Raw genomic sequence first — 144,179 nt, 5'->3', positions numbered from 1 at the left:
TGAAATAAATTTTGATGAAAACGTCTACTGTCAAATCAGATGTATGGACACAAGAGTTGAACACAGAACTCACAAGCAGATGTTGTGATGACTGATCGCCATTCAGCATTCCTTAGGTCCATATTTTACAATGAAATCACCAGAGTGGTACTGGATTGGTCCACAAGAAATGTTCTTATAAGCACCAGAAGTTTCATTTACAATACTGTCCGACCTACAAGACCTACACGACAAGGAACACATAAGGTAACTTGCGACAGTACCTAACGGCTGCTGCTGAGTAGATGGTCTTCCAAACAGCATCCGATACATGCAAACCAGTTGTATCTTTGCCTGTGCTTATTCATGTTTTAGGTACTTGGAGTATACAAGGAGCTGTTTAAAAAGAATAGCTCGTTATAACGTGTAGCTGTGATCCTGCAGTCAAACTACCCACGCATTGGCTAGACTTGCGAGGTAATAGAATTCACAGTAATACAATACAGAAGATAAATGAAAAACTTAATAAGAAGGGTTCTACTCTAACGTTCTAAACTCTGTAAATGATACAGACGAGAGAGAATTATGTTGCATAATGTTTATTCAAGAAGGACATCTTAAATAAACGGAAAGAGGTCACTCGATATAGAATTAAAATGCAGACAGATAATGCTCTCACCAAATGCCGTAAAGTTACGTTCAGAGCGTTAGAAAAATGGTACTCAAGTCCCCAAACTAAACAGTAATCGAAGATACGTTAAAACTAAGTCCATTTCGAAATCACAATACACGAAATACTTACCAGCTCAGAACAGTTCAGACTTCAACATGATGATTGACAAATTAACAAATGCGATACCAAGAATACTAGCTCATGCTCCGTCTGTGCTCAGTTTCTTAACACAACCGGAAAAAGAGTCCTACTGTGGAACACGTTCAGACCTCGGAAATATAAAATCGCTTCCCATGTTAGAGTATGATAGTGGCCGTTCACCGCTAAGAATCCAACACCTCCACAATCGAATCGCGCTCATTGCCACAGGCAGGTCCATCTCCTTCCAGAACTCGCCGGAAAGTGTTCAGAATCGCTCTCTTGAGCTTTTCAGTCGAAAAGTTCCAGTCTCCGCTTCACTCCCATAGTGTTCCGTCACTGTCAACATTTCCATTGGCTGCAGGCCATCACAACCAAAAACCCGTCTTTCGTACGTGATACAGATATAATTTGATTCATCTTGACCACTTTACTGCACTAAACTTATATAATACAAATAACATTGAAATATAAGAAATTCTATAAATATTCGGTCACACTCAGAACATTGGCAGTAAATTTAAGTAAAAGTTGGTTTATAAATAAAAATAAGCCGGAATTCTTGTGCAAGTGTGCTCGCGTTAATTACCAAAGAACTGCCGTTGAATATTATTTAAACGACATCTTTTTACTGAGTTTAACGAAGGCGATGTTGGCCTGATGTATTCGACGATGCGCTTTGGCTACACTGTCTAAAGGATCGCTCTAAGAAATACCTAATTAAGATCAACCTGAAGATGCCTAAATAAGGCGAAACGCGTAGTTGAAAAATAAAAAACTAAAATTGCAACCTAGACTGTTTTTAACCAACACTGTTAAGCACTGGTTTGCTGTATGCCACATATGGATTGGAAGAATTTCATGACATCTTGACAGAAGCGTCTTTTGGTTCTCTTTTCAATGGTGATGTCCGTTAATACATGCGACTGACCAATTTTAAATTAGCACGGTTTATAAGCACACTTGCAATCAACATGTAAATAAAGTTACTGGCAAAATCGTGAACTTATCAGTAAGTGAAAACGCAAGTATGTCAAGAAAGGGGATACCGATGCTGTGTTCATTTACTGTGTAAATGTGGAGAATATGATGTTCTGACAAACATTTGAGTAATGAAAAAGATAGAAAAGACGTAATTAATCAAGAAATAAAATAGATAGAGATACTAAGTTTTCAGAGATGATGGTAATAGTGCAATGCTATCGTCTTAGATATCGTTTGTTAAAATCACATGAAAAGATTAAAAGTGGTTAATTCAGACGTTCACTGTGGAAATGGTTATTCACTGTGAAATATTAACTTCTGTAGTGCTAGGGGTATTGAAATTATTGTTGTGTCACTGGATGCACCTCACACTTCAGGGATTACCGATGTATTCAGATTTGCATTAATATGTGATTGTAAATTATTATAGATTCTCAGAGAGCTGTAAGAAGTCGTCGTACAGTTTGTCTCAAAGCTCACCATTGTGAGAGAACAGTTGGCCCTCTTAAGCGATCGACACGTCGTCCAAATTCCCCGTCCCGGAATTTTCCCCACATCCAGTCCTTTGCCGACACCCTTGCACAAGTGTCGCCAGCAGCGGCCGCGGCGGCTCTCCCGGCAGTGAAGTGATCTCGGCACTGGGGCCGCACAGCTTCGCTAGCAAATTCACCTCGCGTTGTACCAGTTCTAGGCAGCCGAATAGCTCTCCTAAATATGCGTAACGTTACACACCTCCACATAAGACTGTTTGGTGTGAGTGCAATAATTTATCATCGTGGTCAGTTTTGGCTGATACTACAAATGTACCGTTCTTTCTGGATACCACTGTGAAGCATCGTCATACCTGTAAGTCTTACCTTAATCGTAATGAATTTACCCCCATCCGTGTGGAAAAATTCCATTCAGTGCGTAGAACTACTGTCATTGTAACACTGCAATCCACACAGTGGCTTAGGATCGTCAGCAGATGGAACGTTATACTACATCAGTGCTACAATGGAATCTTCAAGCTTTCAGAGGTATGTGGCGTCACATGTTTTACGTAAAGCTTAACGATGTATCACATCAGACAACTACCATGATAGGAGGGGGTGTGATATGAGGATGTGTGGAAAATCTAAATGTTGAGGGGAAGTAGCTAGGAAAAAATACGAAGCTGATTGATACAGCACATCGGACAACAAGTGATGAATGAAATATGATGATGTGTTGAAGAAATAAATATTTAGGAATTTTCTTGGAATAATATGATAGTTTCACAAGCTTAGCGATACTCCATCTCAGCTACACTGTATTCAGATATTTCGTAGGTGACGTATCTTTCGCGTCTCTGGAACTGTAAAGAACGGGGCTTCATCTCAGCTAACCACTGTCTGCGTATTTCAAACATGGTTTTGGTTTTGACTAACACTTTTGGTGAGATACCATCTTGTCGCAGTTGTTTATCAGTTATACTTACAAAAACCATCCATCAACAATACAATGTGATCAAAGTGACTTCTGACAGACAGAGATATGTGCAGGACAGCAGCGATTTTATTCCTGCTACTGATACTGTTCTACACTACAGCCAAGAACAGAACAAAGCAATACCTCATCCTGACGTCTGTCTCACGATAACTGTGAACCAAATGGCGAGAGAAATGTATGCCTAATGATGACAGAATCTCACCAGTCCTTGTCATCATCTCAAATTCTCTGCAGCTATGATGTTTTATGTCCAAGCTACTTGCAAGTATGCCAGATGTGACAGAGAAAAGGAGTACTTCATGTCCTCCACCTGAATCTTCGTTTGGTGGAACCTAATGTCAAGAGGAAATGCAAATGATTTTTTTATAAATTTTGCGTAGGAATCAGCGAGTTTCTGTGCTAAAATCACAGAATTTAGCATCAAACTCAATAAATTTCGTGTTGAAAGAAAAAATATTCTACTAAAATCAATGTAATTTGTATTTAAATCAGAGAACTGTGCATCAATACTTTCCCCTGCCATTGAACCTGTCTATGACAGAACTAAATGTAATAATTCACCTAGTTTTAAACGCTGCCAACGGCCCGTGACAGACGTTACAACACAGAGTATGTACATCTAAGGCTGTTGCTTCAGAATGTGTTTCTTGTTGTACATGTAGCACCACATGATTCCATAAGATTTTGGGCAAATGCATCTCAGATTGAAAGGAATAGTTGTTGGTCTGCTGGATGTACATCAGTTAGGGTGGTATGGATATGAAAGTTTCCACAGGATTTCCAAATAATTTTTGACAAATGCTAGTGCGGTCCCTTGAAAATAGGATTTGGCGTGGAGTGTATTTTGGCAGTCAAGATTTCAGATGGTCATGATAGCGAGGGTCTGCTGTTACGGCTTACACTGCACTCCACATGTCAGCTTAGGACTGTCAGGAGATCAAGCACGGAGGCAAAACAGTGCTACAGCTGATTCTTCCAGGTTTCCGTAAATATTTGCCATCATAGGTTTACATTATTTCCTAAACTGTACAAGCAGAGCTGATGTCCAGTGACATCCCAGATGCATTCAGAGCAGACGAATTTGATGGCTGAGACATGAATGTCAGTGTTCCTCAAACCACTCTCACACAACTTGGACAGTCACAAGGACATCCGTGAATCATACTTTTTTTCTGGCCAAGGTTATGTAAAGCCACGATAGTGAGTGTTGGGACCTGAGATGTGAAATGGCTGTGTGTGCAGATCTTGGTAAATTCTGCAAGTGTGCTAGGTTGCGGAACAGTAAATAAGTCGGACTGTTATTAGACTTACTTACGACGCTCACTGCGTGGTTCCATTGTCGAACTAATAAACGCAAGATGTTGAAAACGGTAACGTATGCTGTTTCACAAAGGACATTACATGACGCTTTATCCCACACACATCGACACGTTACAGCAGAAGTTCTAATAAATTACCCAAAATTTTTAGCAAAAATTGTAACAAAACGCCCTATGTTAGAACCAAGTCGTAATTAAATGCCCTATGTTACAGTTTTGACAAACAGTAGTAGAGTAAATAGGTTTCTGGATTTCTCGTCATTTTAGACTTGGAACGAGTAAAGTTTTCGAACTGAGCGCCATTCTGTACTACAGACATGTGATTTTTTTTAATTGTTCCACCACTTTAGAATTAGGAGAAGAAGGTTGTTTGGTTCTAAACTTAGTCTGGAAGTTGTTTAAACAGCACAATGAAGGTGGCAACTGGAAAATTGTTTAAACATGTAACCTATATTTGTGAACTATGGATTAAATGTCTACATAGTCCAAGTGAAATTATGATAAGTCAGCTCTTGAGTTGCAAGTTTCGGGTGGGAACTGCTTAAACATACAGGCTGTGACATCGATATTGTCGTAGATATTGTTTAAACATCTAAGATGCTCTGTTCTTGACTTAGGGCAAGAGATCTTTTAGCATTGTATCATTGTATGAGAGGGAAATACCAATTATTTCAAATTTCCAGCTGTTTAAAACTCAGGACTTAGCAAAAGCTACCTGGCAACTATTATGCCTGCCTCTTTTTTCACCAAGTGTGCCACCGTAGATTCTGATGTCAAACGGCTGGGGAAAATCCAGGAAATTTGACAATGATCCAGGTTCTCCCTGTATATACAGTTCAGCTGTTTGGATTCTTTACTTAGCACAAGTGATCTATTTGGAATTTCCACCAATAAGACAAGTGCACACTTCTTAATTTACACTTTTGACAATTTGATTCTGTGTTGGGACATCGTAGAGGTGAAGAAAAACTCTGTTGCAAAATTGAGCTATTTTGAATTTCTTGCGAGTTTTTGAATTTTCCGCCATTGTATGCGTAGAGCAATTGACCTGTCAGATTTGTGGAAGACGGAAGGGAGTTGATAACATTTTCTGATGACTTCATCAGATATATGACAACAATGCGGAGCGACCCCATATTGGTACGGCTACACTATTAATGGAAAAGACCCACACTGCATTTGGATACTGCCAGTCCGTGAACGTATGGAAATTCCTACTCAGAAGTTGTCAAGGAACTGGGCTTCTTGCGACACATCAAATGGAACATTAGTATGGTGACAGGGACATCGCCACTGGAAGGCTGAAGGTCAATTACAACCTGAAGTGACGATTAGAGGTAACCATAAACGATGCATCCCACAGTTAACACACTATGTAGTTCTTCTTGGAAGTTTTATCATGTATGGGATGTATACATAGGATGATATGGGGCCAGTGATCTGTCTGTCTACTTGTCTCACCTGTGAGTGATGCGTCAGTGTACAGTCTGCTCACAGATGCAATTGTTTCAGGCAAATCCTACGGACGTGAGGTTGCTCGTGGAGTCTTCCAGGTGATTTGAACTCATCTGGGCCGTCACAGTGGGACATGTGCGCCTCTTGGACCAATCTCAGTTGATTGTGAGCAAAGTTTGAGCATCCATAGATCAGGATATCGTGCTAAAGTTTTCGTTGACTTCTGAAGTCTACTCTAGATGCCTCGCGACCATTATGAGGACAATAGCGCGAAGCTAGGCGATGCTGCGTTCATATCTGTAACTCACTTGCTCATCAGTATAGCTGTGGTTGTCATCAAGGGTTGCATTTTCACATATGATGCATTTTGGCAACCAGCTATGAGACAAGTTTATTGCATGTCCTCTTGCACTACCACTGAAGTAATCAAATTAATTACAACATTCAAACGTGTTCTACATACTTGTGTTATGTATACATTACACTTCCTGCGAAAACAACCAATTTCCCAGGCTCTTACGTGGTTAAGATGTTAGTAGTTGTGAACAAGGTTTTCTTCAAGTTTAGTTACATCAATCTCTATGGACTTACTAAATTTATGGAATACTTGGAATAACATATAAGACGTATGAAAAAGGACTTTACAACTTCAGAAATTCACGGAAATGAAATGTATTCGTACGACTTAATGACTTAGTCTTCGTGTCATCTTGAAGGAACAATAATCAAGTTTTGACTGTTTTCCAAGAAGTGCGGGATTTTCTAAATGTCCACTTTCCTCGTAAGTGAATGGACCGGCGTGTGCCAACTGCATGGCCCCCGCGTTCACTGGATCTGACACCTCTTTACTTTCTCTTTTGTGGGAATCGTCTAGGATACCGTGATTCTTCCACCGTCTTCTCTACCAGAATTCAGAACTAGAAGCAGCCCAGTAACTGAGCAAGTCACGCCTGACATACTGCAGCTAGGTTGGCAAGAAATCGACTTCAGATGGGATGTGTGCCACTTAACCAATGGCAGTCACTTTCAACCTATTCAGGTATATGGCAAAAACTTGACGAATTTGGCTATGAAATGACACCAGATCTATGCCTGTAAGAAAATGAATAAATCAATATGAGTTTTCGAAGGTCTGAAGTCCTTTTTGATACATCCTGTAGTGAATTCCATTGACTAGACACTGATATAATTTAATTTCTGAATGAAGTGAGTCGTAATAGACATCAGTATCAAGAACACGTTGATTTTAGGCAGCCAGTGTAAAAATAAATTGCATTAATTACAAACACTGCTTCTTGTGAAATACAAATACATGTTTTTGCACATAAGTATTAATCGCAGTTTACTGATACAGCTTTTCAAATATTTAAACATAAGTAACGTCCTAGAAAAGAAGTTGTGTGAGATTGTTATGGAGGATGGATTTCTCCACTGGTATATTACATATAAACCCGAAATGTGCTTTAGCCACTGATAACAATAAATAGCAGAATTGTCAACTTGAGGGGATTGTATAGAATTCACGCACAGTCTGCCTGTGGTGACTTTGAGAACAACGGACTGTGAGGCAATGGCAGCAGCAGCAGATGTAGATGTGGCTGGAGACAGACCGAGCCGTGTCGCGGGAGCCCCAGGTTTGCAGTGGGGCCTTTGTGTGGGCGGACTTGAATAGCAACGGGGCCCCACTGCCCACTGTAACACCCATCCACCCCTCGTACTCACACACACACACACACACACACACACACACACACACGTACACAAAGCATATGCTTGGCCAGGCAGCCTGGACGGAGCCGGTCGTGAGCTACACAGCGTTTCGCCTTGAGGCCACGTCGTCGGCCAAACCCTTATACGTCCTTTTATTCATTTCAACATCACCTCAGTTGGTTTACCGATGCTGCGTAGTCTCTGTTGAAAGACAAACCTTTTTTTTTTGGGTCATCAGTTTTCTCACTAATCTGACATGGTCCGCCACTACTTCCTCCTCTGTGCCAACCTCTTCATGCGCATTATGTCCGGAATTACTTGCCGGCTATGTTCAAATCCTTGTCTTCCCCTAGAGTCTTTACCTTTTATAGAGGTATGGAAGGATGGGGCACACTGAAGTACCGAGAAGTTCGCTAAGGATACTGCGTTAAGGAATATCAGAGCAGGAAGCATCAGTGAAGATGGCAATCGCAGATGTTCCACAGACAAATTTAACTACCAGAAAGGTAACTTGAAGAAACTTTGGATAAAAGAAGAAATACTGCAATTGATCGACAAAAGTAGGAAGCACAAAAAATATTCAGGGAAAGGCAAAAATACTGAAATATAAATCCCCAAGCAATGAAATAAATAGGAACGTACCCTGACGTTTTCGGAACAGTACCATCCACACAATTCCGAAGATAGCGACATACTAGCGCAAGAACTATAGTAAAATCAGCTTCACAGTTCTTGCATACAAGCTGTAATACAGAAGAACGGAAAACAAAAACGGGGGATGGCGATCAGTTTGGATTTATTAGAGATGAAGGCGCCCGAGAGCCAGTTCTGGCTTTGCGCTTGATAACGGAAGCAAGACTGAAGAAAAATGAAGGTATGCTCATAGTGTATGCCAACTTAGAAAAAGCATTCGATAATGTGAACCGGTGGAGGTTGTTTGAAATTCTGAGAAAACTGGGAGTAACCTACGTATACAATATTTAAGAGAACCAATAGCGAACAATAAGACTGGAATACCAAGAAAAAGGTGGTGGGATTAAAAAGGGTGTAAGACGAGGATGCAGTATTTCGCCCCTAATGTTCACTCTATACATCGAAGAAGCAATGACGACAGTAAAAGGAAAGGTTGAAGAGTGGGATTAAAATTCTGGGTGAAAGGAAATCGATAAGATTCGCTGATGACACTGAAGAAGACTTACAGGTTCTGTGGAATGGAATGAAGAGTTTGACGAGGACAGAATATGGATTGAGAGCAAAGGAGAAAAAGACAAATGTGATGAGAATAGAGATTAACTTAGGACCAAAACTGGTGATCACAAAGTAGATGAAGTTAAGGAATTCTGCCACGTTGGGTGCAAAATAGCCCGTGACGGACCAACCAAGGAGGACATAAAAAGCAGACTAGCACAGGCAAAGAGGGCAGTCCTAGCCAACTGGTACCAACCATATGGCTTAATTTGAGAAAGAAATTTCTGGGAGCTCGGTATTGTATGTAATGAATCATGGATTGTGGGACAACAGGAACAAAGGAGAATCGAAGCGATTAAGGTGTGATGTTACAGAAGAATGTTGAAAATCAAGTGACTTATAAAATAAAGAAGGAGGAAGTTCTTCATTGAATCGTCGAAGAAAGGAACATAATGCCAAACATTGACAAGAAGAAGGGAAAGGACGATAAGATATGTGTTATGACTTCAGGGAACCTCCATGGTACTAGAGAGAGCTGTGGGTAGTGGTGGGGGGGGGGGAGGGGGGGGGGGAAGGGGGACTGTAGGTGAAGACCAAGATAGAAGACAGGGACTAGAAAACATACAACAAATAATTAAAAAGCTATACTGATTGTGCTGTCCTGTGTTGAAGAGGTTGGCGCAGAAGAGGAATTCGTGTTGGGCGACGTCAAACAAGTCAGAAGACCGATGACTCAAAAAAGTTGTCTCCAGCAGCATACATGTTACTCTATTATGACTTAACATATGGTCTATTGTGATATAATTATATTCAACTCGTCGCCCTTTTCTTGAATCCAAGTTTGATTGCGGCCACTTGGTCTATTCCTAATCGATTGTTCTGATGTAATATACCGGACACTTTCATCAACATTGTAAAACTGCTTTCGCATCTTTTTAATTGTGTTTACTTTATCAGCTTCTTTTGTACGATTGAAGTTTTCATATTGATATTCTCTTCGAGAATTATCAACAATTACATGTATTAGAGGTCCATGTACTTTTCCATGTTCTACTGGAGATACAGTCAATGAACTTTCCCACTCTTGATGATAAGATAGCGTTATTCTTCTTAATTTTGATAATTTTTACACTTTTTTGGCCTTTTGAAGCACATAAGGTATTTCAGTCAAAATATATCGACTATGATAACTTGCGTTATTAAAAATGTTTTAACTAACATTAATTACTTAAAACATTACTACCTATCCTTGACAAAATCCTATTTCAGTTTCGAAGTACTCTGATAAAACGGAATTGTTGTATCACAATTACATTCTGTTTGACTTTTACCTTGGCATTTTACTAGTGTTTTTGTTTATGTATTTTTATTCCTGTCACTCCCTTCCTGCCAGGTTCAATCAATAATACTAAAAACTATTTGTATGCAATGAGAACTGTCAGTTTTTGAGGCCTTCCGAAAGTCGTTGGGATGCACTGAACTGTCTACGTAAATTGATTTCAGTATAATTTAAAATTTTATGAGTGTAAAAGATATATAATATTTCTGACTTAGGGCTTGTTTGACGCCGTAAGAATCAGCCACAAACTATGACACTAATAAAAGCAGCCTCCAATGAAGGTTGGCAGTTTTGTGGACAGGGCTATTTGCAGATCGTTGAGTTGGAGGCACGATTCTGATGCCTCGATTTTATTAAATAATATATTGGCAAGACTGACTAAGCTAGGTGCAAGGTATGTTTTTGCCATAAAATAGTAAAAAAACATTACTCACGGTTTTTATTTGTTATTTACAAAATTAAGATCACCTCAGACATTAAATGAATCTGTGGACATGCAACCCAGGACAACCAACGACCGCGAGATAAGTATATTCACAGATATTTCAGATTTGAGAATCTACTGTGGAAGATCACTTTTTATAAACTTCGCGCTCATGCTCCGGGATACGTATTTGGACGTGATGTTCTTATCTGTTATGATTTGTTGCAGCCATCGAAATTAAGAGAAATCGAGAGCGCGCTGTACCAGCGTTTACATGCTAGTGTCTGATATGTGAAGGTTATTGCCAGCGTACCTCATCCAGAACATAATAACACGAAAAACTACTTCTTATTGATATCTCTCGATTCATTATAAAAACAAGGGAGGTCTACGATGGCTAATACCGACACAAAAGTTAATCCGCAGGGAAAAAGACGCGTGCGGTATTAAGTTTACGTGAATACAATAACACTGTTCATGCAGCACCATAAATTTTTTTGATGTTTTAATTCAAGTTATGACCTCCCTCAGTCAGTTAAATGCTGATAATAAAGGTTTGTCTAATGCTTTATGTGTGATGGGCAGTAGTATGATCTAAGAGGAAACTTAGTTTTCAAATGCAGCTTTGAGGACAGTGAGAAAGATGACGACATAGGAAACAAGATGCAAAAGTTATAAAACGAGGATGCCAGAAGTGGAAACTTGTTTGCATCTGATGCTGATGCTGTAAGAAATAAACTCTCTTCCGTACATTCCAATAGTCAAAATCAGGTCAATGAAAGTCACAATCTTACTGAGCCAAAACACCTAAAGTTGAAATCAGAACTCTCAACAAGTTTACAGCTACATGGTGTCAATGACCGACAGCACACAAGCCCAGATGTGTGAAGTACTTAATAATGTTGAGGTCATAAGTAACTTTGTGCTACGAAATATGAATGAGTAGAAATAGAATCCTAAATAGACCAACAAACTCGCAAGTGCTTATATTAAATTAGAGAATTTGTAAGAAATTGATTTTTCACAATAATGTTTTGTGGGAGAATGTACAAGTGATATGTTTTTATGAGGAACAGAAATACTACGCAGTGGATTTTATTCAGTATTGTAGAGATAATTTTGCACCCAAACTGACACACAGAAAATGAAATTTGTCATAAGACTTTTAGAGCGTCATGCTACGACAATAGATAACCAACGTAACCTATAAAATTTATTTCATGAGGAGAAGGGGAAAATTTTTCTGAGCAGTTTCTGTTGTGAAGCCGAATGGGTTAAAAACCCAGAACGAATTTTTGAACGGACCGCCTTATTAGGAAGGAAAAGGTAATATGAAGTATTGTGCAAAAATCAATAATAAGCTTTTTCAAGTGAACAGACCTCGAGTGCAGACTGAAACTGCTACTCTGAGTAGCCGTCTGCCTGAGAATTTCTAGTGGGACTTACAAATGCAACCAGTCATTCAATGGAGCAGTTTCTAGAGTACCCTGAGATATCACATGGGGCTTTTAAACACAAACGTAAGGATTGTCAACAGGCAGGGAAACCACATCAGAGGGATTGACGCGAAAACAAGAATTTCAGATAGACTGGAAAGAGTAATGATTGCTCCAGAAATTATACTCCTGTGGCAGTGGTTTCGAACTACATTTCGGAAACAAAGGAGGAAAGACGGCGTTTGAAACAGGTGAAGTCAGTAGATTTCTTGACCAAAACTTTGAAACAAATTGATGGGGCAAACCAATAAACACACCGAATGGATGAATTTTTCAGATCAAGGCCACATTTCTAGGACGTTAGAGACGAGTGATTCAGACGCTAGGGGTACTAAGCATATTAAGTGGATGTGATCTGATTACAATTTTGTGATATGATGATTAACAGATTGACGATGTTTTTTTTTTACGAATCCTCTATCATATAATATAATGATACAGTGTTCTGCTAGTGCTTTTGTGATAAGAATACAGAAAACTTATATCATCATCATAAAATGGATCAGTTGCATATGGAAGAAGGTTTTATCTTCAGAAGAAGGTACTACCCGTAAAATCATGAACTGGGCAAATAGTGAAAGGGAGAATGTTCTGAAACTCCAAATCTATGAGGAATATGGTGTGTGAGGTCAGAACAGGGTGATGACATGTTGCAGAATAACGAAGTGCTATAAAACAAATGAAACCAGCAGGGAAGAGGGATTAGGTTCACGAAATCTGAGAGAAGTTGTCTGAATTATGTTTCCAGAAATAGGAAGTGAGATGGAAGGTTTAACTAAGTAACAGGGAATAAGTATTTTATATGAAGAATGAAGAAGGGCAGGAACATTAAATGGATAATGCGTCTGCTAAGATATGCAGTAACATGCTGGTTAGTCACGTTGGGCAAGTTAAAAAACGGCGAAGCGTAAGACGTAATAATATTTTTTCAGGCATTTTTGTGCCCTTTAGACTGTTCATGCTATTTAGCAGCTGCTCTAAGTATTCTTCTCTTTCACTGTGAATAGCACTATCAGAGAATCTTATTGCTTCCACTCCTGAACCATTATTTTATTACTGACGTTGCTTTTTCGATGGAGAGACTGAACAGTAGGAAACTCCACCGTTGTCTTACATCCCTTTTAGTCTGATTACTTTGTTCTTGGTATACCTTTCTTTTTGTTCCCTCTTGAATGTTGTACGTGTTGTATAACACCCATCTTTCCCTTTAGCTTACGCGTATTATTCTGAGAATTTTGAACCATTTTTCACAATCGAACGCTTTCAAGTCGGCTAATCCCATTCATTTTTTGAAAGAGTACATCATCATATCACTTTATGTGACTGTATTTTCCTTCTATACAGTTTAGATTTCGGCTTTTACGCCATTATCGAGTACAATGCTAAAAGTTCTTAAACCATTAACACGTCATATCTGATAAAGTTAGTCCCCAGTGTTGTACTCGAAATCTAGATTGTACAGAATAAAAATATGGTAACATACAGTCAAATGACGGTGTATGATTTAAAAAAAATTCTGTATGACTGTGGCTCAGCATCATCGAAATTTTTTTACAATCCTCTTAAGTCGTATTAATGTATCTTAAATCTTACTTCAATATCAAGCGCAACGTCAGAACTGCCTCTTTTGTTCCTATAAATTTTCTAAAGCAAAACTAATCGCAATCAAACAGCTTCTCAATTTTTTTCTCTTATCGTACCTATGGAGGGCAACAACCGAAGACCGAAGACAGAAATTGGAATTTATCAAAGAAATAATTGAGAATGTAGGGTGCTAATGCTACTCTCAGGTCTGAGATGAAGAGATTCACAGAGGAACAGAATTCGCGGCGGGCGGCATCAGATAAGTCTGATGACTGGTGGCGAAAATTCTTTTAGAAAGTGCAACGCTGTTTCCAGGAATGGTCAACTGATTACGAACCCAGAGGCAGAATGAAGGAAAGTTTCAATTTAAAGTCTCATCGAGGATGAGATCATCAAAAATGGAACAAAAATTCCTGTTGAAGATGCAGGAAAGGAAATCGGCTGCGTCCTTTTCAAAGGACTCAACCCGGCATTTGCCTTGCGGGATTTAGGGAACAAATTGGAAATATAAATCAAGGATGCCCACCCCTTTGCGAGTACAGTTCCAGATAAATGCGTAATCCCTTTCGGTGTGAAATCATAGTTCGTAGTAACGGGTGGTATGCAACTGGTAGTGCCTTTTCACTTTTGGCCTATTATATTTCATTTAATTCACGTGAGAAAGCTAACGTTATTCATCCTCTTCCTGATAGCCTCCTTCCTCCCCCCTAATCTCATCGTCCCCTGGCGATACGTATGCAGAGCTTCGAACAAGGAATGGTTTCATTAATTAAAACTTCCGGGCTGAATTGCCGTGGTCCATATATAAAACTGCTTCTCGTTCCTGACGTTTCGTTGCCTACTGCGGGCAACATCTTCTGAGGTGAGTCGGCGACTGGCTGCTAGGCGCTGGAGGTCCCGCTTGTATAGAGCGCTTAGATGGCGCCACCACTCATCACGTGCTTTCGACTTTAAAACTATCTCTGGCTAGTGCCATCTCTCTCGATTATTGGTAATCGATAGTCACTTCGTTGGTACAGAGTCGACCGCCATATTTTGTCTAGTTTTAATCCTTCTTTTTTATTAAAATTATTTTCGTGCTTGTAGATCTCTATAGCTTCTCTATGCATGCGGGTATAATAATGTGAGGTCTTAGCTATCACGTTTGTCTCACTAAATTTTATTTCGTGATCAGCGTCTTTGAAAAAGTGTTCCGCTACAGCTGATTTGTCAATTTGTCCCAATCTACAGTTCCTTTTGTGTTCCGTTGGGCGGGTATTAACACTCCTTTTAGTTGTTCCAATATAAACCATGTCACAGTTACACGGAATTTTATACACACCTAGGGTAGCTAAGGGGTGTCGTGCGTCTTTCACCGATCTTAAACTTTCACTAATTTTCTTGGTGGGTCGAAAGATTGTCTCTACTTGAAACTTGTCCAAAACTTTCCCAATACGGTCCGTGATGTTATGAATAAATGGAAGAAAAACTTTTTCAGCATACGATTGTTGCTGTGCTGTCGTATATTTTCGGACACTTTTCTTCTAGGATGGAGTGTTCGATCTGTTTCGTTGTCAGTGTACCCATTTCCTTTGAAAGCCGTTCGCAAAAGGCTTAATTCATCTTGCAAATAAATTGGCTCACAGATGCTATTAGCCCTGTCCACTAAAGTTTTTATGACGCCTCTCTTTTGCCTAGGATGATGATTCGAGTCCTTATGTAGGTAACGATCGGTGTGTGTGTCTTTCCTATATACCTCGTGCCCTAAAGTCCCATCTGCCCGTTTAATAACCAATACATCCAAAAAATTTAGTTGTCCATTACTCTCATTCTTCATGGTGAATTGTATCTTTGGATTGAAACTGTTAATTTTAGACAAATGAATTTTATGTGGTCGTGGGATTCGCTGCTCGAGCTGAAGTCGATCGGTGCTCTTGTATGCAGGGGAAATGAAAAACGTTTCTGCATAATTGCGTTTTCCACATGAATCCTGCTTGTCCGTTTGAGATAAATGGCGGTGTTGTGCCTGTGTGTGTGTGTGTGTGTGTGTGTGTGTGTGTGTGTATGTGTGTGTGTACGGAAAGGGGGAGGGGGCGCTAATAGAGTCCCAGTCCCCCTACGTGACATAACATCTCTATAAACCACCGATGGCAAATGCACACGTTGCATTAACGTAATTGAAAGCAGTGTGTGATGCAGTATCTATTGTTAACAACGCTATATAACTCTCTAATATGAGTTGTCGTACACAATTTAGTAAAGGCTAATATAAAGTAAAGCACTCCAGTTTTCTGTGAGAAAACAGTTTAAGGCATACATAACGACTATGTCCTTAACTGTTAGACATTTTATGTACTGAAAGAACATCACAACAACGCAACTAGTCCCTACAAATACGCTCACACTTTGAAACGCACACTCCAGTATACACGTCGTATAGCCTACATATAATAATATTCCACAATGGGATGAAACAGCACTCATCTGGTAAAATATGCATGTCACCTTTATATTTGGAACAGAAGCATAAATAAAGTTGGCTGATTCTGTTTCGAATTGCAACCGTACCTTTGTGAGAATTTACAGACAATGCTTTCATTTAAATACTAATAGCTTTTGTATATTCGCGCATTTAGACACATTCATTTATTTTACTGATCTTTTAAATTATTTGTCAGTATTTGTGATTAGCAAGTAGAAATTATGTCGTGATTGACCTCCGATATACATAGAATTTTCCCTTTTTCGTTTGTGTCTCTGTGGAATGTTGCTTCTGACGCAGTACTGACCTGTAACACTGTGTCCTTCCAGCAATGGACTGCATTAGAACGTTTGGCTTTACATCGTAGACTTTTGGAATTTCTGTATAGACTTTTGAGTAAGGAACTGTGCCATTTCATTTTTGTATGTTTCATTCCATGTGAACGGCACTCAGGTTAATCACGTTGCATCTGGTATTGATGACAAAGTGAAAATCGACTTTCAGTCTATTTTTCAGCAGAATATGTACATCAACAAGACTCCTCTCGGTGAATACACGCAAAGATCCTAGTGTGCTTTTCTTGTTACAAGTACAGTTTTTCCGAAGTGGTCTGTGCAAGGTACTGTGCGGAAAAAATAACACCCAGGCAGACAACGGACAACAGATTTATAACTAAGAACGTAAATTCATTCTTCTCCGTCTAGGAGCATCAATTCACAAGATCACCAAAATCATTTATCAGTTAAAGTCTCCACCTAACTGAGCACTTGAAATAGTATGAGCGGAAACTGTTCGCCAAAATAGCTAAGTCAGAAATGATACGAAAGAGTCAAAGTCTTAATGAAGGTTCGGTGAGACGACTGTCGCTAAACACAATCACACTAACAAGCCGAGTTGCTAAAGTCCGGGAGCCTCGACCGTAGAGAGGCTAAGTGTCTGTGTAGCTAGGATGAAAACTGCTGGTGGCAACACGTAGGTCTGGAAGGCGGTGATCCCAGATTGGCCGGCTGGGTGCTAGCACCAGGTGAGCCGGGCGATGACTGAAGTACCAGCGGGAGGATTAAATGCTTGCTGACTATTTGTGGCCGCGTGATGTACTGGATACAAATAAGGTCCGCGCTAACAGTGCTTAGGGAAGATGTTGCTGCCGTCTGTCAGCAAGGAGAGCTACCGTGGAATTGTTCTCGATAACACGGCTTTTATTGGTACTGGCGTACTGACACACCTCGTTTCAGTAGCGTTGTCGTGACCTCTGAACTGTTGGGCGTAGGCAATGCATGGCGCAGTACTGTCATGTCGGTGGGCTATGTGCCCCGACATGGCTATTTCTACCAATAAAACGTTCTACACCGAGCGAGGTGGCGCAGTGGTTAGCACATTGGACTCGCATTCGGGAGGTGGACGGTACAATCTCGTGTCCGGCCATCCTGATTTAGGTTTTCCGTGATTTCCCTAAATCGCTTCAGGTGAATGCCGGGATGGTTTCCCTGAAAGGACATGGCCGATTTCCTTCCCCATCCTTCCCTAATCTGATGAGACCGATGACTTCGCTGTATGGTCTCCTACCCAGAAACAACAACAACAAAACTTTCTACGATGAACAATTTTAATTCCTCTAGAAATAACCTCCTCGGGTAACCACACAATTTATAACAAATATGTGTGTGTTTTCCACGTCTCCTCCTAAATCACCGGACCGATTTCAACCGAACTTGGTGTACATGTCCCTCACTGTCAGGTAACAATCGCTGCCGACGTAAGAATCACCTTCTTATCAAAGTCCAAGTTGTATGACGCCACAAACACTGAGATTCGTGAAAAACCGACGGATTTTGCAACACGTTTAAATTTGTTACTTCTGTGCTGCTAAATCTATTCGCAATAAATTTCGCAGACTGTATCCAAATATGTAGCTGAATGCTCCTACAAAATTATATCGTGGAACCATACATAATTCAGGTGGTATGACGTCATAAATACTGTGTTGTATGAAAAACTGCCAAACTCTATTCGCAATACGTTTTGCACTGTGTACCCACATATGCCGCGGAATGTACCTGCACAAATATATCACTGTGCGACTCACAGTTAAAGAAATATGACATCATAAACATTGAAATGCCTAAAAAATGCCGCAGCATGCACGAAGTTTTAGTATATGTATTATTTACGAGTACGACACTCCTACAGTCGAGTCAACTGATGGGCGTCCCTGGCACCTGGCAGTGCTTTTGGCAGCTTTCAATTGCGAGGATCAAATGGCTGTAGGCGAAACTGTCGCCATCTTTAGAGCTATGAAGACACATAGCCATAGAGACGTTTAACAGAATTGCGTTGTAGACATGCAAAGTAGCTGAGCCAGGGCTATTACACTACAAAAGCGGTTCGTTTTTCTGCTTTTATTTCTAATAGAAAACTGCCAAAATGAATATCCGAGAAATTCCGAGTTTTTCAGCTAGTCTTTCGGTAAATGAGGCGGAAAAGGGAGCGAGGCAGGAGAGTATTATGATCCCTTTAAAAAATTAATTCTAAACTGCAAGAACTCTGAAGTAACCTCATACAACAGAATTCTGCAATAGGGGAAATAAACCACATATTCCTCGCTATATATTCAGAGAAATGAGAATTTCACATGTGTTAGACGTAGTCTAACTTACGTTACTGTAACATTTTACTCTTCTGACTACGAAGAATATAAAAAGAAAATGCTCAAATGTGTGTGAAATCTTATGGAACTTAACTGTTAAGGTCATCAGTCCCTAAGCTTACACACTACTTAACCTAAATTATCCTAAGGACAAACACACACACACAGCCATGCCCGAGGGAGGACTCGAACCTCCGCCGGGACCAGCCGCGCAGTCCATGACTGCAGCGCAGTAGACCGCTCAGCTAATCCCACGCGGCTACGAAGAATAACGACTGAAATAGCACTATACTTAAAATTTTATTTGATTGTACCTCGGTAGCTACTCACCTTAGTCATTTCAGTGCCACATATGCAGGTAACGGGGAAATCTGTTGGTCTGAGTGCATATGAAACTTAGATTATGTGATGAGGAAATCAATGTCACTCGTTTCAAACCTTTCTAGTATTACTGCACTTCCTAATTCCGAGGGAGAATCCAAATTATACTGTGGAAGGCTAAGTTGTAAAAGTCATGGCTAAACTGTAGGTATACCAAAGGCTAATATTGTCGTTAATAATCTGTGTTTCTGACGAAAATTTGCAACGGAAATTCTCCCTTACGAAGGAAAAATGAATTTCGGATGAAAAAATGGCTCTGAGCACTATGGGACTTAACAGCTGTGGTCATCAGTCCCCTAGAACTTAGAACTACTTAAACCTAACTAACCTAAGGACATCACACAACACCCAGTGATCAGGAGGCAGAATTCCGGATGACTCGTTGCCAATGTTCTACTAAGTGTACACAGTAAAATGTTCAAAGATATTGTTGCACGAATGTACCGGGTTTTACAATTTACTTTTAGCAGATGGTGGTATGAGTCTCTTGTGCAAACTTCGGAAAAATATTTGCGGTATTTAATGAGGAACTTGAGCCTATTTTGACTTCTAATTTCTTTTAATTAACACCCTGTGCCAGAATAAGTGTAACCCTTCTGCGATGATTTGTACAGCACATACGCATGTTGTTGAACAACATATGTGTACATGAGAAGTGACTTGACGCCAAAGGTTGCTGCACACTCGGCGAGTGTTTATTGGCCAAGCCGCGGGGGACAGGCAGGCCACACTTAAGTGAGAGGGGAGCAGCAGCAGCAGCAGTGGGGGAGGGACTGCTGCCTGCCCAGTGGACTTTGCGCCCGTAATGAGCTCCGGCGAGCGCCGCTGCCCGCCGCTGCTTCTTAAAAGTGCGCCGCTGCTCGCCCGTGGACGTGCCGCGCTCGCTAATTCCCCTCTAAGTCGCCGCTTTTATGTTTGTCCGTACGTCCCTGAATTTTCCTCCAGCGTGTCAGCCGGAGCAGGACTTTTGTGTTTGCGCTCTCGATCTCGTACAATCTAAATATGTCAAAATTACGAGACAAGATTTCCCAATCCAACTAGGCCGAACCTGCTTTCTCCCTTTTGATGATGAAACGAAGCTGTGTGAAAGTACAGCAGACACAAAAAATATCGAGGATACTATAAAATAAAACGTCGGTATGACACTGGTATTAAGTAGCTGTCCATCTCCCTTTGTGAGAACTTGAGTATCCCTGGCACTCATTTCGTTGATCATACTGAATAATCAAAATGTGTCACTGAGACAGGCCCTTTCCTAAAATTGTTGCAGTGCTGTTTCTCGTTCGGTTGTAAGGGTACAGCTCGAAAGTATACGTTTCCAGAAGTAAATATGACCATTTTTCCTTGATAAATGTAGGAGGTGTATACCGCGCGAAGTACACTACTGGCCATTAAAAATGCTACACCACGAAGATGACGTCCTACAGATGCGAAATTTAATCGTCAGGAAGAAGATGCTGTGATATGCAAATGATTGGCTTTTGAGAGCATTCACACAAGGTAGGCGCCGGTGGGGACACCTACAACGTGCTGACATGAGAAGAGTTTCCAACCGATTTCTCATACACAAACAGCAGTTGACCGGCGTTGCATGGTGAAACGTTGTTGTGATGCCTTGTGTAACGAGGAGAAATGCGTACCATCACGTGTCCGACTTTGATAAAGGTCTGATTGTAGCCTATCGTGATTGCGGTTTATCGTATCGCGACATTGCTGCTCGCGTTGGTCGAGAACCAATGACTGTTAGCAGAATATGGACTCGGTGGGTTCAGGAGGGTAATACGAAACGCCGTGCTGGATCCCAACGGCCTCGTATCACTAGCAGTCGATATGACAGGCATCTTATCTGCATGGCTGTAACGGATCGTGCAGCCACGTCTCGATCCCTGAGTCAACAGATGGGGACGTTTGCAAGACAACAACCATCTGCACGAACAGTTCGACGACGTTTGCAGCAGCATGTACTATCAGCTCGGAGACCATGGCTGCGGCTACCCTTGACGCTGCATCACAGACAGGAGCACCTGCGATGGTATACTCAACGACGAACCTGGGTGCACGAATGGTAAAACGTCATTTTTTCGGATGAATCCAGGTTCTGTTTACAGCATCATGATAGTCGCATCCGTGTTTGGCGTCAATGCGGTGAACGCACATTGGAACCGTGTATTCGTCATCGCCATACTGGCATATCACTCGGCGTGATGGTATGGAGTGCCATTGGTTACACATCTCGGTCACCTCTTGTTCGCATTGACGGCACTCTGAACAGTGGACGTTACATTTCAGATGTGTTACGACCCGTGGCTCTAACCTTTATTCGATCCCTGCGAAACCCTAAATTTCATCAGGATAATGCACGACCGCATGTTGCAAATCCTGTACCGACCTTTCTGGATACAGAAAATGCTCGACTGCTGCCCTGGGCAGCTCATTCTCCAGTTCTCTCACCAATTGAAAACATCTGGTCAATGATGGCCGAGCAACTGGCTCGTCAGAATACGCCAGTCACTACTCTTGATGAACTGTGGTATCGTGTTGAAGCTACATGAGCAGCTGTTCCTGTACACGCCATCCAAGCTCTGTTTGACTAAACGCCCAGGCGTATCAAGGCCATTATTACGGCCAGAGGTGGTTGCTCTGGGCACTATTTTCTCAGGATCTCGGCACCCAAATTGCGTGAAAATGTAATCACATGTCAGTTCTAGTATAATATATTTGTCCAATGAATACCCGTTTATTATCTGCATTTGTTCTTGGTGTAGCAATTTTAATGGCCAGAAGTGTATATTACACATTCCAGTATCTGATTACTGAGCCTTTTCACTCATTCTGTCTTGATTATTATTTCTTGATTAATGAAGCAATGCTAGTTAATGCAAGGAACACGCTCTTGTTTATTATGAGTCACAAAACATATTCACATATTTACGTACATTTATATGCTCGTTATAATCACGTATCGGCGAATGAAAACAGAATGTAAAAGCATAGGTAGTCTGAAAAGGAAGTTCGTAGTATTGTTTAATTAGACGGTCTCTATACGAACAATTTTCAAAGTTGTTTGTTGTTGTGTTAGTACAGTCGTCCGTGATGTATATTGAGATCGACAGAAGTAATTTTTGTGTTGGCTGTCATAAAGAAAAAAAACAACAACGGAAAATTGCAGAATCACTACTAGAAATGTCTCTAATTATCGTAGCTTATTATTTGGTACCTCCTAAAACCACACTGTTAGATGTTCTGAACATCAAAAGCATCCACGATGAGTCAGAACTGTTCAAAGGGGTGATGACTACTGATGAAATATGGGTGTGTAAAGACAAAAACAATGCACAGTCGCTGCAATGAAAGGTTACTGAAGAACGAAGATCGAATCAAGTTTCTGAAAACAGTTTGCTGATTGAGCTCCACAGCTTTTACAAATTGTGGAAAACATGTTATGTAACACCTTGAGCTGCTAATTTTTTTGCACGACTGGTTTCGGTCAAATAACTCCTCAGCATCTGTTGTACAGTCTTCATGGATACAGGCAAATTTCCAGTGAAAAGTATATTTGAAAATTTTATTGAAAATACAAATAATCCCTACAGATTTTTGTTAACATCAATAGTTACACATATAGGGTGATTTTTTTCCACCGTGTATAAACTCTAGGGAGTGATCGATGAGAGGATATGGAACATAAAAGGTCTAATGAACTTGTGTCGGGAAATGCATGATTTCCATGCTAGGTACCATTTATTCAGTCATACATTGTTACAGAGACTGGCCGCGCGGGATTAGCGTAGCGGTCTAAGGCGCTGCAGTCATGGGATGTGCGGCTGGTCCCGGCGGGGGTTCGAGTCCTCCCTCGGGCATGGATGCGTGTGTTTGTCCTTAGGATAATTTAGGTTAAGTAGTGTGTAAGCTTAGGGACTGATGACCTTAGCAGTTAAGTCCCATAAGATTTCACATACATTTGAAAATTTTGAACATACAGAGACTGCGGTCGAATACACGCTGTACCATGCAGCCACAGTTATAGTATGTGTTGAAAATGGTTTCCATGTGCCTCAACTCATGCGTATAAGCACCGTAGCATTTTATACCTCACACTTTCACATCGGCCAGGCTGCATCCGAACAGTGTCAAAGGAAACATGAATACGCTGCACCCAGTGTCTCCACATCTGGAATGAGCTCTGCATACACGATACTTTTCAGATTTTCCCATAACCAGGAATCGCACGGGTTGAGATCTGGTGACCGAGCAGCTAAGCAACTGGACCCCATCGTCCGATCGATCGAGCAGAGGAGACATGACTGAGATGCGTCCGGACGTTAACGGCAAAGTGGGCTGGAGCACCAGCATGTAGCAGCCACATAATCCTTCGAATCATCAATGGCACTTCTTTCAGTGGGGGAAGCAAAATCACCCGTAAGAAACGGTGATAGTTCCTTTCTGTTAGGTAACGTGGAAGGAAGATTGGCCCCAAAATATGGTCATCAATTATTCCGGCCCACACATTCCGGCTGCACCGATGCCGATGATTAGCTGTCACCGTACCATGGGGGTTCTCCATACTATTCCGCAGATGAGTGTTATGAAAGCTGAAGATACCACTACGCGTAACGTTAACCTTAACTGTAAATAGGATCGACGACACAAATTCTGGAATGGTGGTTGCTTGTTAAAGAAACCATTGAAAAAATTGCATCCGCTGTGGATAGTCTGTCATTAGTAAGCATTGCATACGCTCTAAGTGATGAGGGTAGTTGTCATGGAGAATGTTCCACGCCGTCGCCTGACTTACGGTGTACTGGCGGCCTGGTACTGACACGGCGTTCGCCTTCCACAGTGTTAAACACATTTTCCTCCTAGTCTGGTGTCCGAACATTTCGGTACGTCCTTCATGATTTCCTGCTTCCTGAAACGACTCTTTCAGATAAACGGCGAAATACTGTTGGAAACACTGAATGCTACTGCTGTTGCCGGTGCGGATAGGTCTCCTGATAAAACCTTGCTGCCTGCCAGCCGATGCCATTTGTCTTTCCGTAAGTAAACACTATAGCGGCAATGTCTCGATTCGAATATGGAACCATTGTGTACAACCTTGTATCTCATCCATTACAAGGTGAGTCAGCAAGGTATGTGAATCTGACACATTACCAATTACTATGGAAGGGAGGGCTCCAGGGCAAGAGGTATGAGGAACAGTGCGACCCTCTAGGAAGAAACTAAGCATACTGTAACTGTGGCTACATGGTACAGCGCGTATTAGACCATAGTCTCTGTAACGAAGAGATATGTTCATTAGACTTTTTTGTTCCGTATCCTCTCATCGATCAATACCTAGAGTTAGTACACGGTGGAAAAAAATCACCCTGTATACGTAACACACAAGATCAAAAATTGAATATTTATAACTTTTATACTTTTTGCATTGTGTTTTTTAAGTTATTTGTAACTGACAGTTAACAGAAAAATGTAACTAGTGATTGTATTTTCACTGTAATTTAAAACATCTGTTGCAACAGAAATATTTTCTGTTATCTATGGATTGTGTACAACTGGTGGTGGAAAATGGTCTTTAACCGCAGCCGTTCTCACAATGAAGAATTGTTAAAACAGCCACTTAATGTGTAACATGATACCATATCTACAAGTCAAATTCGTCAAGTTCATTCAAATTTCAAGATTCTACTCAATTCGTCCTTTAATTTCAATTGTGTAACGTACTACATAGGCTTGCCACGATGTACAAACAGTATTTACTCTTACCTGGATATTCTACGCCGTTTGCTTGAGTCAATCCACAGAAAACTCCTCGATTTGTGGCGAAACATTTCGTGAGAACTGCTGCACGATAATGCACTTGCTTGCATGTTACTGCCTATTTATAACCTTTCTGCTAAAAACAACCAGCCTGAGTGACAAAATTTTTGTTGTTGTTTTGATATTCGTTTGTTCAAATGGTTCAAATGGCTCTGAGCACTATGGGACTTAACATCTGTGGTCATCAGTCCCCTAGAACTTAGAACTACTTAAACCTAACTAACCTAAGGACATCACACACATCCATGCCCGAGGCAGGATTCGAACCTGCGACCGTAGCAGTCGCGCGGTTGATATTCGTTTGTCTGATATTTACTTTACACGACATTGGCCGGTTTCGCTCAATCACTGGTCTTATTCAGAGCACAGAACACAAAGTAGCACGGTAAAAAGCTCTTGTATGTATCAAATGTTGTCAGTGATCAGTGACATTTGGACTTATTTCATCTACAAAAATACCTTCTCAGTGGATGACCCGCATGAGGGCTTGATCAGCACAGTGAGTGCGTCGCCGTTCCAGTCGCACGGGAAAAGTGGTCAGTGGAGAGTTATTATATGTGATTTATCTTTTCTCGACTCACTGTCTCGACGTTGACTACCTAATCCTTCTCCTGAGGAGCTAAAACAGATGCTTCTGCAGGAGTTCTTATCTATTTCATGTCTTCATCGGACCATGTTGGCAACGTGACTAGTCGTCAATGTCTGCTGAAGTACCACATGTGAAAAAAAGAGAAGAGTAAACGTTTTAGAGGACTTCACGAATAATCAGCGCTGTCAAAACGAATTATGCAACGAATACGAAGGGTATTTGTCATTCCTGATAGTATACCTCCTTGTTCTTCACATTGAAAAAAACAAACAAACTAGAGTTCAAAAGGGAAACATGGTAATTGCGACCTTTTTAAGGTGACAGTGACTTTTGTTGTGATTTTCATATGCTGATGTGAAACTGGTTGGCTGGAGGTGATCTGTGTTTATCATGGGGGAGAGGGTTTGGAGAGAGATGGAAATGAAATGTGGATAGTTTATTTCATGGTGGGGGTTGTGAAAGAGATCTGGAAGCAACTGGCTGGACGCTACGTTAAAACTGTGCTTGTCGGCAAAGTTAACTAGTCTCACGTCCCCATCAGTTCTGTGATTCAATCGACAGCACATTCCTACTATTCTTATACAGCGTGAATGTGTAAGACAGTGAGAGTAGCGACTCGAAGTTCCTCGTTCAGCTCGCCCTCTGTGCTCCTAACTAAAATGGCTCAAATGGCTCTGAGCACTATGGGACTCAGCTGCTGAGGTCATTAGTCCCCTAAAACTTAGAACTAGTTAAACCTAACTAACCTAAGGACATCACAAACATCCATGCCCGAGGCAGGATTCGAACCTGCGACCGTAGCGGTCTTGCGGTTCCAGACTGCAGCGCCTTTAACCGCACGGCCACTTCGGCCGGCCTAACTAAAATGGAGACAGCCTTCTGTGCAACATTAAGTCTCACATCAGTTGGCTGGCAGGAAGTCAACACAGTTCATCTCATTGCAGCAAGACTTCTGTCTTCAGTCACCTGTCCGCAAGTTTTCTGGCTTGACTTTCTGAAACTCAGCACCTTTCGCCAGTCTAGAAATCTTGCCAGCCAATGGCACCAGACCTTACGAGTTTCGTCCAACAGTTTTTTTTTATTTTTTAAAATTTTTTTTTTGTAAATAAGTTGAGCAGACTCTTACTCGACAGATTTTGTCATGATTAACTAGTGACGGCCTAACGTGGGAAGAAAGACATAGAACCTCTCCCACATCGAGACAGGTTTTTAACCTTGGCCTGTCGTACAACGTACTCATAGATACATGTGGGAAAGCATTTGTTTTACAGAAATAATTATTGTGAGCAAATCACAGAGCCCTTTGCAAGGATTTTAAACTAACATTCTTTCGTATCGAGATCGGAGCCTAATGGTGGATCCCACACTTCTCTCCTTATGGTGTTTACACTTGGCTACACACTTTATCATTCCAAAAGGACTTTGTTAGGCATCACGGAATGGAGTTTCACGACAGGCAGACCCTCCCTTTGGTCACCTCGTGTGCAGAGCTGGACGAAAGTGAATTCTGCACTGTCTATCTGCACTGAAGGACACCTCTCAGCTCTGAACGCATTCATAGACCTTCCTGGTCGCGTTAAGGAACCTTCTACGTCGTCTGTGCCAGCAAGGAAACTTTCAAGACTGCAGGAAATAAAAGCCCTCTCACTGTAAGAAAAGGAAGGGAAGAGAAGAAGTAATTATCTGGGCAGTCGTAGTAGTGTTGAATACTGTCTGCAGTTATGTTGCAGTGTAAATGGGTCGCAAACGTTGACTGTGAGGATGTGCCTAAAGCATTAAGAAATTGTTGCGTGACTGTTTGGGATCAAGCTACCAAGCGGAAGGAGCCACGACATAACTGCAAATGCAGCCGTGTGTGTTGTGATCTTAATGGCATCCTGTTTATAGGACGGTAGCTACATAGTCCGGTGGTTGCCAGTCTCTGACCAATGCTACAGGATGACACAGAATGTTGGGTGCAGATCAGGCTTTCTCAGTCTTCCTTTAGGACTAATGTAAAGCCAGAACAAAAATTCACTTAAGATTTAGTTTTGGAACAGTGTATATGGAGCACACGAAAGGCTTACATTTACAGATTAAATAGCGCAAGTTACCCGGTATCGACCCATGCTGAAACCCCCACATTAGGACTTGGTGTAGCCTCGATGGGTGGCAATGCAGGTGCTGGCTCCGGTATCCAGTCGATCTTACAGATGGTGAATACTGTCCTGGGACATGTTATGCCACGCCTACTCCACCTTATACGCAGTGTTGTAAGAGTTCTTGGTTGACGAGTCACACGAATCACTTCTCGTACTACCATATCACACACGTGCTCGTTTGGAGGCCAGTCTAGACACCGTGCTGGCCACGGAAATTGCTGCACGTCTTGCAGAGAATGTTGTTTCACGGGCAGTTTGTGGGCGAGCATTACCTTCTGGAACAACACACAACCTTTCAGTTGCAAGAATGGCAAAAGAATGGGTCTAACAACATTCTGCAGATACCGAGCGCTAGTTAGTGTCCCATCTAGAGACATCATTGGTGAACAATAGTGTAGCTCATCGCACTCCACACCATAACGCCTGGGGTGGGGCTAGCATGTCTTTCACGAATGCACTCTACGAGACAGTGCTCACCAGGTGTAGGTTGTACGCCCAAACGACCATCACTTGCATGCAGGCAGAATCTGCTCTCATCGGTGAAGACCACGTCGCGCCATGTCATCTTCAAGTGCTCCTCTGGCGGCACCAGTGGAGGCATGCAAGTCGATGCTGTGGCGTGAGCGGAAGACGGGGTAGAGGTGTGTGTGCCCGTAGTCCCGCTGCTAATGACTGGTTCTCAACAGCTCATGTTGGCACGTCTGGTCTCACAAGCTGTGGTAGCTATAAGATGTGCCACTGCTACCCATTACAGTACGACGATACTAGCGAGCGTCTGTCGTTCGTGGACGTCCATACGTGGCAATGTGACAATGTTCACGTGACCGCTGACACAAGCATCGCTGTATAACTGACGCAACACGTAATTCTCCGAAGGGACCATACCGTCATTTGGAAGGCCACAGTTTGATCCCTTGCAAACTGTTCAGTTGGTTATTGGAGGCACGAGTGTCTGTGGCATTGTTTCCAGTTTGCTTCACACGTTCGCACCACACTTGCAGTTAAAGGATAGACATAGACGGCACCCTGGTAGCTATGACACTGTGCTGTCTGTTGGCGGACGACTTTGAAACCATTAGCAGTGCATCTACTATCCCCCAGGTAGCATACAGCGTAATAGGATGGAAATCGACGTCGTCTTTCCAGGTGTACTAAATTTTTTTCCCCAGCAGTCTAGTTTGCGTGTAGCCATCGAGAGAATTTGAAAATCTCTCTTTCGATTTTTGAGGGCGATGAGGATTGCATTGAACCTGCTAGTAGAGGCAGCTCAATCACGCTGTAATGCCTGGTAAAATCTCTGAACATTAACAACACTAATCCATTACAGTTGCCGTTCTACCTGTTACAGAGAATTGGATATGTAGTAATCTGCGTACCAACCGATGATGTGTACACCTACAAAGTTATATTCACTTCAGGACACGTGTTCTGACCGCTTAACTCTTTTTGTCAGGTAGTGTATCTGTTATTCATTTAATCGTATGAAGACTTTGTATAATATACAGTTGATATAAGGCAGATGATTTTATACAATATATATATATATATTAGACAAGATTAAACCTTAAAATCCGTGTTTTTCAACCAGTTAAATAAGCTGAGTATGAGAGTGAACAAGTCATCGGGAATTCCAGGGTAAGACTAAATGTTCAATTGTCTGCTCTTCTTGATTACATTCACACATTTGTGAACTGATCCAGCCCCATTTGTACTTGAAGTACCTGCAACAACCATGTCCTGTCCTTAACCTGCTGTACGGCACCAAAGATTCCTCGGTAGGTTAAAACCTTTTGGCTTCTTTGTGGGATCAAGGTGATGGGCTCTTGTTCCCAAAGTTTCTGTTGACCATTCATGCTTCCAGCTTTCATTTAGATCAAAACCATCTGCTGTGAGTTCTCCTGCAGTAACACTTGCTGGTCTTCTTGATGGCAATCGTTGCTGTGGCGGATGACGGAATTCCTGGTGCAGTGATAGAGAGGGTGATGCAGAGATTTTCTTGGCTTCCCTCAGCAGAGCTTGTTTCCGCCTTAAGAGAGGTGGAGGGATGTGACTCAGTACAGGTAACCAGTGGCATGGGGATGATTTGATGGAACCAGTAATGCAGCGCATTGTGTCGTAAAGTTTAGTGTCTACCTTCTTCATATGTACACGTTCCAACCAGACAGGTGCGCAGTACTCGGCAGCAGTGTACGCAAGACTGATGCCAGTTAAACGCTGACAGTCAGCAGGAGTTCTCCAGGTGGTACCACTGAGCTTATGTGGTATGTTGTTCCTTGCAGCAACTTTATGAGAAAGCTTGGTGATGTGCTCTTTGTAGCTCAGGGTTCTTTCTAGAGTGATTCCGAGATATTTTGGGAAAGGATTGTACGTCAACGTTTGTCCACTGAGCAGAACTCTTGGTTTTTAGTTCGCAGCATGATTCGCTAGATGTAAACAAGAGACTTCAGTTTTTAATGTGCTTGGGATCAATCTTCATGTCTTAAAGAAAGTTGACATCTTGTATCAGTGTGACGGGACTTGGTTACGGTGTTCCAGGTGAAATATTTTCCATACACTTTAACGTAAATGCCGCTGGAACTTGTGACGCTACAACGCAGTCCTTGCTATGAATTTTTTCGCTTACTTAACACATGAAACTGTTTGTATACTATGTGTTGTCTAGTGTAAATATGTATTGTAAATACTATGTCCAAACTATGTAATATTTAACACTGGCAAGTCAGGGCATATTTAGTTAACGTTGAAGTCAGAGAGATTGTTTTGTCGCGCCTCTGGGCGCGGGAGCGCGCCAGCGGGTAGTAGCAGCAGTGACGCCGTGCTCTGAGTAAGAAGTACAGTGGAGTGCTGCTAGTCCTAGCTGTGTTACATCTAACGGCTAGTGTGAGGATCTACAGGGTGTTTCAAAAATGACCGGTATATTTGAAACGGCAATACAAACTAAACGATCAGCGATAAAAATACACCGTTTGTTGCAATATGCTTGGGACAACAGTACATTTTCAGGCAGACAAACTTTCGAAATTACAGTAGTTACAATTGTCAACAACAGATGGCGCTGCGGTCTGGGAAACTCTATAGTACGATATTTTCCACATATCCACCATGCGTAGCAATAATATGGCGTAGTCTCTGAATGAAATTACCCGAAACCTTTGACAACGTGTCTGGCGGAATGGCTTCACATGCAGATGAGATGTACTGCTTCAGCTGTTCAATTGTTTCTGGATTCTGGCGGTACACCTGGTCTTTCAAGTGTCCCCACAGAAAGAAGTCACAGGGGTTCATGTCTGGCGAATAGGGAGGCCAATCCACGCCGCCTCATGTCTGTTTCGGATAGCCCAAAGCAATCACACGATCATCGAAATATCCATTCAGGAAATTAAAGACGTCGGCCGTGCGATGTGGCCGGGCACCATCTTGCATAAACCACGAGGTGTTCGCAGTGTCGTCTAAGGCAGTTTGTACCGCCACAAATTCACGAAGAATGTCCAGATAGCGTGATGCAGTAATCGTTTCGGATCTGTAAAATGGGCCAATGATTCCTTTGGAAGAAATGGCGGCCCAGACCAGTACTTTTTGAGGATGCAGGGACGATGGGACTGCAACATGGGGCTTTTCGGTTCCCCATATGCGCCAGTTCTGTTTATTGACGAAGCCGTCCAGGTAAAAATAAGCTTCGTCAGTAAACCAAATGCTGCCCACATGCATATCGCCGTCATCAATCCTGTGCACTATATCGTTAGCGAATGTCTCTCGTGCAGCAATGGTAGCGGCGCTGAGGGGTTGCCGCTTTTGAATTTTGTATGGATAGAGGTGTAAACTCTGGCGCATGAGACGATACGTGGACGTTGGCGTCATTTGGACCGCAGCTGCAACACGGCGAACGGAAACCCGAGGCCGCTGTTGGATCACCTGCTGCACTAGCTGCGCGTTGCCCTCTGTGGTTGCCGCACGCGGTCGCCCTACCTTTCCAGCACGTTCATCCGTCACGTTCCCAGTCCATTGACATTTTTCAAACAGATCCTTTATTGTATCGCTTTTCGGTCCTTTGGTTACATTAAACCTCCGTTGAAAACTTCGTCTTGTTGCAAGAACAATGTGTTCTAGGCGGTGGAATTCCAACACCAGAAAAATCCTCTGTTCTAAGGAATAAACCATGTTGTCTATAGCACACTTGCACGTTGTGAACAGCACACGCTTACAGCAGAAAGACGACGTACAGAATGGCCTACCCACAGACTGCGTTGTCTTCTATCTCTTTCACATCACTTGCAGCGCCATCTGTTGTTGAAAATTGTAACTACTGTAATTTCGAAAGTTTGTCCGCCTGAAAATGTACTGTTGTCCCAAGCATATTGCAACAAACGGTGTATTTCTATCGCTGCTCGTTTAGTTTTTATTGCCGTTTCAAATATACTGGCCATTTTTGAAACACCCTGTAAGTACGACGGGAAAGTAATGGCCGGGCAAGTTATTTTGGATTAATGGGAATAGTGCTGAAGAAACAAGTACTTAAATGTGAAACGCACTGTGGGCCCAAGTCGCAACAGTAAAAGCCCGCTGCCACATTGTGTCGCTGCCGTGGACTTCCGTCGATGCACCGACAACGAGGGAAGTAAGAGCTACGTAATTTTCGTAGGATAAAATTGTAGAAGGCTTGCCAGTGAGTGTGAACAATTAATAACAAGCATTTTATAATCGAAGTGTTGCAATAACACCAAGTAGGTTCCTTCCAATCATTACCTTACTGAATCGAGTGTGTCACGCCATTATCAGGAGAAAATATGTTAATTATCAAATTATTTGCATAGACGGTGAAGAGTAAAATTCAGACTGGTTATCGTAGTTAATTGATGCACTTAATAAGCTTACGCTAACGGTAATAACATAATAATACTTTGAAGTAGTAAATTTGATTATTAAGATTTATTTCAATGCATATTCAGCTGAAGTTAATTCAAGGATATTTCATGAAACTATAAAGCTTATTCCACCTGACAATCCCCCAATTAATGAATTATTATCAGTCAAAACATAGTTAATCAATTATTGGCAATATATTTCATTATCAGTAGATTAAACTGTGCAAAGTACCTAATTTTAAAGACAATGACAGTCCATTGTTCAAAATATCGATAGATCTATGTTGTCATCATTGCACTCAGCTGACAAATTATGAACAAAATCAGTGTAGTTAGATTGTTATGACATTGTTTTATATGACTACTAAACCTGACACAGCACTTATGTAAAAGTTCCCGTTGCACCTGCTGCGCTACAAACAGATAAACTTCATTTTTGACACAATTATTCGCGTACTTAACAGTACTGTCGCTCATCAGTTGAGCTGGCGACCGATTTTTTAATTGCTTTTACAACTTAATCATTTCTTTCGGCAAAATTTCCACTGGCAAAATTTATTTCCAAATTATTTCCATTATTTCTTTTATCGATCGTTATTGAATGAAATTACTCATTCAATAACGATCAAGTGAAAACGTCTCCTGTTTCCCGCGGAATAATCATTCGCCGGCCACGGTGGCCGAGCGGTTCTCGGCGCTTCAGTCTTGAACCGCGCGACTGCTACGGTCGCAGGTTCGAATCTTGCCTCGGGTATGGATGTGTGTGATGTCCTTAGGTTAGTTAGGTTTAAGTAGTTCTAAGTTCTAGGGGACTGATGACTTCAGATATTAAATCCCATAGAGCTCAGAGCCATTTGAACCATTTGAATAATCATTATTTACTTCGGATTCGGATGCCTTATCCCGACGCGGGTGAAAATTCTTAATTCACGGTCATTGTCAACTAGTAATTTCGCAAATCCCGGAAGCAGGGGGGTGTTATAGTACCACTGAGCTTAAGCAGTATCTTGTTCCATACAGCAAGTTTATGAGAAAGCTTGGTGATGTGCTCTTTGTAGCTCAGGGTACTATCTAGAGTGATTCCGAGATACTTTCGGAAAGGATTGTACCTCAACGTTTGTCCACTGAGCAGAACTCTTGGTTTGTAGTTCGCAGCATGATTCGCTAGATGGATGTGCTTTGGATCAATCTTCATGTCTTAAAGAAAGTTCACATCTTGTATCAGTGTGACGGGACTTGGTTACGGTGTGGGATTAAAGGGACCAGACTGCGACGGTCATCGGTGGTTACGGTGTTCCAGGTGAAATATTTTGCATACACTTTAACGTAAATGTCGCTGGAACTGACCGTCACGCATCAGTTTAAGGACTAGGATATAGAATGTCAAGATGGCAACCGGAAATTACGAAATACTTCGAACAGTGAGGGGAAGTACCAGCAGGCCCACACCACCACCAGGGCGGCAGGCTGGTGGGAGGCGCGTTAGGAGCGACGATGGATTAGTTCTGTATACTCTTGAGAACGGGGCGTCGGCTGCTTTGCCCCTTGGCGCCAGTAAGGTCGGCGTGCGGCTGGCCGTGGCGTTCGGGATGCCCGCTGCTCTGCGATCCATCTTAAGCGGAGAGCAGCCGCGTGGCGAGGGGGGGGGGAGGGGGGCGGATGGACGGACAGACGGAAGACGCGCGCTGCCGCCGCTGATGACCGAACAAGCTGCAGACCAGCGCCCGCTATTGGTTTCCTGCGCGTCACGGCCGTGAATAATGAACAGCGCGCCGGTGCCGCCCGGCCTGCGCCGGGAGTTGGCCAGCCTGCCTCCTTCTCCCCGGGCGGCGCCAGCTGCGCCCTTCTTGGAGGCGGCTGCCGCCGCCCCCGCACGCCAACTTGTGCCGCCGGTGCTGCCTCAGCGACCGAGCCTCCGCCTCCGCCGCCGCCTCCGCCGCCGCCGCTGCCGCCGCCGCTGCCGCCGCCTCCTCGACCGCCAGCACACTGCTCCTATTGTTCGCGGCCGCTCGGCCGGACGCCCGCCCGATTTCTCGAATACCCTCTTTCCTCGAGACAAAAGTCTGCCTGGCAATGACGTCTTCGGCTTTCAAACTGAGTATTCGCTGCTCTCATTTCCTCTCTCTCTCGCCGCGACAGAGATGTTTGCTTGTACGGGAGGCGGCAGTTCGGGAGAAAAACGTCAGGTTGAGACGTCGGTGCCGGACGTAATCTCTCCCGCACTCAGTCTTTCCCAGCTCCACCTTAAATGAAAAGACGGAAATTAGTCGTCTACTGTCGTATTTTACATTAACAGCTCTGCTCATAAAATCGTGGACAGGGAACTAAACGTAAAACAGCAGCCATTGACTTTGTGCTCATAGATCCTGAACGGACTAGCACCGTTCCAGACGAAGTATTTCTTAGAATCGCATCTAAATTAACAGTATGTCTTTTCGCTAGCTCTCTGCTTTGTTATTGCTCTCGTAACAACTAATATCTGAGATGTTGCTACGAAAAGAGTCCCGAAATACTTTTTAGGTATACTGTGCTGTGACTTTCTTTAGATCATTAATTTTCGACAAAACAAGTTGTATGTTCTTATTATTCTGGATCTGGCTTTCTATTAAAGGAACATTTTTTTTCGTTACTTTAACTCGCCATAAAGTTCAACATATCTTCCTTCCTTTACAGTTATTCAAAATGTTACTGAAAATTATTTCGTTATCAATACTGATGTTACAGTACGGAATGTTTGTTCAACATCAAAATTTTGCAGTGGAGTTTTGTTAACAGTAAAACACCAGTAAGTACCACGACTAACACGAGAACATGAGATTATTGTCAGAGAAAAAGATGTTTTTACTGTAATGTTTGCAAGACCAGAACTACGCACAGCAAGATTGCTTTTATGTTATGAAGGTAAATTATCTTTTTGCACTGTTAATCATCGGCAGCCCGCGTCCACCTGTAAAACACATCATAAAATCTGCTGCTCTGCTCTGCAATTTCGAAAACTGAAAGAAATAATTTTAGTTCACTATTACCTGTCCGCTTCATTGCGGTATGATTGGTTTCATTTACTGCAGTTTGAATGCGCAGCGGCAGCGGGTCGTTCGTTCGTAGCGCAGCTCTGCACTACGAATAGTATTTAAATAGCTGAAAATGTCTTAAAAGGATGGGATAAAATACCAGGCAAGCTTATTACAAATTATAATGCAATTTTTCACTAAGTAACTCTATTCAAACATTTAAACATATTAAATTATTACACACCATTACAAATCAGTTCCTAATGGCGTACGTCTCTCAGTCTTGACAAAAGAATGCTACGCAAGCGTACAATATAACGTGACAGGCTCTTCCTGCTCACGCAACTCCAAGAAGACCACAGAGAAATTAATGTTCGGTCACTACTATTTATACCTGTTGTGACATATTCTCATCTATGTTTCATATTTAATAAGTATCGTCTGTGGCGGTTTCAGTACTCGCCAACACAGATATTATCTTTAAAAAACCGGTACATAACCCTATACAAGAACAAAACATGACACATAATGCTTTCTCTTTATTACATGAAGTTCACACAATAGTTGTCCACGCAATTACAATCATCCAGTTCAATTATTCTTTTCTCCTTTTTTTTACCACATGAAATATGTGTTTTGCTAAGACACATTACAGTCTGTCTTCAGCACAAATATCTTAATTCTTTAGGTATACAATTGAAGTTTACCCTTAGGATCTGTATCGACAACACTGACGAGGTACTTTGCACCAATGTATTTCACATTTTTCTAAAGAACACAACTTTAGTTGTATTTATAGGTCTTATTTTATTTGTAATTGGTTTCGGTGTTACAGTACACCATCTTCAGGCTCCTCTATGATATAACTAATCACGTACGAACCGGATCATCATGATTCTGCACCTCACAGAAGGTGCAAAAAATCGATGACCCTTATGCTAAACCTATTTTCCTGGTTGTAATGTGAACCGCTGCAGCAGTTGATTCTGGGGGTAGAGGAGATGGTGAAATGTAACACGGAAATCGATCGTAAATAAAATGAAATCTTTAAATACAGTTAACATACTAACAGCTGTTCCATGATCCATCGGATGATGATCGTAAGGAGACAGTTTGTTTCACGTCCTTTCCGAGATGGCAATATATAAGTGCAACTGCATCTCATTTTCCGGGCTGCGCGGCATTAGCCGAGCGGTCTAAGACGCTACAGTCTTGGACTGTGCGGCTGGTCCTGACGGAATTTCGAGTCCTCCCTCGGGAATGGGTGTGTGTATTTGTCCTTAGAATACTTTAGGTTAAGTAGTGTGTAAGCTTAGAGACTGATGACCTTAGCAGTTAAGTCCCACACAAGATTACACACACATTTGTACATCTCATTTTCCGGTCTTGAAATTTACAGAGAGCTCGGAAAGTCGCTGTGCGATTTCAACGTATGCTCACGGGCAGCTATTCAAGAACGAACCTCCTTCATTTCATTGGAGAACACTTTCTGCAGACTTGATTTTGCAGTTACTGCACTTTGTAATTCGCAAAGCTTGCGTGGATGATTGTGGAACACTACAGGCTATGCTGCTCCCGAAAGAAAAATGTGTTCTATGGTAAGGTCCGGCGACGAGCTACTGTGTCACAGGATTTTTGAGATGACACGTTTCCAAAAAAAAACTCTTCCAGAAGACGCAGTGTTTTAGCTATGTTCGCAGTAGCGCCGTTTTGTTGAAACCCTTAGTAGTTGATTTCGTCTTCGGTACTAAAAGACATGTTTGATGGACGACGTAAATGAAGAGTGCTCAGTTCGACAGTTTCTAACCGGTGTCACGACCTCACGAACCTCAGCATTATAACCATATAACCCGTAGATTGTAATATTGTGTAGTTTAATTATTTATTGCGTTCGATATTGTCCATTGCTTGAAGCGTAATTTACAATGTTAAAAAAACGAGTTTGACGCACAGTATTCCGTGTGGAGTTATCTATGTTTGTGAAATTTGTTGACCTAAGAACTAGTGTCTCTTGCGGACGCTACTCATTTCCTGAAGATTCCCAATAAGCCGAAAAATAGTTACAAATAAACAAATGTCAGTACAACGCAAACGCTTTACTTGTTATTCAGTCTTAAACAGAATTCTTAAAAGAAAAAATGCAAAATAATACGCCCTTTGAATACTGATACGCACACTCCGATTTTCTGATCATGCAGTGGCGCAGCACAGCTTTCTATGTTGACTATAATTATGTGTTTTGTGTGCTAAGGTGACGACAGAGGTGGGACATGGCCTTGTCTGCGTAGAAGGGGACGTCAAGAATATCAGTTGTGTACATCTCAGTGAAAGACATAAACCATCTGCAGTAACAAATTCGCTTTTCATGATCTGCATTTTTCAGTTCTCGCACTAATCCCACTTTATACACGAACAATTTTACTGTTTGCCTAACCGCTTTATGCAAGCCTATATCTTTTTCTTGTGACAACTTGAGTAATTATTAGGCTGAGCTCTGCTGCAAAGAGTCATAAATATCCAACGACTTCTGTTTTTTTAGTTTAGGTAGCTTCCTAGTTTGTCATCTGACGTGGGACTTGTATCTCGAAATTTCTCGAGAAGTCGATGAACTGCATTACGGTGAGGTACATGTGTTTACAGGAATTTTTCAGCTGAAGCCTCCTGCACTAAAAATGGTTCAAATGGCACTGAGCACTTTGGGACTTAACATCTGAGGTCATCAGTCCCCTAGAACTTAGAACTACTTAAACCTAATTACCCTAAGGTTATCACACACATCCATGCCCGAGGCAGGACTCGAACCTGCGACCGTAGCAGTCACGCGGCTCCAGACTGTAGCGCCTAGAACCGCTCGTCCACCTCGGACGGCGAGTAATGAGCGCCATGCATTGTATACAGAGTTTACATGTCTGTTACACGTTAGGTTATACGTCAATAACATGTATTAGACAGGAGCCAGATGCTAAAATAATTTTTTTTAACATGACCGATCTTTGCAAACGTTGTCGGCCGACTGCTTTGTGTATAAGCAACATCATGTCTAAGGCACTAAATCTTGTATTAGAACCCATGTATATGTTACACGTTTTATTTAATATTAATATTAAACTTCAAATATTAATCTTTAACAGCATTCGTTGAACTGATTTTTTTATAATTTTAATTTTCGCTTCTTCTTCTTCTTTTACAGAAGACAGCAAACGAAATATTTTAACAGCTGTTTTAAAATTTTTCATAGGTTATTCGTTTGTAAATATGTTAAATATGTTGCATGTAATATTATTCGTTTTTCGTTTACAGTGGTCATTCTGTACGCCACCTACGTAAATGTTAATGGAACATGGGGAGTGGAGTGGTGTCTGCATGTTTTAGCTTTTTGTTTGCAATTTGCTGAACGGAGTTTTGTTTGAAAATTCAGTTTTATCAGTCACTAACATTTGCTGATTGGCAGCCCATATATGTAGATTGTTGTTTCTTCTGGCAGATCTTTATTTTTCCTTTAACGGCGACATGTAGTATATCCCAGTTTTTATGACTACGTGTCTATGTATAGGTACACTGTCATTTAAGTAGCAAGCAAACTGTTTCTGCTTAGTTAATTTTATTGTAGTGGATTTACACATTCTTAATGTCAGATACTAAAATATAGAAGGAGTCAGTGATGTGAAATTGAAAGAAGATAAAGACTGATCAGATGAGCGTAGGGTAATGCCAACAGGAGCAGAAAATTGAAAAACGGCAGTAGCATTCGCTTATAATATGAAGGTAGGGCTAAAAGTGAACTGCTGTGAACAGTTCACTGAAAGTATTATTCTCACCAGAACAGAAACCAAGTGAGCTTCAACAGTTATATTTCACGTCTACTTGTTGAATTCACAAACCGAAGAACTGATACAATAGACGAGGGCACAGAATGGATTACTCAGTGTTTGAAGAGAGATGAACATCTAATAATCAGGGGGAATGAAATGTTACAATAAGGCAGAGAGTAAATGATAAAGTTATGGGAGAATAGGGACTAGGTAGTTGGAATGAGAGGGGTGTAATACCTCTTGACTTTGGGCTAGCAACTGCATACACTGTTCAATGATCTCGAGTGGAAGATGTAAACTCGGAGAAGGCCTACGAACATGGGAAGATTCCGGTTGGATTACATCATAATCAGATAGAGATTCCGAAATCAGATATAGGATTGGAAGGCGTAACTAGTAGCAGAAATGGACCCAGTTCATATTTTAGGATTGACGAAGAGTAGGCTGAAGTTCATGACGTGCGTTTGAAGTTTTCTTACGCTGCAGACATCTACATGGATAATCTGCAAATCACATTTAAGTGTCGGGCAGAGGGTTCATCGAACCACCTTCACAAATCTCTATTAGTCCAATCTCGTATAGCGTGCGGAAAGAATGAACACCTATATCTTTCTGTAAGGGCTCTGATTTCCCTTATTTTATCGTGGTGATAGTTCCTCCCTATGTAGGTCGGCGACAACAAAATACTTTCGCATTCGGAGGAGAAAGTTGGTGATTGGAATTTCGTGAGAAGATACCGTCCCAACGAAAAACGCCTTTCTTTAAATGATTTCCAGCCCAAATCCTGTATCATTCCTGTGACACTCTCTCCCCTATTTCGCGATAATACAAAACGTGCTGCCTTTCTTTGAACTTTTTCGATGTATTCTAAAATAGGACTGTCAAGCGTAGTGTAGGCAGTCTCCTTAGTAAGTCTGTTACATTTTCTAAGTGTCCTGTCAATAAAACGCAGTCCTTGGTTAGACTTCCCTACATTTTCTATGTGCTCCTTCCAATTTAAGTTCACCATAATTGTAATACCCAGGTATTTAGTTGAATTTACGGATTTTAATTTAGACCGATTTATCGTGTAACCGAAGTTTAACGAGTTCCTTTTAGCACTCGTGTGCATGACCTCACACTTTTCGTTATTTAGTGTCAACTACAACTTTTCACACCATTCAGATATTTTTTCTAAATCGTTTTGCAGTTTGTTTTGATCTTCTGATGACTTTATTAGTCGATAAACGACAGCGTCATCTGCAAACAACCGAAGACGGCTGCTCCGATTGTCTCCCAAATCGTTTATATAGATAAGCAACAGCAAAGGGCCTATAACACTACCTTGGGGAACGCCAGAAATCACGTCTGTTTTACTCGATGACTTTTCGTCATTTACTACAAATTGTGACCTCTCTGACAGGAAATCGCAAATCCAGACACATAACTGAGACGATATTCCATAAGCACGCAATTTCACTACGAGCCGCTTGTGTGGTCCAGTGTCAAAAGCCTTCCGGAAATCTAGAAATACGGAATCTATCCGAAATACCTTGTCAATAGCAATCAACACTTCATGTGAATAAAGTTTTGTTTCACAGGAACGATGTTTTCTAGATCCATGTTTACTGTGTGTCAATAGACAGTTCTCTTCGAGGTAATTCATAATGCTCAAACACAATATATGTTCCAAAATCCTGCTGTATATCGACGTTAACGATATGGGCCTGTAATTATGTGGATTACTCGTACTACCTTTCTTGAATATTGGTGTGACCTGTGCAACTTTCCAGTCTTTGGGTACGGATCTTTCGTCCAGCGAACGGTTGTGTATGATTGTTAAGTATGGAGCTAATACATCAGCATACTATGAAAGGAACCAAACTGGTATCCAGTCTAGACCTGAATTGCTCTTATTAAGTGATTTAAGTTGCTTCACTACTCCGAGGATATTTACTTCTACGTTACTCATGATGGCAGCGGTCCTCGCTTCGAATTCTGGAATATTTACTTCTTCTTATTTTGTGAAGGCATTTCGGAAGGCTGTGTTTAGTAACTCTGCTTTGGCAGCACTGTCTTCGATAGTGGTGGTGGTGGTGGTTAGTGTTTAACGTCCGTCGACAACGAGGTCATTAGAGACGGAGCGCAAGCTCGGGTTAGGGAAGGATTGGGAAGGAAATCGGCCGTGCCCTTTCAAAGGAACCATCCCGGCATTTGCCTGAAACGATTTAGGGAAATCACGGAAAACCTAAATCAGGATGGCCGGAGACGGGATTGAACCGTCGTCCTCCCGAATGCGAGTCCAGTGTGCTAACCACTGCGCCACCTCGCTCGGTTCTTCGATAGTATCTCCATTGCTGTCGCGCAGAGAATGCATTGATAGTTTCTTGCTACTAACATACTTCACATACAACCAGAATCTCTTTGGATTTTCTGCCAGGTTTCGAGACAAAGTTTTGTTATGGAAACTGATATACGCATCTTGCATTGAAGTCCGCTCTAAATTTCGAGCTTCTGTAAAAGATAGCTAATCTTGGGGATTTTGCGTCTGTCTGAATTTGGCATGTTTGTTTCGTTGTTTCTGCAACAGTATTCTAACCCGTTTTGTGTACCAAGGAGGATCAGCTCCGTCGTCTGATAATTTATTTGGTATAAATCTGTCAACTGCTGCCGATACTATTTCTTTGAATCGAAGCCACATCTGGTCTACTCTTATATTATTAATTTGGAATGAGTGGAGATAGTTTCTCAGGAAGGCTTCAAGTGAATTTTTGTCTGCTTTTTTGAATAGGTATATTTTTCACTTATTTTTCGAGTATTTGGAGATCACAATATTCAATTTCGCTACGACAACCATGTGTTCACTAATCCCTGAATCGGTTTTGATGCTCTTTGTTAACTCAGGATTATTTGTTGCTAAGAGGTCAAGCGTGTTTTCACAACCGTTTACTATTCGCTTGGGCTCATGAACTAACTGCTCTAAATAATTTTCAGAGATTGCGTTTAGCACAATTTCGGATGATATTTTAGGCGTATTGTATGAGTCTGGTACGTGTTTGAAAACAAACTCAAGTTTTCTTTGAACCTTTCAGAAACTTGAAAAAAGAGACAGCATTGGTCGTATATTTTTTACTTTTGCAAAATCGATTTTCTGTCACTGAGTGACCATCTTCAGTGCTATATTGTATAACTTAAATTGGGATGCACTGTTGTCACTAAGCTTACGGCAATCACATAGATTCTGCTTTGGCAGCACTGTCTTCGATAGTGGTGGCGGTGGTGGTTAGTGTTTAACGTCCCGTCGACGACGAGGTCATTAGAGACGGAGCGGAGGTCGGTAAAAGGATCCAATTATTATTTTATTCCGGTTGCCAACAATGACCTCCGCCCATACTAACTCACAGGAAGTATCTACTTCAATTTCGCGACAAGTTAAACTACCTCTGGCTGCAAGAAACTCGCCACCGTCAACCGTGTTTAGCCTATCCTTTCGGAACACCGTTAGGTTCTTCGCAAAAATTTCGGCTGAGGCTATATCCTGCTTTAGCCAGCTTTCAGTGCCTATAACGAATTGAGCATCAGTGCTTTCTATTAGCGCTTGGAGCTCTGGTACTTTCCCAAGACAGGTACGACAATTTACAACTCTTATACCAATGGTTCCTGTATCAACGTTCTTCCTATGTTCACTCTGCACCCTTTGTGACTGAAGCCCTTCTGGTGTTTTCCCGAGACCCTCTCACCTAGAAAACCACCCAGTCCACACCACACAGCCCCCGATACCCGTGTAGCCGCCTCCTGCGTATAGTGTACACATGACCTACTAAGCGGAACCCGAAACCCAACCACCCTTTGGCGCAAGTCGAGGAATCTGCAGCCTACACGATCGCAGAACCGTCTGAGCCTCTGATTCAGACCCTCCACTCGGCTCTGTACCAGAGGCCCGCAATCGGTCCTGTCGACTATGCTGCAAATGGTCAGCTCTGCTTTCATCTTGCAAGCAAGACTGGCAGCCTTTACCACTTCTGTTAGCCGCTCGAAACCAGAGAGAATCTCTTCTGATCCAAAGTGACAAACATCATTGGTACCGACGTGAGCAACCACCTGCAGTTGGCTGCACCCTGTGCTCTTCATGGCATCTGGGAGGACCCTTTCCACATCTGGAATGACTCCACCCGGTATGCACACGGAATGCATATTGGTTTTTTTACCCTTATTGTGAGCTAAGTCCCTAAAGGGCCCCACAACGCGCTTTACGTTGGAGCTCCCAACTACCAATAATCCGACCCTCTGCGATTTCCCGGATCTTGCAGGCTGCGTGGTTTGCTCTGAAGCAGGACAGGCCACAGCGACTGGCTCAGCGACAGTGTCAGGCACAGACAGCACCTGGAACTTGTTTGTCAGACAAACCGGGGATGCCTTACGTGCGGTCGCCTGGGAAGTCATCCGCGGCCTGCTTCGCCCTGGGCGACCTCCCACTCGACCACAGGTGAGGGGTCAGCCTCAGTGCGAGCAGTAACTGGGTTTGGTAGTAAACATAGTAGACAGTTCAGTTGAAGAGGAAACGACACCTCAGGAAAAGCTAATCACAAATCCTGGACTGACAACTGTGTGTACAAGGAAAGCAGCTGCGAAGGAAAGTCGGGTTCAGTTGGTCGAGAAGAGTAGAGCAGACAAAAATATTCAACAAAAGTAAGGAAGACCAGACACACCAAGTAGAAGATTCAAATAAACTTTTTATGAAATTAAAAGCAAGTGTACTATAGAAGAGAGTGCAAGAGGAAAACTACTGTTAAATGCAGAGGAGAGAGCAGTTACAAGGAAAGAGCCTGTGAAAGAGGCAGGAAAAGGGTGCTGGCTGGCATGCCTCTTTGGAAGACATAGGGGAGCTAGTATGAGTGATTGACAAAAAGAGCCTTGGAAAACGTATGACAAAATAAGGCAGAAGGAAAAAACTGTAGATTTTAGGAAGTTCTAAGGTCTTTGTGGAAAGTGCCAACCAAACGATTATTCTAGTTACTCTGTAGAATCAATGACACTGGGGACATTCCATCGGAATTTTAGAAGAATATCATCGACACAATCTCCAGGATAGCAAAATCAGATAAGTTTTGAGAACAGCCGGCCGGTGTGGCCGAGCGGTTCCAGGCGCTACAGTGTAGAACCACGCGACCGCTATGGTCGCAGGTTCGAATCCTGCGTCGGGCATGGATGTATGTGATGTCCTTAGGTTAGTTAGGTTTAAGTAGTTCTAAGTTCTAGGGGACTGATGACCTCAGAAGTTAAGTCCCATAGTTCTCCTGGAGAACAGCAGTTTGCCGCGTGGGATTAGTAGAGCAGTCTAGGGCTCTGCAGTCACGAACTGTGCGGCTGGTCCCGGCGGAGGTTCGAGTCCTCCCTCGGGCATGGGTGTATGTGTTTGTCCTTAGGATAATTTAGGTTAAGTAGTGTGTAAGCTTAGGGACTGATGAACTAAGCAGTTAAGTCCCATAAGATTTTACACACATTTGAACATGTGAACAGCGGTTTTTATATTACGCTGAGAGGTGGCATGAGCCCCCTCTCATATTTCTATCTTACGATTTTCCTCTCTAATTGCATGCACTGAAAAGTCGCTATTCCTTCACACGCGGACTTCCCACGCAGCGTCTATCGTCACACGGGTGGTTCAGTGACAGGCGGGATCTGCTGATCGGGAAAGGGTTAAGCCGACGGGTGTGAGAAAGTTGCTTTGCAGACGCCGACATTGTCAAAAGACACGCCCGGAGGGGACTGAAGTAGCGGCTGGGCTAGAGGTTCCGTTACTTCGCAGAATCTTAGCGAAAACACTTTCTGGCAGGCTACCAGCGAGGCGTGGGAATGACTTGTGTACCCAGGCAGTTGTGGCGGGAAAATTCCCGCGCTTTCTGCAAAATAGTAACTGTGATTGGCTTGCTCAGGGCATAGCTCCGTGACGTAGCAAAATCAGTGCAGAAATTGGCGCCAAGAATCTCCATTGGTGGAATGGTAGTGCTCCGGCAATGGAGTGGAATTTTCCGCCGGTTTTCGAATTGCTGATTGGAACGTTTAACCACGGCCACTGTCGTGGGGGCGGGAATGTTGTGTGTTTGGCCTGTATGGGTGCTCTAAGTAGTCAGCTCTCGCCTTTCGGTCGAGGACGTCGAAGCAACCAGCCATCGCCTCCGGTACGCCAGATCGTGTTCTGGCAGTTAAGAAGACAGTTTGGTAATGTATGTCCGCAGCACCGGCAGATAGGGATTTTCCTAGGTGATAATCAGAGCTCAGCAGAGCGCGCCTGTTCGTCTTTTTCTAACTTTGTTCCGTCTTGAGTAGCAGCAATTAATGTCGGGTTAGCTGTGTGTCTCTCTTAAGATTTGAGTGGCAAGGAATTGGGTCCACGTACCACTTCATCATAAACCTCACAATCTAGTTTAGGGACAACTTCACCTTCACAGCGTTTGTTTGAGTATCCAATTTGAGTCAATTTGATGTATTATAAATGTTTCATGTGTTTTTGTTTATTATTTTGTGTTTAGTCTTAATAAATCATATTGTTATTTTGGACAGAACTTTCATTCTGTTAATCGGTAGAGCAACCCATCATTTCTCACTATGTTAATGAAACCTTCCTTTATTTAACTTATTTATCAAATTAAATTATTGCAGGTGCCAAAATCTTTTCTACTCCACTTGCAGGGTTGATTACAGTCAGTTCACGTATATTTTTTAATCCTTGTGCAACAGCAAAAGTCGGACTTAGAATAGGGGGGCTTAGAGCATCATTTACGTATGTAGATTCTAGAATTTAGTGTTAAATACACTGCTAGCCCCGGCACCTCGCAACATAAAAATGGTTCAAATGGCTCTGAGCACTATGGGACTCAACTGCAGTGGTCATAAGTCCCCTAGAACTTAGAACTACTTAAACCAAACTAACCTAAGGACATCACACACATCCATGCCCGAGGCAGGATTCGAACCTGCGACCATAGCGGTCGTGCGGTTCCAGACTGTAGCGCCTTTAACCGCTCGGCCACTCCGGTCGGCTCGCAACGTAAAAATAAACGTAAATAGTCACAACCGCAAGACTTGTGGTTGTGACTGTTTATGTTCATTTTTAAGTAAAAAGCAGACAAATGGGAGAACTATCACACAATAAGCATAACGGATTACGTGTCCAATTTATAGACGAGAACAATATACCGAATATTGGAAAAGAAAATCAAAGCTCTATTAGATGACAACCAATTTGCCTTTTTGAAAGGTAAAGGCAGCAGAGGCGTTCTTGAGGTTGCACCTGAAGCAATGTTTAAGAAAAATAAACACTTTAGAACTAGAAAAATCATTCCACAACGTAGAACCCTGCAAAAAGTTAGAAATTCTCTGAAAAGTAAGTTTACACTTAAGGGAAAGAGAGGTATTACACAAAACGTACGAGAGCCAAGAGAAAACGATTAAAAGGGAATACCAAGAGAGAAATCCTGTAATCAGGAAGGTCATGAGGCAAGGAGCAAGACCCCATGTGTGTCTAAATATATGTAGCTGAATCAGAATTAATAGTGATGCAGGAACACACGCTTGAGGCACAACGCTGGAATCAATGTACCGGTACGCAACTGATTAACTAATGCAATAAAATAGTGTGACTCCAGTAGTGAATCTTAAAATGGTAAATTTGCGTTTCATGATTGAAAAATATTAAACGTGTTAATAAACATAACATTTAAATGAACTCTGTAATTTATTACAAGAATCATTAGAATCGTCAACCACCCAAAACAGTAAAGAAATTACTTAAGTTACAATCATATAATTAACTATCGGCACTACAAAACTGGAAGCATCAATTGGGAAAGATACTAGATTGCATCGGAATTGCTTAATAAACTCTCATCTGACTTTGTGAAATTGATCTCACCCTTACTATATTACGTTTACAGTGACAGTCTGAAAAAAAGAAATACTGAACAAATGCATGGATCTGAGGATGGACTGATGAATATGGGACAATGAAACCTGTCATGAATCTGAACTTCAAACACTCGACTGTCATTAAGTGCTGGAGCTGGTAGCACTGCTCATCTTATCTCTGGTGTATTATGAGCAGATTGGTGACACCATGTCTTGCTGCCATGAAGTTTGATGCTAGCATCACCCTTCCCAGGGCTCAAGCACTGGACCCTAGTGAGTTCTTCCAGTTGAGAACACACACTGTGCTATACCGGTGTGTTCAGCGCCAAAACCAGAGGTGAAGTCTTTCTTACAATTCAGTGAAGTACTGGCTGCTCCCTTCTTCCCACTAACAGAAACTCCACTGTCAATCCTCTCTAAAGTTTCATCGTTCTGCCAATGGTGTAATTGTTTTTTTGATAAAATACCCCACCAAGAAGAGGTGAAAAGTCAAAAACCCAATGATCTCAATTTACTCCCCTTTTTTCTAAAATACTTGCAAGTATCACATCCTCCTGACGTCACTTCTGTTTCACGCATTGGTGCTCTCTCAACCATTAGCTAGCCTCGAATTACCGGCTCTGAGAAAAGCTGAAAGGCTCTGCTACCCATCACGTGGCATCTTATGAACCTGGAGTATGTCAGAGCTGTTTTGCAGTTTTGATTTTTATTTTTTATTTTTTTGGGAACTCTGAGGGATATTTGTCTGCTAAAAGCATTTTACTTAACATGGTCCGAGCGCGTGCCTCCCGCTAGCAAAGTTCCATAGTCTAGAACAAATACTTCCAGCTCGCCCATCCATGGTGCAGTTTTGTTTTGTTCTTTGTTTAGTTATTGAGTCGACAGTCTTCTGACTGGTATAATGCAGCCCCCCACGAATCCCAATATTGTGCCAATCTTTTCATTTCAGGGTAGCAGTTTGAAACGTCTCCTTAAAACCTAAACAGCCAAGTTCAACCTACGTCCGCAATTATTTGCTGGATGCATTCCAGTCTCTGTTTCCTGTGCAGTTTTTATTCTCTACCGCTGCCTCTAGTACCAAGGAAGTTACCCTCTGATGTCGCAAAAGATGGCCTATCCTACTGTTCCTTCTTCTTGTCTGTATTTTCACCTTTCCTCGTTGATTCGTTGGAGAACCTCCTCATTCCTTACCTGGACAGGCCACATAATTTTCAACATTTCAGCAGTGCTAGTCTGCTTCTTGTGTCCTCCTTGCTCCATCCATAATAGGCTACATTCTATATAGGGGGCAGAATTACATAAATGCATCTACGTCGCGATCACCAATTTTGCTCTTTAGTTTCTCGCGGTTCTCAGTTCTGCCACTTCTCGTCACTTTCGTCTTTCTTCGATTCACTCCTAGTTCACATTCTGTACTCATTAGGCTGTTCATTCCATCCAACAGATTATGTAAATCTTCTTCAGTTTCACTGAGATTAGATTGTCATCAGCGAATCTTATCATTGATTTCTTTTCATCTTCAATTTTAATCCCACTTTTCAATCTTTCTGTTATTTCCGTCATTGCTTCTTCGATGTACAAATTGAACAACAGGGACATAGGACTACATCCCTCTCTTCCACGTTTTCAGTCCGAATACTACGTTCTTCGTCTTCCACTCCTTTTGCTCTCTCTTCTTCCTTGTACATATTGTATATGACTCACCTTTCCCTATAGCTCACTCCTGTTTCTCCCAGAATTTCGATCGTCTTGCGTCATTTTACACTGTTGGACGCCTTTTCCAGGTCGGTACATCCTACGAATGTGTCTTGATTTTTCTTCAGTCTTCCTTCCAGCATCAAGCGCAACGTCAGAACTGCCTCTCTGTTGCCTTTACCTTTCCTAAAGCCAAAGTGATCACCATCTAATGGATGTTCAGTTTTCTTTTCCGTTCTTCTGTGTATTACTCTTGTCATCAAGTTGGATGAATTGCATGTTAAGCTGGTTGTGCGATAATTCTGGAAATGTTTTTCTGAAAGTCTGATGGTATATTGGTAGTCCCACACATTTTACACAGAAACGTGAATAGTCGTTTTGTTGTAACCTTCCCCGATGGTTTTAGAAATTGTGATGGAATGTTATCGACCCTTTCAGCCTTACTTGATGTTAAGTCGTCCAAGCATTTTTTAAATTCTGATTCTAATTCTGGATCCCCTATTTCTTCCCTATATTTTCCTTTCTTCTATCACGTCATTAGAAAAGTTGTCTCCCTCATGGAGACCTGCAGTGAACACTTACCACCTATCTGCCGTCTCCTCTGCATTTAAAAGTGAAATTCCCGTTGCACTTGCTTTTGATTTCAGCGAATTTTCAACCCTCCGAGTCAGTGCTTCCGACAGTAATTTCTTTGTTGATTTTTTCACATTTTTCACGCAACCGTTTCGCCTTAACTTCCCTGAACTTATTATTGTTTTCGTTTCTAAGTGACTTGTATTTCTTTATTCCTGAATTTCCCTGTACTATTTTGTACTTCTTTTTTTCGTCGATCAACTGAAGTATTTCTTTTGGTACCCATAGCTTCTTCGCACGCACCTTCTTTGTACCTAAGTTGTTCTCTCTAACTACTCTTCTTGCCATTTTTAGAGATGTCCCTTTCTCTTCAGCTGAACTGCCCACTGAATTTTTCATCATGTATAGCCTCATTGAATTTCAAGAATATCTCTTCATTGCTTAGTATTTTCGTACCCCACTCATTCTGTTCCCTACCTTCCAATTCATAAGGAATTCTACTTCAGTCATATCATTTTCTGTTGCAGTTGGTATTACCCTATACTCACCTGACCAGATATTCTTGCCTTCATTCCATTTCACTTCACTGAATGGCCATCCCCCACTATATCTGGATTGAGCCTCTACATTTCCCTTTTCAGATTTTATGGCTTCCATACCATTTTCAAATATCTGATATTCTGCGCCTCGACATCTTTATCTCATGATCAACTGCCCCTTGGCAGTCCCCTCCTGGAGATCAGCATGGGGACAAGCCCGGCCGGCATCTTTTGCCAATGGAGACGTCATAATGACAGTTCATCAGCTGCAGGTCACATGTCCTGTGGTTACACATTATGTGTCTTTAATACGATAAGAGAGAGGGAGACTCTCCGCATGACATACGTTGAAAGACAATGCCCAGGAAACACGGACAAGAAGAAAGGACAGAATGACAGGACATTTGTTAAGACATCTGGGTATCACTGGAACACTAGAGAAAGCTGTAGAACGTAAAAACTATAGGGGTACATATCCATCAAATAACTAAGGACGTAGGGTGCATGTGCTACTCTTGATATGAAGAGAGGAAATAGAGGCGAGTCGCATCAGCACCGTTAGGATTCAAACAAGCAATCTCCTGCTAGCGTGTCAAGGAACATATTCAAGTCATTTGAGTTATTCTACCTTGAGACACTATGAATACTCGCATTTCAAATTGGTCACTTAAATGGTTGCTATCCAGCTTCTGATCCGCCAGTTCTAGTTTTCAAAATGGGCTTACAATATACGTTTGAAGTTGAAAATAAGATCAGATTAATAGAATAATATACCTAAGGATCCATTAATAGTACCTTGGCATTTTAAATTAAAAAAGTCCTCGACATAGGCTTTACTTTGCAACAAGGTATATAACACCATGTTAAAAGTGCGATGCTCATTCAGTCAGTAACGCAACACATTTCTTTCTAAAAATAGGTTGGATTTATTCAGAATTCAGTACATCATATCATTCCCCGCTCTTCTCTCTAGAAAACGCTATCTTTGTACATAAATGCCGTCAGAGCGAGGGCGTTACGCCACCTTGTTGGGAGGGCCTGTATGCCCACAGGGTACCACTCTATTGGTCGACGTCGGAACCAACGCCTTGGTGCAACAATAGCTTCCTCATCAGCCACGTCTTGCTTTCCACGGAGTGCATCCTTCATTGGACAGAACAGATGGGAGTTCGAAGGTGTGAAATCTGAACTATAAGATAGGTAAGGAAGACCAGTCCAATGAAGTTTTGTGAGCGCCTCTCTGGTGCGCAGACTTGTGTGAGGCCTTGTTTTGTGTTGGAGAAGGAGAAGTTAGTTTGCATTTTTATGTCGACGAAAACACTGAAGCCGTTTCTTCAATTTCCTGAGGGTAGCACGCGGGAGATCGGACAAATCTGCGAGACCTTACTGCAATGATGAAAGACGCCTCGCCCAACTACTCACCGTACTTTTGTTCACTGAAATGTGTCCGTAGACACTCTGAAGGCGCCTGTGAATATCTGCCATGCACTGGTTGCCAAAAGAAACACAGTCACAGTTCTGGTTGGAAATCACTTCTGTTACAAACGCTATTTTGAAGATCTGTCGCCTATCGGGCTTTCACGAGACTATGGGGACTGAAGCGGCAATTTTCCGCTATGTCCCACAACAAAGTCTACATTTTTTGAGACAATTTTTTTTTGGTCATCAGTCTACTGACTGGTTTGATGCGGCCCGCCACGAATTCCTTTCCTGTGCTAACCTCTTCATCTCAGAGTAGCAGTTGCAACCTACGTCCTCAATTATTTGCTTGACGTATTCCAGACGTATTCCTATCTCTGTCTTCCTCTACAGTTTTTGCCCTCTACAGCTCCCTCTAGTACCATGGAAGTCATTCCCTCATGTCTTAGCAGATGTCTTATCATCCTGTCCCTTCTCCTTATCAGTGTTTTCCACATATTCCTTTCCTCTCCGATTCTGCGTAGAACCTCCTCATTCCTTACCTTATCAGTCCACCTAATTTTCAACATTCGTCTATAGCACCACATCTCAAATGCTTCGATTATCTTCTGTTCCGGTTTTCCCACAGTCCATGTTTCACTACCATACAATGCTGTACTCCAGACGTACATCCTCAGAAATTTCTTCCTCAAATTAAGGCCGGTATTTGATATTAGTAGACTTCTCTTGGCCAGAAATGCCTCTTTTGCCATACCGAGTCTGCTTTTGATGTCCTCCTTGCTCCGTCCGTCATTGGTTATTTTACTGCCTAGGTAGCAGAATTCCTTAACTTCATTGACTTGGTGACCATCAATCCTGATGTTAAGTTTCTCGCTGTTCTCATTTCTACTACTTCTCATTACCTTCGTCTTTCTCCGATTTACTCTCAACCCATACTGTGTACTCATTAGACTGTTCATTCCGTTCAGCAGATCATTTAATTCTTCTTCACTTTCACTCAGGATAGCAATGTCATCAGCGAATCGTATCATTGATATCCTTTCACCTTGTATTTTAATTCCACTCCTGAACCTTTCTTTTATTTCCAACATTGCTTCCTCGATGTACAGATTGAAGAGTAGGGGCGAAAGGCTACAGCCTTGTCTTACACCCTTCTTAATACGAGCACTTCGTTCTTGATCGTCCACTCTTATTATTCCCTCTTGGTTGTTATACATATTGTAATGACCCGTCTCTCCCTATAGCTTACCCCTACTTTTTTCAGAATCTCGAACAGTTTGCACCATTTTATACTGTCGAACGCTTTTTCCAGGTCGAAAAATCCTATGAAAGTGTCTTGATTTTTCTTTAGCCTTGCTTCCATTATTAGCCGTAACGTCAGAATTCCATCTCTCGTCCCTTACTTTTCCTAAAGCCAAACTGATCGTCACCTAGCGCATTCTCAATTTTCTTTTCCATTCTTCTGTATATTATTCTTGTAAGCAGCTTCGATGCATGAGCTGTTAAGCTGATTGTGCGATATTTCTCGCACCTGTCAGCTCTAGCCGTCTTCGGAATTGTGTGGATGATGCTTTTCCGAAAGTCAGATGGTATATCGCCAGACTCATATATTCTACACACCAACATGAATAGCCGTTTCCCCCAATGATTTTAGAAATTCTGATGGAGTGTTATCTATCCCTTCTGCTTTATTTGACCGTAAGTCCTCCAAAGCTCTTTTAAATTCCGATTCTAATACTGGATCCCCTATCTCTTCTAAATCGACTCCTGTTTCTTCTTCTATCACATCAGACAAATCTTCACCCTCATAGAGGCCTTCAATGTATTCTTTCCACCTATCTGCTCTCTCCTCTGTATTTAACAGTGATATTCCCGTTGCACTCTTAATGTTACCACCGTTGCTTTTAATGTCAGCAAAGGTTGTTTTGACTTTCCTGTACGCTGAGTCTGTCCTTCCGACAATCATATCTTTTTCGATGTCTTCACATTTTTCCTGCAGCCATTTCGTCTTAGCTTCCCTGCACTTCCTATTTATTTCATTCCTCAGCGACTTGTATTTTTGTATTCCTGATTTTCTCGGAACATGTTTGTACTTCCTCCTTTCATCAATCAACTGAAGTATTTCTTCTGTTACCCATGGTTTCTTCGCAGCTACCTTCTTTGTACCTCTGTTTTCCTTCCAAACTTCTGTGATGGCCCTTTTTAGAGATGTCCATTCCTCTTCAACTGTACTGCCTACTGCGCTATTCCTTATTTCTGTATGTATAGCGTTAGAGAACTTCAAACGTATCTCGTCATTCCTTAGTACTTCCGTATCCCACTTCTTTGCGTATTGATTCTTCCTGACTAATGGACTAATGTCTTGAACTTCAGCCTACTCTTCATCACTACTATATTGTGATCTGAGTCTATATCTGCTCCTGGGTACGCCTTACAATCCAGTATTTGATTTCGGAATCTCTGTCTGCCCATGATGTAATCTAATTGAAATCTTCCCGTATCTCCCGGCCTTTTCCAAGTATACCTCCTCCTTTTGTGATTCTTGAACAGGGTATTCGCTATTACTAGCTGAAACTTGTTACATAACTCAATTAGTCTTTCTCCTCTTTCATTCCTTGTCCTAAGCCCATATTCTCCTGTAACCTTTTCTTCTACTCCTTCCCCTACAACTGCATCCCATTCGCCAATGACTATTAGATTTTCGTCCCCCTTTACATACATCATTACCCTGTCAATATCCTCATACACTTTCTCTATCTGTTCATCTTCAGCTTGCGACGTCGGCATGTATACCTGAACTATCGTTGTCGGTGTTGGTCTGCTGTCGATTCTGATTAGAACAACCCGGTCACTGAACTGTTCACAGTAACACACCCTCTGCCCTACCTTCCTATTCATAACTAATCCTACACCTGTTATACCATTTTCTGCTGCTGTTGATATTACCCGATACTCATCTGACCAGAAATCCTTGTCTTCCTTCCACTTCACTTCACTGATCCCTACTATATCTAGATTGAGCCTTTGCATTTCCCTTTTCAGATTTTCTGGTTTCCCTACCACGTTCAAGCTTCTGACATTCCACGCCCCGACTCGTAGAACGTTATCCTTTCGTTGATTATTCAATCTTTTTCTCATGGTAACCTCCCCCTTGGCAGTCCCCTCCCGGAGATCCGAATGGGGGACTATTCCGGAATCTTTTGCCAATGGAGAGATCATCATGAGACTTCTTTCAAATACAGGCCACATGTCCTGTGGATACACGTTACGTGTCTTTTATGCAGTGGTTTCCATTGCCTTCTGCATCCTCATGTCGTTGATCATTGCTGATTCTTCCGCCTTTAGGGGCAATTTCCCACCCCTAGGACAAGAGAGTGCCGTGAACCTCTATCCGCTCCTCCGCCCTCTTTGACAAGGCCGTTGGCAGAATGAGGCTGACTTCTTATGCCGGAAGTCTTCGGCCGCCAATGCCGATTATTTATCAAAATTTAGGCAGTGGCGGGGGTCGAACCCGGTACCGAAGAAGTTTTGATTATGAATCAAAGACGCTACCCCTACCCCTAGACCACGGGTCTAGTTTTGAGACGGTACTGGCCGAGAAGAAAAAAGTGTTGCATTATTTACTGAACGCCCCTCGTACCTCCACAGTGTCTGTAACTTTGTCTGGCGCAATCACACGCCATGAAGAATTGTATTGCATCAAACTCAAGTTATAACACTCAAATAATAGCGACAGCCACATGTATAGGGAAAAACGTTATTAATACATCAAACTCTCAAAACGTTTCAGTTCATGCTGGCCAGATCTTCTTGAAACTAACCAAATTGCATTTGCGTTAAGTTGCTTAAGTTGTCCTTATCACTTAAGGCGAATACTGTAGGGGATTCTTTATATTCTAATCGAAGTTTGTGTGGCTCTCCTCTCCAATAATTTCTTCATCGATAGGAATCTAAATCCTAACCAGTCCTTCCATCAATCATAGTTAGTTACTTGACGATTAAAACAAATGATTGTTAATTCAAGTCTGTGCCATTCACCCCACCCTGGAATTAAGCGAATTCCTTATAAATGGTTACCGTGAAGTGTGTCTACGTATATGGTACAATGCTCTCATGGATATACGTCATCAACTCCGGCAAAACATGAGATCTTGGAATTCTAATCAGCATTAGCTTTGTCCTTGGCAAATGGTTTACGAATGCCAGCCCAAACTTCACATTTACTCGGAGGTTTGTTTTAATGTGTTTGAGACTTTACTTACGTCGAATCTGGGATGACTGTTCTTCTCGTTCAGGCAGCACCCTACGCTCCTTCCATCAATAACCACCCCTGTCTTGACGAACAGAAGAGTAATAAAAATCCGTTTTCTTGCAACAGTTTGAGAAGAGGGAGCGTGGCCGGGTACAGGAAGGGGTGAAGACGAAAAGGGTTGTCTGATCACTTGAGAGGAGGGAAAGAGTGTAGGGGGTTAAGAAGTTAAATCACGAGGGGGATGTCGAGAACGAAATTTACTGTGCGTCGGAGGCTGCATAATGCAACAAGACATCACAGAATTCTTAGCTTCAAAAGGAGAATCTATGAAACCTATAAGCAAACTTTTTCTAAATATTTTGGCACATTGTTAGTTCAGTATATTGAAGTATCAGTTGGTACAAAATATGCGACCAAGTTAAAAGGGTTTCTTCACAGGACCGTCATTTCGGTTCAAATCGAAGTGAACAAGACAAATCTGGTGTGCAGCTAGCAGGATTGCGAAGTGGTGGACTCCATTATTACCTTCCTGGTCACTGCTCCAGGAAAAGCTTCGCAGTGGAATTTCGCGATCTATTCCTCAGGCAATCAGTTTTTTTCTCCTTCTCTTCTTTTAGTTTCTAGCTTATCTGAATCTTGCAGAATGTGATATTCTAGAGTCATTGCCATATCGACGTGTAGGTAAACGATGACCTGACCTTGTAATGGAACTTGCTGTGTACTTGATTTAAGCAGGCCCTGTATGAAATACCAATAATCTGGCACATTAGCCAGCACGGAATAGTTTGTACGCAAGTATGTTTTTATATCGCCTCAGAAGCAGAATACTAACACAGCCGAAGCAGGAATACACAAAGAACGTAGCTTGCACTATTCGGAACCAAACACATCATTCTCCTCTAGATTTTACGGTGTGGGTGTATTAGAAAGGTATCCTATCACTGAATAAATTGTGAAATGATTTAAGTATGAAAAACATGTATTACGGTGACCGCGTAGGGATATATATCTGGGCCCTCACAAATAACATCTAGAAGTCGTATCCTTTGTACCACAGCGGCCGTTTTGCTACCCAAAGGAAATGACCACTACGACGACATGTGAGGAGCAAATTATTTCTTACAGTGGAAAATAATCGAAGCAATTCAGCTAACAGGAAGTCATTGAAGGTAGTAAGCCGTGGTTATTCAGAATCGAAACATCGAATGCCGTAAGATACTGAGATATGTAAGCTACTGTTTACGACGTACAGGGTGTTTCAGGAGAGACAGTAAATATTTTAGGAAATGGTCGTATGAACTACTTACAATCAAATGTTCAATATAATATGTGCCCAGGTTTTGTTGGTCTGGTTACTGAAATTTTGGTTCCGGTGTCAGTTGTTCTGTTGTTATGCGCTAAATTATAGATTGTTTTAAAGGTCAAGTTGTGAAATTGAGCTTAAGTTTACATAATTGAATTTTTCAGCTATAATTGTAAATGCGATATTGACCAATTCTACTGAATCGCTTAAGCATGTTGCAAGTATTTACTTTTTACGCAAAGTATGTCGGTATACTACTTGTGTACGAATACGGTAGACGATTTGCTTATCACAGTGCACCAGACTCCTGTTTTCAAGAACTTGCTTGAGGTTGGAGCAGTGTCCAACAGATATACTATAAATGACCTGGTAGATAGATTCGCTAAAGGTATATAGCAAGGTGACGTAGTCAGGAAATTGCTATGCGTGTCACACTCCTGCAAATGATCAGCGTTTAGAGAAGCTGGCACTCAACATCTAGAAAAGCTGTAAAGTAATGCGTATCAACCGACAAAATTATCGAATATAGTTTGACTGAGCGATCTGAGTTACTCTGCTAGAATCAGTGATGGTTTTCGACTATCTAGGCGATTTAAGGTGGAACGACCACATTAATCCGTCCAGACTTATTGTATAAAATGTAAACATAGTTCACCTTGTTCTTCAGTATTGTTCGACGTTCTGGGACTAGTTTTGATTAATAAAAGAGAATAAGAAGATTTAAAGAAGACTGCATGCCACGTATCAGCTTTGTTCATTCAAAGTGAAATTGTCACAGAAATATTCAACAAGCTATAGTGAGATAAGCTAGAACAAACGCGTAGTACGTCGCGGAAAAACTTACAGCTCTGTTGGATCACTTTCTCAAATGACTCAAAATGCATTTTCTTGCTTTTTCTGTGATCCATATTCACAGATGTGCCTGTTAGCGTTTTACGCGTATTTACCAATAACAAATGCCACTCTGTTAGGCGTACGCGTGCGTGTCTTGGCGACTATCCCTTTGAATCGCCTGGTTCTAGAGATTGCTTCCACACTTTTTGAGTTGCTCGGTGTACGCTTGGTCTGGTCGACTGCGGTTTCCCTAAATTACGTGATTAGCAGGGCGTTTCTTTCTAAGGGATACGGACAATTCCCTTCAACTAACTTCCGCAATCCGAGATCGTGTTGTCTGAGACGAAATATAATACTTAAATCGACAACTTAATGAAAAAGTCAATATCATATACAATATTCCAAATATACATCGAAGAGCCAAAGAAACTGGAACACCTGCCTAATATCGTGTAGCGCTCCCGCGAGCTCGCGGAAATACAGCAACACGACGTGGCATGGACTCGACTAATGTTTGAAGTAGTGCTGAAAAGAACTGACACCATGAATCCTGCAGGGGTGACCATAAATCCGCAAGAGTACGAGGGGGTGCAGATCTCTTCTGAACAGCACGTTGCGAGGCATCCCAGATATGCTCACAATGTTCACGTCTGGGGAGTTTGGTGGCCATCGGAAGTGTTTAAACTCAGATGAGTGTTCCTAGTAGCAATTCTGGACGCTTGGGGTGTCGTATTATCCTGCTAGAATTGTGCAAGTCCGTCGGAATTCACTATGGACGTGAATGGATGCAGGTGATCAGACAGGAAACTTACGTATGTGTCACCTGTCAAGAGTCGTATCTAGGTCCCATATCACTCCAACGGCACACACTCCAGACAATCACAGAGGCTTCACCGGCTTGAACAGTCCCCTGCTGATATGCAGGGTCCATGGATTCATGAGCTTGTCTCCATACCTGTACACGTCTATCCGCTCGACACAATTTGAAAAGAGACTCGTCCGACCAGGCAACATGTTTCCAGTCATCAACAGTCCAATGTCAGTGTTCACGGATCAAGGCGAAGCATAAAGCTTTGTGTCGTGTGGTCACCAAGGGTACACGAGTTGTTTTGTTGAATGTTCGCACACGAACAGTTGTTAATGGCCCAGCATTGAAATCTGCAGCAGTCTGCGGAAGGGCTGCTCTGCTGTCACGTTGAACGATTCTCTACAGTCGTCGTTGGTCCCGTTCTTGCAGGATCTTCCTCCGGCCGCATCGATGTCGGAGGTTTGATGTTTTACCGGATTCCTGATATTTACCGTACAATCGTGAAATGTGCGTATGGGAAAATCCCCACTTTGTCACTACTTCGGAGATGCTGTGTCCCATCGCTCGTGCGCCGAGTATAACACCACGATCAAACTCACTTAAATCTTTTTAACTCGCCATTGTAGCTGCAGTCACAGATCTAACGACTGCGCGAGACACTTGTTGTCTTATATAGGCGTTGGCGACCGCAGCGCCGCATTCTGCCTGTTTACATATCTTTGTATTTGAATACACGTGCCCATAACCAGTTTCTTTGTCACTTCAGTGTATTACGATATTGCTCGAGAACATTACCTGATCAAAAGTATCGGACACCCCTATGTTGGTGTTACAACAGGTGGACTTGCTAGTATAAAAGGAGGAGGGGAGTAGGGCGTTGTCAGTAGAGAAACAGGAATAGCAGAGTGGGTCGGTCAGGAGAGCTGAAAAGCTTCAAAGGTGGGATTGGATGTCACCAGAGTAACAAATTCATCATTGGAGTCGCCAATCAATATTTCAACTCTTCTAAAGGAGCCCAAATCGACTGTTGGTGATGTGATTGTGAAGTGAGAACATCAGCTAAATCGAGACCAGGCAGAAATCGTGTACTGGCTGACAGGGACCAATAAGCATTGTGAAATCATTGGAAGGAATCACTCGTGAGTGCCAAAGTGCTACCAGCAGTCCAGCTAGCACACTGACTGTCCTTATGAAGTTAAAAAGAATGGCTTACAATAATGGAACAGCTCCACATTTGCCACACAGTTTTGCTCAAATGTGTGTGAATTCCTAAGGGACCAAACTGCTGAGGACATCGGTCCCTAGACTCACACTACTTAAACTAATTGATGCTAAGAACAACACGCACACCAATGCCAGAGGAAGGACTCGAACAACTGGCGGGAGGGGCCGGGCAGTCCGTGACATGGCGCCTCTAACCGCGCGGCCACTCCGCGTGGCCACATTTGTAGTGAATGTTAAGCGACGCTCGATGTGATGTAAAGAGCGACGCCATGGGGCAGTTGATGACTGGAAATAAGTAGTTTGGGCCGGCCGGGGTGGCCGAGAGATTCTAGGCGCTACAGTCTGGAACTGCGCGACCGCTACGGTCGCAGGTTCGAATCCTGCCTCGGGCATGGATGTGTGTGATGTCCTTAGGTTAGTTAGGTTTAAGTAGTTCTAAGTTCTAGGGGACTGATGACCTCAGGAGTTAAGTCCCATAGCGCTCAGAGCCATTTAAACCAAGTAGTTTGGAGTAATGAATCACGCTGTTTCCTGTGGTAAAGTTTTGGATTTAGGGAATGCCTGTGAGAACGATAGCTGCCATTATATGTTGTATTAACAGTGAAATACAGAGGAGGTGGTGTTGCTGTATGGAGTATTTCTCGTGGTTAGGCTGTGGTCCTCTTATTGCGCTGAAGAACGCTCTAAACGTGAAAGAATATGAATACGTTTTACAGCAAAATTGGCTCTGAGCACTATGGGACTTAACATCTATGGTCATCAGTCCCTCAGAACTTAGAACTACTTAAACCTAACTAACCTAAGGACAGCACACAACACCCAGTCATCACGAGGCAGAGAAAATCTCTGACCCCGCCGGGAATCGAACCCGGGAACCCGGGCGTGAGAAGCGAGAACGCTACCGCACGACCACGAGCTGCGGACGTTTTACAGCACTGTGTTCTGTAGACAATACAACAGCATGACAATGCACCGTGACAAAAAGCATCACATTTGAGGCAATGATTTGTGGACAATAACATACTCAAATGGACCGGCCTGCTCAGAGTCCACACCTGAACACAGTGTAACACCGTTGGGATGAATTGGAACGTGAACTACAGACAACGGACTGCTGAGCCTTTGCTGATTGGAAACGAGCCGTTTTGTCGGATGGGTCCAGTTCTTTGCTTCTAAGAATGGACGGACCTCGATGTGCCCGACAAAAAACTGTAGTCAAAGAACTCTCGACAATGATTACTTAAAAGGACTCAAGAATAAAGCAAATGTCTAAGTGGAAATTTCTAACACTATTAATATATGTGGATTGCGTTATCGTTGATTTGTTTGCGAACTCAATCCATCGAGAATACGTTGACCAGTAGTCAATGATTGTGTTCGTTGTTGACGGTGAGCTAATTTCAGGAAGATGGTAATCTATTTAATTCGGTTATATGTGTGCTCATGTAACTGTAAGTCACGATCAAGGCTCTGAAGAATTCTCCTGTTGTGTCCTCTCTCACGCTCTGATAGCCCTTATTTTAACGGAACAACCGAACATTTGTGGGACCTCGTAAGTCACCCTGTTGTGCGGAAAAGCTCGACATTCTTTCGATGTCATTTACATTTATCCTGGATCACGTCTGGTTACTAGTTTCACGGAGTCCGTTATCAGTTTCTCGCCTACGCCCAAGTCCTCAGCTGCACTAGTAAACAACAACAGAAAGTACCTTTTTCAGTTATAGGAGCAGTATATGCCTTTATTATGTAGTACTGTGTTGTGATTAAATAGCCAGCTTCAGAAAAGTTTTACAGCTGGTGAAAAATGATTTTATTACTCAGATTGCTACTTGACGCGTCTCGGACGAATTTCCATCATGAGGTATTAAGTGCATAGATGGTCACAGGATACGTGCTTTACTAGATGTATATGTGACATTTGCTGACCACTACACGCAGGAGGCGGCTACACGGGCAGCGGGGACTGAGTGGTGTGGACTGGGCGGATTTTTAGGGCGGTGATTCTCGGGGAAACACCTAAAGGGTTTCAGTCTCAAAGGGTGCATGCTGTACACAAGAAAAACGTAGATCTAGGAACAATAGGCATAACAACTGTAAACCGTCATAGCTATGTTGGGAAAGAAACAGAACTCAAAGCGCTAATAGAAAGAACTGATGCTCAAATCGTTAAAGGCGCTGAAAGCCGGAGATAAGTTCAGCAGAAATTTTTGAGAAGGGCCTAACAGGGAAAAAGGACTACATACAGAAGTAGTTTATCTTGTAGCGAAATTGAAGTAGATACTTCCTGTGAGTTAGTCTGGATACAGATCATTTTTTGCAACCGGAATAAAATAATAAATGGGTCCATTTACATACCTTCCAACTCAGATAATATAATTGTTGAAAGGTCCAGGCCGGCCGTGGTGGCTGAGCGTTTCTAGCCGCTACAGTCTGGATCCACGCGACCGCTACGGTCGCAGGTTCGAATCCTGCCTCAGGCATGGATGTGTGTGATGTCCTTATGTTAGTTAGGTTTAAGTAGTTCTAAGTTCTAAGGGACTGATGACCTCAGATGTTAAGTCCCATAGTGCTCAGAGCCGTTTGAACCATTTTTTTTGAAAGATCCAAAGAAAACTTGAGTCTAATTTCAAACACGTACACGACTCATACAATTATAATTGGCGGTAACTTCAATTTACCCTCGATATGTTGGCGCATACACATGTTTAATCTGGAGGTAAACGAAAAACGTCGTCCTAAAGTGTGCTAAATGCAGTCTTTGAAAATTTCGAGTACTTAGTTCATGAGTCTACCCAAATAGTAAACGATTTTGAAAATGCACTTGACCTGTTATCAACAAATAAACCTGAACTAACATCGAGCCTCAAAACGGACGCAAGAACTAGTGAACACAGGAGTGTCGTAGCGAGACTGAATACCGGAACTCGCAAATACTCCAAAATAAGTGAAAAGTATATCTATTCAAAAATGCAGATAAAAATTCGCGTGACGCCTTCCTGAGAGACAATATTCACTCCTAAATTTACAGTGTAAGAGTAGACCACATGTGGGTTAAATTGAAAGAAATAGTATCGACAGCAACTGAATGATTTATACCAGATAAAGTAACAAACGACGGAGCTGATTCCCCTTGGTACACAAAACAGATCAGACACAATTGCAGAAGGAACGAGAAAAGCATGCCAAATTTAAACGAACAGAAAGTCTCCAAGACAGATGTTATTTTATAGAAGCTCGTAATTTAGCGCGGACTTCAATGTGAGATGATTATAATAGTTTCCTCAACAAACATTGCCTCGAAACCTGGCAGAAAATCCAAAGAGGTTTTGATAGTACATAAAGTATACTAGCGGCAAGACACAATCAATGTCTTCTCTGCGCGATGGCAATGGAAATACTATCGATGACATTGCCACTAAAGCAGAGTTACTAAAAACAGCCTTCCGAAATTCCTTCACCAAAGAAGATGAAGTAAATATTTCAGAATTCGAATTAAGAATAGCTGCCAACACAAATTGGAAGTAGATATCCTCGGAATAGTGAAGCAACTCAAATCACTTAATAAAAGCAAATCTTCCGGTCCAGACTGTATACCGTTTAGGCTCCTCCCAGAGTATGCTGACGCAATAGCTCCACGCTTAACATTCATATATAACCGATCGCACGACGAAAGATCCGTACTCAAACATTGGAAAGTAGCACAGGCGACGTCAGTTTTCATGAAAGCAATAGTAGTAATCCACTAAATGACAAGCCCATATCATTAACGTCGACATGCAGCAGCATTCTGGGACATGCATTGTGTTCGATCATTATGAATTACCTCTAAGAGAACGTTCAGTTGACTCACCTAACACAGATTTAGAAAACATCGTTCTTGTGAAACACAACTAGATCTTTACACACACGAAGTGCTGAGTGCTATCGACAAGGGATTTCAGATTGACTCCGTTCTTCTAGATTTTAAGAAGACTTCCGAGACTGTACCACACAAGCGGTTGTAGTGAAATTGCGTGCTTGTGGAATATCGTCTGAGTTATGTGATTGGATTCGTGATTTCCTGTCAGACAGGTGACAATTCGCGATAATTTACGGAAAGTCAACGAGTAAAAGAGAAGTGATTTCTGGCGTTCCCCAAGGTAGTGTTACAGGCCCTCTGCAGTTCCTTATATGCATAAAGGATTAAGGAAACAATCTTAATTGCAGACCTAGGAGGTTTGCAGATGACGCTGTTGTTTACCGCCTAGTTAAGTCATCAGAAGGTCGAAACAATCGCAAAACCATTTAGAAAAGATATATGTATAGTGCGAAAATTGGAAATTGACCCTAAATAATGAAATGCGTGAGCTCATCCACATGAGTGCTAAAAGAATCCGTTAAACTTCAGTTACAGGATAAATCAATCATATCTAAAAACCGTAAATTCAACTAAGTACCTAGGAATTACTATTACGAACAACTTAACTTGGAAAGAACACATAGAACATGTTGTGGGGAAGGCGAACCAAAGACTGCGTTTTATTGGTGGAGCACTTAGAAGATGCAGCAGATCTATTTAAGAGACTGCCCTCACTACGCTTGTCGCCGGCCGCGGTGGCCGTGCGGTTCTGGCGCTGCAGTCCGGAACCGCGGGACTGCTACGGTCGCAGGTTCGAATCCTGCCTCGGGCATGGGTGTGTGTGATGTCCTTAGGTTAGTTAGGTTTAAGTAGTTCTAAGTTCTAGGGGACTTATGACCTAAGATGTTGAGTCCCATAGTGCTCAGAGCCATTTGAACCATTTTGAACACTTGTCTGTCCTCTTTTGGAGTACTGCTGCGCGGTCTGGCATCCTTACGAGAGAGGATTAACGAAGTACATAGAGATAGTTCAAAGAAGGGGAGTACGTTTTGTATTATAGAGAAATAGGGTAGAGAATGTCACGGACAGGATGTAGGATTTGGGGTAGGCATCATTAAAATAGAGGCGTTTCTCGTTGCTGCGGGATCTTCTCACGAAATTTCAATCACCAACTTTCTCGTCCGATTGCGACAATATTCTAGTGACGGTGACTACAAAGGAGGAAACAATCATCATAAGAAAATAAGAGAAATCAGAACTCCCACGGAAAGATACAGATGTTCGTTTCTCTCACGCGCAATTCGAGAGAAGAATAACAGAGAAATATTACAAAGGTGGTTCGATGAATCCTATACCAGGCACTTAAGTGTGATTTGTAGTGTATACATGTAGATGAAGATGTAGATTATGAAAGTATATGAGTGGAGCAGAGACAATTGAGTAATCATTCTACTGATGGTACGGGTCACTAATAGAGAAAGACTCTCACATAAGGAACTCTGACAATGTGCAGATAGTTATGGCGCGGGCCCTGGGAACTAGCATTTCTGAAAGAGCGAGACTAGTCGGCTGTTGTGTGCTACTGCAGTGGGCATCTATGGGAAGTAGTTGAAGCATGGTTAGACCACTTGTAAGCTACAAGGTGTTGGACGGAATCGGTACGCGTCGTTACAGTTACATAAATATTCAGGTAGACCTTGATAAGATTAAAAAGCGGAGCAGTGACTGGAAATTTGTCTTGAATGTTCATAAATGCCAAATTGCGAGCTTCACAACATCCAGAAAAGTAGTTACGCCTCCTAGACTAAAGTTTAGGTGTCAGAATAGGAATCAGGTCTCATAGAAATACCTGGGTGTGACATATTACAGGGATATTAAGTGTAATGACAACATACCAGGTAGGCTCAACCGTAGGTGAAGCGGGTTTGAGGATTAGCATCCACAAGGTGGACACTAGAAAAACTCTCTCACTTATCAATCAGTATTGCTTAGAAAATACCCATCAAAAACACTGTTGAAGTGTGTGAGACTGATACCAGGCAGACCTAACAGCGGTTTGTGTACCAAAGAAGGAAATACGAATGCTGACAGGTTTTTGTGACCTTCGGGAGAGTGTAAGACGAAATTTGTAAATCCTGTAGCGGTGGGCGCTTGACGATAGATCGCTTCAAAGCCTACTTTAAATGTGTTAAAGGATGAATCGAGAAATATAGTACTGCCTCGTATGATCGCTCCCTTAGATGTAGCGAATACAAGAGCAGAGTAACAACTGCACGCCTCAGCGGTGTTTAAACCGTCTTTATTCCCACACTCCATACTCGAATGGAAGAGGCTACAAATCCCAATAGATAATATAGTGGGAAATACCATCGGCTTTGCGCTTCATTCAAGTTTGCAGAGTATGGGTGTAGATGTGAACTATGAGAAACCAAGAAACTGGTGTGTGCGGCAAACGTTAATCTACTGGACTCTGGCTGGGTACCTCAAAAGTTTCCCAACCTTTTTTAGCAGTCGACATAAATCCATTGAGTGATAGTTATGACGCTTATGACAAAGATATAACGACAGAAATAAACGAAAGGTTCAAGGGTAGATGTAAAACTCAGGGTGGAAGGATGGTCAAATTCCCTGAAGACACTACTGTCCTCAGAAAAAATGAAGAAGAATTACGGGACGTGTTGAATCGAATGAACAGCCTAATGGGTAGAGAATGTGTTTTGAGAGTAGAGCGAAGACAGATGAAAGTAATGAGGAGCAACAGAAATGATATTCGCGACAAACTTCTCAAAACTGGGGTCTAAGACGCAGACGAAGTTACGGAATTCTCCCACCCTTGGAAGCAAACCAACGCACGACAGGCGAAGCAAGGAGACAAGAAAGAAATTAGCACAGGGAAAGAGAGAATTTGTGACCAAGAGAAGTCCGCTTGTATTAAACGTCGGCTCTAATAAGAGGAAGAAATTTCTGAGAATGTGCTTTTGGAGCATAACGTGAATCATGGACAGTGAGGAAACCGGAACTGAAGAAAATTGAAGCATTTGAGATGTGGTGCTACAGAAAATTACTGAAAATTAGCCGCGCGGGATTAGCCGAGCGGTCTCAGGCGCTGCAGTCATGGACTGTGAGGCTGGTCCCGGCGGAGGTTCGAGTCCTCCCTCGGGCATGGATGTGTGTGTTTGTCCTTAGGATAATTTAGGTTAAGTAGTGTGTAAGCTTAGGGACTGATGACCTTAGCAGTAAAGTGCCATAGGACTTCACACAGATTTGAACATTTTGAACTGAAAATTATGTGGATCCACCCCTCAATGTTGTCGGAGAAAGAAACTGTGGTAAAAATAGACAAGAAGAAGGGACGGAGTGATAGGACTCGTGGTAAGACACCAGGGAATGCTTCTACGGTGTTAGAGGGAGCTGTAGAGGGTAAAAACTATAGTGGAAGGGAGAGACTGGAATACATCCAATAAATAATTGAGGACGTAGCGTGCAAGAGGTACTCAGAGATGAATAGGCTGGCACAAGAAAGAAATTCCTGGAGGCCACATCGATCTAGTCGTAACTCTAATGACTGAGAATCCCTAAGTTGTATATGCAGATCTTATACTAAGGTGACTAAGTCATGGCATACGCCCTACTATCATGTTGGACACCATTCCGCCCGACGTACGGCAGGAACACGACGTGGCACGGACTCAGAAAATCGTTAGAACTCCCAGCAGAAATACTGAGTCATGCAGCATCTATAGCCGTCCATAACACGAAAGATTTGCCGGTGCTGGATATCGTGCGCGAACATTTACATCCTATAAATGTTCGATTGGATTTGTGTCGGGTGGTCTGGGTGGCCAAATCATTCGCTCGAATCGTCCAGAATGTTATTCAAACCAATCACCATCAACTGTGGCCTGTTGGCATGGCCCATTGTCATCCATAACAATTCCATCTTTGTTAGGAAACAAGAAGCCCATGAATGGCTGAAAATGGAGTCTGAATATCCGAACGTAACAATTTCCAGACAATGGTCGGCTCAGTCTGACCAGAGCACCCAGTCCATTCCACGTAAACATAGCCCATAATATTAAAAGCCATAACCAGGTAGGACAATGCCTTGTTTACAATTTGTTTCCGTTGCTTTGCGAGGTCTGCACCACACTCGAACGCTACCATCAGAGCTTACACACTGAAATTGGGACTCATCTGATCAGGCTATGGTTTTCCAGTCGTCTAGCGTCCAGCCGATGTGGTCACGAACCCAGCAGAGGCCCCGCAGGCGATGTCGTGCTGTTAGAAAAGGCATTCGCGTCGGTCGTCTGCTGCCACATCGCATTAACACTAAATGTCGCCGCACTGCCCTTACGGGTTCTTTCGTCGTACGTTCCACATTGATTTTTGCGGTTATTTCATTCAGTGTTGCTTGTCTGTTAGCTCTTACAACTCTACGCAAACGCTGCTGCTCTGGCCACTGCGTTGCCCATTGTGAGAAGTAATGCCTGAAGTTTAGTATTATAGGCACACTCTTGACATTGTGGACGTTATTCCCTAACGATATGCGAAATGAGATGAGCCGCGAGTGTAGCTCCGGCTACTATTCCGCGCTCAGAGTCTTTTAATTCTCGTGGGACACCTTTCAACATGCTTGCAAATGACAGCTCTTCCAATATACTGCCCTTTTATGCCTTGTGTACGGGATACTACAGGATTCCGTACATATCTATATCGTTATCACATGCGTTTTGTCACCTCAGTGTATTTTATTTGTAATCGATTTCGATACTAATTTACACCATCTTCTGCACCCTCTACGGTACCAGGTGATCAGAAGTGTAGTGAACACCGAAATCGTTTGTAAATAAAATAAGATCTTTAAATAAGCTGAAGGTGTCATTCATACTACGTGATGATGTAGGAAAAGCTATGGTGCCGCAATCTATGGGAAGATGGATGTACGTTGAGTGTACGTAAAGTGTCAACGCCAGAAAAAATCCACATGCAGGGGAATCTTGGGTGGTTAGAACCAGAACACCGAACTCAACTGTAATTGAAACATAAATGCAGCTGAATGCGGCAATCCTACAATATGATGATACTAGAGTACTGGCCATTAAAATTGCTACATCAAGAAAACCTGCAGATGATAAATGGGTATTCATTGGACAAATATATTATACTAGAACTGACTTGTGATTACATTTTCACACAATTTGGGTGCACAGATCCTGAGAAATCAGTACCCAGAACAACTACCTCTGGCCGTAATAATGGCATTGATACGCCTGGGCATTGAGTCAAACAGAGCTTGGATGGCGTGTACAGGTACAGCTGTCCATGCAGCTTCAACACCATACCACAGTTCATCAAGAGTAGTGACTGGCGTATTGTGACGAGCCAGACGTTTTCAATTGATGAGAGATCTGAAGAACGTGCTGGCCAGGGCAGCAGTCAAACATTTTCTGTATCCAGAAAAGGCCCGTACAGGACCTGCAACATGCGGTCGTGCATTATCCTGCTGAAATGTAGGATTTCGCAGGGATCGAATGAAGGGTAGAGCCACGGGTCGTAACACATCTGAAATGTAACGTCCACTGTTCAAAGTGTCATCAATGCGAACAAGAAGTGACCGAGACATGTTACCAATGGCACCCCATACCATCACGCCGGGTGATACGCCAGTATGGCGATGACGAATACACGCTTCCAATGTGCGTTCACCGCGATGTCGCCAAACACGGATGAGACCCTCCCTCATGATGCTGTAAACAGAACCTCGATTCATCTGAAAAAATGACGTTTTGCCATTCGTGCACCCAGGTTCGTCGTTGAGTACACCGTTGCAGGCGCTCCTGTCTGTGATGCATCGTCAAGGGTAACCGCAGCCATGGTCTCCGAGCTGATAGTCCATGCTGCTGCAAACGTCGTCGAACTGTTCGTGCAGAAGGTTGTTGTCTTGCAAACGTCCCCATCTGTTAACTCAGGGATCGAGACGTGGTAGCACTTTCCGTTACAGCGATGCGGATAAGATGCCTGTCATCTGAACTGGTAGTGATGCGAGGCCGTTGCGATCCAGCGCGGCGTTCCCAATTACCCTCCTGAACACACCGATTGCATATTCTGCTAACAGTCATTGGACCTCGACCAAAGCGAGCAGTAATGTCGCGATACGATAATCGAAAGTCGCGATAGGCTACAATCCGACCTTTATTAAACTCGGAAACGTGATGGGACGCATTTCTCCTCCTTACACACGGCATCACAACAACGTTTCACCAGGCAACGCTGCTGTTTGTGTACGAGAAATCGGTTGGAAACTTTCCTCACGTCAGCACGTTGTAGGTGTCGCCACCGGCGCCAACCTTGCGTGAATGTTCTGAAAAGCTAATCATTTGCATATCACACAGCATCTTCTTCTTGTCGGTTAAATTTCGCGTCTGTAGCACGCCATCTTCGTGGTGTAGCATTTTTAATGGCCGGTAGCGTATTTAACAGCTGTCGTCTGTCGATTTATCGGAAGATGAATGTACGAAGGGTCCACATAATGTGTCAACACCAGAGGAAACTCCACATGCGGCGGAGTCTTGGGCGCTACGGCTGTGTGGCTCAGGATGCCACCCCCTTGGTCAGTGCTATCATCTGGAGAAGGGGAGACTGGTCACATCTGGCGCAGAGCGGCGAGGCCGATCGCCCCGTGCACGCTCCTCCAGGAACTGTGCAGTGCTGGCGAGCGCGCCGCGCATTAACAAACAGTAATGAAAGCTAAACGCCGGCCCTCACGCATGTGCGTGCCCGCGCGTATTAGTGCGGCACGTAAGCTGCCGAACGCCCTCCTTCCCCCCCCCCCTGCAGCCCTTCCTTTGCTTCCCCGGCCCTCCGCAACCCTCCGACGCTGATGCCGCCGCCCTCCGTTTCCCACTCATTTCAAAGTTTTCAACCCCAGCATTCTGATTTTCCCCCTCGCTGCCGCCGCCGCCGCCGCCACCGAGTCCTTGTCTTGCAGGGCGGACGGGTGGCGGGCCTAATAATCAATAACGCAGCCCTCGAAACACATCTAACTTAATGTATATACAACAGAAAGGGCCGGGCCGGGACGGGGACGCACGAACCGGCGCGGCGTGGGCGGCGCGGCGGCGTTTTCTGCCGGTCGGGAGTGCGTTTTGTGTAATTACTGCTGCCCGTGCGGGTAAGGTGGCCGCGGATGTGGGGTGCGGAGGGATATGGGGGAGGGGGTGCGGCGGCAGCGGACCGCCGTATAACTCGCCGGTGCGGCGTCGCTGGGCGCCGTTGTTCCGGCGTGTGCACTCTGCGCCCGCCACATTCTCCCGGACGTCCGCACGGGCCAGTCCTGCACGTGGGGGCGGAATCACAGACAATGGCGCGCCGCCGCGCCGCCGAGGACGCGAACTGTGTTTGTGCTGCAGGCGCGTAAGGCACAATGCTGCCCGTCCGCGTCTCCGAGTGCCTCGTTATTAATTAGCAGCTCGTTACGTGCCCGCCACACTAGTGCCATCAGTACTTTGGCTCTTACGTATTAAAATTGTCATATAATGACTGCAGTCGATAGGCACTTGGTGCAGGTAGTGGCAACTGACTCTTAACATAGGCAAATGTAATGTATTGCGAATACATAGAAAGAAGGATCCTTTATTGTATGATTATACACTCCTGGAAATTGAAATAAGAACACCGTGAATTCATTGTCCCAGGAAGGGGAAACTTTATTGACACATTCCTGGGGTCAGATACATCACATGATCACACTGACAGAACCACAGGCACATAGACACAGGCAACAGAGCATGCACAATGTCGGCACTAGTACAGTGTATATCCACCTTTCGCAGCAATGCAGGCTGCTATTCTCCCATGGAGACGATCGTAGAGATGCTGGATGTAGTCCTGTGGAACGGCTTGCCATGCCATTTCCACCTGGCGCCTCAGTTGGACCAGCGTTCGTGTTGGACGTGCAGACCGCGTGAGACGACGCTTCATCCAGTCCCAAACATGCTCAACGGGGGACAGATCCGGAGATCTTGCTGGCCAGGGTAGTTGACTTACACCTTCTAGAGCACGTTGGGTGGCACGGGATACATGCGGACGTGCATTGTCCTGTTGGAACAGCAAGTTCCCTTGCCGGTCTAGGAATGGTAGAACGATGGGTTCGATGACGGTTTGGATGTACCGTGCACTATTCAGTGTCCCCTCGACGATCACCAGTGGTGTACGGCCAGTGTAGGAGATCGCTCCCCACACCATGATGCCGGGTGTTGGCCCTGTGTGCCTCGGTCGTATGCAGTCCTGATTGTGGCGCTCACCTGCACGGCGCCAAACACGCATACGACCATCATTGGCACCAAGGCAGAAGCGACTCTCATCGCTGAAGACGACACGTGTCCATTCGTCCCTCCATTCACGCCTGTCGCGACACCACTGGAGGCGGGCTGCACGATGTTGGGACGTGAGCGGAAGACGGCCTAACGGTGTGCAGGACCGTAGCCCAGCTTCATGGAGACGGTTGCGAATGGTCCTCGCCGATACCCCAGGAGCAACAGTGTCCCTAATTTGCTGGGAAGTGGCGGTGCGGTCCCCTACGGCACTGCGTAGGATCCTACGGTCTTGGCGTGCATCCGTGCGTTGCTGCGGTCCGGTCCCAGGTCGACGGGCACGTGCACCTTCCGCCGACCACTGGCGACAACATCGATGTACTGTGGAGACCTCACGCCCCACGTGTTGAGCAATTCGGCGGTACGTCCACCCGGCCTCTCGCATGCCCTCGCCCTCGCTCAAAGTCCGTCAACTGCACATACGGTTCACGTCCACGCTGTCGCTGCATGCTACCAGTGTTAAAGACTGCGATGGAGCTCCGTATGCCACGGCAAACTGGTTGACACTGACGGCGGCGGTGCACAAATGCTGCGCAGCTAGCGCCATTCGACGGCCGACACCGCGGTTCCTGGTGTGTCCGCTGTGCCGTGCGTGTGATCATTGCTTGTACAGCCCTCTCGCAGTGTCCGGAGCAAGTATGGTGGGTCAGACACACCGGTGTCAATGTGTTCTTTTTTCCATTTCCAGGAGTGTATGATAACAGTACAAACACTTGTAGCAGTTACTTCTGTAAAATATCTGGGAGTATGCGTACGGAACGATTTGAAGTGGAGTGATCGTATAAAATTAATTGTTGGTAACGCGGGTGCCAGGTTGAGATTCATTGGGAGAGTCCTTAGAAAATGTGGTCCATCAACAAAGGAGGTGGCTTACAAAACACTCGTTCGACCTATACTTGAGTATTGCTCATCAGTGTGGGATCCGTACCAGGTCGGGTTGACAGAGGAGATAGAGAAGATCCAAAGAAGAGCGGCGCGTTATTTGGTAAGCGTGATAGCGTTACGGAGATGTTTAGCAAACTCAAGTGGCACACTTTGCAAGAGAGGCGCACTGCATTGCGGTGTAGCTTGCTGTCCAGGTTTCGAGAGGGTGCGTTTCTGGATGAGGTATCGAATATATTGCTTCGCCCTACTTATACGTCCCGAGGATATCACGAATGTAAAATTAGAGAGATTCGAGCGTTCACGGAGGCTTTTCGGCAGTCCTTCTTCCCGCGAACCATACGCTTCTGGAACAGGAGTGGCTTGCGGAGTATAAATGTAGATGTAGATGTAGATTCCATATTTCTGCATTTCCGGAAAACATTTCACACGGTGGTCCACTGTAGACTGTTAATGGAGGTACGAGCATATGGGATACAAGGTGTTCCGAAATTCCCGTTACAAAGTTGTAGGACTTGTAGAGCGGAGTGAATACTAATTTTCTGAATAGGAATCCATATCGTCAAACATACTTTTTCCTCGCTGCGTCTGTTTCAATTCAGATGTTTAACTCATCCACGTCTCCTTGAGGCAGTGAATTAGGCATCACACAGTACAATTACTAGGTAGCACTGCAAAAGGAAACATAACGAGATATCCATTTATGACTAACGCACGTTTTTGTGTTAAAATCAGAACATCACGTGTTTATATTATTTAAAAAGAGACAGATCCCTACATACTTTACATACAGGGCAGTCAGTACTTATACATGTCAACATTGGATCGATGTGGCGGCCAGCGTTGTTACAGACATTGTACCTAGGAAGCATGTTATGGTAAACACTGTGCATTCCACCCGGTGTCAGTTTCTAATGCAGCGGCCAAAAATCGTGCCAGCATATGTTCCTCTGTCTGTAGAGGATTCTCATAAATTCCCAACAAGGCAGATGTTAAGTGACGGCAGGTGACCGCCCGACGTAGTATATGTCATCCTGTCTGCCCTATTGCATACCACATACCATAAGAAGCAGTTCTGAGACTTTTCTCTTTCCCTCAGCAGACTGGACGCGTTACACATCTGAACTGAAACTGTCGTGGAACGGAAACGGCAAGTTTCTGGACATGGGTTCCTATTGGAAATATTATACACTCACCCCCTCTACAAGTTCTAGAATTTTGTAAAGGGTGTTTCCGAACATCCTGTATGTTTCGAGACACGTGGGTGGTTCGAAGACTTCTTAAGTAATAGGACTCAGTATGTTGTTTTCGACGGTGAGTGTTTATCAGAGACAAAGGAGTCGTCAAGAGTGTCCCAGGGAAGTGCGATAGGACACTATTATAGTCTATGTACATAATTGGTCTGGCGGACAAGGTGGGGAGCAATCAACGGTTGTTCGCTAACGATACTGTCGTCGTACGAGAATTTGTCGAAGTTGAGTGACTGCACGAAGATTTAAGATGGCTTAGAAAAATCTGGCTCTAAATGTAGAAAAATGTAAGTTAATGCGGATGAGTTGGGAAAACAAACCCCTAATGTTCGGATAGAACATTAGTAGTGTTCTGCTTGTCACAGGCAAGTCGTTTACTTATCTGGGCGTAACGTTGGGAAGCGATATGAAATGGAACGAGCGCATGAGTATTGTGGTAGGGAAGGCGAATGGTCGACTTCGGTTTATTGGAAAAATTTTCTGGGATAGTTTGGTTCACCTGTAAAGGAGACTGCATACATAGCGCGACCTATTCTTGTGTACTGCTCGAGTTTTTAGGATTCGTACCAGGTCGGAATGAAGTGAGACATCTAAGTTGTTCTGTTAACGGTAGGTTGGAACAACACGAAAGTGTTACTGAGATGCTTCTGGAGCTTAAATGGTAATCCCTGCAGAGAGAGTGACGTTGTTTTCTAGGAACTCTTTTCTAGGAACACTGCTGAGGATATTTAGAGACCGGCCGGGGTGGCTGAGAGGTTCTAGGCGCTACAGTCTGGAACCGAGCAAGCGCTACATTCGCAGGTTCGAATCCTGCCTAGGGCATGGATGTGTGTGATGTCTTTAGGTTAGTTAGTTTTAAGTAGTTCTAAGTTCTAGGGGACTGATGACCACTGCAGTTACGTCCCATAGTGCTCAGAGCCATTTGCACCATTTTTGGTATTTAGATGATCAGCATTTGAAGGTGACTGCAGAATGATTCTACTGCCACCAAAATACATTTCGAATAAGGATTATGAAAAGTTACGAGAAGTTAGGGCTCATATGGAGGCATATAGACGATCGCTTTTCTCTCGCTCTGTTTACCTGTGGAACAGGAAAGGACCTGACTATAAGTGTCACAGGGTATCCTCCTCCACGCACAGTACTGTGACTTGCGGAGTGTGTGTGTAAGTGTAGATGTTAAGGCATGGACAGATGCTTCATGGTGCTCTTGTTACGTGACACCTTTCTGCGATCTCAAGCGTTCGTTGCCTTCTATCGTTGTTATCGTAGGGAGTTCCCTGTGTGTAGTGAGGTCCTTTTTTTCACTTGGTCGACTTACGTCATGGAAGCGAGGCGAAGTCACGGAACTTCCGTATGCTACCAGAGACCATGTTGGTATCTGTGATGGAGGAAGACTGGTAGTGATGTGATATCGATGATCACTTCTCTGCCGCAGTTTGATCACCAAGCTCTTATTTCCATGCGGCGCTGATGGTATAGCCGCTGCCCAACACAGTTGTTTCTATACACTGAGAACTCAACAGGTTCTTTGTTCACAACCTCATGAATAGGCATTGTTGACTATCTAGTCACATTAATGTGGCCACCTGTCAGAAGCCCAAATAGCCATCTATTGCTGGGAGGACAGCTGCGAGACGTGCAGGAAGAGAGTCTGTGAGGTAGCTACATGGATGTAGAGCTGTGTCAACTCCAGTGCCGCGGCCGTCTGGGCTAGATTTCTCGACTGAGGATCCATGAGGGGAAAAGCCTGAGGGAGATGGTTTAAATTCTGGGAAAATGGTGTCCAGGACAGTACTATAAATTCATCCTGGTGCTCTTCGAACTACACACGTACACTGCGACCTGTGTGACACGTTGCAATGTGCAGCTGGTAGATGCCATCGTGCATGTGAGGATTAACTTGGTCCCAAAGGATAGAGGCATGCTTGTTTTGCTCCATTGCGCCTTCCAGAATGACAACATCACCCAGGGACTGCCACGAAAACATTCTCCAAACCATTATACTCTCACGTTTGTACTGGACCCCACCGACGATTGCTGCAAGATGTTTTTTTTTTCAGATATTTCGCGCCATACACACCAACAGTCATATTTGCAATGGAGCTTAAAACTGGATTCATCTGGAAAGGCCACCTGTCGCCACTCAATGGACGTCCAGGGCAAATTGCAGCCTTCATCATGATGAAAAGCATGGTTGCATCAGCCTGGTGCCTACTGCAGAGCCGGCCGCTGTGACCGAGCGGTTTTAGGCGCTTCATTCCGGAACCGCGCTGCTACGACAGTAGCAGGTTCGAATCCTGCCTCGGGCATGGATGTGTGTGATGTCCTTACGTTGGTTAGGTTTAAGTAGTTCTAGGTCTAGTGGACTGATGACCTCACACGTTAAGTTACTCAGTGCTTGGAGCCATCTGAACCTACAGCAACATTCGCTGACATGCCTTTGAGGAGACACTGTTGGTAGCCCCTTGTTTCTTCTAGATGGTCAGTTGCTCAACAGCTGCACGTCTAGTCACCAGTTCACATCCCCGCAGCCGTCCTTCACCCCTGCCACCTATTGCCTCTGAGACGATTTTTAATATCACAATTTTGTCATGCACGGCATACTTTATTACGGTGACACACGAACAGTTTACAAACATAAGCGTTTCGGAAATTCTTCCACCCTTGGCCTAAAAGGCAATGATCATGCCCTTTTGGATGTCAGATAAATTGCTTCGTTTCAACAGTACGACGAAGACCACGCTGAGTCCCCCCGACGTGCTTTATATCCCCTCTACCACAAACGCAGTCACCTGTCGGTAGTGAGTTGATAACTAAATGTCCCTTCGTGTTAGAATATTGTTATATAGCATCTGCTAATGGAAATGTTTTACTCATTGTTTTAATTATTGCTGTGGTTATCCATCTATTTTGGAACATAACCAGCAGGGTAGAGTGAAGCTTAAAAGTTTGCTAGCTTCAGTAAAACTATTCAGTTCTAATTACAAAATTTTGCTGGTCATTTGTTTGCATTTGGTGCATCTTAATAGTTTGGTACCTTCAGAAAAACTGTCCGATTTCCAGTTATAAAGTACACTGTTGATTTGTTTTCTTTCATTGAAGTTTCTCAGACGAGCACTGACCTGTTAAAAAATGGCTCCAGAGGTAACAAATGAGGTCACAGGATATACGTGACATACTAATGTCGAACGTATACGGTGGTGACATTATTGTCACTAGACCGTGTAGTATCCCATGGTTTCATCTACTGTGATTCTATCAAAAAGAAGCCTTTGAGACCCGAATATGCATAACAACAACTTTAACCGGAACAGCGATTATATCCCTAGTGTTGCACCGAAATGGGCGCTTGATGCTGAAAGGCCACACAGAAATAACCTGACTCGTCTACCATCTACCAACTGACGAAATCAACGTCACTGTCAATGTTCTCCCTCCACAGACGTCGTTATTCTCTCTGGTATTGCAAGGAAGTTCCGTGACTTTGTGCCTCCTTCGTGACATGAATCAACCAAGTAAATATAGCGCCACACGCTCTGCAGATAACTCCTGACGATGGTGGAAGTAGTCGGTCGACAGCTTGACATTTTATACAAATCTGACGCTGTGAGGAACGTCGCCACTAAGAATTGCGTTGTCATTAGACTAAGACATGTTCTGAAAAAAGTTACGACGATCGTGGAACGAGAAATGATTTCTTTCAGAACGCAATGACGTGGAGGGGCGTTAAAACGTATGTAGGCTAACAGGCAGATTTAGAGTGCCTACATTTCCAAACTCTCAAATTATAAAACAAGTATGAGCATTAAAATTAAGTGTATATTCGTAGATTTTCCCGGCGTACTGACTCCCATCAGTCATCTGGTCAGCGCAAGCTACCCCCACCATCGCAGCCTGCACATCCCTCGGTCCATACGCGGATGTACAGTGCCTAGTAAAAACGTGAAACCCCGGAAGATATTGCCGGTTGTCAGTATACCGTCGTAAGCGTACACACCACTCATCTGTAGCGACTAGAAGTGCAGTTGTCGGTGACAGGTATAAAGGTCACCATAGTGCAGTAGTGGTGTTCGTGTTTAATGTTATTACCAGGCCTGGTAGGGTATATGAGGAGCGCAAAAAGCGGAGAGGTCAGATATACGTGTGAGACAGCGTTATCAGCACCTGACAGGGTTTGAAAGGGACCTCATTGTGGGCCGGCTGGTCGAATCGTATAATATCCCGACTTATGTGGCATTCGGATCTGACAGTGGCCCAGTGTTGGACTGCATGGGAATGAGAGGCGTCAAGGTTCCGGTCGAGCACTACCACAGAGGAGGGTCGTTGTATCGTGGACCCAGCTCGTCGTACCCCCTTCACGTCTGCTTCTGCCGTCCGGAAACAAGTGTTGGACTCCCTGCCACAATCTGAGCCATCCTGCACCACTGGTCGCAGACCAGAAGCAGCCAGTCTAGGGGAGTACGGTCACAACGTAGGATGCAGTTAACACCGCAACAACGAAAGCTGTTTTTGGAGTGGTCCTATGACAGACCAGCTTGGGCTGCTGAGAGATGGTGTCGCACTGTGTTCAGCGATGAATCACTATTCTGCACTATCCTGGATGACTATCGTCGGTAAGCATGCCGCGACCTGGAGAGAGGTACCAATCTTGCAGTGTTTTGGAGAGATATAGCGACTGGGTACGACATCAAGTCGTGTCTAGTAATGATTTAGGAAAGTCTGACGGCACATTAGTATGTCACGTATATCCTGTTACCTCATTTGTTACCTCTGGAGCCATTTTTTAACAGGTCAGTGCTCGTCTGAGAAACTTCAATAAAAGAAAACAAATGAACAGTGTACTTTTAGAACTGGAAACCGCACAGTTTTTCTGAAGGTACCAAACTATTAAGATGCACCAAATGCAAACAAATGACCAGTAAAATTTGGTAATTAGAACTGAATAGTTTTACTGAAGCTAGCAAACTTTTAAGCTTCACTCCACCCTGCTGGTTATGTTCCAAAATAGATGGATAACCACAGCAATAATTAAAACAAAGAGTAAAACATTTCCATTAACAGATGCTATATAACAATACTCTAACACGAAGGGACATTTAGTTATCAACTCAGAGCAGGCAATGAGCCAGTATTATAGAACACTATAGTAAAACTGAGTACGATGAGACATGAACAAATAAATTTAAGAAACAACACCAGCGCTCTTCAAATAAAACTACTACATTTAACCCCATGTTCCGAGGCAGGGCAAAATAATACTCATAAATTATACACTCCTGGAAATTGAAATAAGAACACCGTGAATTCATTGTCCCAGGAAGGGGAAACTTTATTGACACATTCCTGGGGTCAGATACATCACATGATCACACTGACAGAACCACAGGCACATAGACACAGGCAACAGAGCATGCACAATGTCGGCACTAGTACAGTGTATATCTACCTTTCGCAGCAATGCAGGCTAATATTCTCCCATGGAGACGATCGTAGAGATGCTGGATGTAGTCCTGTGGAACGGCTTGCCATGCCATTTCCACCTGGCGCCTCAGCTGGACCAGCGTTCGTGCTGGACGTGCAGACCGCGTGAGACGACGCTTCATCCAGTTCCAAACATGCTCAATGGGGGACAGATCCGGAGATCTTGCTGACCAGGGTACTTGACTTACACCTTCTAGAGCACGTTGGGTGCCACGGGATACATGCGGACGTGCATTGTCCTGTTGGAACAGCAAGTTCCCTTGCCGGTCTAGGAATGGTAGAACGATGGGTTCGATGACGGTTTGGATGTACCGTGCACTATTCAGTGTCCCCTCGACGATCACCAGTGGTGTACGGCCAGTGTAGGAGATCGCTCCCCACACCATGATGCCGAGTGTTGGCGAAACACGCATACGACCATCATTGACACCAAGGCAGAAGCGACTCTCATCGCTGAAGACGACACGTCTCCATTCGTCCCTCCATTCACGCCTGTCGCGACACCACTGGAGGCGGGCTGCACGATGTTGGGGCGTGAGCGGAAGACGGCCTAACGGTTTCGGGACCGTAGCCCAGCTTCATGGAGACGGTTGCGAATGGTCCTCGCCGATACCCCAGGAGCAACAGTGTCCCTAATTTGCTGGGAAGTGGCGGTGCGGTCCCCTACGGCACTGCGTAGGATCCTACGGTCTTGGCGTGCATCCGTGCGTCGCTGCGGTCCGGTCCCAGGTCGACGGGCACGTGCACCTTCCGCCGACCACTGGCGACAACATCGATGTACTGTGGAGACCTCACGCCCCACGTGTTGAGCAATTCGGCGGTACGTCCACCCGGCCTCCCGCATGCCCACTATACGCCCTCGCTCAAAGTCCGTCAACTGCACATACGGTTCACGTCCACGCTGTCTCGGCATGCTACCAGTGTTAAAGACTGCGATGGAGCTCCGTATGCCACGGCAAACTGGCTGACACTGACGGCGGCGGTGCACAAATGCTGCGCAGCTAGCGCCATTCGACGGCCAACACCGCGGTTCCTGGTGTGTCCGCTGTGCCGTGCGTGTGATCATTGCTTGTACAGCCCTCTCGCAGTGCCCGGAGCAAGTATGGTGGGTCTGACACACCGGTGTCAATGTGTTCTTTTTTCCATTTCCAGGAGTGTAAATCAGACTCTAACCCAATAAACAAGAATATTTGTAACATGAACATACAGAAACCCTCATCAATGAACACAGACTGAATTTCTAAAATTCATGTAACAGTGTATAAAATGTCAACCAGAACACACTTACAGCTCCAATTAAGACAGGAAAATTGAACATGGGAACATGGGGTAATGATGGTCAATTTAAAGCTGAAAACTATTACCCCAGATACTGCTGTGTGGGTCAACGATGGTCAGTACTTCTGCTTGCGATTTCACCGTGTGTGGTTATTTGGTTGCTTACCTCAACAACTGTTACGGATATCGTTTGTTTTCACATGGGAGTTTCTGACTGATGTCTTTCGGGAAAATTCAGCCACTATGTATTTAGAAGGGCTGATGATGACGAAATGTATCGTAGAAACCGATTGCCAATAAATCGGTAATGAAATTATAGCTGGCGGTATTGTTGAAAATTGTTCTACTTCTAGAACTGGCCGAGTAGGTACTTCACACGAGATAAGAAATTCAGTAAATGCATCTGGACGGATTCTTCCCCTCCTCGCATTACATGCTGATTCAGAAGGAACGGTGGAAAATACTCGAAAGTATTCAGAACTATTCAGCAGAGTCGGCAGTGAGGTGGGTTATTAAATCAGGAAATCCACTCAGGGCAAGATTTTGATGTGCCATCATGGCTGTCATTGGAAGCCAACACGTTTCCTTTGAAGAACATCTGTGCAAGCACACAAAAAAATGTGACTCCGACACAGACAGACAGACAGACACATACACACACACACACACACACACACAAGTGACCGTCGTCTCCCAGACATATACATCCGATCGTGATGACATTATATATACGTGAGAAACGTTTTTGCATATGTAGGCTATTCACATTGTATTATTAGGTCATTAATAAACAAATTCCTCAGCCGCATTCCTTTCAACTGTTTCAAGTTTATTCAGAGCTTTCCGTGTCTATGAATGCAGCTATGACGTCTTTCCCGAATTCACCACTCTGGTACACTTTTCATTCAGTACTGCAGAATCTCCAAACATGTGACTTCGAGTATCCGACCGGCCAGTTGTCAAAGGATTGCAGTGGGTACTATTACATGATCAGAGCAACAGAGAATCAGGAAGCAGCTGTCGTGTAGTATCCCAATTGGGCAGTGGCTGAAGGACTGCAACAACTAGTATCTCACTGAAGAAGGCCACGGAAGACGGCTGATGGAGTCTCTCAGTAGGCTGCGATCTTCGTGGGCATCATTGTCACCGTTATTGGCCACTAATCTAGTATATTACTGTATTAGTACCAAGTTGACAGTAACGGGCGAACTGGTACCATAACACATTAAGTTAGATATAAGCAATGTTCTTCAGTGAGCCGTGGTTGAGTGTGCATTTAAGGGTGTGATACCTTATAGGGTTGGGTTTAAGGCTCCTAGACATTTCGTAGATGCCTGCCGAAGTCACGCAAAGGAAAACAAATGTATCTCAATGCAAAGATTGTGTTTTTAATGCCATCCAAAATCAGTGATGACTAAAGTTATTGGTAAACTGTTACAGAAACTTGAGACTTTTCAAGAGACAGATTCTGGTTGGCAAGTAAATAGTTCAACTGCATGTTAATGTAATAAAAAATGGAGATTTTAGTGCACGAGTGTTCATAAAGCTGTCAAAGGTGATGCCAGATAGACATATAGCAATAATGTCCAGTCAAAAGACAATGCATGTGGTGGTTAATTTTAGCTGGACTGTATCCTGTAAATAAGGCTCCACAGTGTATCTACAGATATTCTATATGCAAACAAAGTAAACTTAACCATCCAACATACCCTGCGGATCTGAAACATGTTCAAATTTTCGAGAAACAGAGTGAAAACCTCTCTCTAAACGGCGTCCAATATTCGGATTGTGCATGAATGGTCACAGGTGACAAGAGAGATGAGAAAAAATTTCAGGTTATGTCGTTACATATCACAAATCACTGTCGCGAGAATCTTGTAAAATTATTAACGGTGTAGGTTGGTGATACAGGCACATACTACATCCGCTGCTTAAAAAAACCTTTCTATGCTAGCACATAGTAGCATTTCTCCTCCTCTTAAGTGTATTGTAATATTAGAGCGTTGCTTGTGCCATTTTTATGGCAAAGAAAGGCCAGATGCACGTTTAGATGACTACGCACAGTTTAAGTCAGTCAACGATTTCATGATTAATGGCAAAAATGGGTTTATAAAATCACTATGTTCAGCAACAAACTGCAGCTCCCTTTAGTATTGTATGCTGACACAAAACGTTTGGTAGTACCAGTTGCTACTTGAAATCATAGCCATGACTTTGGTCTGTTTTCTGATCAAGAACATTTGTATACACTTATCATAATAGCCGACTATATACACCGCGATTACGACGAGCAAATTCGGAGTTTAAACTCTACAAAGACAGCGACTGCAGTGGTTCACTGAACATCTGAACAGCTGAATTCAGTCACTGAGAGTCCGAATGACTTTTTATAGCAAAATTAAAAGATGGAAATAAGACTTAAATAAGAACTAGCGTCTTGCTCAGCAGAGGTCTGCCAGAGTACAGTGCCAGTGCCAGTAGTATCCCACATCTAAGCTATTATATAGGCATTGCTCAATGACAAACACACACAAACAAAATATAACGTATGTATAGTCAAATTAAATCCAGGTCTCTGTTACCATCCAATCCGGATATACATAAATCATTTATGATGAGCATTGCAGTATTGCACCAAGAGAGGTACTGCGATATAAATTTGCGATTTATCGATTCATAATTTTTTTGACGTGCTCAGTTCAAAGCGAATGAAATCAGGATAGCGAGGATATACTTTCCTGATGTTTACAGTTTAATCTAGTATTAATACGTGAACAATGCGTTGTTTTCACTAGAAAATCACTTACCCTCAACTGAAAAGTTAGGGAGTTTATTTATTTATTTATTTATTTATTTTTTTGGTCATCAGTCCTCTGACTGGTTTGATGCGGCCCGCCACGAATTCATTTCCTGTGCTAACCTCTTCATCTCAGAGTAGCACTTGCAACCTACGTCCTCAATTATCTGCTTGACTTATTTCAATCTCTGTCTTCCTCTACAGTTTTTGCCCTCTACAGCTCCCTCTAGTACCATGGAAGTCATTCCCTCATGTCTTAGCAGATGTCCTATCATCCTGTCTCTTCTCCTTATCAATGTTTTCCACATATTCCTTTCCTCTCCGATTCTGCGTAGAATCTCCTCATTCCTTACCTTATCAGTCCACCTAATTTTCAACATTCGTCTATAACACCACATCTCAAATGCTTCGATTCTCTTCTGTTCCGGTTTTCCCACAGTCCATGTTTCACTACCATACAATGCTGTACTCCAGACGCACATCCTCAGAAATTTCTTCCTCAAATTAAGGCCGGTATTTGATATTAGTAGACTTCTCTTGACCAGAAATGCCTTTTTTGCCATAGCGAGTCTGCTTTTGATGTCCTCCTTGCTCCGTCCGTCATTGGTTATTTTACTGCCTAGGTAGCATAATTCCTTAACTTCTTCATTGACTTCGTGACCATCAATCCTGATGTTAAGTTTCTCTCTCCTCTCATTTCTACTACTTCTCATTACCTTCGTCTTTCTCCGATTTACTCTCAACCCATACTGTGTACTCATTAGACTGTTCATTCCGTTCAGCAGATCATTTAATTCTTCTTCACTTTCACCCAGGATAGCAATGTCATCAGCGAATCGTATCATTGATATCCTTTCACCTTGTATTTTAATTCCACTCCTGAACCTTTCTTTTATTTCCATCATTGCTTCCTCGATGTACAAATTGAAGAGTAGGGGCGAAAGACTACAGCCTTGTCTTACACCCTTCTTAATACGAGCACTTCGTTCTTGATCGTCCACTCTTATTATTCCCACTTTGTTGTTGTACATATTGTATATGACCCGTCTCTCCCTATAGCTTACCCCTACTTTTTTCAGAATCTCGAACAGCTTGCACCATTTTATATTGTCGAACGCTTTTTCCAGGTCGACAAAGCCTATGAAAGTGTCTTGATTTTTCTTTAGCCTTGCTTCCATTATTAGCCGTAACGTCAGAATTGCCTCTCTCGTCCCTTTGCTTTTCCTAAAGCCAAACTGATCGTCACTTAGCGCATTCTCAATTTTCTTTTCCATTCTTCTATATATTATTCGTGTAAGCAGCTTCGATGCATGAGCTGTTAAGCTGATTGTGCGATAATTCTCGCACTTGTTAGCTCTTGCCGTCTTAATAGGGGAAATTGTAAGAGAAGGCGAGTACCAAAGAGTTTGGAATGTATGGAATATATTCAATATGAATTGGATCCTGCAACTGTCTTGCATGGGATTCTCTGCTGAGAATAATCAAAACGGAATGGCAGCTTATTTGCCGATACTGAATAACTCCGTTTTACCCCAAAAAAGGCTTTAGAGGTGGTATTGTCACTGTTCTTGTAGATATGCCGTCGGCAACAAAGGAGTCATTGCAGGTTACGATGGCAAAATTAACTAATCTTACATTATATATCTTGCTGTGAATAGTGTTACAGTATCTTCCAGTGTCCAGATTTATATGGGTTTCTTCAGCGAGTATTGAAAGTTTTTATGTGGAAAACGTACCAGTAGATTTTGAACCAGGGTACCTTTTAGACATGGAACTCAAGTCTCTAGAGAGCATTCATGACTTTTACTCAGATTCACCCTTACAATCAAAAACAATGTCACCTCCATCGAATAGTAAGATACCAAAAAATTAATTTCAATTTTGTATGTTAAGAAAAACTATAGTATTCATTATGGAAATGTTTACAACATAAATTGGTTTTAAAAATGGTTTCAACGAATCTTATCATGATTTCGAAAAATTTTTTCGAACTGTTAAACAATAGTGTCTTTCGAAGGACAATGCAAAATGTGCAAAAGATGTGTTGCTTAAGACTACTCTCGAAAGGCAGATACGTAGCATCTGCATTGATTGCCAAACCAGATTTTCAAAGGAGTGTTATTTTTAACAAAAAAGTTAGTTACATTGAACTGTAAATTGAACAGGCTTAATGCAGTGAACGTCTTACACTTCTGGATAAGGGGAACACATTGGCTTGGGTGTCATTACCACCTGAAATATGTTGTTGTTGCTGCTGCTGATGATGGTTAACTTTTATTTTAAATAATGTAAATATTTCAAAAACGAGAAAAAATGTGAAATGTATGTGAAAATGTGTATCGTAAATTGTAATTGTAAATTGTAATTTCAGCTGTAACTGTATCTTGCAGTCACTACCACAATGAACTGATTCCAATTCATATACTTATAGTGAAATACTCCCTTCTGATTAATAGATTAAACTCACAGTTCCCAGGAAAATATTGTCACATTATGTTGATTCAGTTTGATTTTAGGTAGTATATTTTTCGATAAACTGGAACTTTACATAATTTAATTTGTTTGCATTTGTTTGATCAAGAAATATCCATCTTAACTGCTCAGATAATGAAAGTCTTATTTTGTAACTAAGTTTAGGTATCTGAGAAAAATTTAAACACGTTGTACAATTTAATTAAACTCTGAATACCCCTTGTTATAGCTAGAGTGTGTGTGAAAGAGCACAGTCAACCAAGTGTGTATCTAATTTATCTTTGAAATGTAGTCTTATTTTATAGTAATTGTATATCTAGTGCATTTTTATTTTTTGAATAAAGCCACCCATTTCTCTATAAAATTTTTCTCTTCTTATTATGCCACTTTGGCTACGGCTATCATTAGATATCTGCATTAAAGTTTAGAGGAACGTAAGGCATGAGAGACGTGTGTTAGTCAGCAACATAAAACAAGAGGTGAAAAATTAAAAAGTTAAATAAGTTACCAATACGCTTGGAACCTGCAGAACACACTTCATCAGTATTAAAAGCTGTGCCTATTTGGGATCTCCACTAACAGTTGGATAAAAAATTGGTACAATGATGTAAATTCTAGCAACCAATGTGAGGGATATCGGCTTCAAATTTTATCTTATTATTTATATTTTTCTCTCTCTTCAGGCTCATGAAATACAGATACTCTTTAAAATACAAACTTTAAAGTAAAAATATAAAATGCATTTTAAATGTGTACGGTTGTATATTCATCATATTAGCTTTCCAGATAGCGCTAGTTAGATTACATTCAGTTCGCTAAAATAACGACGAGTATTCACTGAATTTCCTACACAGTAATATCTATATAGGAGCTGCATGAACTTTACATTGCCAAGACGTTGCGATTTTAAAAATACAATTTGCTTCCGTAATTATGTGTGCTTCATTAATCGAAAAATGTGCCCTACTAGCAAAAAGATTGCCAAACAATACATCACAACATCGTGCCAATTAAAAATGTATTTAATATCTCCAGAAAGGGTGGAGAATTTCAATTCGCTCTCGCTTTCTCGTGTTCTGACGAGGATTCCTGTTGGTATCTGTAATTATCATCTCATATGATTTTCCACCTAGACGTATCCTGCCACGGGCGTATACCATTGTTTGTCACAACACGTCACTACAAGTCACAATTACCATGCTTCTAGTGTGTAGCAGCGCTAAGGTCTGTGCTCTGTTGTGTATAGTGAGCATAGGTACGAACCTAGGGCGATGATTTGTGCACCACAGACAAAGGAGGTGCTTCCAGATGGTTAAGTTGCTCGTCGGTTGTTGTTGCTCTGCATTCAGTTAGTACTGTGATCTGCCTGTCCGCTATTTACAGCCCTCAGGAGTCAACGAAGGCTCCTGTCGACGACACATTGTTGTCTACTGCATTTGTGTCTGGAGTCGGCTGTTTCGTCCTACTAACTGCTCAAGTGAGAAGCCCATTCCTTTCAAGATCTACATGACAAGTGCGTTGCGTAACCACAGTCCAGTCACAGTTACCTATACCGAGATCAGTTGTTTCACTATAATGCGGCGTACAATGATGCCGACTGTTTGCAATGACGCATGTCAAAGTTCCGGTCGTGAATAGTTCGAGGTGACATAAGCGCTCTTTCTGCAAGAAGGGAACGATCTCTCATTAAATTTCTCACAAGTGAATGCTAACCACATTTAATGGTCTCCCAGTACGACTATCCGATGTCTTATGATGTCTTCTGTTTAAAACCTGCTTCACCAAACAGTGTCATCGATTGCCATATGTTTGATTCCTCTGAGTCTAATGGATCAAAAGTATCTAATCTTCATGCAGAAATAAATGGCAGAGTTCTTAGAAAATATCCACTAAACTATCACAAAGAAATCTGTTTCTAAAGATTTAAGAAGGAAGGAAGATTGGGTTTAACGTCTGGTCGACATCGAGGTCCTTAGAGGCGGAACACAGGCTCGGAATGTGTAAAGGTTGGAGGAGAAAATCGGCCTGCCCTGGAGCGATTTAGGGAAATCACGGAAAACCTAAATCTGATTAGCCAGACATGGGTTTGAACCGTCGTCCTCCCGAAAGCGAGCCCAGGAGGGGATTCGACAGCCGATCAGTTCCAGTCATTCCACCGGGAAGGAGGAACAGGACTCGTGTTGTTTGTAGTTCAGCCATGCCTAGATGGTCAATACCGTTCTTCGATCGCGTCTGTATTGTTATTTTGGGCGAGGAAGGGCAATCAGCAAGGGAAATGTCCAGGCGTCTCGGAGTGAACCAAAGCGTCGTTGCTCGGATATGGAAGAGATACAAAGGGACAGGCACTGTTGATGACATGCCTCGCCCAGGCTGCCCAAGGGCTACTACTGCAGTGGATGACCGCTGCCTTCAGATTATGGCTCGGAGGAACCCTGACAGCAACGTCAGCATGTTAAATAATGCTTTTCGTGGAGCACGGCTCAAACTGTGCGCAATAGGCAGCATAATGCGCAACTTCACTCCCAACGTCCATGGCGAGGTCCATCTGTGCAACCACGACACCATGCAGCGCGGTACAGATGGACCCAACAACATGCCGAATGGACCGCTCACGACTGTCATCACGTTCTCTTCCCCGATGAGTGTCGCATATGACTTCAGCCAGACAATCGTCGGAGACGAACGCCTTAGACACACAGTCTGGCGAGTGCAGCAAAGTGGAGGATCCCTGCTGTTTTGGGGTGGCATTATGTGGGGCCGACGTACGCCGCTGGTGGTCATGGAAGGCGCCGTAACGGCTGTACGATACGTGAATGCCATCCTCCGACCGATAGTGCAGCCATATTGGCAGCATATTGGCGAGGCATTCGTCTTCATGGACGACAATTCGCGCCCCCATCGTGTACATCTTGTGAATGACTTCCTTCAGGGTAAGGACATTACTCGACTAGAGTGGCCTGCATGTTATCCAGACATGAACCCTGTCGAACTTGCCTGGGATAGACTGAGAAGGTCTGTTTATAAACGACGTGATCCACCAGCCACTCTGAGGGACCTACGCCTAATCGCCGTTGAGGCGTGGGACAGTCTAGATCAACAGTGCCTTGATGAACTTGTGGATAGTATGCCACGACGAATACGGGCATGCATCAAAGCAAGAGGACGTGCTACTGGGTATCAGAGGTACCGGGGTGTACAGCATTCTGGGCCACCACCTCTTAAGGTCTCGCTGTATGATGATACAACATGCAATGTGTGGTTTTCATGAGCAATAAAAAGGGTGGAAGTGATGTTTATGTTGATCTCTATTTCAGTTTTCTGTACAGGTTCCAGAACTCTCGGAACCGAGGTGACGCAAAACTTTTTCTGATGTTTGTAGTGTTTCATTGAATAGCATAGCGTCAGTTATCCTGGTCATCATCCATAGAACATGGAACTAACATGTTCCAGAGTGTTGCAAGTTTTACAAGCGGTCTTGTGTCTCTGTTTTTTGACTTCGGTATCTTCTTAGTGATTGTTACTTTAAATAAACATTCGGTGAAGCATAGATAAACGTGCAGCGAAGCAACGTTATAAAGCAAATTTATAAAGTGCAGTATGCAGTTTACCAGAATATCACTAAGAAACAGATTTTGTTAGAACATGAAATGAGTTTCTGACAAGTTCCCTATAGTTAAGGATTTTCAAATCCACGTCCAGTAACTTATTTCCGTATTGAAATATAAAGATATCAGAGTACCCTGTGAGGTGCCTATGAACAGACTGCGGTAAGATTATTTAGACGTCCTTATTCTTTCTTAACCGAGCTCACAACAGTTACTAGATCGTCACTGTACGCGATCACAGATATTTTCTTTCATCTGTTGTACTTAACAAACTGAACTGCCAGAGAACAATCGCAAGTCTCTAGACCATCGCTCTACGTCAAATAGGAATTTCTCTCTCAGCTTCTAGCTTCGTTTGCCAGTGGATAGTCTTCCAGTCCTGATATGTCACAATCTGTCTATGACAAGGTGTCCCTTTCTGCCGCAGATTGTTTTTCGTGATAGCTACGTTAGCTATTATACTTGCGTTCCAGAACGGCTACGGCACCAATCATTAAAGCAATTACGGTAGTTCGCTCGGATGGGTACAATGTACCACGTTTTTACGGCATTCACGCCCGTCTCAGTCATTAGACACTACACCTGACCTATATCCCAGAGCTACGTGAAGTTCGAATGCCTTCCAGCGCACAGAAACGACTACAGAGCCGTGCGTGCTGATCGTGCCGCTCTTGTGAAATGATTTTCTGGAGAAGTTAAGTGCTTATTATTCCAGAGGAACTACGCGAGATTAACCTTTGTGTAAGTGAAGATACCAATTAGACTCAATGCAAACATAGATACATTGATCTACAGCTTTGTACAAGAACTCACGAAATCGATGTTACTTTTTTTTCGTGACTCAGACAGCTTCTTAACAATCTAGTCGTTTTCTAAATGAAATGGACCTGATTTCCAGTACTGGTTATATATGCCATCATCATACACTGTGATGGGTCACTGTTATAAATATGTACACTCTGGAAAGGGAAACTCCCCATTGCATATCTCAGGTTTAGTAGTAAAAAGGCCAAGTGAACAGCCCTTCATAAACTGAACACAGATCAAGCATGAAAACAGAAGAAGGTGTATCGACCTGTGAAAAAAGAAGCGAAATATAAATAGCGCACAGTCGAAGCAAAAGATGTGCAACATCAAGAGAATCAGTAGCCGAATGGGCAGTTCATAATATTGTGGAAAAAAAGAGGTACGAGTAGATTTTAACACGGACCTCCTCCTTCAAAAATGGTGGTTCAAATGGCTCTGAGCACTATGGGACTCAACTGCTGAGGTCATTAGTCCCCTAGAACTTACAACTAGTTAAACCTAACTAACCTAAGGACATCACAAACATCCATGCCCGAGGCAGGATTCGAACCTGCGACCGTAGCGGTCTCGCGGTTCCAGACTGCAGCGCCTTTAACCGCACGGCCACTTCGGCCGGCCCTCCTCCTTCACATTTCAGCACTATGACCACATAACCACGACCCCTGACTATTCAAATTCGCTTGATGTAGCACATTTTGCACTTAGACCGTTCACTGTTTCGGTCTTCCTTCTTTTTACACGATTCATTACACCTTCTTCCTGTTTTAATGCTTTATCTGTGTTCAGTTTTTGACGGGCTATTCACTGGTCCATCTTACCACTAAATCTGAGGGGTTGCGATAAGGAGTTTCCCTTGTGGGCATTACATGGAGGTAACAAAATCAATTGATACCAGCTACGAGGGCTGTTTGGAAAGTAAGGTCCCATCGGTCGCGGCATGAAAACCACAGTGAACATAAAAACATTTTATTCGCATCAGTTAGGCACACATTGCAATTACCTCTGCAAATAGTCTCTGCTCCGACTTAAACATTTGTCATGGTGGTGTACCAATTTTCCATTACCCTCGGCACAGAATACAGCCGCCTGTGGTTTCCGCTAATTCTCTACGCTGGTCTGCCTTTCATTGTTTGTGCCAAAGTGTTGTCTTCGTAGCCAGAGGTTCATGCGAGGAGAGATGAACAACGGAGGAGCCAATTAAAGGCTGTACTGCGAGTGATCAAACATTTCCCATCGAAAAAGCTGCAGGAGCGTCTTCATTGCCCCTGCAGAGTGCGGATGAAAGTTGATTTGAAGAAAGATACGCATGACATATATGTTACGTGGGCTACATAGCTTCAGGCGAAATCTCTCACCAGATCTACATAATTGGCGGAAGACACTGTTGTTTTAGACATTTCTACGCGATCTGAACTGAAAAGAGCGACGTGAAGCAATCGACAGGTTTCCATTTCGTGCCATTTCGCCTCGTAATTTCGTGTCGGATCTCCTTCTTTCCAGTGTAGTGCAGCAACTCGACGGGGATGGACTTAAAAAGTCGCTGGAAGTCCTCTGCAGAAATACTGAGCCCCGATGCCTCTACAGCAGCCCGTAGTTTCGAAAGCGTTGCCGGTGCAGGATTTTGTACACGAACTGACTCCTCGATTATGCCCCTCAAATGTTCTATGGGGTTCATATCTGCCGATCAGGATCGTCAAATTATTCGCTCGAACTGTCCATAATGATATTCAAATTGGCGAACAGTCGTGGCCTGGTGAAACGCGCACAGTCATCCTTAAAAGTTCCATCGTTGTTTGAGAATATGAAGCCCATGAATGGGTGCAAATGATCTCCAAGTAGCTGAACATAACCATTTCCAATAAATGAAACAGTGAATCCATGTAAATACAGCCCACACTATTATGGAGCCACCACCAGCTTGCACAGTGCCTTGCTAATAACGTGGGTCCAGAGCTTTGTGGGGTCTGCACCAAGCCCGAATGCTACCATCACCTCTTACCAACTGCAATCCGGACTCATCTGACCAGGTCAGGGTTTTCGAGTCGTCTCGTGTCCAAGCGATTTGGTCACGAAGCCAGGACAGGCTCTGCAGGCGATGGCGTGCTGTTACCAAGGGCACTCGCCTCAGTCGTCTGCCGCCATAGCCTGTTAACGCCTAATTTTACCGAAATGCCCCAACGGATACGTTAGTCGTAAGTCCCATATTGATCTCTGTCGTTTTTCCATGCTGTGTTGCTTATCTGTTAGCACTGATAACTCTAGGTAAACGCTGCTGTTCTTGGTCGTTAAGTGAAGGCCGTCCGCCACTGCGTTTTCCGTTGTGAAAGGTAATGCCTGAAATGTGTTCTCAGCACATTGTTGACACTATGGGTCGAGGAATACTGAATTCCCTAACGATTTCCGGAATGGAACGTCCCACGCATCTAGCTCCAACTACCATTCCGTGATGAAAGTATGTTAATTCCTGTCTTGCGGGCATAATCACTTCGGAAGCTTTTTCACGTGAATCAGCTGAGCACAAATGATAGCTCCGCCGATGCACTGCCCTTCTTTTACCTTGAGTAGACGATATTACCGGCGTATGTTTATGTGCCTAATGCTATCCCACGAATTTTGTACCTCAATGTAGTTTACTGCTACTCATCTGCACATCGCGTCCAGCTAAGTCGTCCCCAATAACGTCATGGGACGTTATGTAGACTTCATTCATTTTCACATTCTGTGACATGAAGGAAAAACGTAACAGAAACACTGATTTGTTGTTGATATTGGATTGTGAGATCACATTGACTATACCATAATTCAGTTTGTAAATAAAATAATTACAACTACTGAGAACGGAAAGGTGGGTGAATACCCAGCAGGTTTTCATAGTTCGTTTGTAGTGCAGCTGGCGACTGTTCCCTGGTATGCTGACCACATGGACAGATCTCCGTCAGCCCTCTACCTATTGCGACGGACTGTCGCAGTACGGATAGATGGACATAAGCGGAATATGGGAAATGCTTTTCTCTTGGCACGTGACACCACGAGACTTCTGTACGTAGAACAAAGAGAGATGACCTTAACTAGAAAGTGGTCGTGAGTTGTTGTATCTGTCGTGTCCCAATATGCATCACTCCAGTGCCTTATACCGGTAACCTGCTTGCGTGTAGCTGAAACACCATTTTGCCGGAAAATGGAGTTCAACGCGTTTGTACTAGAACCAAACTGAGTTCATCATATCGTGGTTTAACTTCGATTTATTTTGGTTTATTTTCAAACTCACGCTGCTGCTTGGTACGTGAGTCACCTTCATTTTCGTTTGGGGGACGTTTGATCCTGATTGTAGTTAAGAGTTGCTATGTGCTTTGCTAAGCCCAATAATTAGCTTAGATTTTTGTTCCATGTAGAAGATTTAGTTACTGTCATTCCAGGATTGGTTCTTTGGACTGCATGCTCATGTAGCAGTTATCACAGTCTGATTACTGTATATCGTTACTGACATCGCGTTCCTGTAATTTTTATCATCCCTATACGACAGACTAAATATTATAAAATAAAATGCTAATATTCTACATGCGACCTGCCCACTGATCACCACGTAGCCAAATGTGAAACTGCTTACATTTATTATCCAATGTATGTTCTTCGGTATGTCTCAGCGTGTGGAGAAAAAAAAAAAGTTCAAATGTGTGTGAAATCTTACTCACTACTTAACCTAAATTATCCTTAGGACAAACACACACACCCATGCCCGAGGGAGGACTCGAACCTCCGGCGGGACCAGCGTGTGGAGAAGTAGCTTCAGTGCGGTGAGAAATACTTTCGGAATCGTTTCGCAAAATTTTCGGATCTAAGTTAATAAACCAGTTTGTTTGTCAGGGAAGTGTGACATCGATGATTGCTTACATTAGTATGACAGCTATGCAACCTGGAATGTGGCGGGTTCCCGTCTCGGTCAGTTGCATTCTGCGTTGTATTATAGAACCATAAGGAATAAAACACATTATTTTGAGAATTTATCCACTGTACGCATCAATTAAAGGAAAGTAGAATGTTTCCTCTGCCAGCCGTTATGTGCTAAATGGCACCAATGACGGAAGTGTTTCCTATTTCATCAAACAGTATGACATTTGTACATTCTTAGTGCATGAATCACGGGGATGTCACTGAAGTCTTGACTAAACGTTTGTACGTAAACAGTCCCTTCGTGATAGTTACTCGAGCTAACAATCAACGAGCTAAGAACTGAGGTTGCATGAAAGAGAAAGCTAAGTTGGCGTTGTTCGCGTTTAACGATCCTCACTAACTTACACTAATTGAAATATAATATTCATCCGATGGCAGCGTAGTAAATAAATAATTACCACTCTTCCAGCAATCTGTATGATGACCAAAAAATTATACATAGTATTTTGTACGTAAAGAGAGATGTATATAAATAAATAAAATGTATAAAAAATTGTAGTCAGCCATACAGGTTTGTCAAAACTATTTGTTCTAGTTGTAAATTTTTATTGACGCCCACAGTTTCTGTACTATGGCGTGCTAGGTGAAACATAAATTGCCAGTTTCCACTTTATTTGATGGAGTAAGCTTCCTGCGAAGATTTAGAAGGAGCATAAGAATCTAGATAACTTACACTCGAAATCAAAATGACTCTTTCTGCTGGCATTGTGAACTCTCAGATTTCGTATCTACGGGTAACGAACGTTCGTTCGTCATCGTCGTGCATGTGACATGGTTCCAGAAACGTTGCCGTGAATTTATTTATTTATTAACTGCAAGGCCACTGTGAATGTGAATTGGAGACAGAAGTAAGGAAACTGCTAATCACTCTCTACGATGCAGTACGAAAAATGGTTCAAATGGCTCTGAGCACTATGGGACTCAACATCTTAGGTCATAAGTCCCCTAGAACGTAGAACTACTTAAAACTAACTAACCTAAGGACATCACACACACCCATGCCCGAGGCAGGATTCGAACCTGCGACCGTAGCAGTCCCGCGGTTCCGGACTGCAGCGCCAGAACCGCACGTCCACCGCGGCCGGCGATGCAGTACGTGTCAAGTATTTATACTTGGCAAATATTAATAAAAAGAACCGGTGGCGCTTCACATATTTTCTCGCGGAAAACATGGAATGAATTTTATATAGGTTATTGGAATGTATGCCGATATGGGAAACCCCTGAGGAATAGAGACCTGACAAAAAAATAAGCAAAAAGTTCATACGTACGTTTCGTAGTTACAGGCAGTTCTTTTGTTGTTACATGTTTGCTTTATATCTATATTTTTGTTTTCATGTTTCCAGCGTGGTCTTACAGTTATTTTTATCTTTACATGTGTTGTTTGTGTTGGGAAGTGTTAAGTCAAAGCCCTCTGATGTTTATGTTAGTTGCCATGGTGCTAGTAAATAAAAAAAGTCCTTTTATTATTGAGAACACAGTCGGTAAAGGAAGCTAACTATATAGTTGTTAAAGGCGCTGCAGTCTGGAACCGCAAGACCGCTACGGTCGCAGGTTCGAATCCTGCCTCGGGCATGGATGTTTGTGATGTCCTTAGGTTAGTTCGGTTTAACTAGTTCTAAGTTCTAGGGGACTAATGACCTCAGCAGTTGAGTCCCATAGTGCTCAGAGCCATTTGAACCATTTTATACAGTTGTTATTGAACTACTGCTTAGTATGTACAAAAATTCTTTCCACTCCAGAAATCGAATCAGCTATTTCCGAGAGCAAGCAGGGAATGAAGTTTGTGCTCAACGTCCCGACGACATCGAGGTCATTAGAGACGGAGCACAATCTCGGATTGTGCCAAGGATAGTGAAGGAAATCAGTCGTGCCCTTTGACAAGAATCTTTACTTGCAACGATTCAGAAAAATTGCGGGAAACCTAAATCTGAATTTCAGCAAGCTGTTTGAACCGGCATCCTCCCGAATGAAAATCCACTGTGCTAACTACCGTGCCACCGCGTTCGACTGTTTGTAGGAGGGCACCATCAAAGAAGCGTGCGTTAGCTTCATCAGCTGTAGAAAGACGTGTTGTTTCCGACCTCCAGTCACGGGCGTGACTCCGTATTGCTATTCGGCTAATGTGTACTGCTCTTTTATGACTAAATGTGTTCTTATTAGCATATGGTGTGCATGCACCTGATGCATGGTCTTGCAAATTACGATGCGTCTGAAGCTAGCCGTTTGGATGGTGAAAGATTTCCTAATAGGCATTTATCGAACAATAAGACTTTTCAAAGAGTACACGAACGTCTTGCAGAGACAGGCTTTTTTGAGAACAGATGATTTCTTTGCGGAAGACCAAACAGTGTTAGAATACCTGCTTTAGAAGATCGAATACTTCATCAGATTGAGGACAGTAATGACAGCAGTGCCAGAGAAAAAGCAGACACTGAGATTGGCAGTTATGTGACAGCGTTGAAAGTATTACAAGAACAACACCACTATCTAAACCAGGGTGAAACAGAGGGAGGTCTCGTTAAAACAGATTTTCGGTCCAGAAAAGCTTTTTGTACTTTGCTACTGGGAATGTGTGCTCAGGATCAACACTTCATGTCTGTGACACGAGACACTGAGGAATCAGAAAAATTGCAAGAAAAAAGCGTAAAAAAAATTAACATACACACAACATTGGTCAGTTTTGGACACACATTATTATTTCTTATTTTACTTACGGGTTTCGGCTAACTTGCAATCATCGGATCTGCCGTGTTACAGAAAGTAAAACATGGAATATACAATTCTTGGCACATATCACAATAATGCACAAGTCAGCATGAACATTATGATCACTGAACTACTATCGATATAAACCCGTCCAGGCGATAGCAACGTCGCCTTGCGAGAAATGACTGCTTGTCAGGCATACGTACGGTACATGTAGTATCACTGAGTGTGCTGTCCATGTATAGAATGGGGAAGGAGCGCGATCTATCTGAGTTTCGCCGAGGGCAGATTGTGATGGCCCGGAGGCATTTTGGAAACTTCACGACTTGTCGGGTGTTCGAGGAGTGCTGCGTTGAGTGTCTTCAACACGTGGCGAAATCGAAGTGAAACCACGCCCAGACATCGTGGAATTAAATCTTTGTTGATCCATTACGGACTGTGGAACAACGGCAGGTATGTATTTCTTGATACAATAAAGTACATTAAAATAACGTAATGCCGAAACTGGTTGCATATAAGAAGTTCATAAAATAAATTTCTACAAAAGCTGTTGGTAAATTATTGTGTCAAGAAATCGTGGAATTAGGTGACCTCCCCTCATTACAGATGCCGGGCATCGTAGTCTGGACACAGTGGTAAAACACGACAGGCAGTGAACTATGGCGGAACTAACAACAGACTTTAATGTTGGGGTGGAGCACAAGAGTGTCTGAGCACAATGTGCACCTAACACATCTAACGATGGGCCTCCGCAGCCGACGGCCCATGTTTGTACCAGTGTTAACACTACTTCATCGGCAACTACACTCCTGGAAATGGAAAAAGGAACACATTGACACCGGTGTGTCAGACCCACCATACTTGCTTCGGACACTGCGAGAGGGCTGTACAAGCAATGATCACGCGCACGGCACAGCGGACACACCAGGAACCGCGGTGTTGGCCGTCGGATGGCGCTAGCTGCGCAGCATTTGTGCACCGCCGTCGTCAGTGTCAGCCAGTTTGCCGTGGCATACGGAGCTCCATCGCAGTCTTTAACACTGGTAGCATGCCGCGACAGCGTGGACGTCAACCGTATGTGCAGTTGACGGACTTTGAGCGAGGGCGTATAGTGGGCATGCGGGAGGCCGGGTAGACGTACCGCCGAATTGCTCAACACGTGGGGCGTGAGGTCTCCACAGTACATCGATGTTGTCGCCAGTGGTCGGCGGAAGGTGCACGTGCCCGTCGACCTGGGACCGGACCGCAGCGACGCACGGATGCACGCCAAGACCGTAGGATCCTACGCAGTGCCGTAGGGGACCGCACCGCCACTTCCCAGCAAATTAGAGACACTGTTGCTCCTGGGGTATCGGCGAGGACCATTCGCAACCGTCCCCATGAAGCTGGGCTACGGTCCCGCACACCGTTAGGCCGTCTTCCGTTCACGCCCCAACATCGTGCAGCCCGCCTCCAGTGGTGTCGCGACAGGCGTGAATGGAGGGACGAATGGAGACGTGTCGTCTTCAGCGATGAGAGTCGCTTCTGCCTTGGTGCCAATGATGGTCGTATGCGTGTTTGGCGCCGTGCAGCTGAGCGCCACAATCAGGACTGCATACGACCGAGGCACACAGGGCCAACACGCGGAATCATGGTGTGGGGAGCGATCTCCTACACTGGCCGTACACCACTGGTGATCGTCGAGGGGACACTGAATAGTGCACGGTACATCCAAACCGTCATCGAATCCATCGTTCTACCATTCCTAGACCGGCAAGGGAACTTGCTGTTCCAACAGGACAATGCACGTCCGCATGTATCCCGTGCCACCCAACGTGCTCTAGAAGGTGTAAGTCAACTACCATGGCCAGCAAGATCTCCGGATCTGTCCCCCATTGAGCATGTTTGGGACTGGATGAAGCGTCGTCTCACGCGGTCTGCACGTCCAGCACGAACGCTGGTCCAACTGAGGCGCCAGGTGGAAATGGCATGGCAAGCCGTTCCACAGGACTACATCCAGCATCTCTACGATCGTCTCCATGGGAGAATAGCAGCCTGCATTGCTGCGAAAGGTGGATATACACTGTACTAGTGCCGACATTGTGCATGCTCTGTTGCCTGTGTCTATGTGCCTGTGGTTCTGTCAGTGTGATCATGTGATGTAACTGACCCCAGGAATGTGTCAATAAAGTTTCCCCTTCCTGGGACAATGAATTCACGGTGTTCTTATTTCAATTTCCAGGAGTGTACGACTGAAATGGGCACGTAACCATCGGCATTGGACATGGGCGCAACGGCAGACCGTTGCATGGTCTGATGAATCGCGATAAGTCCTTAATCTTGTCGATGAGAGGACGCGAATCCATCGTCCTCCTTGATACCTATATTGCGGGACGGAGACAAGCTGGCGGCAGCTCCGTTATGCTCTGGGGAACATTCACGTTGGCATCTATGAAAGTTCTATGGCGCTCGTGAATGGCACCATTTTTGAGCAAGATAGTGCGCCATGTCACAAGGCCAGTAGTGTGGTGGTGTGGATCGAGTAACAGTGGGGAGTTCCCGTTGATGTGCTGGCGCTCGAACTCCCCAGATCTGAACCCGATCCAGCACTTCTGATATGTGGCTGAAAGTGGCGTCACACCTCATGGCCCCCTTCCAGGAATTTAGTCGAATTAGATGACTTGTGTGTGCAGATTTGGTGCCAACTCCCTCCAGCGACCTATCAAGGTCTCATGGCTTCCATACTACGAGACGTCGCCGCGCCGTTGTCCGTGCCAAAGGTAGACATACGGGCTATTAGTAAGGTCGTCATAATGTTCTGGTTGATCAGTGTATTTTTCGTAACAAACGAAATATATCCATGATATGCATATTATTTCAATATGCCACAAAATCAGAAGTGCTGGAAATAGATAGAGTACAGCTTTGCAAAAAGGTATACAACGCCACGTTAAAAAGTACCTGCACAATACCCGAAAATTCGACTGACACGATCACGCACCTAGAAGCATTGTACTCAATGTAACTTTACTCAAATTATGACCCGCGGGGTAGCCGAGCGGTCTGAGGTGCCTTGCCACGTTTCGCGTGGCTCCCCCGTCAGAGGTTCGAGTCCTCCCTCGGGCATGGGTGCGTGTGTTGTCCTTCGCGTGACCTAATTTAAAATGGTTCAAATGGTTCTGAGCACTAAGGGACTTAACAGCTGAGGTCATCAGTCAGTTTCTATTTCAGGCAAAAGTGTTGATGTACGGCATCTAACTTGTTTGGATTTCCCATGTCAAGGCCATAAATTTGTGATGAGTTTCTTAAATGTACCGCTTTTGTCGCGTGATATGATATTGCGAGTAGACTTTTTAAATGAACACAATGAAATTTTAAGCTTTAATGATGCTAAGATAATCATAGAAGTTGAAAGGAAGTCAATTACTCTGAAATGTGAAGACTGGATCTTAAGACAAGATGAGGAAGTGAACCATCCGCGCTTTTCGTCAGACTATTCAACACGAGTTCTATCTGAACTCTGTTATGACAGATGTAACCCTTGTGATGGTCTTGGTCAGAAAATAGATATCCACAATTTGATAGAAGAGAAAATAAACAAAGTATAGCATTGCGCTAATACAGATAAGAGGAGTCTTTTTGACGTTTTACGTTCACCCTCAATTGTTTTTAATCGCCATGCAGGAAATATAAAAGGTTTTCAATGCATATTTGAAGTCAAAGATAGCAACAAATTTTGCGTGAAGCCATGTATTATTCCTGCTTACCACAGAGAGCAAGTGAAAGCTGCAATTCAGTCTATGCTGCAGAAGGTGTCATAGGACCATCTGTAGTTAATACACTAATCTGCTGCACATAGTAGGGAAAAAGAATGGGTCAATCAGACTCGTATTACTCTCTAGACAGTTAACACCTTTGTCTTACCTGAGACAGATAGAGCCCAAACATTAAATTAATTACTTCAGAATTTTTATGGTGTACATGTTCTGTCTTCTGTAGACTTGATAGGGAGTTTCTGGCAAATAGGACTGCGCCCAGAATGTAGAAAATACACTGCATTTCCCTATTTTGGAATGTGCCACCGGTTTACCAAATTACCATTTGGTCTTAACATTCCTTCTGCGGCCTCCATTTACAGTTTAAACTCTATCGTAACCGAGTCCTTTGAAGCAACACTTCACCCCATATGTTGATGACATCCTCTTAGCTAAAAATTCTTGGTCACAACATAACTGTATTCTCAATAGTTTGTTACGATTTTTGAAGAATCGGGAATTACTATCTATCTGGACAGATCGGAATTTGGCAATTTCAGAGTAAAGTTTCTAGGTCACATCAACTGATCTGGAGGCACAGCGCTTGATGCTGAAAACCTGAGGCAATCAGTTAGCCCTACACCAAAAGACAAGTTTGTAGTTTTATCTTTTTAATAAATTTTCATCATCGCTTCTTCAGCATGAAAACTCTTGCCTCCCTAAAACTTTATTCTGTTACTGATAAAAGGAAAATGTGGCATTGGGATAAAAAAGCGCCAATTGAGTTCCTAAGTCTGAAGGACGCACTTCTGAATGCTCCAGTTCTTGCCCACCTAGACATGTTCAGCCATTTTTGTTTGACAAGAGATTCATCAAAGCTGAGTTGGGTGCTCATCTACTCCAGAAATTTGAGGAAAATGCTACCATTGCCCAAAGAAGCCTAGCCTTTGCCACCCGTGTTTTAAAGAAATCAGAAAGAAATTATTCAATAACTGATCTATTACCATTGCGAAAAGAAGCGTAACCGTTGCTAGCCGAGTACTAAAGAAATCAGAAAGAAATTATTCACTAACTGAACTAGAAGCTCTAGCACCTATTTGAGCATGGTCTAAATTTCGTTTTTTCTTCTCTAGCAAACGCACTGAAGTCTATACAGATCATCATGCATTATACTTGTTGTTGTTGTTGTTGTGGTCTTCAGTCCTGAGACTGGTTTGATGCAGCTCTCCATGCTACCCTATCCTGTGCAAGCTACTTCATCGCCGGCCGAAGTGGCCGTGCGGTTAAAGGCGCTGCAGTCTGGAACCGCAAGACCGCTACGGTCGCAGGTTCGAATCCTGCCTCGGGCATGGATGTTTGTGATGTCTTTAGGTTAGTTAGGTTTAACTAGTTCTAAGTTCTAGGGGACTAATGACCTCAGTAATAGAGTCCCATAGTGCTCAGAGCCATTTTGAGCTACTTCATCTCCCAGTACCTACTGCAACCTACATCCTTCTGAATCTGCTTAGTATATTCATCCCTTGGTCTCCCTCTACGATTTTTACCCTCCATGCTGCCCTCCAGTGCTAAATTTGTGATCCCTTGATGCCGCAGAACATGTCCTACCAACCGGTCCCTTTTTGTCAAGTTGTGCCACAAACTCCTCTTCTCCCTAATTCTATTCAGTACCTCCTCATTAGTTATGTGATCTACCCATCTAATCTTCAGCATTCTTCTGTAGCACCAAATTTCGAAAGCTTCCATTCTCTTCTTGTCCAAACTATTTATCGTCCACGTTTCACTTCGATACATGGCCACACTCCATACAAATACTTTCAGAAACGACTTCCTGACTCTTAAATCTATACTCGATGTTAACAAATTTCTCTTCTTCAGAAACGCTTCCCTTGCCATTGCCTGTCTATATCTTAATTCTTCTCTACTTCGACCATCACCAGTTATTTTGCTCCCCAAAAAGGAAAACTCATCTATTACCATAAGCATCTCATTTTCTAAACTAATTTCCGCAGCATCACCCGATTTAAATCGACTACACTCCATTATCCTCGTTTTGCTTCTGTTGATGTTCATCTTATATCCTTCTTTCAAGACACTGTCCATTCCGTTCAACTGCTCTTCCAAGTCCTTTGCTGACTCAAAGTTTTTATTTCTTCTCCATGGATTTTAACACCTACTCCGAATTTTTCTTTTGTTTCCTTTTCTTCTTGCTCAGTATACAGATTGAACAACATCGGGGAGAGGCTACAACCCTGTCTCACTCCCTTCCCAACCACTACTTCCCTTTCATGTCCCTCGACTCTTATAACTGCCATCTGCTTTCTGTACAAATTGTAGATAGCCTTTCGCTCCCTGTCTTTTACCGCTGCCACCTTCAGAATTTGAAAGAGAGTATTCCAGTCAACATTGTCAAAAGCTTTCTCTAAGTCTACAAATGCTAGAAACGTAGGTTTGCCTTTCCTTAATCTTCCTTCTAAGATACGTCGTAAGGTCAGTATTGCCTCACGTGTTCCAATATTTCTACGGAATCCGAAGTGATCTTCCCCGAGGTCGGCTTCTACCAGTTTTTCCATTCGTCTGTAAAGAATTCGTGTTAGTATTTTGCAGCTGTGACTTATTAAACTGATAGTTCGGTAATTTTCACATTATACTTGTATGGTCTTCAAAACTGAATCATTGCAGATTAAAACGTTGGGCATCGCATCTTCAAGAACTCTGTTTCACAGTAATTCATATTCCTGGTTCACAAAATGTTGTTGCTGACACTTTATCTCGTGTACCCATTGGCGTAGAAGAAAGTAATATAAAAACGAATCTTGAGAAAAACTTCAGTATGTTGAGTATTCATAACTTTGTCTTTGAGAACTTTATTGCTTCCTTTTTAAAGGATATTGCACCGGAACAGGATATGGATCTCGTCTGGAAAGACCTGAAAAATAGTTGGTACGACAAAACAGAGATAAGACAGTACTACCTTGTATGCAAGAACATTCTCTTTAAGTAATGTACTGTCAATGGCTCATTTGGTGGCTTACGCATTCTTGATGATTTCGCAATAAAATTCAGTTGGTACACACATCTCAGTCACGCTCATTTTGGATCACGTACTTATTTCAGCAAACTTCACACAACCTATTACTTCAGTAACACGAAAAAAAAATTAGAAAAGCTTTATCTGTATGCAAATTGTGTCAGAAAGCAAAGCCATCTACTGTTAAACACTGTGTTCCATTATTTATCATCATTCCTACAAAGTTAAAAGCATTAGCAGCTGTAGATCTTCTAAGCACGTTCGTAAGAGATAAGAATGAACTTTCGTTTGTTTTTGTTGGTTTAGGGTTAACTTCTGAATCTGTGTCACTCACGCCGGTACAGAGAGCCACTGACAGAACTGTATCTCATGCATTTGTAAAGTATTTCCTACGTGAAGCAGGTCACGTTAACAAGTCAACCTCGGACAACGTTACCCAATATAGAGCAGGCATTTGGGCTAGAACTTTAGGAAATCACAGATAAAACCTATATTCATCTCTCTTTATTGGCCAAAAGTTAACCCTTTTGAACGCCTTATGCAACAAATCAATAAACGTTAAGAATACACTGTCATCGAAACCATCAGAATTAAGATGAGCACAAACCCATGTTTCAGAGTATTTTAAAAGCACTGACTCATGATTCTAATTCTTTGTTTCTCTTATTTGTGCTTAAAAACGAACAGCCACTAGACCGAATGCAGACCGAATCAGAGAGCTTGTACCTTTTACTAACTCAAGCAGATTACGTCAGAAAGGGGTAATATACCTAGCGGTAAGTAACACCAAGAAAGCTGCAGATGGAGTAAAGAAGTCACAACACACTAAGTTAAACGTCAAAAAGCTATACATTGGCCAGAAAGCACTTGTAAAGTCCTATCGTTTGTCTCACAAAAATAAGCATCTATGTCATGAAATTTTCTTGGTGTACAGTGGATGTGATAAAACATTTCCCTACAATCTACAGAACTCAGGAAATAGTGTATATACTTCCTCCACGTGCAAAGACAAATCTTTGTTTGTAATACTCAAATCAGAGTATTCTCTTGTACATTTTGTAACCTCATTCCTGTCACTTGCGGTATTATTTATAATTGTAGCTTCTTGTACTCACTTGTTTGTAATTTAAAAAAATACTTTCTCCTTGCCTTAGCACAACTAAGAAAATCCGTATGAAATTTTTGTGGAAGGGGGGTGGGGAGGCAGAGGATAATGTAAGGTTCTCATATGTTCTTTGCTATTGTAAGTAATGAATCTTTACTGTTACGGGGCAAAGATGAATGAGCGCACTACAGTAGTAGCGAATAGCTTCCGTGAATCTTTCTTTAATTTTATTTGTGATTGACTTGTTAATCTGCTAGTTCTACGGTGCTGAGATTCTTATTTGAGGCGTAGTAACGTGCATTTGAGTTTTTCAAAGAATGTGGTCTGCTTACTGTGAAGGAGAAGCTATCTAGACTACTTTATTATGGGGATTAAAACTGGCATACAATGTTTTCTTGTTCGTTTCATTGATAGAGAAGATTTTGAATGAATTTTAAAGGTATGTTTGTAGTGTTTTTGTAATGAGAGAATTTCGTAATTGTTTAGGTCTTCTAATATTGTGCACTCTTTTTCTCCACAGTCAGCGTCTTATTTATCAAAAACGATTTTCCTTGAAGTAAAACTGATCTACATGATTCATAGTAAAGATTTGAATTTTTATCGTGTGTGTACTGCACCCTACGCCACTCGAAGCAACAGATTGTTTCTGTAAAAACGATTTAGAATAGATTATTTACCTTCAGCTAATGCATCTTCTGATATGTCTTTGCTTTCGAGAACATCAGCACTCCAGATACATAAACAGCATGCTGATCAAGAGGTAAGTCACATTTGTTTCTCGGTCGACCTCACCTTCCATTATTGAGCCAACAGTGTATAATCGGAATGGTGAGGGGTCGTGTTAGCAGGCAGATTAATTTTCACTGAACGGTATTAGTAATTTTAAGCACTTATTGTTTTCCGAGTAGAGTAGTAATTTATTTTTTGTCTACATTCCTAGTCTAACATTGCAGTTCATGCCACGCAAGGTTCATAGCGTGATTCGGTACTGAGTTTTAGTTATATAGTTTTCATTCAGCATACGATTTCTTTGGGAATTTAACTGGTTTCACTTTCTTTATTTCAGATTTGCAAATAATGAAATTAAAGTTTTATTTCACAGCAGTATCCACATGTGCAACACAGGGCTGACAAACAGTCAGCTTAGCTCAGCAATTGACCATGTTGTCTTAAGTACATGTAAGATCAGGAAAAAGTTTTCGTAATCGATCTATTATCTCATATATAGACATAAATGTAATAGAAGACTTACAACCTTAAGAGTGACGGGCACTTGTTCAATCTTCGCTACTCTTAAATACATCTCTTTTGGCAGCCAAGTGCTAATGTCTTCTAAGGCAATGAGGTTAGAACCTATGATTACGGGACCTTTTTTCTTATTTTGGTGCATACTAGCATCTCTGAAAGATAATCGGTGGAGTCCTGGTTTACTCTGTATGAAGCAGCATCTACAAATCATCAAGTAATCACTGTGACAGTCTACCTGCAATAGAAACCGAAAATTTGGTCGTTCGATTATGTAATTACGCGGTTGCATACACTATTGCATTTTAGTGAAATGGATATCGCCTGCGGTATTTTACGCTCATCCGTGCTGAAACATCCACCCTGATCAACAGATTTGCCACCATCTGCCTTCCCGCCTGTTCCCTCACAGGATGGTGACTTTATTTCATCAAAATATTCTCCCCCTTCTCCCTCCATTCCCTCATTTGTAGTTTTTAAAGGTTGAAGTTATAAAAGTCTCCGAGCTAATTTTTGTTCAGTCGCAGAACAAGTTTTACTTCACTAGTTCCCATGACCATAAATTTTTGAATTACCACGTAAGTTACTAGTGATTATTAAAAGTTCAGCTTTCAGCGAAAAAACTTACGTACACAAAGCAATGGCATCGTTTTTGTAGTTCCATAAATGATGTTGAGTCGTAACACTTCGGAACACAGTAACTGTAGTCAAATTTTAAACGGAAATGCTATCGTTACCGTGGTCCGCCACTATTCTGGGCCATGTAAGGTCACTGTATGATAATGTCAGGTGTGTGAGAAATCCTCACAGGAACACGATTCGATCTATTGTCACTGGTCTGTAATACCAATGGACATCGAACGCCGTGACACATCGTGTTTCAAACTGGACGCTTTTATCAGTACATCACGGTTAACTTGAAGCTTGACACTGCCAGAAAGTCAGCAAGTATTACATTATATTTCAGTTAGTAAAAAAGAAGCAAGACGTGAATATTTAGTTCTGATAAGTTTTTTCATATTGGTTACCATCGCGAAAAATTTATTAATGGACAGTCCCATTCTTCACCCTGACTGTGTTACGAACACTTTTATTTATTTTACATAGTCAGCTGATTTCGGCATTGTGCCCTCTTCTTACTTATCTACTCGTAATTTTACACCGTCATCCTTTGTGGGTGTATACGATGTCTTCTCTCAATGAAATGTATGATTACCCTGGTAACACGAAACTTCAGGTTGTATGGTTCAAATGGCTCAAATAGCTCTGAGCACTATGGGACTTAACATCTATGGTCATCAGTCCCCTAGAACTTAGAACTACATAAACCTAACTAAAACTAAGGACATCACGCAACACCCAGTCATCACGAGGCAGAGAAAATCCCTGACCCCGCTGGGAATCGAAACCGGGAACCCGGGCGCGGGAAGCGAGACGCTACCGCACGACCACGAGCTGCGGAATAAGGTTGTATATTGTCACCCATAAGAATGAAGGCGGTGTCGAATGCAACCCTGAAAAGACCCGCATAGGGAGTGTGTACAGTGTCGCAGTAGCATTGAATGGTGAGTGTTGCGTGTTCAAAGATCTGCGAAGGTACCGAGAGTATAAGGACTGGACCAAGAAGGGGTGAGGTCGCGTGATTTTCCTTATTGAGGACAGATTCAGTTTGCGTAGAGATTCTGGATGTATCTTCAAGGACGAGAGATGTGAACACGAATTGCATCCAGGAACCTCGTCGAACATAATCGTTTTGGTGGTCAAGTTGTATGGTATAGAGAGGCATAATGTTGTATTGGCGCACTGATCGTGAAATCTTTGAAAGAGTATATTCCATGGTCAACGTTACTGTGACACGTACTCCTTTCCCATGTGTGCCTTTTCAGAAGTAAATTGACCCTGCATTCATTTACTTGGGTGATAACGCTCGACCACATGGAACAGCGCTGATGGAGAAGCTCTTGTGGTAAGAAGATATTCAACGAATACACTGGGAAAGTTACCCCGACCTAAATCAACCACACACTTTCCAATGATCATGCAGAAATTGGCTATCGCGCTCGTGGGGAATGGAACGCCCTGCTATAAGAACTTCTTATCAACCTCGCGGTCATTACGGGAGCACGTTGCAAAGAGTGTTTTGCCTTTCGTGGATATCCGGGGGACAATCATGACTCATGGTGACTTTAGTGTAATTGTTGTCTTAATTTCTGTTAGTCTTCATTACGTGTTTCATTCAGTTACTTTCTGTACCTTACTCTAGCAGTTGTTCCTATGTTTGGTCATAATGAGATAGAGTTATGTTACTTGGCAACGACACATCATGTGACATTACGTTCGTCTTTATGTTTAATACATTAGTGTAGATCTGAACGCGAATATATTCGATAACGATTTAAAGAAAATAACTGCTGTAGTGTCGTAGTAATTACACATGAAAGCTCACATCACACAGAACATTGCTCTTGTACGTTTACGTTCGTTTGGCACCGTGGCACTAGTGATAGTTGACGAGTGCTAAGGGTAGCTGTAGGAGGTATAAACTGAAGAGTAAGATAGCGAGCGGGATACATCCATCAGATAGTTGAGTACGTGTATAGGTTGTAAGTGCTACTCTGAGATACAGAGGTTCACACAACATAAGAACCCTTAGAAGGCTGCATCGAACCAATCAGAAGAGACACCTAAAAGGAAAAAAGAAAAGACTACAATGTTGTATTCATATATCTTTCACACAACTCACATATATACATACATACATACACATGCGCGCGCGCGCGCACACACACACACACACACACACACACACACACACATTTATATACAGGGCTATTACAAATGATTGAAGCGATTTCATAAATTCACTGTAACTCCATTCATTGACATATGGTCACGACACACTACAGATACGTAGAAAAACTCATAAAGTTTTGTTCGGCTGAAGCCGCACTTCAGGTTTCTGCCGCCAGAGCGCTCGAGAGCGCAGTGAGATAAAATGGCGACAGGAGCCGAGAAAGCGTATGTCGTGCTTGAAATGCACTCACATCAGTCAGTCATAACAGTGCAACGACACTTCAGGACGAAGTTCAACAAAGATCCACCAACTGCTAACTCCATTCGGCGATGGTATGCGCAGTTTAAAGCTTCTGGATGCCTCTGTAAGGGGAAATCAACGGGTCGGCCTGCAGTGAGCGAAGAAACGGTTGAACGCGTGTGGGCAAGTTTCACGCGTAGCCCGCGGAAGTCGACGAATAAAGCAAGCAGGTAGCTAAACGTACCACAGCCGACGGTTTGGAAAATCTTACGGAAAAGGCTAAAACAGAAGCCTTACCGTTTACAATTGCTATAAGCCCTGACACCCGATGACAAAGTCAAACGCTTTGAATTTTCGGCGCGGTTGCAACAGCTCATGGAAGAGGATGCGTTCAGTGCGAAACTTGTTTTCAGTGATGAAGCAACATTTTTTCTTAGTGGTGAAGTGAACAGACACAATGTGCGAATCTGGGTGGTAGAGAATCCTCACGCATTCGTGCAGCAAATTCGCAATTCACCAAAAGTTAACGTGTTTTGTGCAATCTCACGGTTTAAAGTTTACGGCGCCTTTTTCTTCTGCGAAAAAAACGTTACAGGACACGTGTATCTGGACATGCTGGAAAATTGGCTCATGCCACAACTCGAGACCGCAAGCGCTGACTTCATCTTTCAACAGGATGGTTCTCCACCGCGCTTCCATCATGATGTTCGGCATTTCTTAAACAGGAGATTGGAAAACCGATGGATCGGTCGTGGTGGAGATCATGATCAGCAATTCATGTCATAGCCTCCACGCTCTCCCGACTTAACCCCAGGCGATTTCTTTCTGTGGGGTTATGTGAAAGATTCAGTGTTTAAACCTCCTCTACCAAGAAACGTGCCAGAACTGCGAGCTCGCATCAACGATGCTTTCGAACTCATTGATGGGGACATGCTGCGCCGAGTGTGGGAGGAACTTGATTATCGGCTTGATGTCTGGCGAATCACTAAAGGGGCACATATCGAACATTTGTGAATGCCTAAAAAAACTTTTTGAGTTTTTGTATGTGTGTGCAAAGCATTGTGAAAATATCTCAAATAATAAAGTTATTGTAGAGCTGTGAAATCGCTTCAATCATTTGTAATAACCCTGTATATATATATATATATATATATATATATATATATATATATATATATATGTGTGTGTGTGTGTGTGTGTGTGTGTCTGATTGAGTGTGAGTGTTGCGGCGATAATGCCCAAAGCTGCAAAGACTAGATTGATGCAGCTCTCTACTCTCTGTCCTGTGATCCTGTGCAGGTTCTTCATCGCCGAAAAACTACTCCAGTCTACATCCATTGGGAGCTGCTTACTGTCTTCATCCTTTGGTATCGCTCCAAACGTTTTAACACTCTCACTTCCATCCGTAACCGACGATTCTTTCATGGCCCAGGTTGTGCCCTAATCAACCGATCCATTTTTGGACTAAAATAATGTCATACAGAGTGTTCTGAGTATAGGTACAGATATTACGGTAACTGGTACCGTAATATGTCCCTACATCAGTGTGTTAGTTGTTTCCCTTTGCGTCTGACAGTCTTCCCAGAAACACATCGTATGACTTACTACTTCATGTTTTCTGCACAGTCGTAACTGGGACCGATGACCGTAGCAGTCTTGTCCCTTGAATTCCACAAACCAACCAACCAACAGTCGTAACTGCGCTGCAAACTGGGTTACGCCTGTCAATATAGATTATCCATTTTGCGTCCACATGTCCACACTTCAGTTCCTTATCTGCTGCCCAGGAGAAATAACCGTTAATGCCTTGTACCTGCCATGTGTACTTGGAGATACTACCCAACCTATATACATTCTGCTCGTGAGAGCTATAATTATTATCATAATTTGGAAACGAAGTAAATACTGATGTAATGTCGTTCAGTACATTGTCCTCAGTTACCATTATATACAGGGTGAGTCACCTAACGTTACCGCTGGATATATTTCGTAAACCACATCAAATACTTACGAACCGATTCCACAGACCGAACGTGAGGAGAGGGGCTAGTGTAATTGTTTAATACAAACCACACAAAAATGCACGGAAGTATGTTTTTTAACACAAACCTACGTTTTTTAAATGGAACCACGTTAGTTTTGTTTAGCACATCTGAACATATAAATGAAACCTCCGACGTTCAGTTGCGTGTTGTAACAAACACAACATACATCGCGTTTCTACAGAATGATCTGCCAACGTTGCTCGAAAATGTCCCACTGGAAAAGCGTCGACGTATGTAGTATCAGCATGATGGTGCACCCGCACATTTCGCAATTAACACTAGGCTGACCCTTGACAGGATGTTCGACGGGCGTTTCATAGGACGTGGAGGACGCATAAATTAGCCAGCCCGTTCTCCTGATCTTACACCTCTGGACTTCTTTCTGTGGGGTAAGTTAAAGGAGAATGCGTACCGTGATGTGCCTACAACCCCAGAGGATATGAAACAACGTATTGTGGCAGATGTACTGTGGCGTGTACGACATTCATTACGCCAGAGATTGCAATTGCGTGCAGCAAATGATGGCCACCACATTGAACATCTATTGGCCTGACATGTCGGGACACACTCTATTCCACTCCGTAATTGAAAACGGAAACCACGTGTGTACGTGTACCTCACCCCTCATGGTAATGTACATGTGCGTCAGTGAAAAAGACCAATAAAAAGGTGTTAGCATGTGGACGTAATGTGCTGTTCCAGTCTCTTCTGTACCTAAGGTCCATCACCGTTCCCTTTGGATCCCTACGTAATTCGGTGCTCTCCGATACACACGATCGAACAGCGGAGGAGTGGTACTCATGCGTCAACTTTAGGTTACAATATCTCCGGATGTAATTAACATTTACAGTGCAACAAACGGCACTGATTACGTATTTGTTTATATGTTCAGATGTCCTAACAAAACTAACGGGGTTCCATTTAAAAAAACGTAGGCTTGTGTTAAAAAACATACTTCCGTACATTTTTGTATGGCTTGTATTAACCAATTACACTAGCCCCTCTCCTCACGTTCGGTCTGTGGAACTGATTCGTCAGTATTTGATGTGGTTTACGAAATATATCCAGCGGTAATGTTAGGTGACTCACCCTGTATATCTGCGCTTACACTCTGACACGCTGTATATACATGTATGTTAAAAAATTTACTCTTGCTGTTGTCCCATTGGTGAATTCGTACGCGGAGTACAGTCGTGCAGTGGGAAACGGATCTGGAGGTCGACAACCCGTAGACAATAACGAAGATTTCTGCCGTCGGCGGGCGCTCAGAAACACCAGCAATCGAGCAACAAACGTTAGAACCGTTCATTGCTCGTCTTTACCTTTCTTTAGGTGACTCCACGACTGACCGTTACCGAAGCACAATGTAAGAAAGATGAATGACTCAGTACGTTTCTTTCCGCCAAAGTTGTAGTAGCTGCCCCCTCTCCTCCTCCAGGGTGCCTCAAAATTTCCTTAGCCTTTCAGAAGTTCTTGAGAACCCTCCGTTTTTTCCAGCAAATTAGGTTTTCCTAAGAATTACAGATTTTTCCAGTTTTTTCCCGACTATTCGCCACTCTGTTAGACCTAAAGAAATAATAACTAAAGGTATGACATAAAATCACGTAGGAGGCTACCGACCATTCTAGCGAATATCCGTAGAACTGTAGTGAAGCTCGCTAGCTCTCATAAAAAGTGATAGAGAATGTGAAGAATGACTTTATTGATCACAAAGTATGAAGATGCGTTTCGGAATTATTTCCATCTTAACAAATCCAAGTGTGAAGATAGCACAAGGGCAAGAGCGTTACCAGGTCTGCAGGTAGCATGAGATGTCAATCTGATGACTGAAGATGGGAATCATTCTGAAACGTGCCGTACATGCTTCGTGATCAATAAGTTCTTCACCCGCTGTAGACACAATGCGATCTAACCATCTTAACTACAGATATGCGCGTACACACTTTCATAAATTTATGACCAGGAGAAAAGTTTTGGGTCCAAGTAAGGGTTGGTGAACGGATCATGTGGAATTGCATTTCGTTCATGGACGCTACCGACTGAAGAGACGTCGGAGGAAGTCTTTTTACCTGAAAGGGGAGCACGACAGCAAATTCACAGGTTCGTATCGTCAGAGTACTGCAGTACCATTTCGAGAGATATACATCTTCTCCTAGTGTGTGCCACCACATATGTTGCTGCATTTTTTTTTTTTTTTTTTTTTTGATAGTGGGAGATCAAGAAATGAGGATGGCCCAGAGCAAGGTTGAACGACGTTGGGGTACACCTGGTAGTAGAAATTGGTGAGGAAATTTGGTGTTGTCTGAGAAAAGCGTGTCCGAGACGGAGTGAAGATAAGAAAGCGGGCAAGGCGTGGCACGCAGAGTAGTATATTGAGCGGGCAGAAGAGAGCTAGCCGGGCTGGGGTGCTGCAATAAGACCGCGCCGAGCCGAGCCGCGCCGCGCGCTGCCGGGTGTATATTGATTGGGTTTTAAGACTCCTCCCCGTCCGTGCCTGGTTCTTGTTTAATTTTTGCTTGTGAGGGAGCGGCGGGCGGCGGCGGCGGGCGAGGAGGAGAAAGAGACGGAGAGAGCGAGAGTGAAAGAAGCGGCGCGCTGCCCGCCCCCACACGTCGCCTCACCGCAGCAGCGCGCCGTGCCCGCCGCCCCGAGGATTGCCTTGCTGCCTTGCCGGCGGCCGGCGGCCGGCGGCCGGCGGCGACAATGCGCAGTTCAGCTGCCCGGGTCTCCGGAAGAAGGGCCCGCCCTCCGCCGGTCACGCAGAACTCTTCTCAATCGATAGGCACTGTACCAAATTCGCATCTTGGCTGGTATTTTGGCACCACAAGTCAGTAACAGCATTACTGATGTCTTTACGCTTTCACCAGTACTTTTTAATGTTATACAAGGTGCGTCTGAAAAGTTCGGCGAATGGTCTCAGAAAATAAAGTTACAAAAAAAAAAAAAAAAAAAAAGGAGGGGCGTTCAATAACTAATGGAACACATCTTTTTCTGAAAGCAGGATGGTTTTATTCAGGATTCTAAGGTTAGCACACTGGACTCGCATTCTGGAGGACGACGGTTCAATCGCGCGTCCGGCCATGCAGATTTAGGTTTTCCGTGATTTCCCTAAATCGCTCCAGGCAAATGCCGGGATGGTTCCTTTGAAAGGGCACGGCCGCCTTCCTTCCTCGTTCTTCCCTAATCCGATGAGACCGATGACCTCGCTGTTTGGTCTCTTCCCCCCACACAATCCAATCCAGGATTCTCATATGTCATATTGTTCCCCACTCTTTTGGCTACAAAACCCTATTTTTCGCCGTAATCTGCGTTCAATACGACGGCCTTACGCCACCTCCCTGGGAGGGCCTTTATGCCTGCATGATATCGCACTCTACTGGTCGACTTCGGAGCCAGCATCTTGGGTATCAGTAACCTTCCCTTCAAATGGTTCAAATGGCTCTTAGCACTATGGGACTTAACATCTGAGGTCATCAGTCCCCTAGAACTTAGAACTACTTAAACCTAAGTAACCTAAGGACATCACACACATCCATGCTCGAGGCAGGATTCGAACCTGCGACCGTAGCGAACCTTCCCTTCATCCACATACTACTCTCTCCGATGTGCATCCCTCATTGGGCCAAACAGATGGAAGTCGGAACCTGCGTGATCCGGGCTGTAAACTGGATGAGGAAGAACAGTCCGATGCTATTCTGTGAGGTCCTCTCGGGCTTTTTCTTCGGATAAGAGGTGTTATTGTGCTACTCCATGGATTGCCGTTTTGTTTCCAATTCGAATTGATGAACCCATGTCTCATCGCCTTTTGAGATGTTCGACAAAAAATTGTCACATCAGCCCCCTAACATACAAACAACTTCACACAGATGATCCTTCGTTGCTGTTTATGAGCTTTGTTAGGTGGCAAGAACCGCAAGAATACGCCAGTGAGTACCGCAGCTGGTGGACGAGTGTGTCAGCACTGCTGAAAGAGACGTCCAGTTGACCAGTGAGGTGTTTGTGATCCGTCATTCTCCCCGAATGAGAGTGTCTACACGTTCCAACATTGCAGGAATCATAGCTGTGTGCTGACGGCCAGTACGCGGGAGATCGGACAGGTTTGCGCGACCTTGTTGCGATGATGGCAGACGCCTCGCCCAGGGACTTATCATTGCATTCCGTCTTCAGACAACAAGTGGCCCATCGCGACCATCCGACCGCCGTGTCATCCTCAGATGCGGATGGGGGTAGGAGGGGCGTGTGATCAGCACACCGCTCTCCCACTCGCTATGATGGTTTTCTTTGACCGAAGCCGCTACTACTCAGTCGAGTAGCTCATCAATTGGCGTCACGAGGCTGAGTTTACCCCGAAAAATGACAACATGGCATGGCTGCCCGGATGGTCACCCATCAAAGGGCCGGCCACGCCCGACAGCGCTTAACTTTGGTGATATGATGAGAACCGGTGTATCCACCGTGGCAAGGCCGTTGCCACGCCCAGTGAGTTACTGTACTTTTATTCACTTCAATGGGGAAGTGACTATGAATATCTGCATGTTGCTTCCCGCCAAAAGAAACTCAATGACAGCTCTCTGCCTAGAATGCTTCTCCGTTTACTCTCGATATAATGAAATTTACTTTTTGCACATAAGTAGGCGGAAAGACTATATAACGGTAAACAGTAAAAATCACTAGAGGAAGTAACATCCACAAAATAATAAGAAGCAAGTATACTAGGAGGCGAAACGATCACATAAAACTAATCGTGGGTAAGGTATATCCCACAATGAGATTGGAAGAATCTTCAAGAAGTATACCCCGCCCACGAATGAAGTAGCTTACAAAACCATCTCCTGAACAATCCTTGTATACTGCTCGCCGGTCCGTGACTTGTGTCATATAACATTGAGAGAGTAATTAGAGAAGAATTTATGTTGAGAGCACGTTTCATCACAGCTTCACTTAACAACCGAAAAGACAGCTTATTGGTACCCATCCAGCATGCGAGATTTCTGGTGACTGCAGAAAGTATTGTTCTCACTGCACAGAGTACAGACTCTTCAGGTGGCTTCCTCGTCGACAAGACTTACACGCATGCATGCTTGTGTGCTTGTCAAATTATCATTGATGTTCAGACTGAAATTGCAGAGGTCATTGAGTTAGTGCGTGTTTTCTGTTTTAAACACCCTTGAACGTTTGTGATACCATGTAGGACAGAGAAATTTCTTGTTTAACGTACTGATCACTGTCATTTTTATTAGTAGCCCTGTGTGACTAGTGCTCATCTGTTAAGCTGACGACAAGTTGCTCTCGGACCTGGAATACGTCATTTCTTAAATGTGCGCCCGTGAGGGCAAAACGGCCTGACAGTGCTTAAACTTGCAAAATCCTATAGCAGACGCAGCAAAGAGGAGGCGTTGTGCATCGCTGTGTGAGTTACTGTTAAAATTTCACGGGTTTACCTTCCTAGATGAGTTAAACAGTCTATTGCTTCATCCTACGTATATCTTGCGACAAGCTCTTGAGGGTAAAATTAGATTCGAACTCGCACGTAGGTTTGCCAGCAATCATTCTTCCCTCGAACCACTCGCGACTGGAGCAGAAAGGGGGCAAGTGACAGTGGTACACACAATATCGTCCGTCACGCACAAGACACCATAAGATGACTTGCAGAGCATAGATGTAGATGTAGACGAACTGGGTTAGTTTAACAACTTTTCACTATTTGTTTACTACTTTTACAATCCATCCACACCCCATCTAGTTTTTTTTCCCTTCTCTTCTTTCTATGTTGCTCCTGACTTATTATTTGCTACGTCGTAAAAGGCTTCTAAATTCAATATTTTACTGTTAAAATAATTTATGTTGTTTCCTATTCCGTCGCTCTGGTCCCTTTTTCTTAGCGGTGTTCACACAATGCGGCGATAGACGAACGGTGAGTAATTTGTAAGAGAAACTACAGCTTGCTATCTTTATAGGGTGGACTGTGCTTTTGTGCTACAATGGATGCTGAAATCGGTACAGAAGGACTCATTACTAGCCGGCCGGTGTGGCCGAACGGTTCTAGGCGCTTCAGTCTGGAACCACGCGACCTCTATGGTCGCAGGTTCGAATCCTGCCTCGGGTATGGATGTGTGTGATGTCCTTAGGTTAGTTAGGTTTAAGTAGTTCTAAGTTCTAGGGGACTGATGACCGCAGATGTTACTTTCCATAGTGCTCAGAGCCATTTGAACCATTTTGAACACATTACTTTTTTTACTAGGAAGATCTCTACCATGGTACAACATTACAGCCATAAACGCAGACTGCAATTCCACATCGAACGCGTGGAGTGAGGTGTGTACAAGTCTTAACGAGGAATTGGGGGCTGTAGACACAGAGAGAAGAAAGCAAAGAGTAGTTACAGATTTTTCGCCATTGTCCACCTATCAGCTTCATTCTACCACATAAAGCTACGACGTATTTTCTTCACTTAGATTCAGTAACTTAGATGTCTTCTGAAAAACAAAATATTCTTCTCTTTCTGCCAAACTGTGGTACGTACTGCTTTTATCATGGACTTTCTTCGTTCGACATTACGCCAGACGAATCTTGCAACAGACAATCGAAACGATGGAGGTTCCAAAAGTCGTCTGTCCATCCAGATTCAGGATTTTCGTGATTTTCCTAAGTCACAAAAGATAAATGCAGAGATGTTTCCTTTGAATATGTGCGACCGACGTCCGTCCTTATCCTTTCGTATTCCGTGCTTGTTCTCCGTATTTAATAACCTCGCCGTCGATGATATGTTTCATCCTACTCTTCCTACAAGAAGCCTATTTATATCTATGAAAACACTAACCATCACGTTTGCGCCAGACGAAATGGGTTTGCTCAGCGCAGGGCACCAGTTTTACCACCAGCTTTGATTACTGTTTTGTTTCTGAGTTTCTGACGTGAACGGACGGATCGGTGTCACATCCACAGTAACAATTAGGCACACAAAAGTCAGCAGTATTTCTTTTAAGCCGTCCAAACACAGGGGAAGCTCAATAAAATTATTATGTTGCAAGAAATTTTCAGCCCTATTGGTTAGTCAGCTAGAGAACAAGATCGCGGAAGTTGCCATCGGACTGCTCGCTGTATTACCAGCCAGTCTGAATATTTGATGGTGTGACGGTATGAGACACAGTCGATAACAATCGAAAGGGGTGTCTGACCCAGGGCAGATACTGTCGTTCATTTCGAGATGAATAACCTATGTAGCGGGACCGGTTTCATGCTCTCTGTTGTGTCATTGACACCGACACAGATACGTCACCACGCACTGCACCAAACCGTGAGAGGAACACGGCAAGTGCCATACCCCGATTTCCTAGGGACTTCGCTCGGTGGAAGGGGGGTTCAAATAAGCAAGCAGGGGTCTTCGCTTTTCTATTGATATTCGACCGTTTCCTAAGAAAACGACTGTCAAAGTTTTCGAGGTACTTTATGTGCCTCTTACGGAGAAAACAGTCGAGTCGAAGCAGTGACACAGTGGCTATTGTATTGGTTTCACACATTTGTGTCGCGTGTTCGAAACCCGATCATTACTTTTTTTCATTTATCTACTCATGTCCGTAGAAGATATCTACACGAATGTTCGCCCTTGTACGAGTATACTGAAATAGCGTTCGTTCGTGCACTAGTTGTGTGTTTAATGAATGAATTAAAAAAAAAAACAGAAAAGCAATAAATGAATGGAAAAGATATTTAAGATCGATTTCGGTGATATTCCTGTAGTGTATCTTGATTTGTAATCAACTGCAAGCCCAAGTTTTCGGAAAAGTGATCAGTTATGCATTGTTTGTCACGAAATTATTGCCTGATCGTAAGATCTTCAGCAGTGGTAACGACGTTTCTTTTCCGAGTAAGATTCATACGAAGAAATGTCGCTGTGAAAACCCTGCCTTCGTGTAGCGCTCGTGACATTCGGAATTCCTACGTTCCGAATGTTTCGGCGGTCTGCAATCGGTATCATGGAAGGGAATCCACTAAACTTCCTGAAGAATGAACATAAGAATAAAACACAATGATTACAATTGATATATCAATAAAATATAAGAATACGAGACTTTAAAGTTTTTTTATCACTGGTTGCTGCGTTATCCAGCCATGAATTGGAAAAAGTTCCACTGAAGTACTGCTCTTCCATCACCTTCTTCTGAACTGCATCAACAGCCTGAGTCGTTTTAGGTGGACTCCACTTGCTTTAATCCTCCTTTCCCACTATCATCGCCGGCCGTAGTGGTCGAGCGGTTCTAGGCGCTTCACTCCGGAACCGCGCTGCTGCTACGGTCGCAGGTTCGAATCCTGCCTCTGGCATGGATATGTGTGATGTCCTTAGGTTAGTTAGGTTTAAGTAGTTCTAAAAATGGTTCAAATGGCTCTGAGCACTATGGGACTTAACATCTAAGGTCATCAGTCCCCTAGAACTTAGAACTACTTAAACCTAACTAACCTAAGGACATTATACACATCCATGCCCGAGACAGGATTCGAAGCTGCGACCGTAGCGGTCACTCGGTTCCAGACTGAAGCGCCTAGAACCGCTCGGCCACACCGGCCGGCTAAGTAGTTCTAAGTCTAGGGGACTGATGACCTCAGATGTTAAGTTCCATAGTACTTAGAACCATTTGAATCATTATCCTCTTGGATTCTGCTAATGGAAGCAGACTTGAAACGTGAAGAACTATGTGGTCTGGCTCAAACAACTGAAGGGGGGCCCAGTTTACGTGACTACAGCGTACATTATCGAACCATCTAAATGAAACTGTTTGGTCAAAAACATTAAATTCAAACTTTACTATTCAAGAACACGTATGGGTTGAAAGGTTTACCATCCATTATGTAGGAGAAATAACGAAAATGGTAGTAGAATGTACGTAAAGAAGCCTCCATTCTCAAAACTTTTAATGCTGAACTAACAGGTAACGAGTGAGGCGTGAGGCGGGCTGCTTGTGCACTGCGCTACAGTGTGGTAGAAGCCTAAAGTACTATTTATATTCAAGCCGGAGTGGCCGAACGGTTCTAGGCGCTACAGTCTGGAGCCGCGTGACCGCTACGGTCGCAGGTTCGAATCCTGCCTCGGGCATGGATGTGTGTGATGTCCTTAGGTTTAAGTAGTTCTAAGTTCTAGGGGACTGATGACCTCAGAAGTTAAGTCCCATAGTGTTCAGAGCCATTTTTGAACTATTTATATTTGGTCCTACTAGACTTCAGAACAGTGCAGAGCCGAGCGACCAGGCGGTGGGGGCCGATTTAGGGGGAGGGAGGGGCGGAGTTCACTTCAGGGCACTTAGTTCTATTATGCATTCTTTTGCCCCTCTGTGATGCAAGAATATCCCCAAAGATAACTGTTTCCAGAATTTTTTTCCTGTGGAGCTAGTTCTCCACGTCTAATGACCTTGACGTCAAGAGGACGTTGAGCCCCAATCTGCCTCGCACCAGCTGTCGTCGTCGCGGAGTACAAAGTGGTGGCAGTGACGTCACGGGACTGCGGCCTAGCGGACAGACAGAGGTCCTAGCGCCCGCTGCGGGTAGATAGCGGTGCCAGAGCCGCGGCGAGGTGTTGTAAAAATAAAAGCGCCGTGCCTGCGGCGTAGCGATTACGGTGGGCCACGTGGCGCGCCCGAGAATGCACGTGTTCCCACGCAGCGCTATTGATCACGCCTCTAATGCTGGCGTATCACGAATGTTGCGGCGGAGCAAGCGCGCCCGCCTCCTTACAATTAGAGTTCTCTTCATTAGCGCAGCCCTAGCACCCAGCTGCGGCGCCTCTTTCGTCGACTGTGCGTCTGGACCGTCCTGCGTCATACACTGTAGGCGCGCTTGCCAAGCTGCTCATTGGTAATTGAGTTTACACTACAACACAATATATGGAATGACACCACCACGGGAATCTAATCGTACACATCATCGTTATCATTATAAACAGTTGTATTCAATGCTGAGCGTCGTGACCCCATGAACCAAGCGTCTCCATACTGGACGGCTACCAGCGTATCTTAGACTAAACTGCTGAAGAGGTAGATCTAAGATTTTTTTGGTTTGATCAATTTTCCTGTTCGCTTCCCTTCTCCTCGGTCTCTAACCCTCGATCTTCCCTTCCATGATTATTTTCTCCACGTTATCTCCATCCCTTCTCATAATATGGCCAAAGAATACGAGAAGGTTTTGGTTCACACAAGAAGGCGCGTGGAGTTATTGAGTTGTTCGATAATGGACACATTTGTTCTTCTTTCAGTCCATTTTATGAGCAGCATCCTGCACCATCACCAAAGCTGAAACGCATCCATGCGCTGTTTGTCTCAGGCTTTAAGTGTTCATGCCTCTCAAGCATAAAAGAAGACGGAAAACACGAGTGCTTTTAATAAGATGGAGCTTTGCAGTGTTCATTACTGCTCTGTTATGTCAGATCTTGGTGAGAATCTTCGTAGCCACCTGCCCTAGAGTGATCCATTTTCACAGATTTCTTGTCCCAGGTGGCTGACCCAAGATAGCTGAAAGAATGCGCAACTATCCAGTTCCTTTCATCGACCAGTGAGTTGAACTTATACTCCTCGATCATTTACCATGAGTTAGGAATTGCTGAGACTGAGATCCAATTCAAATGATATAGTCCTTTATTTTTGTCAGTAACTCAGCAAGTTCGTCCTAGTTGCTGGCTAAAAACACTATGTCGTCTGCAAATCGGAGGTTGTTAGAGGTAGAGATACAAATGTTGAATAGGATAGTAATACGGAATACTGTGCTTTCTCACCTTGTAGGTGCTGTACTTTGGTTAGCTGCTTAAAAACTACGTTCAACAACTTTTTTTCCTGCTTTGGGATGCATTCATATTACACGTGGCAGCCATTGCGAACGAGTGTAGCCGTTTTAACGAATTCGCTATGAGGCATAACTGTTGCAGGTTTCTGATTTTCAGTTTCACTCTTGTCCTCTTGTCATAACACATAAATTATTAATATATTTTATAAGCAAACATTTAGCTAATATATTAAGCCGTAAAATGACGTCTTTGGTGCCTGTTTAAATTTAATTTTCGATTTTATTTCCGTTTCTGAATTTCAAGATGGCTGTGTCACTAATATGGAATACTAGTATTCCATGCTTGTACCCTAGTATTCCATATTCGTACCGGACCTTCACAACCTGTTTACTTATAAAAATTGCCTTAGAAATTTCACGAGCTCGAAAACAGTGGGATGAGTCTGCTATGCAAACAGCAATTAAAAGTGTTGGATAAAAGAACATGGGCCACTCCAGATATCTGAATATGAATATAGTAACTGCTCTCGAAAGAACAGATACCATTGATGACCGTACAGCTTCTCTAAAATAAATGATAATTAATTGAAATCCTTAACTGCTGACAGGTGTTGTTGATTTACCTCGATGGGGACAGCCGAAAATGTGTCCCCCGACCGGGACCCAAACCCGGAATATCCTACTTAAATTGCAGACACTCTATCCAGCTGAGCCACAGAGGGCACAGAGAACAGTGTGACTGCAGGGACTATCTCGCGCAGGCCTCCCGCGAGACCCACATTCTCACCTTATATGTCCAAACACTACATTCATAGTGCCCCTACCCAACACACTCATTACTCGTAGAAGACATTCTTACCAAGTCCCGTAAGAGTTGGGTAATATGTGTGCATCCGCACAGAAGAAGAAGGTCATGGCCGATGTTGCCTGATCTGTATACTTATAAAATAGACACCATATCCATGTAAGTATTTGAATAGAATGGTAGGGCGAGTGTGTTACAGTGAACAGTTCAGGGGCTGTTCCTATAAGAATCAAAAACAAACCAACACCGACAACGATAGTTCCGGTATACAAGCCGACGTTGCAAGCTGAAAATGGAGAGAGAAAGAGAAAGTATATGAGGATATTCAAAGGGTAATACAGTACATAAAGGGAGATGGAAATCTAATTGTCATGGGGGACTGGAAAGCACTTGTAAGGGAAGGACTAGCAGAAAAGGTCACAGGAGAATGTGGCCTTGGGACAAGGAATGAGAGAGTGGAAAGATTAATTGAGTTCCATTCACCAAATCCTGTAAATTTTTTTCGATTTTACTGAGGAGAGCAATGTCACAAGGACCCTTAAGATAGATGTCCTTCCTCCCTGAATTTTAATTTCACTCTTGAGCCATTATTTTATTTACGTCATTGTGTCTTCGATGTAGCAACTGGATACAGATAGTCTAGTGCTTCTAGAACACACAAACCCATTATTAATACACAGTTCACTAAAATACTAAAACCAACAGCCAAGCACTGGGTAGCGCCAAATGCAGGAAGATATGTTAAACGCTATAGTGTGACAACCGCAGTTACTATTAAAGCAATAGTTCATTAAACAATCTCCGATGACTTGAAATTTCACTTGATAAATTTATAAACAACAACTAAGGTGATAATGACCAGACAATCCGCACACAACCTTAATACCAGAGCACCGTTTGACGGCGGAAAACTGTTACAGTTATACTTGCCAACAAGAAAGAAGTTTGCAATTCCAGTTTAAGTTAGCGGTTGAAGTTTTATACAGTGAAAAAACATTGATTCATAAAATTGACCACTTAACATATTAACAATAATAACAAAAAAATTAACTGCCGAATATCGACCACACTTGTAATGCAAGATAAATGCAACGGAACCAGGGCATAGCGCAGTTACGTGGACTTGCAATACCAAGTATCCCGAACCCAAGTCCAAGTGGTTTAAGGAATGACTTGCGAAAATTGAAGTGTCTGCATGGAGCAATCACATAAAATGGCTCACCATTTAAAGTTAGTCCGGGCGTTCGCTGTAACAACGCCAGGGTAAACTCCCGCGCTCTCCTCAGGATACGAGACAGACACGACTCTTAAGCAGGCCCTATGTAGAAACTTCCTGGCAGATTAAAACTGTGTGCTGGACCGAGACTCGAACTCGGGACCTTTGCCTTTCGCGGGCAAGGTACTGGCAGAAGTAAAGCTGTGAGGACGAGGCGTGAGTCGTGCTTGGGTAGCTCAGTTGGTAGAGCACTTACTCGCGGAAGGCAAAGGTCCCTATTTCGAGTCTCGGTCTGACACACAGTTTTAATCTGCCAGAAAGTTTCATATCAGCGCACACTCCACTGCAGAGTAAAAATCTCATTGTAGACCCCATGTTGACCGGTGACTGCTTCCGCTCTCCAGTTCCGTTCGCCGCCAGACCCAAGCGCCGGAATGTCAACACGGTGCTTCCTCGCAGTACACCAAGCGCCGACCGACTACTCGCGATGCTCCCCGCGCTGTCTCCCCTCTGTCACTGACCCGACTGAGTCTCGGTCACTGCCCCCCTTGCGGGCTGCGGCTGTCCTAAATAGAGGGCGCTAGCCATCCAGCACGCCGCAAAGCGCATAACTTCGACAGAGAAACTATCCTAGTCACGGCTCTTAGACATTATTTTGTATGATGCCGTGGCAGTCGTAGTGAGATCTGGAGGTCAATCTGTGGTGTCACCGCCAGACACCACACATGCTAGGTGGTAACCTTTAAATCGGCCGCGGTCCGTTAGTATACGTCGGACCCGCGTGTCGCCACTGTCAGTGATTGCAGACCGAGCGCCGCCACACGGCAGGTCTAGAGAGACTTCCTAGCACTCGCCCCAGTTGTACAGCCGACTTTGCTAGCGATGGTTCACTGACAAATTACGCTCTCATTTGCTGAGACGATAGTTAGCATAGCCTTCAGCTACGTCATTTGCTACGACCTAGAAAAGCGCCATTATCATTTGCTATTTATCTTGTGATGCATGTACCGTCAGACAGATGTTCACCAATTATCGATTAAAGTTAAGTATTCAAGAAGCTACGTACTTTACATGCTAGTCTCAATTACTTTACCTGTTCCAGACCTCACGCCATCCTGCGTGAGCTTAAACGCGTGCCTTTCGGCTTCACCTCCTAGTGGCTTGGCTGTCTTGCCAAGTCACAACACAATCTACTTACCTGCAGTACTCCACCATAACAAACTTGTTTGTCTTATGGAAGGTGCTATCCCTTGTGTTGGAAAGACTGAACCGTGGCCTGCCATGTGTTCAAACTGTGTATAAAGACATTGTGAATTATCTCTGTATTTATAGTGTGTATGCAGATGATTTAGAACAGTGCATCAGTATGGTGTCAAAAGGAGAAGCTAAAGGAACACCCATCAGTTTGGTCGAAATAAGCACTGACTTCTTCTGAAGCTAAAGAAAGAATCAGTTGATTTTTTTTATGTAGCACAGTTATTGTATGGCTGTTGATTAAAAAATGCATATTAGCACAAACTCTGTTTTTATTTTGTTCATACCTCTCATAATTTTGTTACTGCCGCCAGTGTATTGACTGGTATGTCTAGAATACCACAGCAGGACCAAGCTCACCCCACCACCACAGTCAACGTCTTCAGTCATTGTTAAAATGAATGATGCATCATATTTTCATGTGTGTATGTACCACATACCTTACTTGATGACATATAAATTTGTACAAAACCCATTGCACACCAAAACCTGACGTGATCGGTATCATGGTGGAGTGGGTGAAACTTTAGGGGTTCGTTGCAAGTCACTAGTCCTGAGATGGTGTGGTAGAAGGCAGAAGAAGAAGAGTGGGTGACTCCTACCTGATAATAAATGACTGGTAATTAGGTCTATCCAACTCTGGCAAGACATATACTCTCATGTGACTGCTAAAACAGCCATATGGTGTCCGCTTTGAGCATTTATGTGTATTTTCAAAAACAGTTTTTCAGTCCAAGTACCAGTTAATGTAAAACATACTTCAAGGGTTCGCAACATTCACTCAAAGTAGAGAAATCCCTCCACCAGAAAAAGTAAAGCAAACATAATGCCCATATTTTACGATATTTGCTGTGGAAAACCACGCTGAAACTCTACGACATTTCTGTTTTGGTCGTCATTAGGTGGCAGGGGTAAAATATAGGGAGCGAAAGGCTATTTACTATTTGTACGGAAATAGATGGCATTTATAAGAGTGGAGAAGCATGAAAGGGAAGCAGTAGCTGGGAAGTGAATGAGACAGGGTTGTAGCCTATCCCTGGTGTTATTCAATCTGTATATTGAGCAAGCACTAAAGGAAACAAAAGAAAAATTTGGAGTGGGAATTAAAATCCATGGAGAAGAAATAAAATCTTCGAGGTTCGCCGATGACATTGTAATTCTGTCAGAGACAGCAAAGGACCTAGAAGAGCAGCTGAACGGAATGGACAGTGTCTTGAAAGGAGGATATAAGATGAACATCAACAAAAGCAAAACGATGATAATGGAATGCAGTCGCAAATGTAGACTGGCAATGGCAAGGAAAGCGTTCATGAAGAAGAGAAATTTGTTAACATCCAGTATAGATTTAAGTGCTAGGAAGTCATTTCTGGAAGTATTTGTATGGAGTGTGGCAATGTATGGAAGTGAAATGTGGACGATAAATAGTTTGGACAAGAAGAGAATAGAAGCTTTCGCAATGTGGTGCTACAGAAGAATGCTTAAGATTAGATCACATAACTAATGAGGTGGTACTGAACAGAATTAGGGAGAAGAAAAGGATGTGGCACACCTTGACTAGAAGAAGGGATTGGTTGGTAGGAGATGATCTGAGGCATCAAGGGATCACCAATTTAGTACTGGATGGCAGCGTGGAGGGTAAAAATCGTAGAGGGAGACCAAGATATGAATACACTAAGCAGATTCAGAAGGTTGCAGTAGGTACTGGGTGATGAAGAAGGTTGCTCAGGATAGAGTAGCATGGAGAGCTTCATCAAACCAGTCTCTGGACAGCACAACAACAACATGGGTGCTGAGACATTTTACTGGAGTCAGATGTATTCCAGAATCATGAAACAGTCGGTGGGGACAGTGCAGAACTCATTACAGCTTTCAAACAAGACAATCTGAATTTAAAACCCACTTACTGGGGACATGTAGGAGCTGACATGTCAGTCACTTATGTTGCAGAGATATGTACAAGTTGCTGGAATCACACAGAGTACAGGATTCTCGTTACTGATAATTCAAGACAACAGAATGATGGCAGGTATAGACCGAACTTCTAGGAGTTTCTTTATATACAGCTATGAAGAAAATGATAAGTATGTTAATTTACATCACACCACTGGCCGTTTCGCACTTATGTCAGGCCAGCCTGAGAGGATACGTGTGCATAAACGAGAATGCATCTATATATAGGTAGAAAATTTCAATCTCTTGCATGTAAAGTTAAAGAGCTATAGACGTATGCCCAGACCTTTCTGAGACTGATCGATGACTTTGATGCTAGGGTTAAGGAACTAAAGATGTTTACCTGGATCAGTCTGAGGCAGAAAGTAGTTGACTTAGTGTAAAGGCTGACGTAACTGAAACGAATGTACACGAATTAACTGTAACGTAGATAGAATTGAACAATGTATATAAGGTGCATCCTATGAATGAATCCACTTAGTATATAACAAGATGTCGACGAAGTCTAATATCAACGCAGCGGGGAAGTCTGTTCAGGAGAAATTATTACCGCAGATGTAGGACATTTGGTCGAGAGGATACACTGAGAGAAACCTTTAAACCAGTCATTGAATCTCTAGATGAACTCTCAGCAAAATTACACAACACGATGGGTTTGCTGATTACAGTAACCATCACAGCAGTCCTAGGATAGGCAAACCATTCGGTATCAATGGTGAAAAACCATACATGTTGGGTAAGCAGCCTATTCGTTTCAAATAAAAAAACAATACAGATAGGTGCTAGAGTACTTCAAGGAACAACTAATCTAATGAACCTCATTTTCCTAAATTGCGTAAAAACTCTAAATTATTCGCCCAAAAATATTGGAATGTATGGTGAAATACTGCAGAAGTGGGAAACCAGTATTGTGCAAAATACAGAACCGTTAAAAAACCTATCTTACATACTTGCTGTATCATTAGTGATGGTATTACCAACCAACATAAATGCTAGCAATTAATCCTCGCAGTTTGCATACTACACCAATCCCAATGAGCTAATAGGTCGACTGTGACTGCTGATTACAGCATGTGCTGCTGATGATACTGCTCATTCGAATGAGGCTGTTTGAATAATCTCAAAACTTAGAGATATGTATAATACAACATGTATGGGACAGTAGTTTGTGAACTGCACAAACCAATATGCAATACATATCCTTGTAGGCATGTTATAATTAAAGGTTTGGATGACTTATGGCAGATTGGATATGTGGGAATATTCACCTGCAAGTAATGGATTCCGATAAATTTTAATGCATATTGATACATACTTCAAATCTGCTTGGGAATTATCAGTTAAAATAAAAACAGAAGGAGATGTTATGGAGGTGTTTCAGCGTTTTTCGCACGCAGGAACAAATGCCAAGACAACTTGCAAACATGTCGTGGTGGAGAGGTTTACAATAGGTCTTCTAAGACCGTGATGCAGCAGTATGGAATAAGTTACTACTCAATATTCACCTACCTCAAGACGAGTATCGTGGAATGTCTGAACATAACAATAAACGGACGAATGTGGATGCATTTTTATCTTCGAGACTCAAGTAACTGGATGGACAGCCACCCAGAAATAATTGCATAGTATAACAGAACCAAACGTAGCACAATAAATATGAGACCAATCGATGTTTATGACAAAGGACTTGTGGATACAGTGTCTTATCAAAATGTTGAATCACGTAAACACAAATTTTATGTGTGTGATATGGTACATGTCTTAAAACACAAGCCAGAATTTGAGAAGTCATACCTTCCAAACTTGTCGAGTGAGATAATCACAGTTTCCAAAGTGCAGAGAACAAATCTCAGAACTTATATCTTAAAGGATAGTAGTGACACTGAAATTTCAGCATGCTATTACACAGAGAAATTGCAGACGACCTCAGAACCACATTTGTTTCTCATAGAGTTGTCATAAGATTTCAAAGGAATAGAGCATTAGTTAAATGGTTTGGTTTTCCTGCAACACAGATCACCTGGACTGTCGCTGACAATTTGCTGTATTGGGGTCCACAGAGCACAGGCAATCCAGCAGCATAACATGCACTGTAGGAGACACATTATTTAAGGTGGTGGTGTTCATAACAAGCTTCCAGCTGAATTACACAATCCAGGGTATAATTACTGTGGACCCAGTACAAAGCTTCAAAAATGTCGTTCTCATGGTGATAAGGGGATCAACGTGCTTGACGAGTTGTGTTCGAACACAACACTGCATATGCAGAACACAGAGACCCCCCCCCCCCCCCCCCCCGGATGTCACATTGCAGATCGAATTTTACCTGATAAAGCCAAGGCAGTACGTGTGACAAGGGATATTGGTATAGGACAGGGCAGTGCAGCGTCTGTAATTCATAAAACCATGCTTGGTAAAATTAAGATGGTCTTGGTTGTGAAGTTACAGCAAATTATGAACGCAAAACAACGATTAAGAAGACAATGAAGACGAAGAAGCCAGGCCTGTGGTGTTTATAGAAATGCATGCTTGAAGGTTGCCGCTGCGTCTTCCATCTCCCAGAAAGTTGGGGTCTTTGATCTCGCTGAGAACTGCAGGTTCTGGCCAGATGAAGGTCACCGTCACTTCTGGATCTCTGCATATTCGGGGTCACTGCTGATTTGTGTAGATTTTGTCATACAGTGATTTCCCTGCCATAAAAGTCAATGAGTTGGTTATCTTGGACCACAAAATGCAGCTCTAGATAGTCCAACGTCTGAGCTGTCACTTGGAAGTAAATAGTGTTGGTGACTTACAGCAGCTTCCCAGTGTCCTTGTATTGTCGACGAAGACAGAATGGGCGTAAGCTATAAAACCAACATACACAATGTACAGTGTGGCACTTCAAAACAGAATATCACTGTGATTACATGTGTGAACTGCAGCTTTCTGAAATCAGTAGGTCTGAAACCTCATTGTGACATCATTTGATATAACTATCCTAGTGGAATATGACAAGCATATTATTCCCCAAGGAATTCTTCTCACATGAACCTTATGCATGAACCACATTTAACAAGAACGATGAAATTAGGATTTCCATCCAACACCAAGACACTTTAACCCTACCAAGCAAGAATTTCACATATCTTGATGGATCGTTTATGAAAGACATACAATATGAACTTAATAGGGTCGAGACTAAATGTGCACGAAATGTAGGCATAGCATCAACTCTTAAAACGTATGTCTGTGCTACTCTCTAGGATTTGAACAATTTAGAAAGTTCTGGATGGTTCTTAGATGAGCCACTGGGTACAGCAGTATAAGAGTGTTCAAGAATCGTAAGAGGATAACGTGATCTCCACCAATAAAACAATATGGAAATTGCTGCACATCACTATATCGCATGAGCAGCATTTGATGCTTTTAAAAGTTCTCAGTGCAGGTGTATTTCTACCATTATCTTTCCATTCATAGTAGGTTTCAAAGTACCTATTGCTATTGACAGTACATAGACAAATGTGGGCTATTACAAACTTTGCTCAGTTGTAGATGTCCAGGTACATCATACTTGCATTTCAGACCAGTGGAAGAGGGGATATAGCAAACGATTTCACAAGTTCTGACAGTTGTAGATTAACTAATGCCAGAATCTACCTAAACTCTGAATTCTACCCGTATGACAATTTGCATCTCCAGTGATATGAAAATGTATACAGCCCAGCATATGACATGCAGACAAGGTTCCATGCTTCATTGTCTGAAGAGGAAGGATGTCTCCTCAGCACATGGAAGTTTAAGGAGCTGGTGCCAACCATCAAAACAGACTGCTCAAAAAAGAACAAGCTACTTAAATCTTCACCTATCGTTATACAAATTTAATTTGAATAATCGGGAAATTTCTGAGAACAGACGACAGCATATGCTGTAGTTCTGCATAACTTTGTTGTTAACTACTGATATTGTACAACGATCTGTATAAATGAACAGCTGTTGAGCCATACTCAGAGCATTTGACAATGGTGTCTCAAGCTGTGAATATCATTGCAGTTGCTTAGGGTTTCTGTGATAGTGAGTGTAGACTGTTCATATTTAAAGATGTTGCAATCATAGAATACACAGGAGACATACTCAGAAAACATTGCATCACCAAAGTTTTTCAAGGATATGAAGTGTGCTAATACATAGAGGAGTGCAAATAGGTTAACTCTTTTCTACCATGGAGTCCACTGGGTTAATTTTAGTATACCCTATCTATGGTGACATATCTCCGATTATTCGACCACTCAGAGACCATCGCCTATGTCAAAGGCAAGATCACATGGACGCATGGATTCTTCAAGTTTGCTGCTATTCAAGACCTGTAAATCTACAGGTGCCCTGTTCTCAAGAATGTGGGAAAACAGTGATATGCCTGCTTATGAAAATGTTAAATTACTTGTAAGTTGGATGAAAACTGAATGAATTTTACCCCACAATCCGTGTATGAATTCTTTTCACCCTGTTCCCATCTTGATAGCATAAGCTTTACTCAGATACTTGGTTGGCGGTTTTCTTCAACAAATGGTAATATAATTTTTAGATATTTTTGCCATATGTCTTTCAAAGCAAACACTGTCAAGTGCCTTGTGCCTCCATTAGCCAATTCATGCTCCACAATAGGTGTAATCCCATGGAACCATTCTATATATTTTGTTATCATCCATGTGAAGCTTAACCTTCATGTTCAGAACTAATGTCATTTCTGTCTGGTAGATAATATATATATATATATATATATATATATATATATATATATATATATATATATATATATATATATATAGGATCTACCAGACACACAAACACACACACACACACACACACACACACACACACACACACACACACACACACACACATATATATATATATATATATATATATATATATATATATATATATGCCTGAATAATGCATGATATTCCATGCACTGGGTTTAAATATTTAATCTCTGGAATTACGAAAATAATTCCCTTTACACTTTTTAAAAATGCAGGGTCTAAAAATACAGGGTGTTACAAAAAGGTACGGCCAAACTTTCAGGAAACATTCCTCACACACAAATAAGAAAAGATGTTATGTCGACATGTGTCCGGAAACGCTTACTTCCCCATGTTAGAGCACATTTTAGTTTCGTCAGTATGTACTGTACTTCCACGATTCACCGCCAGTTGGCCCAATTGAAGGGAGCTAATGTTGACTTCGGTGCTTATGTTGACATGCGACTCATTGCTCTACAGTACTAGCATCAAGCACATCAGTATGTAGCATCAACAGGTTAGTGTTCATCACGAACGTGGTTTTGCAGTCAGTGCAATGTTTACAAATGCGGAGTTGGCAGATGCCCATTTGATGTATGGATTAGCACGGGGCAATAGCCGTGGCGTGGTACGTTTGTATAGAGACAGATTTCCAGAACGAAGGTGTCCCGACAGGAAGACGTTCGAAGCAATTGATTGGCATCTTAGAGAGCACGGAACATTTCAGCCTATGACTCGCGACTGGGGAAGACCTAGAACGATGAGGACACCTGGAATCGACGAGGCAATTCTTCGTGCAGTTGACGATAACCCTAATGTCAGCGTCAGAGAAGTTGCTGCTGTACAATGTAACGTTGACCATGTCACTATATGGAGAGTGCTACAGGAGAACCAGTTGTTTCCGTACCATGTACAGCATGTGCAGGTACTATCAGCAGCTGATTGGCCAATACGAGTACACTTGTGCGAATGGTTCATCCAACAATGTGTCAATCCTCATTTCAGTGCAAATGTTCTCTTTACAGATGAAGTTTCATTCCAACGTGATCAAACTGAAAATTTTCACAATCAACATGTGTGAGCTGACGAGAATCCGCATGCAATTGTGCAATCACGTCATCAACACAGATTTTCTGTGAACGTTTGTGCAGGCATTATTGGTGATGTCTTGATTGGGCCCCATGTTCTTCCACCTACGCTCAATGGAACATGTTATCATGATTTCATACGGGATACTCTACCTGTGCTGGTAGAACATGTGCCTTTTCAAGTATGACACAACATGTGGTTCATGCACGATGGAGCTCCTGCACATTTCAGTCGAAGTGTTCGTACGCTTCTCAACAACAGATTCAGTGACCAATGGATTGGTAGAGGCAGACCAATTCCATGGTCTCCACGCTCTCCTGACCTCAACCTTCTTTACTTCATTTATGGGGGCATTTGAAAGCTCATGGTCTACGCAACCCCGGTACCAAATGTAGAGACTCTTCGTGCTCGTATAGTGGATGGCTGTGATACAATACGCCATTCTCCAGGGCTGCATCAGCGCATCAGGGATTCCATGCGACGGAGGGTGGATGCATGTATCCTCGCTAACGGAGGACATTTTGAAACATTTCCTGTAACAAAATGTTTGAAGTTACGCTGGTACGTTCTGTTGCAGTGTGTTTCCATTCCATGATTAATGTAATTTGAAGAGAAGTAATAAAATGAGCTCTAACATAGAAAGTAAGCATTTCCGGACACATGTCCACGTAACATATTTTCTTTCTTTGTGTGTGAGGAATGTTTCCTGAAAGTTTGGCCTGTATATCACAATTTGACTTTCATGAAATGTGTATGTAAAAGAGGAAATACGTTGGAGGAATGCTAGTGACAATGAAAAAATTAAGAGTGTAAACATTTTATCTACACAGCTATCTAGTGCATAGCAACAAGAAAGTGGATTCATTCATTCATAAAATTTTTTATTAATAAAACGAAAAATTGTTTTAATAAATGGATGTGTACAAGAAGTATAAGAAATATGAAATGAAAAGTCGACTGATAACTTTTATTTGCACAAACACTCAAAGGATAATATTTTCATATATTTGTAAAGAATGTACTAGAAACTATGATAGAAATATACATAATAATAAAAAAGAAGGTTTTAAACAATTTGTATCTAACCATAAGTACCCATTTGAAGAATTTAACGATATGGAAGTTTTTCTTTGTTTTAACAAGAATTATTATGAACAACAGGGGTTAAATAGAGAACAACTAAAAGGGGGCATACTGTAAAAAAATGTACTGGCTGTCAAGAAATTAAAGATTTTGATTGTTTTGACTCGAATATTATGTCTGAAAGCAAACTATTTAGTAGATGTAAGATTTGTATTTAGGATTACTATACACAACGAAATAAAATTAATAGATGTTTGAGTGATGGTGATGAACATCAAACAGGCTGCAAAAAAGTAAAAATTTTAATTGTTTTTACATTAACCATTCAACTAGGAACAGTCTCCTAAGTAAATGTAAGATTTGACAATTAGAAAATAAGCGAAAAAAGAAAATAGTGTGTGGTGGAAAAGAAACGGTTAAAAGTGGTCACAATAGACATTTATGAAAAAACAAGCACAATAAATAACTGAAGATGAAGAAGCAGAATTTTGCTATTTATTTTTTGTGGGCTTATTGTTTTTTTATCTCAGTTAAATGGTCACTCTGTTGACAAACTTTACAGCCACCCAACTTCATGATTATTGCAAGAAGGAATAATTTACCTGCTTATATTGGATTTAGATAAGCTGATTTAATTAACTTAATAGTTTCAGATAATCTGCCTCCTCCTACAATAACTCTCGATAATTTGGAAGTAAAGGGACTCAAAGCTGTATCTGAAAATCTTGTCAGTAGAGGATGCATTACATTAAAGAAATCTAAGTTAATAAATGCCATTGGATTACAAGAGTTTACATTTCATCCAGTAGTATTCCAAACTACATGATGAAGACTAAAACATGTACCTTATATAAATTTTTTTCTGCAGATTTGATGATGACATTATTGAAAATCCTTGTCCATTGAGAGAGGAAGAAAATATTGAGAGTAGACCAGATTTACCTTTTCAGTAGGATACTACTTGAACAAGAAAAGGACGATTTAAAAGTGATCTTTTCGAGACTAAAGAAATTAGATCGAGATTTAATGTAACATTTGAAGCATGGTCTGTTGACTGTAAAACTGTTTTTAGTGATGCTAATATTGCCAATCTCAATACAGTTACTGAGAGAATAGAGTATATAACGAAAGCACTCAATTCTATGGTAAAAGTAGCTAAAAAGAGAATTAATTTTAGAATAGGGGATATGTTGAATTTAACAATCAGCAACCCAAAAATGTTTAAATCAATATCCACAGAATATAGAGAATCGAATAACACTCGAGAGTCTGTTCACGTTTTGTGCAATGAAATGAGAGATATCTTAACATCTAATTAGAATGTTGATATTGCAGATACCTCATTTAATATTCAGATGATAGCAGTTCCTAGAGGTGGTAAAGTTAAAAAAATAATAAATCTAGCTGAGGACAAAAATACTAAAAGATGTATCACAAGAATTAAAAACAATGATAATTTGTGTTGTCCTAGAGCAGTAATTGTGGCATTAACATACCATAGAAATAACATTTTGAGGGAGAGAATTAACTACAAATGAGATTAAGAAAATCAGTGTAGGAGATAAATACACATTACAGAAAGAGCTATCTGACGTATTATGTTGTCAGTTGGGTGAATACAATGAGGAAGGGTTTCCTCTAGATGACATCAAAAATGTTGAAGAATTGTTGAATATTCAAATAAATGTTGTATGTGCTGAGAATTTCAATACAGTTATGTGTAGTGGTTCTGAGAAAGAAACAAAGATTTCCCTGTACAAAGATCACAACCATTTTGATGTAATTAACAGTATGACAGCTTTCCCAGGATCAGTATGTTTCTGAAATTAATGTAACAAACCATATAACAGCAAGGACCATCACAGATGCAAAATAGAGAGAAAAGTATGCATATAACGCAAAATTCCTGAACATGAAAGTGAAGAAAATAAGGTTTCTTGTGAAAACGGCAATAGATGCTGTTATAAAGAAGAATGCTTAAACAATCACCAACAAGTTTGTGCTTCAGCTTATCAATGTAAAGAATGCAGTAGGATTTGTTTGAGATCTGAAAAATATGAATGTGGCTTTGAACTTTGCAGAAACTGCAGACAAGTAGCAATAATCGAAAATCATAAATGTTATATGTAATCTTTATTGAAAAAAGGAAGTATTAGAGAGAGAAAATTTGCTGAAGATATTGTAGTACAAGGTTGCCCCAATTGTAACAACATTGGCTGTTATATTAATGGAGAATTTAAAGATTTTTATGTGCACCAATGCTTTGAATGCAAGAAAATAGTTGCCGGTTAACAGTTTAAATGCTGTGTAGATGAATTCCCTAAGAGAGTGATTTGTATGTATACTGAGAGATACATGTGGTTTGATTTTTAAACAACTCAAGAAACTGGAACACATATCCCAAATCTCATAATTGTTCATAATCTTGCAGGTGATACTGTTTATAAATTTAAGACAAAATATAAATTCTGTATTTGGATGATATCTGAAAAAAAAAACAGTTATCACCCATTTATAGCTCACAACGCAAAAGATTCCCAATTCATTCTGAAGTACTATGTTGAAAATACAATAAAGTCATATATTATCTACACTGGAACAAAACTGATGTTATTGGAGATCAAACAGTTAGGCATAAAAATTATAGATAGCTGTAATTTTGTACAAGGTTCTCTTAGAAGCTTTCCAAAAACTTTTCATTTGAAAGAATTTAAGAAACGCTACCTCCCACATTTATTCAGTGCACCACAAAATGAAAATTATATGGGACCTATGCCTGATGCTGAATATTACGTGTTGCCACTTTGAAGCCAAAAGATAGAGAAGCTTTCCTGAATTGCATAGCCCCAGAGTTAAAGAAAATTATGTGTTCAATATGAAGAAAGAAATTAATGAGTACTGTAACTCTGATGTAGATATATTGAGAAGTCGCTCTTTGGAACTAAGAAAACAATTTATAGAAATCGCTAACATTGACCAGTTCTGTTATGTAACAATTGCTGGAGTTTTCATGTCTCTATACAGAACTAAATATTTACCAAAATACAATTGCTCTATTGGATAAAGAACAGAAAAAGAATTATAGTAAACAATCCATAGCTTGTTTAAACAGTTTAAACAATAACAATATCTCACATGCTCTTTATGGTGGCGAAGTAAGAATGGTTGGTGCAAATGTAGATGGTTCTAATAAAACAGCGAATACTGTTTATCAATACCAAGGTTGTTTCTGGCATGGATGTAAAAAGTGTTTTAAAAGTGACATGATTAATAATAAAAATAAGGAGACAATGGAAGACCTTTATCAAAATACATTAAGAAGAAGGGCAGAGATACGAAATGCTGGATATAAATTATTGGAGATGGGATTGTGATGGATTAACTCGCCAAAGTACAAAGCTCTGAAAAATTGCCAGAACCTGTCGAACCATTGAACCTGAGAGATCCTTTTTATGATGGTTGTTTAAATGTGATAAAATTAAGAGCTATAGCTGATGGTGTTAACACAAAATTAAGATATGATGGTGTTTGTAGCCTTTATCCAACTGTACAATTTATGACTATTATTCCGCATGACATGAAACAAGAATCTATAGACCAAAATACTATACTAAGAAATAGTATGGATTCATAAAATGCAAAGTATTGGCACCTAGAGGATTGTATCTTCCTGTTTCACCAGAAAAAATAAAAATCGTTAAACATGAAAAACTATTGTTTTCATTGTATGTCAAATGTGTGGAAGAACAAATAAGTAATTGCAATCACAGTGATTAAGAAAGATGTTTTATTGGAACTTGGGTAACAGATGAAGTAAAGCTGGCCATGCAAAAACGATATAAGTTTTAAGTATGGGATTTCAGAGATAAAAGCAACAGGTTATTTAAAAATTATGTGAAAGGTTTTATGAAAATAAAACTGGAAACCAGTTCCCATAATTTTGAAAGTAATGAAGAGTATATCAAAACAGTTAAAGAGAAATTGGATATTGACTTAGATCCTGAAAGAATAAAGGAAAATCCTGGAAAACGAGCCATGTCTTAACTCATTATGGGGAAAATTTGGGCAAAGACAAAATATGAATAAAACTGAGTATGTGACAGATTATCCACGATTTTACGAGATACTACTGAATGATCGTTTAGATAATTTAAATGTGAATTTTATTATGGAGAACATTGTTCAGATGAGATATAATTTCAAGGATATTTACGTGAAAAACAACACAGCTACATATATTTTCGTAGCTGCTTTCACTACATCAAATGCGAGACTTAGGTTGTATGATAGATTGGATAAACTAGGAAAAAATGTTATATAATTGGTAGTGATTCTGCGGTGTATACTGATGATGATACAGCCAATTTAGGGAATGGCTGTATGTTGGGTGAATGGACTGACAAGTTAGGAGAAAATAAATGGATTACTAATTGGGCTTCGGCTGGACCAAAAAGTTATTATTATGAGAAAAAAGACAAGAGTAGTGTGATGAAGGTAAAAGGCTTCACTCTAAATTACAAGAATATTCAAAAGTTGAATGGCGAATCTATGATAAGGCTAATAGAGGGTGAAGTGAAACAAAAGATACAGTCAGAGTACAATCAGATGACTAGAGATGTTGATACCAAAAATCTAGTTAAGAAACATGTTAAGAAAGAATTCTCATTTCAGTACGACAAGAAAATTGTTCTAAAAAATTTTGATGCTGTGCCTTATGGATTTTGAATCTCTAAGAAAAATTCATGCCATATTCCTTATATAAATAGAATAAATTAGTTATTTGCGTTTAGTTGTGTTCTATATTATCCATCTTTTTGCTTATAAAATGAAAAACTCTTGAAAATAATGAATAGGCTTTAATATAATTTTGTAACTTTTAGTAAATTATCTATAACTTAATTTCACTCTGCTATTATTTTTGCATTTTTAAAAAAGAGAGAAATTGAGTTTGCTATTTCATACCATATTTCTATATCTCTTTCATCATATTTTTCTAAATTATGATTCAGAATACACAAATGTTATATAATTAAAGAAGGTTTAAAGTATTTTTTGGAAATATTGCATTCAACTTTTCTCTTTCATGGTTTATTACTCTATAGAAAAAAATGCCAAATTTAAATTCCTGCCACAGATTAGTCATATTTATAAGATTAAAAATTTAAGAGATTATAATGTTTTATTCTGCGTAAATGGTTACTGTACTGAAGAATCTGAATAATGCAAGTAATTGTAATTTGTTGAAAAAGATTAGTGAGCAGGATGTAAATTAATTGTGTTACATTACTGGTTACGAACGTCTTAAAACTAGATATGGGGAGAAAGTTTGTATGGAACTTGATAATAACTTTAAAATTATTTCGCCTGAAAGGTTTAATAATATAATAACTAACAGGGACTTTCAGTTTTTTGAAGATGGTGATATTAAGCTAAGATATAAAGGAATGAAGAAAATTAAAAATATCGATAATGAATCTCATGATCTAAAGTTCGATGTCTGAATAAATTTTTATTGATTTAATTTCTTATATCTTATCTTATTCTTGTATAGCCTATTTTTGTGGTTGGGTTTGCTTTGCCCTCTAAATTATCCCAGAGTGCACCCGGTGTACGCACTTACTACTTCCGTTCTACGTTCACACAAGTTTCAAATACGCAAGCTGCTAGACAGAGCTTCAAGGCGGCGCTGCCTACAATTCATGGGGCGCTCAAAATCCGCTTTTACGAGCTCTATTCCCCCCCCCCCCCCCCCCACAACAATGATTAGAACCGGTATGCGAATACGCTACTGTCCGAATTTGTAATGCTGTACCTACGTTTTTCATAGAAGGACGACGTTAAGCGACTCGGTGATAACACTGTTAAATACGTGGCGCAACTTTACACAGCATTGAATAACGTAAGGTAAAACAAACACTGATTTAACAATGTGTAAGACGAAGAGTTGAAATAATGCAAAGTTAAACGAATCAGAGATCTTGCGGAAATCCGCTCGCTCTGTTCCCCCTTGAGATTCATAGATCTGTAAACACAGGCGCTCAGGTTGATGCCGTGTGACTTCAGTAAGGAATTTGACACCGACCTGAACTGCCGTTTAGTGTAAAAATGACGAAGTCACCGAATATAGTATCAGATTTGCGACTGGGTTCAAGACTTCCTCATAGACAGAACTCGTTACGTCGCTCTTAGCAGAACAAAATCGACATATAAAGACAATTTCCAGGAATTGTGATTGGACGGTTACTGTTTACGACGTAAACAAATGTTCCAGTAGATAGCGTGGGAAGCTCTTTAAGACTGTTCGCAGATGATACGGCTATGGAGGCTCTGGCAGTTGACCCTGAACTTAAACAGATGTAACACACTACGTATACATATGACAAGAAATCCATTACTGCACAACGAGCTGTTGATGACAAATTGCTGGAAACAGTATGTACCGTAAAATATATAATAGTAACTATCCAGAGCGACCTTAAGTGGAAAGGCCACATTAAACAAGAAGTAGGAAAAGCAGATGCTAGACAGTTTCATAGGAAGAATCTTAAGGAAACGTCATTCATCCGCGGGGGAATGGTTTACAAGGGGCATGTTAGATAGATTCTTGAGTATCGTTCATCAGTCTGTGATCCTTACCAGGCAGGACCGACAGAAACAGAGAATATCAAACGATGAAAGATGTATCTCGTCAGGTAAGTGAGGTGCTCAACAAACTTCATTGGCAGAGGTTACAAGGGAGGTGTTGTGCATCACGGAAAGGTTTACTAGTAAAATTTCTTGATAACATTTTCCACTAAGAGTGGGGCAACATACTACTTCCTCTCACATACGTCTCCCGTAATGACCACAACGAGAAAATTCGAGAAATTGGAGCAAATACAGAAGCTTATCGCCAATCATTCTCCCCACGCTCCATTCGCGAATGGAACAGGGTAAGATTAGTGGTACCAAAATTACCATCTGCCACACATCTTTAGGTGGCTTGAGGACTATGATGTAGATGTAGATGCAGATTCTAGTGGCAGTCGCTACAAGAGAGGCATTGTATACCACGGAGAGGAGTATGATTGAAATTCGAAGGACATACGATCGAAGAAGAGTGGGACAACATATTACTTCCGGATATGTCTCGCTAAACGACCATGATCAGAAAATCAGATATATTAGTGCTTATGTTATACTTTCAAAAATTCATTCTTCCCACATATGATTCAGGAATGGTAGAAGTGGGAGACTTGTGATACCAGAGGTACGCTGTTCCATACACTATAAAGTGGTTTGCGGAGTATAGATGTAGAGCGTAATTTTTCGCCACGTAAATACGAGGCGTGTTTTTTAAATAAGTACCGTTTTGAAATTAAAAAAAGACGTGCTAAGATGTCTCAATAATTTTATTGTTACATGGAAGCCTGTACCTTGATCTAATTTTCTACATAATTTCCGTCAATATTGAGGCACCTGTGATAAAGTTGTAGCAGTTTTTGAATACCCTCCTCATAGAAGTCTGCCGCCTGACTTGTTAACCACTGCATCACCACTGTTTTTACTTCGTCATCGTCCTGAAGACGCTGACCGCCCAGGTGTTTCTTCAAGTGCAGGAACAGATGGTAGTCACTGAGTGCAAGATCGGGGCTGTACGGAGGATGATCTAGAGTTTCCCATCGAAAAGATGTGATGAGGTCTTTGGTCTGATTCGCCGCATGTGGACGGGCATTGTCTTGCAGCAAAACGATGCCCTTGCTCAACTTCCATGGACTGTTGCTTTGATTCTGGTGTGACGTAAGCCACCCATGTTTCATCGCCTGTAACGATTTTGCTTAAGAAATCATCACAGTAATTGTGGTACCTCTCAAGGAAACTCAATGCACTTTCTAAATGTTTGGTTTTTTACACCACCGTCAACATTTTCGGTACCCAAAGTGCGCACAATTTTCGGTAATTCAAGTGCTCGGTCACAATGCCATACAAAACACTAAGAGAAACATTAGGAAAGTCATCCCGCAAGGAGGAAATCGTAAAGCATCTGTTTTCTCTCACCTTATTGTCCACTTTCTGCACCAAACTTTCATTAACGACCGAAGGACGCCCACTTCGTTGTTCATCATGCACATTTGTGCGGCCATCTTTAAACGCTCTCACCCTCTTTCTTACCATTCCATCACTCATAATGTTTTCTCCGTAAACTGCACCGATCTCACGATGAATATCGATCCCTTTTAGGCCTTTAGCATTAAGAAATCTTATAGCAGCCCATACTTCACAGTCGGCGGGACTCACGATTATCGGAGGCATCTTAAACACTCAGTACACAACGTAAACAAGGAAGAATCAGACTGTAATGACGTCAGTGCGTAGATTAAGGTACAGGCTTTCATGTAAAAATAAAATTATTGAGATATCTTAGCACCTCTGTTTTAATTTGAAAACGGTTGTTGTTGTTGTTGTGGTCTTCAGTCCTGAGACTGTTTTGATGCAGCTCTCCATGCTACTCTATCCTGTGCAAGCCTCTTCATCTCCCAGTACCTACTTCAACATACATCCTTCTGAATCTGCTTAGTGTATTCATCTCTTGGTCTCCTTCTACTAATTTTACCGTCCACTCTGCCCTCCAGTACTAAATTAGTGATCCCTTGATGCCTCAGAACATGTCCTACCAACCGTTCCCTTCTTCTAGTCAAGTTGTGCCACAAGCTCCTCTTCTCCCCAATTCTATTCAATACCTTCTCATTAATTATGTGATCTACCCATCTAATCTTCAGCATTCTTCTGTAGCACCACATTTCGAAAGCTTCTATTCACTTCTTGTCTAAACTATTTATCGTCCACGTTTCACTTGGCTCAAATAGCTCAAATGGATCTGAGCTCTATGGGACTTAACATCTATGGTAATCAGTCCCCTAGAACATAGAACTACTTAAACCTAACTAACCTGAGGACGTCATACAACACCCAGTCATCACGAGGCAGAGAAATCCCTGACCCAGCCGGGAATCGAACCCGGGAACCCGGGCGCGGGAAGGGAGAAACGCTTCACTTCCATACATGGCTACACTCCATACAAATACTTTCAGAAACGACTTCCTGACACTTAAATCAATACTCGGTGTTAACAAATTTCTCTTCTTCAGAAACGCTTTCCTTGCCATTGCCAGTCTACATTTTATATCCTCTCTACTTCGATCATCATCAGTTATTTTGCTCCCCAAATAGCAAAACTCTTTACTACTTTAAGTGTCTTATATCCTAATCTAATACCCGCAGCATCAGCTGACTTTATTCTACTGCATTCCATTATCCTCGTTTTGCTTTTGTTGATGTTCATCTGATACCCTCCTTTCAAGACACTGTCCATTCCGTTCAACTGCTCTTCCAAGTACTTTGCTGTCTCTGACTGAGTTACTATGTCACTGGCGAACCTCAAAGTTTTTATTTCTTCTCCATGGACTTAAATACCTACTCCGAATTTTTCTTTTGTTTCCTTTACTGCTTGCTCAATATACAGATTGAATAGCATCGGGGAGAGGCTACAACCCTGTCTCACTCCCTTCCCAACCACTGCTTCCCTTTCGTGTCCCTCGACT

General features: G+C 42.5%; 1 protein-coding gene across 1 annotated transcript; it reads left to right on the top strand.

Annotated features, from left to right (window-relative positions):
* Positions 1 to 34,417: 34,417 nt before the first annotated feature.
* LOC124775895 lies at positions 34,418 to 114,432 on the top strand. The gene is made up of 3 exons (XM_047250729.1): positions 34,418 to 34,545; positions 71,029 to 71,265; positions 114,174 to 114,432. The coding sequence occupies exons 1-3, from the start codon at positions 34,418 to 34,420 to the stop codon at positions 114,430 to 114,432; spliced, it is 624 nt and encodes a 207-aa protein (XP_047106685.1).
* Positions 114,433 to 144,179: the final 29,747 nt, after the last annotated feature.

This window comes from Schistocerca piceifrons, chromosome 2 (genome assembly GCF_021461385.2).
Source record: "Schistocerca piceifrons isolate TAMUIC-IGC-003096 chromosome 2, iqSchPice1.1, whole genome shotgun sequence".
In the NCBI taxonomy this organism is placed as follows: domain Eukaryota; kingdom Metazoa; phylum Arthropoda; class Insecta; order Orthoptera; family Acrididae; genus Schistocerca; species Schistocerca piceifrons.
The sequence above is the reverse complement of the archived record's forward strand: the minus strand, read 5'-3'. Positions and strand labels throughout refer to the sequence as shown.

What these genes read in the sequence shown, in the direction of transcription:
- LOC124775895 (XM_047250729.1), top strand. Translation starts at nt 34,418, where the DNA reads ATGAACAGCGCGCCGGTGCCGCCCGGCCTGCGCCGGGAGTTGGCCAGC. An exon ending in CCCGCACGCCAACTTGTGCC is followed by an intron (nt 34,546 to 71,028) that starts GCCGGTGCTGCC and finishes CGTGCGGGTAAG; the next exon opens with GTGGCCGCGGATGTGGGGTG. An exon ending in TGTGTTTGTGCTGCAGGCGC is followed by an intron (nt 71,266 to 114,173) that starts GTAAGGCACAAT and finishes TTTGCTTGTGAG; the next exon opens with GGAGCGGCGGGCGGCGGCGG.